Source organism: Pagrus major, chromosome 13 (assembly GCF_040436345.1).
Source record: "Pagrus major chromosome 13, Pma_NU_1.0".
NCBI lineage: Eukaryota > Metazoa > Chordata > Actinopteri > Spariformes > Sparidae > Pagrus > Pagrus major.
In genome coordinates this window covers 3,233,811-3,360,116 of record NC_133227.1, presented here as the reverse complement: position 1 = coordinate 3,360,116, position 126,306 = coordinate 3,233,811, and the positions used below count along the sequence as shown (strand labels likewise).

Sequence of the window (126,306 nt, the reverse complement as noted above, 5' to 3'; positions counted from 1 at the left end):
ATTTACTGTACACACTTCATAAAATGGTGAGCAGGCCCAGATGAGTTTCCGTGTTCAGCGTAATGACGTTGATGTGTTTTATGTCATAAAACAAAACATGAAAATCCCTAAACCCTGTGTTAACCACAGACCTTATCTCAGGCATCTAACCCATTCAAAAAACCCACTGACTTTGGGACGAGGGAATCAGAAGAGCAAAAATGCTAAATTATTTCCGGGTTGTAGGACTAATTCCTGCTGCATTCTGTTTTATGCTGGCTCACTGTCGTACCGTCATGGCCTCTTGGGACAGTTGAAAAGAATGGAGCCCTTGTTAATGTCATCGGTAACACCTGTGCTTTTCCTGACAGGTCAGAATTTCTGCTTTGAAAAAGGCCTATTGTGCATGCTACACTGGTGTGGCTTGCTGGGAGGCTTAAAGGGGCAGTTCACTCCAAAATCCAAAATATACTTTTATACTTAATATACTATCCATCTAGATTGTTTTGGTGTGAGTTGCTGAGTTCTGGAGATATCGGACGTAGACAAGTTTGCGTTCTCTCGAATATAATGGAACTTTATGGTACTCAACTTGTGGTGCTCAAAGTGCTCTTTCTAGAAATCATGACCCAGTTACTCAAGTAACTGTATCACCGCTTAGAAGGAAGCATGCAACTACTCATCGTTGAAGCTAGCTAACTAAGCTAACCAGTTAATGTTACAGCTAAGCCGAGAAGGATGCCGTTAATGTTTACATCCTGCGTCGTCAGGAGCAAAAACTTCTTGTCCCTTCCGCACATTGATATAGTTGGTGGGTGTAGTTTGTTTGACAGAAAATAGTCCCTACATGAAACTGCTGACAACAAGGTTTGTGGATCATTTCGAGCACAAGGTCATGATTTCTGTAAAGAGACATTGGTGTTGAGTTTTTCAAATAAATGTTTTTGGTCACTATAAGCAACACATGCTGAATGCCATCTAAGTCCATTATATTCGAGAAAAGGCAGACATCTGTACGGGCGATATCGCCAAAACTCGGCAACCCACGCCAAACCAATCTAGATGACTAAGTAGCACAACATATAAGAGGAAAAATATATGTTTTTGATTTGGGGACGAACTGTACCTTTAAGTGGAATAGTCATCATTAATGAACTAGTTTCACCTGCGCTATTCCTGCTGCAACAAGTCAAACTGTCTGCCGATAAACGATAAAAACGTACTATGAAGTAATATGATAGGATCTGCAACAACAGGGTGCTGTGAGGAATTCTGGGATCCAGAACACTCCTCTCTCTCCTACACTGGTACAGCAACAATAGCACGGTCGTGTGGAGAGGCAGGGCTGGCAATGCAAGAGCAGCTTTGGGCCCCAAGAATAATCACCACCTTTCACCTCGCTCACGGCTCCATGCACTGTCAGTACATACTCTGTGTTGAGCAAAAGAGATGCACCATAAGGCGGACAGGAATACTATAGAGATTTTAGCAGTAGGTTGAGGTTCTTTATGTATTTTATCAAAGGTACAATCTGTGATCAGAGCACAGCCCCCTTCCCATCCCATCCCATCCCACCAGTCCAAGTCCACATAGTTGACATTCCACTTGCATGTAGTTGAGTGTACATGGTCTGCATTCAAATGCAGACTGTGCACTTTCCACAATGATGTGATGTTTGAAAGGGTGCAGCACCTAAAGGGTTCTGGGCTTTTAATAGTACACATTTTATTTTGTTGTTTGGTGCATACAATCACACTCCTCCAAAAACTCAAGAGTTACTACGAATTAAATCAAATTAAAACTGATTACTTAATTCCTCCCACTCAGTCTTATTTCCAGACTAAAAACAATAGCATGCAGCCAAAAATCAAGAAATGTTACAAATCCTGACAGCGATGGAAGTTGCTGCAACTTCAGTACCATACCTTAACAGATATGCACTGTCATATCAGGACGGTGCATATTATAAGTGTGGAGGTGGGAGGTGTGTGCAGGTTTCCACAACCATGAAGCAACAGTACACATGGCTCACTGCTGCAATGAGGGTGTGATGTTCCTTCCTTTAATATACCCTGATTATACAATGGGACGTGAGTCACTTCTCATGGAGCCCTGCGTTCCTCCTCTCCATCTGTCTATCTGTCTCCTCTCAGATTCTGATCGTGGAAGAAATTGTGCTGCATCTGATGCTGGTCAGACATGAACCGGTCCAAATAGCAGCCCTGCACGGTAACATATAGGGATCCGAGTGAGAAACCAAATTAAGGAATTGGAAACCTCAGTCAGGGTGTTTTGGTGTACCGCAAGTCGACCTCCAATTTAAAATGGAAACTAAACCGAAACCAACGACAGAAATTCCACTGAAATAACATTACAATCTGAAATTGACTCAACATGAAACTGTAAATCAATCTAAAACCAGTGCAAACAATGGAATGAGACAGACACAAAGCCAAGTTTCAATCGTGACCGTGAACTAATTGTTGTTGTTGGTCTAGTAGCCTACTTTGTAAATTCTCTCCTGCTGTATTAACAGCACAGATTTGATGGTGACATGCCAGCAGAACACAGTGCCAATTTCAGCACTTCTTTGCCTTCAAAATGAAGTTATTAAGTAGCAACAGTGGGATCAGAGCAAAGGCTTTAAGGTAATATAAAAAATTAGTTGTATATGCCCACCTCTTAGAAAGCATTGATATCTAACTTCAAACACAGACCGTATAATTTGTACAAACACCAAAAGGGTGAGGTTTATGAGTCTTATTTCAGTTGTTCAACATGATGGCAACTAATTCAGCAAACATAATTTTGCTACAGCACTACAGCTACATCTGTGAACAAGTTAAAACTTGCAATTTAAGGGAAATATTAATTTAAACCTCTTTCACTCCATATGTCTGGCTTATCGCGGATTGCATAACTGCAGCATAAGGACTCTGGTAGTGAGAAAGTGATTATCTTTGTGATTATTTAACCACTGAGTTGACAGATCACAACAAGGTGAAATGTGAGCACAACAGATGCCACCATTCCCTCAATCTTCTTATCCCATGTGCAATGTATTTCATGAAAGACTCCAGCATCTCCGGTGAAAAACATTTCAATGTCTCACCGTTTGTTCCTCCTCCACTCTGTGTTCTGTCCTTCTGCTGCAGCTTTCCAACAGTTCATTTCCCTCCTGATACTTAAGGATAACTGACCTTTGTTCAGTAATAAATCACATGCATCATGCAGGCAGTTCAAAAAATACCAATGTTGTGAAATAAAAGAGGCATGAGAAACGGTCATAGGCACTTGACAGCTTGTTGACACGACTCACTCAGCTGAGGACAGCGTGATCCTTTCCCAGCCTGACGGTCTCTTAAGCCGTTTAAACTGTTGTACTATTGGACAGCCAAGACGCACATGCAGCGTGGTGCTCAGGGGTTCAAAATTAAATTAGATTGTGGACAGTCTGACTTCATCGTCTTTGCTGGCCAGGAATTCCAGGAGCTAACCCTTAAGGTCTTGGGGAGGTTGAGACCTGACGGGATCATTATAGAGTCACAGCCTTTGCTCTATAGTCTGCAAAAAAGGTTGAAATTACACCATCTGGATACATGATTTTGATGCAGGTCTGGTCATTGCATAATTCAATGTGACACATTCAGGGTGCACATGTAACAAATATCTTGCAGTGCAAATTATATATGTATATGTTATATATATGTTTTAGTATAGACTACAATTATGTTGATTAACAAATATAATGAAAAGTAGAACTCAGTTTACTGGCACTCATTTTTCTAAAAATTAAAAAAGGAAATCCTGAAAAAAATAACACAAGTAAGATTATCGTCATTAAATATTTTTTTATAGATGCTTCATACTTTTCTTAATTATCTAACTTCTGCTGCATTCATAAAAATGGGAAAAGGAAAATGTTGTTTGCATTTTCCTTCAAATATCTCATGTACATGTATTAATACTGCGTGTGCTATTAAAGTAGCCTAAAAAATGCTGCCCATAATGTGCATGAAGCAGCTCAAAGTAAAATTCTGTTGTGTCAAACTCTTAAAAATGATGTCATTCTTCTGTTATTCTTAGAATTGAGATGAAGTGCCAAATATAGATGTAGGCAAATGTTCCTAAAGTGTTAGTACTTGTTCACAGCTCCCAAATTATTTAAGAGAGCACCAGAGGTCTCCTAAGTCAGCTAACACTTACCTTCAGAGGCAGCAGCTGCAGAATTTCCATATTTTGCAAATGTATGAGGATAAGTTGATCAAAAGGTACATTGTCTGTTCCAAAACTCATACCGTGTCATGAAACAGTCATAACATGATGGATTTAGCATAAAATACAATCAAATCTTCATATTAAACCGATTTATCAATTTTAAAATGTGATATATGTGTGGTGAACATTCCTTTTATCATCCTACTGATGAAAGTGAACATTAAAACTACATTTTTAAGTTTTTCCTAAAAGCTATACGAGTCATAAGTCAAAGTGTAAGACCATTTTACTTACCCTCACCCATTAACTTCATGTATTTAGTAGGAAATTCTGCAACAAGGTTCCCAGTTCCCTGTTCTATAGCAGGGGTGCCCAAACTTTTCCCTTGGAGGGCCAAAACTGAAACTTAATGGTGGACAACGCACCAAAAGGAAACACCTATTGCATTGTATTGTTACATGTAAAATGGCACCATGATCCCAAATAACCTTCATTGACTGACTTCCTGCACAAAGTGTAACTCGCCATGTTTGCCCACCATGTTCAGATTATCAGAAAAGATTCATATTTTTACTATTTAAAAAGCATTTTTACCTCAAAAAACCAACAAACAAAACAAAAATGACATCATACACATTGATTTATATTACCATAAAGTAATTTTTGTAATTACTTTTATTCATCTCTTTATTTATTTTTGTTAGAAACATCTGGCGGGGCCAAATCAACTCTCATGGAGGCCCAACTTTGTTCTGTGGGCCCTGCTTTGAGCAGCCTTGGCCCAGAGCAATTCAAGGGGAACTGCACATTTCTGACTATGCAGACCTGTTGTGATTAAAGCTGAATTAAATGCCAACTGGTGTTTTGGTGTGGGACAGTAAGAGCAGCATCATGCTGGTATCACAGTATATTGTAATTATAATATTATTATTTTAATCTCTGTTATTTGTTTTTCTTACTTGTATGTTAAATTACAAATTTTTGTCCATTCAGTCAGTGATTTTTTCGTAATTAGACGGGTTCAGCAGTAAGTAGTTATCATTCGTCTTTCCTATTCTCATTGCTGAATAAACACTTACAGTAAGTCAATTTTATCAGAGTTTTAAAAAGATACCAAGGAGTGCTCAGTAGCTTAAATATCTTCATTTGAATATATTTTAAAGTCCTTTGGGAAAAAGAAAAAAAAAATCTAGAACATATATCCACGCCCATTGTCTGTTTGATATCATTACATTAATAAGAAAACAGGAAGTCAGACAGAGCAGGCCTCCCGTGAACTCCAGCTGAACTCTCCACCGTACAGAGCGGCCAAGTGATTTTTTTTTTTTTTGCTATTAAGGGACAAGGCAGTCCTCTAACCTTTACTATTTTTACTGCATACATACAGCTGCAAAACAAAAGGTGGAGGAAACATGGAGGTGGGGGGGGGGGACCAGAGAAAAAGTATTGGGCTTCAGTCTTGTACCAGCATGAGACGTGCCGAAGCCTTAGCTGTTGAACTCCACTAGACTCTCAAGAGAAAAACAAACAGACATTGCTTGAGATCTGCATCCGGCCTGTCTGTTCTTACTGACCTTTAGGATTGTCAATACCTTCAGATGGATATGACATGAAGTAGGATGTTACATTGCCAGACCTTGTGTTGCAATCAAAAGAGTCAACTGCCTCTGCACATTTGACTTAAAAGTAAATTGGTCCATCGCAGACATATATGTGGTCAACTCCAGGATATCCTCCACCAGATACTGTTCTCTGGAGTGTCTCTGTATGTCTCAGTTGCGTTAGTCAGCGTACACACCACAGAATAAATGTCATTCAGGCCAAATAAAATTCAAAGTGAGTCAACTCACTGCCATCACACATTAGAATGTAAATCAATATGCCCACATTGGAGACCATTTGGATTATTCCTTACAGTGGGAACAAGGGGTGGATAAAACTAGGACGCCAGTGGCACAGGGCAGTGAAATATGCACAGACGACACCATCTGCTGGACAACTGTGTACTGCAAAAAGCATTAAAGGATAAGCTCGCACAAAAATTAAAAATTTAGACATTATCTACTCAGCACCATGCTAATGTTGTGTCTTTTTGGTCTCCTAAACAACTGAAGTAGATGGGGACTTAAGATTTAAAAAACAAAACAAAAACAAACATAAAATGGTTTCATAAACTCGTTAAGCATAATCCAGGTTTTCAGAACTCCCAGACATCCCGAATTGATTTGAATTGATCATTGACACCCTTGAGGCGCGGTCAAGCTCATGCACTCACTACAGACAGTTTGAGCGCTAATGCTACTAGCTCAGCAGCTAAAGTGAATATTCCATCTTAAATAAAGGCTGTAAATAACGTCTTTTCAAATCAAGCATACACGATATACGACGCCATATTACACAATGTAACTTGAAACAGATTATTATCTAGAATCCAGCAAATGACTTTGATTCCTTGAAACTCTTTAAAGAAGTTGATGTGAATTAGAAAGAAAGCATCTATTTTGAAAACATATTAAATAAAATGAATCATCTTTGTATCATGTTAACCTACAATGGACATTAATGGCATACAATAACACCTGCTTCTGGACCTACATTTTCATTTTCAAATTAAATATCAATTTAATAAAGTTACCTATGGGCTTCCATACTGTTTGACTGCAACTCAGTAAACATGCAGGCAGCACAAGAGCTTCAGCGGTTTGACTGGGCAGTGGGCAAGCTGCATGATCTAAGAGACTCTGAATGTTGTATGATCGTTTGTGCCAGATGTGGCAGCGCTGCCGTCTCAGAAACAGCTGCCCTCGAGGGATTTTCATGAGCTACGCTGTTTAGAATTGAATATTGACAGAGGCAGCTCTGTGGGTGAAAACAAATTGTCAATGAGTGAGATCAGAGAAGACAGAGCAGACCAATTCAACACGAGCACAGTTCAACAGTTGGTCTGGTTTGAATGTGTGGCCGGGGAGGCGGTTGGTTTTTTGGTCTGAATTATTAACCCAGTCTGGCCCCGCAGACAGTGTAACTGTATATTGTAATGTTAACATATTTTTTAATTTTTCTTTGAGCTTAAATGCACTCTCTCGCTCTCTGTAACTGAACTTTGTCTTTTAAAAATGTATTTGAAACTGATATTCGTTTAAACCTGCAATATGTACAGATTAACTCAATTTATCAACAGAATGTAACAAAACAACAGTTTTTTCATTATAGCATCTATGCATTGTGTTGCAGGGATTCTACTGGAGTAAGCATGCTAACCAACTAGCTCCATACCTGTTCAAAGCTCCTATGCTAGTTATGTAAACACGAAGACGCCCCTGGTGCCCGAGCTCCCAGTCTGAACTGCTAGCTGCACTGCTAACTAAGATACCTAGCTAATGGTAGCTACAGTTAGCAGCAGTTAGCTGTTATTCTGGGGATATGCTGCCACCGCATTTGTTTTGAGTATAAATTTGACAGCATGTAAGTAACATGACATGGGGCTCAAATTAGACGCATCTTTTTCTTTTTTGGTAATCGTCAACAAGCCCAAAAAAGATGGTAACCACCTGTTAATGTATTTTATAAAATGCATGTTATTTATTTTAATTTAAAACCTTAAATTAAATTAACTGCTTACGTTTACACCAGCTGTTTGATAAATGGAATACAGTAAAAATGTGATTTTCCTCTGAAATGTAGTTGTTATGGCTATCAGTTTAGCAAGTAATCTACTTATATTCCAGGAGACATGGCACAGCAGCACTCGTGTCATCTCAGTACTACAAATATTTGGAACTTAAGCTTATTAACAGATGTTTGTCTTTCTTCATCAGCTAGCTTACTTAGTTGCCAACTTTCAGCCCCAGCTAGAGCCAAGTTCTATTTTGTGGATGCTTTGCAACATTAACCTAATGAAGCTGCCTTTCCCACAACCAGCAAGACTAGGTTAAATTTAGTAAAAGTATGGTCAATGTGGTCTTAACAATGTCATGGAAAAGGACTATATATTCATTCAGAAACTGAAATGGCTGATGGGGAAACTCCAACACTTGACCAACAAATGGTCTAACTACAGTTAGACCATTAGCAATGTGTTTTGGAAATTGTTCGATAACAGGAAGTGGTAAATCAAGGATGGCCTTGAGTTGATGTTCCTCATTAAGTCTGGTTATTTATTTATTTATTTTTTAAAATGTATTTAGAGTAGTTTCATTGTTTACAAAATGTAAAACTCAAGCACTAAACATGCATACCTGCCAAGGCATTAAAAAGTTTGTGTTGGATGGTAAGTGCTCATAAACCAAATAAAAGCTGAAACACAGGAAATTTTCTACCAAAGAAATGAATAGTAATAAACTCATCTATTTGAAGCCGTGCTTTCTCAATACGGAACATTACTTAATACATAGAACACATTTGATAGTTTTCTTTTATTTAGACAACCCAAATAAAAGGCACATAACATTGCGCATGTTTATGTAATAATTTGACAAACGTACATTTAAAAAAAATGTAGGAATGTTTGACCTTTCTGCTAATCAGAAAGCCTAGCCTCTCATATATACAAAATTACCATTGTTAATGTTCTAATACAAAAGATTTATAAAAAAGGTTATCTTATCTTTCACATCTATTGTAACTACCGTATCCTTGGAACTAAAATAGTTTTGTACAAAGATATACATTCAACTGCTTCCACAAGGGTCCTGGAATTTCCAATTATTTGTTTTCCTTAAAAATAAAGAGATGTTCGATTCCACGAGAATTGTTCAGTTTAACATATTTTTGTATCAAATTTGGCAAACAGGCTATCATAGTGTATCTACGTAAATGCATAATAACAAAAAAAGCTACACTAATATTTTGTTTAAAACAAAACTTGGGAAAAATGACAAACATGCATATTGCATTTTTCAGTATAAACTGTCTCAACTCGAAGAGTTGCAACACTGTTGAGATCACATGGCATTCATTAAAAATACTTAATGTTCAACAGCTACAGTGTTTGGGATCATGCAACATCAATTCTTGTCCCATTACTTTAATGGACACAAACTTGCATTTCATCAAACCTATTCAGAACTCAGCTACATAACTGTGCAGCCAGAGCTGAACTTGACAATGTTTTAAATGGACGGCTATGTTTAAAATCAATAGTTGTTGGACTTCTTGTCCCTGATGGAAGGCTGGACAAATCTTAGCACCTTAATGCCAAATGATTTTGGAAATCTAAAAAAAGAACATGAAGAAGTCAAGAATCAAGAAAAATGGTAGATATACTCAATTTAAGAAGGAACCAAATTCATGAGTTATGGGCTTTTAGGTGTTTCCTGAGTGAGGGGTCCTTAGTATCATCTAGGGGCTATGAGAGATAAATGATTTAAAAAAAACAAAACAAAAAAAAACAGTGTACAGAAGAGTCAGACAAAACTAATTAGTCACCATTATGATGACAGTAACAGCCTGAAAAAGCTTCACTACAAGGCCAGGCCTTTCCATGGTCAGCCACTAGATGGCCCTCAAGTGCAGGCTGGCTAACCAAAACACTTAAGACTCCAATTTGATCTTTGATAATACTGCTGCTCACCTGTATGTAGGATATGCTTTCAGTGCAAGACTCATTCCATTCTGACTTCATGGAAAAAAATAAACTACAAATAGGCAAATAAAAACAAACCTTTGCATTTCCATACAAATAGAAAACAAAGTACAAATATTTTCATTGTCAAGAGGACAGTGTCGAGATATCCCCTCGAATGACAAAAGCAAAAATTAAAATGCTGACATGAAAATACATTACTATGTCAACTGTACAAGTTAGTCACTGTACCTCAAGAGCATACCTACTATCTCAGAAGAAAAAAAAGCTATAGCACTGTGAAAAAATATTCTTCCATGCAAGTGGAAGCTGCTGTCCCTTTTACTAGACTCATTTCCTATAACATTAAATAGATAGTGATTAGCAGGCTATAGTTAAAAAAACAACATACAAAGCAACACCCAGAGGCTTCGGGAGAGAACTTGTAAAACATCAAAAACAGCAATTTATAGTTATTGCTTTAGTCCATGTCTCATCTCCCTTTTACAAAAGCACGGGTGTGTTTTCCTACGGGGTCCTCAAGGTGCTTGAGGGATCCTCACCTCTCATTTGTCATGGTACAAATCACAGTTTCATCATTCTAACTGACTACTCTAAGTCTCCTGATTTCAAGATAAATCCTACTCGACTTCTACTCAAGTGTTCTGCATCTCGTGCCAGCCTCTTTACATTAGTTGGGACGCAGCTGTGACTTGGGGGAGCTCCTACCGACCGCACAGCTCATGTAAATATTCACTTCAGGGTTTGGTGAAGTAAACGTTGTTCAGGGGGAGAAAGAGCTCGGCTCGAGGTGCAAAGCATGTGGACAGGAGTCTCTTGGTTTACTTCATTTTCCCTTTCTCTCTGGCCAGTTCAACGCTCTCTCTCCTTTTTACCAAGGTGGGGAAGAAGGCAAGACTTGGGAGAGAAAAGACATGCTATCCACTGGCCGCATGGCGATGTTGAGCGGCCCGGCCATATTCATGGGCATGGGGGTCGTTATTGCGACCGGGTGGGCTATATTCATGGACGCCGAGGCAGGGATGTTGACGGAGGCAATGTTGACAGGCCCGGTGATGGTGACTGGGTGCTGAAGGCTGACTGGAGATGTAATGTTGACGGTGTTGGTGCTAATGTTCATTTGGGCAGCTATGGTGACGGGGTTGTTGTTGTGGCTCCGGTTCATCGCCGAGGTGATGGGGGCAGAAATGGTCACAGGTGTAGCTGAGGCAGAGTTGCAGACATCATTTCCATCTGGAAAGAAAACACAGGAAAGAGTATTTAACTGTTGCCCTGCAGTCACTCAAAATATTTGTTCATTGATTAAAAGATAAAAAGGTAAAATAAAGGGCAACACCCTCATAACTACGGAAGCTTATTGCTGCCACACCAGAACAAGAAGAATGGATCAATAAGAAATTATGTTTTTTTTTACATTACTACAAGATATCTTCGCATTAACGCGAATACAAACTTATCATGTCATAACAAGAAACTTTTCTAAATCTTGTTCAAATGTTTATCATTTTACGGCATAATTTATTTATTATAAAATATAAATGTTTAAATAAATTATAAAAATGTTTCATATAATAACAAGGTATTTCCACTCAATATCATCACATTTAACTTGAAATAATTCATGTAATAACATCAAACAACAAAAACAAAAGAGAAAACTCACACTGAGAGATAGTGTTACAGAAGCCTGTAAAAAGAAGAACTGATTATGAGAATTGGACATCTTTTCCTGACTCAACTGCACACCCTCAGTATTGTGATGTTAGGGGTATTTGTTTGACAGGCAAACCTTTGTTACAGGAGTTGAAGTTGGTCTGTCCGTGAGTCTTCAAGTGGCTGGTGATGTAGGCCGCACTGAGCATCTTCCCACAGATGCTACAGGTCACCTTGCCTTCATGTCTGATCATGTGGGAACGGAGTCTGTCTTTGGTGGCGAAAGCAGAGGTACAGGCCTGCAGACGGGGTTAAGGGTCAGTGGAGTACAACGACAACAACAACACTAATAATCAAAATAATAATGGAGCCGACAGTAATGACTCTTACCGTTACTTGACATTTAAACGGTCTTTCTGATGAATGCACATGCTTCACATGGCAGCTCAAGTGGTCTGGCCTAGAGTTGATAAAGAAAACAATAACACATTTAATATTTAGACTTAGAGAAAAGCCTCATGAACAACCTTTATTTACATGTAAGAGCAGAAATGTGTGCTCGGATGTGCTCTGTTTGCTTTGATAATGAGGGGATGAGCACACACACACACACACAAAAAAAAGATCCCTAAAATTTCAGTCAGTAGCGGTCAATTCTCCATGATCAATCAAGCATGAATTAGTTTGACCTAGTTTCAAAAACGCACCACACCAAGATGGCAATTTTCTACATGTTCCACTTGTTTACTGACAGTTAAGCATTTCACTACACTAGTACAGTTTATTTCCTGCAGCCTTGGCATTACTTACAGAAATATGAAGAGAATGTTACTGAGAATTTCCAGGAATTTAGTTGGTAGTTTCCAAGAAAATACTAGACCGAGTTTGCACAAGATCTCTCTCAGAGGATATCATTATTGTATATCTAACGGTTAAGAATTTTAATAAAATATTAAAAGCATGTTGACAGTGATGGAAAACATGTGAGCAATCAGTCACAACCCTGGTTCTGAATGATTGGAAATATAAATGCACATTACTTCTTGCTCTCTAACTGAAGTTTGATAACCAACATTTACTTAATTCTTTCACATGAAACCTTGTATGTATTAAAATGACAAATCCCTGGCAATAACAGGTGATACTTAAACAACTAAACAAACTTTTATCCACACAATGTTACCTTTTATAATTAAAATACTCATGGTGTCCTAAAGTAAGCGCTTATACAAAAAAAAAAATCTGTGTATAACTGAAAGTTAAAAATAACAAAAAACATGATGACAACACATCTCTCAGCGTTCTTCTGTATAATTTGCTGTTCACTGCATATCAGCGGTTGAAGAAAAAAAAACAAAAAAAAAACTGTTCTTTGCTTCTTGACCTTTACACTGAAACTCCAGCTTTCACAAATTCTTCTTGGCACTGATCCTCGTCGGTCAGCTTGTTAGTTCTACTGAAGTTGTGAGCTGAATCATGTTAGAAGTGCCATAATGGAGTGAGTAAGGGTTACAGCGCTGGCAGCTGCTCCCAAACCGGAAAGAAGTTTCATGCTGCTGGATTTTTTTTAAACTAGAGGAGTCAAGTGGAGTCTTCTCAGTAGTGCCATGAACCGGAATCAGGTTTTTTTTTTTTTCTTTCCTTCTTTTATTTTTTGTCCCACTGACGAGGAGCTCAGACTCCAGACAGTGCCTGCCTACATATCTGGCTGAGTGGCAGTGACTCAGTGCCCTGTTATTCAGTCCCCATTCTCACTTTCCAGTATGCTGATGAATCCCTACCCCACGTCACTGTGCTGGAGGCATGCCTGAAACTGCCCTACAAAGCACAGTGCTAATGTTACAGCTTGGCTGACTAGGGAACACTGCTGATGTTTTTGTTGAAGTTGTGTTTCAGCACAGAACTCATCTGATGTTATTAATATTCACTGCATGCCGACTAACATACACCAGATATGCTGGCTTAATAGATAGCAAAAGATAGCAAAGTGTTGATAAATCTAAATATGAAGCCACCTTCAGAGACCTTCTTAGACAAAATATTTATTCACTACATAGTAAATGTGTTGACCTGAACATTACTACATGGTTCACTGAATTCCCAGGGGAAAGGGAGTCTGTGACATGCTGGCGGGAACCGCAAAGTGACAAGTGACGCCTCCCCCTCCCTTGATACTCTACCACTGGTGCTCTCCCATGTGCGACTGTTTAAACATGTGGTTAAAATGGCGTGGGGGGTCAGTACAAGTACAAATCCAAACTGCTACACAACTATAAATATGGAAACACAGCCACTGGGAGGCTACATGAACAGTAAATGGCTATACAATAACCCGTCTATATAAGATCATGGTGCGACCGAATAACTCAAACATACAAGTCATGCTACGAGCAACAGGGACACTGTTCAGTGAGCCGCTGATAAAGCAGAAAAAAATGTAGCATCTGGCGATTGCATTCTTTGTTACAATAAATCCTCCCTTTGTATTCACTGCCAAAAAAACATTCTAATTGCAAACAGTATAAATATAAAGTATAAGGTTACACTTCAGTTTAGTCAGCATGTTTTTCTTACTTGAAACAAAGCAAAAGCTAATTTTTGGACTGCCAAGTACAAAGTCAAAAAAGGTATGTTTGTTAGAATTTGTTTGTCATTATGTTATTTTTAAATTCCACGCAGACAAGCCAAGTCTTTCCTTTCTGACCCTTCAATGCAACCATCAGAGGGTGAAATTACTTTCCGTCTACACTAACATAAGAATAAATGAGATCTCAGAAGCATGCTTCCTGTTTACAATAGCCTTGTAACATGTTGATTGAAAGCTTATGGATAAACTAGAGGAGTTGTAAAAACAATCTGCTTTTGCATTTGTCCCCCATTTTCTCACCACTTAAGTATTTGCTATTGTCACTGTGCAGTGTTGCTGCTGATCCCATTACCAACCGAACACCTCCTTAGACACACTCAGAAATTCTGATTCATACAGAAGAGCTGCAAGCCTTTTGTTTTTGCTTTTCTTTTCACTGGGAGAGTTTAACTCAGAGATTCACCGGCCTAGACACTCGCACTAAAGACGCATCACAAACAAACCAGTGGCTAGTGCAGCGACAAGGTCATGATCCCCAGCTGGCCCCCCATTGGAAAACACTTCCAGTTATGTTTGTGGGAGTCTTGGGCTGCACTGGACCTGTCTCAAGAAGCTGATTTAGCTGGATAACAGCAGTGAATAATACCAGAAACAGATGCTTCAGTTCCTGCTCCACAATGGATTTGAGGGGGACTGCATTCTACTTAGTAAAGTCTATTAACTATTGTGTCTATTAACCGACTAAGCCTTGAACAAATAAAACCAAATATTTTCATAACTACTGACTGACATATCAGTGGAAGTTTAGGACATTTTAAGTCCACTTAAATTGCCTCTTGATGTACTAAGCATGTCATTCTTTTTTCACCTTAATGTAATTGGTCTAGGAGGGAACGTAACTTATTCTGCAACCTCAAGAGCTATATAAGGAATGTAGAAAGACATTTGAAACGGGTAATATAATCTCCCCATGAAATCTGTTGCTAGCACTTAGCAGCCATTCATTGCTGAGGGTTTGCCAGTCTGACTTACTTTGACAAGTCTGTCTGGCAGCATGAAGAAAATATGTCTACACATTTAAAAGTCACTCTAGCATTTTCTCCACATTTTACTGATAGCTCAAATATTGTAAAAAGTAAATTTTCTGGATAAAATCAGTATTAGAGAACTTTGAATAACTACGTTGTGGAACAATAAACATATCATTGTTGTAAGACACTTTTAAAAGATTTAAGAGAAAAACAGGCTTGTTCACAAAACAAGTGTGTGCTTGTCAGTTGCATTACCCGCAGAAATACTGAAAGCGGTCATTGTTCCCATATTAGAAACACTACACACAACACATACATATTTCGTATTAGTCACAACATTGCAGGACGTCTAGATCAAAAAGGCTACATTTTGAAAAGCCTAAAATGGGATCCTTACCTGGAAAAGCCTTTTCCACACACAGAACAAACATAGGGCTTGTGGACTCCTCCATCATGAGAGCGAACATGGTAGGTCATCCGGTCCTTCCTTTTAAAGCGTTGCTGGCAGATAGGGCACTCAAAAGGCTTCTCGTCTGAATGGGACAACTTGTGGCGATTCAGGTGGTAGACATCACGGAAGGCCTTGCCGCACATCTCACAGCCGTGGTTCTTCTTGACAGGTTTGGCGGGTTTCTTGGGCATGTTTTGCTGTGGCTGGTTGCCCATTGCAGATGATGTCATGATACTGGAGGAAACCGAAGTGGTTGCTGTGGAGAGGATCCCTGCTACCGTGGAGATGTAGGAAGGCTGGCCGTTGTTCTCTCGCGGCATGGTGGAGATCATTGGCACCATGGTGGGGGCTGTCTGGGCGGTCTTCTTTGGCCGTGACACCATCTTGATGCCGGTGTGGCTGGACTCATGGCGCCGCAGGTGGTAGCTGTCGCGGAAGGCCTTGTTGCAGTAACCACAGACGAAAGGTGTCTTGCCTTTGTGTTCCTTCTTTATGACAGGCACTGGCGGACGTTGACCTCCTCCGCTGGCCACATTGTCTTTGAGGAGATCGGCGGCACTGGAAGGGGGCTTCTGGTCTATCTGGATGGGCAGGATAGGCTTTTGGTCAATAGGTTCAGCTCCTGCATTAAGAAGTGGCAGAAGGCTGTTCTGGGCCACATGGTGCTGGTGGTGGAGGGCTTCATTGGCCTGCTAAAGAAACAAACACACAAATATAGAGTTTTAATATGATGTTGAACCTAGATTACTTCCACACATGTTTTTAATTAATTTATTCTACCTGCAATCTTATTAAAAAACAGATTCTGATAATGGAAAAATGCCAAATATCCAAATATAACTTATCCGATAACTGGTCAAGCCCAACTCAAAACAATAATAATTCCCTACTGTGTCGTTTCAACTTCCCAATGCCTGCATCAGAATTACAAATCCATGAAAACAACAAGGATAAGGGAGATCTTACAGAATACAAAATGGGCACTGGAGCATGCAGCGTGCCACTAATGCAAAAGAATCCAAATATACTGAATGAAAAACGATCCCATCATGACGGTGCTGATTCATCATGTGACTGCAAAGCAAGCATACCAAATTAGAGGCACGGCAGAGACCAGTGCACTGAAGAGCAACCCATTAGCTCAGCTACAGAGCTCAGTGAGAAGACATGGCTCTTGTAGCTGCCTTCAAATTTAACACTTCCTACGCAGTCACCTAAAAGTAAAAACAGCAAAAGAAAAATTATGGCTTTTATTGCGGAGCAGCTATTGATAAAGATTGGTGTTTGTCAGCTTAGATTAGTTAAGTTTTAAGGTTAGAAATTAGGCTTAACCTACATTTGGACACAGGTCAGATCAGTTTTTAACGAGTTGCTTACCCCCATTATGAAATTCCTTAGATTCCCGTTAACCTCAGGACTAACCTGCCTACATCCATTGAAATTTATCAGGGAATGCAGACACAGAACTGGCAAGGATGAGTGTTTTTGGTAAATCATTAGTTTCTATTAATTCAAACTTCCCTGCAGACCTGCAGAAGCCTGTAAGGTAAAAAATACTTTAATTCAATACATCTGTTTAAGTCTGGGGGTAACTGTAGTCATCTTTTTTTCCAACATCCGACATAAAAAGTGCATCTCGTTAACACTGCTGTTTCGGTAAACGGACACAGTCAAGACAACTATGTTGTCAGCCACCAGCAAGAAAGGGCAAGGTGAAATGCTTGACCCTTCCCTTTGAGGTTCAATCATCCATCGAAGAAGGCCAGCCAAGAAAGGAGTTGCAAAATAGGAGGCAGTGGAGAGAAAAGAAAAATGAACCACACAATGTCCTCCTTATGTCATCTAGCCTATTGTGAGAGACACAAATCTGAGCAGTGATGCCTCAGCGGGGGATCTTTGTATGCTCATCTTCATTGATTTGGCTCATCTATTCATGAGACAGGGACATTGTTTATCCACACACTACTCAACTAAACTAGCCGTCATTCCCTCATATGCAATGGGACCTGGGAACTCGTGGAGAATGCCACCAAAGCCCACCCATCCATTTGTCTAAGCACCTGCTCACACTTGCCACCTTCCAGGATTAGTCATCATCATGCCAGTCCGCTGGCACACCAGGGGTGGGGGGGCAGAGGGGGGTACCAGCCGGGAACCCTCTTTGTGAAGCTTGTGAGCAGCAGACACAGCCGCTGCAGACGGCCTGCCTCTACACAGAGGTGCAGGGCCTGTAAGCTGCTGTGCCTTCATGCAGCTCTGACCATTTTGACACAAATGCGCTCTGACAACTGGGGCTGCTCCCTCATAAATAACATCAAAATGGAGGGAGTGTCCTGATGGCTCCACGGGCCACTGTAGACTTGAATTGAGCTCATGGTCTGAGTCAGATTATGCACTGTCTCTGAAATCTTTTGTGTCACACTTTACAGCTGCTTGCAAAAAAAAATCCCTGTTTTTACTAAACAAAACAATAATTGATAACATAAAAACGAAGGGTAGGCGGGGAAATAATGCTGAGGCATACTTTATACTTATAAATATATTATTTGTTTTTTCAGGGATATGTTTTCTCTCCCCTATTTTATGAGTTTGTTCTAGGTTGTTTACAAGTTCTGAAATCTGGCTGCTACTCAGGGCCTTTGCTGAGTTGACACGAGTCCTTACAAAACATCACTTCTGTAATGTTTGTAATCCTTGTGGATTTTTTTCACAGCCTGTAAAGCTAAACAAATACTGCAGCAATTCAGTGCAATGTTTGATGCTGCTGTCGGTTGCAAGGAGAGGTATTTCAGTTCTGCTAGGAGTGAGCGAAATGTTTGTGGAGGTTTTGATATATTAATTCTTTAGCCTGGGGTTGGACTGCATCATGCAAGAGGATGATATAAGCCATTTCTACCCACGTCATCTGTCTCCCCATAACACTGAAATCAATGAGCCAAAACCTTTAAAAGTGATGGCATTTATTACAACATCCCATAGCAAACAGTCCTGTCAGGAACAAAGAGTAGATGCCAAACAGCTGATAGATGTAACGCAGTTTAAAATCTATGAAACGTGTATCACGTGAGAGCACAAAGAGCTCTCTTGATTCAAGAAAACGGCAAACATTTCTTAAAAGTGGCCACAACCGGGACTTTAGAAGGAGGTACTATGCGCGAAAAAACATTCAGATGGAAGGTAACTGATCAAGAATGAACAAGCATTTAAAATAGAAACCCGATATCTGACATACAGTACATCTATAGTGAAGCATGCTTTATGACACAGACTGATCTATGATTTTTGGCATCACGGCAAAGTTCACCCTCTGCCAACATAACCATTGCAGTTACTAACACAAATAGTGATGAAAACACCTGGCGAGTAATCGTTGTAACAGTGATGTAAAATACTGTTTAGACCCCTAAAGTTGTCTATAATTTGAATCTGTGCTATGCAGTAATGTTCACCAACATTCCATAGTTATCAGCTTTTGTTTGCCCAAGAGGTGATTATTACTACAATTCAGAAAGATAATACACATTTTTCACAGCAGATATTTTGGCTTGTTTATAGCAGGAAAAGTACACGTGTAATTATTACATTAGAAATCACTGCATTCCTTTTAGATGAGCTAGTTTTGGGGCCATGGTATTGTGCATGCTGGCTCACCGGGACACATTTGAGCCATTATTGCAAAATTTGTTTCAGCTAGGCTCTTCCTGCTATGACAAGCCACAATGTCTACCTCAAAAAAGGTCTTCGGTAAAAACTTGGAACATGAATGAGCAGTACAATATATGAAACTGATGAAACATGTCCTACTGGCACTATCAAGCCTATTTTCATATATTCTAACTTTGCAAATGGATTGGGCAAGTGAGAAAATGTTGCAACAACCTCTGGCACAGGAACTTAAACCTAAAGTTCTGACTATTGCTCAAGCACGATCCATTAATATATTTATATAAACAGAATCAAATTACTTTCAAATAGAGGTTGTTTGTCAGGATGCAGCCATTTCAAGCAAAACAAGCAATGATAAAACCCTATGGTAAAGCTAACTGCTTAGCACCAAATGGCAGACAGGAACAGTTAATGGCTAGTTGGTGAGCATCTAGCAGTCTAGTTATATTCAGGTGATAGTAAAGAACAAAACAGAGCTAAAACATTGGACTTTGTCAATAATTGATAATGTTGCTTCATGTCCGCCTGAAGTGCAAGTGTTTGCTATCACGCAAGTCATTACTTGGCTGTCATTAAAGCTTGACTTAATGTGTTTCTGTCGCCTGTGGAAAAAAAAAAATCTATTAATTCAATTTCAAATGTAATTTAAACTGCACTGAATGTGAATATCTAATATGAAATTTGTCCAGTTGTTTACTGGATTAAGTAACAGACTTATACCAACAAGTCAACAAAATGGCCTCCAAATGCCAGGTGCACCCCTAACAGCTTTCTTTGAATTATGTTTATGGTGCATGTCTCCTTGTAAAGGCAAGATTATTAGTTTAACATGAGTCAATCTTTCAAACCGTTAACATTTTCAGTATAACGTGTCCACCTGTTGAACATCATTCTCTTTTAGACATTTGGGAACTTGTCGGCCAAATGCATTAAAATCGGCCAGACCCCTCCGGAATGAATGAATTAGCAGCACTTAAAAAACAAAAAAAAAACATTTTTCTGTTATTATAATACAATTTATACAGCGTTTGAGAGGCTATTGCAGTCTCCTGGGGAAGTCAGAATGGAGTTTAAGGCACATAAGGAGTGCAATATGACTTTCTCACTTTGGGGCACTCTTCAGGGTTTTCCTGTTTCTTTCTTTATCCCTACAGAATTATTGGTCTATCACTGCGCATCTAGATTCAAACTGGTTTAACAACATGATTCACCAGGGCTCTGGCAGATATTGGATTTTTAATATATTGCAGATTTATCAAAAATAGGAGGCGATACAGCTGCCATTATGGTAATATTCAAGCTCATTTACACAACAATATAGATAATCTAAAAAGCCTGACAAAGAATTTAAACAAGAATATGTAAATCATCATCTTTAAATCTACACCTCTAAATAAAGTACCCATCTATAAAATGGCTACAGAGTGGAGAACTTTAAAACTAAAAATGCTGCACAGCACGGTGGTAGTTAAACGAAATATTGCCTTCCTTACGTCAAGCGGCCGAATGCTAACTGCACACAGATTTACATGAGATTGACACAGTAACAGTGCGAGGTACATAATACATGCAGGGCGTCTGGCTAGATGCCAGATACTCCACAACAAGCCACACTGTCCAGCTGCCTTTTTCATACAAAAAAAAAACTGTGCTTAAAGATGCGAGTAAGCGGTCAGTCTCTGACAGCTGAACAAAATGTTACAAATATCACAAAAAAAGGTGATGCACCCTCACACTTGTGATAACTTAACTTTATTATAAACAGAGTAAAACATCCCACGGTGCATTATTCATACAATTTGCAACTCTTGCTTGCTTAAAACTCAGCAGACCTAGTGTTAACGTTGGATGAGTAATGTTAATTTTGGCCTGCGCAGCAAGACCTTTATACACAGAGAGAAAAAAGACGTTCTCAAACATATTTTTGTTCGTGCTTCCCTGTGGCACTTCTACAAACACAACATCCTCTTGACTGTTTCTTCCATGAATCCAGCTCCAGTAGCCCGGGAATGATGACACACAAGTACTATGACTTTAATCTATAAGTCGCTCTGCTATATCACACCCGTAATCCCTCTCAGCAGCTGTTTGACACATTTTTATTAACCTATTTAGTTAATTAGTTTATTATTGCAGCAGATGGTAAGTGGTACAAAGTAAACATGTTTCTCTGTATACTATACAGAGTAGTAAATACACATATTGGCCGGCATTGGCAAGGGACGGCCAGTGTGAACTCATGATCTATACCTGACCCTGCTCTCAATTACAGTCACCCATCTGAAGTTGCAGTAAAATGAACTTAGCAGGCTGCAACTCTCCGTCGTGAACATGCGAGGAGGTAGATCTGACCACTTTCTAAAAATGAATCAAATTCCAAAAAGCATTTTTTTTGTGCATGGGAAGTTTTACTTAACTGCTGCAGTTCATTCAGGAAGTTTTCCCCCCATGAGGAGTTTTCCAGACTCACTAGGTCATACTTAGGCATAACTTCATAGATAATACATGGGGGGGGGGAGAAAATCTTCTTAAGACTTGGAAATACACCCGAGATCACAAGACTTGGGTTAAAGGTTCATATATTGATCAAAAACGGAAAGAAACCAGCATTAAAAATCAAACAATAGAATCCGCGGCAAAACATTTAATCATCTCCAATACTCCCTCTCCACACTAGGCTTGATTTTTTGAGCCGAAGTAAGGCCATGGGAATCAAACATTTCATTCATTTCACTGAACAATGGACTTCCATCTTAGTACACGGTGAAAACCACTAAACCGTGGCAGATATCACTCCACAGCGGCACTCACTTTCTGGCTCAAAATGGACTTATAAATTGCGTAATGTCGTTGCTAATTTCAAATGTGCTCCCTCGGTTGCTAGTGTTAGCTGATGTTGTGTGCATAGTTTGAATTCCTTTCCACCGCGGTCTCCCAGAATAAATAGCGAGTTAATAAACAAGAGAGCTTTACGGGGCTTGTTACCGGGTCGTGTAACGTTTAGTTTTGCAAGCTCAGTGCGGCAGCCTCGCCCAAATTAAGCTAAATTACCCAGCGAGTTTGGTAAAGGGAGCCTCAACATCGTTAGCTAACTTGGCTAGTTACTGCCGAGCCGGCTGAGGCAAGCGGAAAGTTCACCGCGGACTTGAGAATCGCCGTTAGTAAATCTCAGCAGCTGATAACCTAAGTGTACACTTATTCAATCGTACTAAGACGGATTACTTAAAAATCTAAATTATCTGTGGCATTATCCTCGCCACAAAGAAAACCTCCTCGGCGTTACATCTCATTATGCTACGGCGTCCGATCAAAGCCCTCAATCACAGGGAAGAAAAAAAACAGGTCTGTCTCGATTGTAACGGTGCAGTGGCGTCTCCAGCCTTACTTCAAATGATCCCGCATGTTTTGCTAGCTTCGACTTGGCTAAACAAACTTTAAAAAAACACGAACGCTGTCGAGTTATTCAACATCCATTGTCTAAGTTTTCTTTATCATAGAAAAACAAGCCATATTTTTCATCCGCTCGTTGGGGAGAATTGATTTTTTGTTCTAGCGTCATTCCCAAGCCTCACAGCTGGAAGCCTGGATTCATATACCATTGTTTTGCTTGGTTACTTGATACTGGCATTACTCGTTGAAAAACTGCTTTTACCGCTAAAATATACTGTGCTTACATTTTCGAGGTTGTTTTACGAGCGATCCCAGTTTCCCTCCCAATGAGTCAACTTACTTGAAAAAGAAACGTACTCCAGCTCGGCTCCATTTCCACACTTACTAATTCTGTAGGAAACCAAGTAGAAGCCTACAACAAAGCAACCAAACATGGCAGCTGAAACAACTTCCGGTAACCTCGCGGGCTGAACCACTTTACATACTATTCGGGGGGGCGTGTTAAATTTAGTATGTTAAAAATGATTTAGTGTAATCGTTTATGTGGCTTATGTAACATAGAAAAATAAAAGAAGACTGCCAACATGAAATTTAGTCTAAAACATATTTGCAAGAGGTTATTTGAATAGATCCTCTCCCATCAGAGAGCTAATTTGGACGTCTACAACACCCCTCTGGATGGTTTTTCGCTGATTCTGCGAGGGGCATTTGTTAGTCGACTACTGTCGCATGTGGCTGGGATTTGATTGTATTTCAGAAACCTTCCATTGGGGTTTTTTTTTATAAGAAAATTAAAATGGGGAAACAGTGTGATCAGTATTACAAATACGGGGAGTTTCGTTTCTTCCCATATTAGAGGTGTTTCAGTTTAAACGAAGCAGGAAATAGTCCGCGTGCGTAGCAGTTTATTTTCATTCATGGGATGGGGATGAATGAAAACGACTGAGCTCATAAATTGCACGTATTGCCTCTAGTGGACCAAAATAGCATACATTCAGTCTGATCCCTGACGGGGAAAATACCCCTTAAAACATACAATTTATAAAACACTTGTTCGTTATGCATTACATAATTTGGTAATAGTGCATTTACTCCAGGAAATCAGCCTATTTCTGGTCAGGGGGGTAAAAATTATATTAATATTATGATTATTATCACATTTTTGACTAACATTTTAAGGCTGATAATTTGTTAAAATGAAAGTTGGGTGTGTAGGGAAAAACAAACAAATTCCACATAGTTTAAAGCACTTAGAAAATGGGAAATGAGACTTTCTGTCTCACCAAATTCAACCATATCTTGTCAGCGATCGTTCTACCGATGAGTTGTAATATGTTCATTCATGATTGTTTATTCATGATTCATGAACTGTCTCAGAGCTAAATGCACATTTGTCCTTCACTGTGTACCTAATGGTTAACTGAAATGTAGTTGACTCAACCTGCAAGAAGAGTGACTCACTCTGAATCATAGCTGTCTTTAATTATTTTTGATGTACTGGTGTTTTTGCAACTGTCTCAAAGATGTTTCACTCATCTTTCTGTAGCTGTTTCCGATTCATTAATTTCAAATATTTCTTTTGGAGCAGGATAACAGGTCTTGCTAGATGCAGGCCGGCAATATTAGGATGCCTGTGTGAGGTCAAATGACACCCTCAACCTTGCGGACAGCCAATAGAACGGTACAGAGCATCTGGAGTTACAGTAGGTAATGCCAGATGACCTTCATAACTGACAAGGACGGTCCTAGAGGCTCAGATAACACATACGATTGTATGTCATTCTAACATTTTCATTTAAATCCAGATAATGTAAGATATCGACCCATGTCTTTTTCTTTTTCCATATTTTCTGTAAAATACCCAAATAAATAAAAACAAACCTGGGCTAATAATTTGGTTATGGATACAACAATCAGTTTCAAGGCAGCAAAAAGCATGCAGTTTAAAGCTACTGTCACCAAAGCAAGATAGCCCAAATTGCAAGCCAGACAATGTTGAATTTATCATGAGTTAAGGAGCACTGTATAGGTAAATGAAAAGATTATCTGTATTCCAGTGACAAATCTCAAATAAAAAATACTCTACTAAACTGCATGCAGCCAAAGGACGAAAAAAACCCCACCATAGACTACTAACTTTGAATGAAATTCAAATCTGAACACAAAAAACATTATTTTGGTCACTCCAGCCCATACATGTAATATCCCTTATGTGTACAACCACTGAAAGAGCTTCTGTTAAATATTAACATTTCTTTATGAGATTTTTCAAAGAGGAATTTCCTGCTATTTTGCTCAGTATTTGATATTTTTCAGTCGAGGGTGGGAAAAAGGTACGCTTATGAATAAGAGTTATGGTAAATTCTTTGCTCCACAACAGCAAAAGGTTTTTTACAAAGTGAAAAATTGCTGGTCATTCTGAAAACTTTCATCGAAAGTGATGTGAAAATTGATTCACAGTGCTGTAGGGATTCTTCACATTGCATTTTCAATGTATCCACCAAGACCAAAGTATGAAAATCTTCCTGGGAACTTGTAGTTCAGCTCTAAAATTGAAGTGGACAAATATCCATGCTTGAAACAGTATTGTGCACACTCTTTCCAGTAGGTTCTTTGAACCCTGCTCGCCCGCGAATGGCTGTTCAGTAAAGGTGCCCCCATTGTACTTTCCAATCTTTGTCCCACTGTACATTGAAAGCCTTTATTCACATACAGTGCAATGAACGTTTCAGTTAGAGTTGGGGAATATGTGTGGTCAGCCCATTCTCCCCTCATCCAGCTCAAAAGACACGATAACATCCAGCAACGGGCTCCACTTGAAAATACAGTTATGCAGATTGCTTCCTCTGATATTTTTCCAGCTTTGGATAAGGAAGACTCTCCAAAGGTAAGCTCCTACCGGACAGGATAACAGAATGAACACCACAGAAGTTGATTACATTTTAGCTTGTTTTAATTTCTTATATGGTACATTTTATGATTAATCTCACAATGAATTAGGAGTAGAGTTTATATAATACTTTGAGAGTTAATTTGTGAAAGAGAATTTTCTGTTACTGGCAATAGTCTCATTGAGTAGGTAAACTTTTGAGTGAATGAGAAAATGCAAGTCATTTACAGCTTAATGCAGTGTATATGTGACTCAAGAAGTTTGTCCTTTTGAAAAAACAAAAGTACTTAAAGGAACAGCTCACCAAAACATGAAAATTCAGTCATTATCTACTCACTCCCATGTGGATGAAAAAGTAGTTTCGTAGTCCACAAAATGTTTCTGGGGCTTCACAGCAAAACAACGTTGCAGTATTCTGGTAATCAACTGCCGTAGATGGGGACTTGTTTTAAATTTTTTTAAAGCAACCCCTTTTCAAGATGGAATCTTTGCTGTAGCTTCTAAGCTTAAAGCATTAGCGCTCTGCCCATCTGAATTGGGTGCATGGGCTTGACTGCTCATAGAGGGTGTAAATATTGTCTTTTTGAAAGCCCCAAGATCCTGAATAGGTCATGCACCTATAAGCTATTTAGCTTTTTTTTCAAGTTAGTTTCTAAACAAGTCCCCAGCTAATTCAGTTGTTTAGGAGAATGCTGCAATACTGTTTTGCTGTGAGGCTCCAGAAATGTTTTGTGGACTACGGGACACAGGGGTGAGTAGATAATGACAATATTAATTTTTGGGGAACTCTTCCTTTAAGGTCATACCAGATTGTTACATTCTATCATGAAGCAGTGACACACTGAGAAAGCTATTTTATGATATTTACTGTATATTCATGAGGGATTTTTCTTGGTCAATATTTGAATCTGGATAATATTTTAAAGTTGTAGGCTTCATGTGCAAATACTTTTGGTTTCATGCACCTGCTTCCTTGGTGAGAGTCATATTTTTCATCCGTAGGAGTGCAGCATGTATGAACAACCACTTCAGTTTAAGATGTGTTTTACTGTTGTGTTCCCACAGAAATGGGAGACTGGTCCATTCTTGGCCGCTTCCTAACCGAGGTTCAAAACCATTCCACAGTCATCGGCAAGATATGGCTGACGATGCTGCTCATCTTCCGCATCTTGCTCGTGGCCCTGGTGGGGGATGCCGTCTACAGCGACGAGCAGTCCAAGTTTACCTGCAACACCCTACAGCCTGGATGCAATAATGTCTGCTATGACACTTTTGCTCCTGTCTCACACTTGCGCTTTTGGGTCTTTCAGATCGTCCTTGTCTCCACGCCTTCTATCTTCTACATTGTCTACGTCTTGCAGAAAATCACCAAGAATGAAAAGGTAGAGGTCAAGAAGGTTGAAGTGGTACCCAGGTCCTCGCCTTCATTTGAAAGGGACAAACACATAGGAGGAGAAGAGACAACGATGGAAGCTGGCGGTTCTTATAACCCAACCTATAATAATGAGGAGTGGTGTGTTCGGGGAGAAGAGTGTGAGGAGAGGAGCCAGCTGGATGAGGAAACAAGAGAGGTAGGAAAGGACCCTACTGAGCTCTCCAGCCAAGTACTGCTTATCTACATCATACATGTCCTGCTGCGCTCCATCATGGAGATAATCTTCCTCATTGGGCAGTATTACCTTTTTGGATTTGAAGTTCCACACCTTTACCGCTGTGAAACTTACCCCTGTCCAAACAGAACCGACTGCTTCGTGTCTCGAGCGACAGAGAAGACCATCTTCCTCAACTTCATGTTCAGTGTCAGTCTAGGCTGCTTCATCCTGAACATTGTGGAGCTGCATTATCTAGGCTGGATATACATTTTCAGAGTCTTGTTCTCTGCATGCTGCATATGCTGTAAGTCAAATAGAGACCCCATGCGGCAGGTGGAATTATACTCGGACAACAACCCACTGTTGCTTGAGCTCAAGCACTCTTTACGCGGCAGGGTCGTCCTGCAGACCACCTCTCCCATGTCCCGGGACAAGATCCGCAGTGTGCCGAACCAGGGCTCGGCCATCTCCTTTGAGACGGACTCTACACTGGAGTGCACTTCGAAGAGGAATCCAGATGAGAAGGAACGCACAAAGACTAAACTGCACAACATGGCCAAAACAGGAAGAGGCAAAAAATCATGGCTGTAAATGATGTCAAAATTGGTGTCATATACAGGATATTCTATGAATGCACATGTACTTCTCAATTGATTGAAATTGAATTTTTTCAAGATGAAACTGTATAGATTCAGTGTATTTGATTCTGTTCTCAGAAAATCGAATTTTTGAATGATTTGGAGACATTTGCAGTTTACCATTCTTGGTTTATTAGGTGTACTGTAGAGGGAATCGCTGATATTACTGTAGTGCAACATTTTATGAAAATGTGTTTGTAAATATAGTCAAATCAATGTAGTCGCTGTGATTTATTCGTACCTCCACTTACTCCTATACTTACACTACCCTTGTTGAAGAAACGAGGGCCATAAAGGATCCTATGTAAAAAAAGAACTTCAGCAACTTCAGTGGCTAAGTTGCATTCTGGGTAATGTAGGAGCCAAGTGTTATTATGGACAGCATATAAACAAATGATCAAAATCAATACAGCAGAACCGGAGATATCACCTTTTTATTTAGTTATTTATTTGATGGTGCAATATGTAAGAATTAGTCACATGTCGAATTCATACTCATAGCAAACGGGGGGCCGCATATCACTAGAGTAATCGCTAACTGCTGCTAACTGTAGCTACCATTAGCTAGTTAGCTCATATAACCGTGCAGCTAGCGAACCGGACTGGGACCTCGGAGCACCAGGGAAGTGCTGGTGTTTAGCGCCAGCACCGGGGCTTTGGACCAGGATAGGCCCAGGGTTAGCTGGTTAGCATGCTAACATCAGTAGATATCTCTGCAACACAGATGTCATTATGTCAAAGCTGTTATTTCTTCACATTTTGTTAATTTCCTGAATGTTTTTTACTAAAATTTTTACATATTGCACCTTTAATCGTCTTCCTTTTCAAAACCTGGTGCCTACATTACCCACAATGCAACATAGCCACCGAGAGACATCACTGGAGACTAATTACCAGGGTAGGTCCTCTGGGGCCACACCTAATTGTTTGCCCTTTAAGTAGCAATGCATTAAGGTACAATATCTCTAACAAATACAGACAAAGTCAATGGAGTGTAACCTGTACAGTAGGCTACCTGTGCAAACGGTACATTTGCTGTCCTGCATGATATATGTCCCATAATATATCAAGTTTTCAAGAGCTCACATTTGAGAATTGAGAGTTTGAGTTTGATGTGAGAAGTCTCAAAGGCACAAACTAGGGCAACATGGTGTGTGTTGGGCCTATTACATTTAAAAAGATTTAAAACACATCTTACCATATCTCATCAAATCTCTAAATACAGAAAAATGATGATGATGTTTTTGTGTGTTGAGTTCAAAGGTGAGTCCTGATAAGCAGAATTGGGCAGCAGCAGCCTGGCAGTATTTACTTTAGCCTGTGCTGTACCTGCACATCCAGTGCTCCATTTACTAAAAGTACCAGGAGGGGTCACTGCTGTCCGGTTTACACTTGTGCTGCCTTCACGTGCTGTTGGAATTATCCTGTTTGCGAGTAGTTACGGCTTGACGACCCAAGTACGTTCCAATTTTATTTGTATTTTTTTCTTTTCGTCTTTTAGTTCAACAAATTACAACTAAATGCATTTTTGTTCAAATTAAAACGACCATTCAACATTGGTTGCATCATTAAGTACAACTAGAATCTCGAAAGTCGGAGCTTACGGGAAGCATTTGAAGGCACCACAAGTACATTTCTCGCACCTACTGTCAATTCCAAAAATGCTGCAAACTTCAAGCAGGACATCAAGGCGCTCATCTGCGGGCAGTCACAGGTAGGTCAGTGTCATATCTGCTAACTGGGTTTACTTCGTTATTTAATATGAATGACATGTTTCCAGTCTCTACTGAAAGTGTTCCCTAAGGCCACCGGTGCTAGAGAATGAGGGCAAAGCAGCTTAAAGGGAGAGCATTACGACCAAGCTGTGGACTAGTCGCAACGACAACCTAGCTGTAGCTTACCATGAGTACAGTAAAAGCATTAAAGCTAAAAACCACCAAGAATGTTTTCTCATTTCCTGTCAAAAGTCACCAGGTGAATATGTTTACAGAATTGCAAAGTGCTGTGAAGTGATTGTAATTGCTGTTTCACATCTCTGAGCTCAGGACATGTGATTAGATGTGGATTAAGTGCGAATCTACCGTTTGTTGGTTCACACACCGGCTATCATGTGTGTGCAGGGCATGAACCTCATGCACAAATGTTCACTATCACTTTAATGGTGATGCTGACATGACAGCAAGACAGATGAGGTCAAAGCACCTCCAAACAGTGTCTGTAAGTAGGGCAACTTCTAATGTATCATGGCACAGACATGTGCCAGTGTACTTGGGGAATAAATCCCAAATCTATACTGATGTTTGTAGGTCATTTCCTTTGTTGTGTCTGCGGCCTAATGCATCAGTGGGAGCTGTCAATTCCCCAAAACACAGCTGACACAGTAACTTTCCTCTGATGTGAATTATTTTGATTTTGTTTAAAAATTACTATTAAACTGCAAAAGAAGAGAGGCAGTGGTGGGAGAAGTATTTAGAATCTTGAATTTCTGTAAAAGTACCAATAGAGCGATGTGGAAGCACTCAATTACAAGTAAATGTCCTGCATAAAAATTCTACTTGAGTAAAAGTACTAGCATTAGCAGTATTAGCAGCAAATTGAAGTCAGTGTATAAAAGTATAGCAGCTTTGATATATTATGATAAATTACACAAAATGTATTAATACTGTAGCATCAATGTGTGATCAGCATGTTACTGTTTTAGCTGCTGGAAAAAACAATGATATACAGACCTGTTTTAAAGAAGACCTACCTAAGTTCTTCTGCGTGTAAAAGGTTTTGAAAGTTAAAAAGACTAAAGTCCACGCCAGCAGGAACTCCTCTCTCCCACTGAAAACACCGCTACTGAAGTGCCTGATACCTCGTCAGTAGTCCAGCCTTTAATCCTGTGACTTCCTGATATCACACTATGTCACCGTGCCACATATTTACATGATTTATGCCAATACTCAGGGTAGAAATGAAGCTAACTGGAAGCTGAAAACACGACAGAGCCAGCTGGAGACATGGTGAGCGGTGCTGGCTCAGACGTGTGTGAGCTGACCAATCAGAACAGAGTGGGTTTGAGGGAGGAGGGCCTTAAGGACACAGGAGCTAAAACAGAGACAGAGGCTGTATGAGAAAACTGATGCGTTTTTTGAATTAAAGCAAGTAAACATATTTTTGATTAGTGACCCTAAATAAAATGATGAATCTGATAATGTCTTCTTTAAGTCTTTCTGACTTTTTATCTTATCTTTGATTTTTGGTTTTATATTGGATCATTTCAACTTTTATTGAAATGAAACCATGTTTAAAGGGAAAAATCACTATTTGTTGGAGCTGTTATCAACTCATAGACATCTCAAATGTGTCCCCAGCTACACTGCATTTTGTAAGATGTCAGAAGTCCAAAAAAGGTTAAAAAACCCCAAAAAATCTTCACATTAAAAGTAACAAGTAACTAAAACTGTTAAATCAATCCAGTAGAAAGTACAATATTTACCTCTGAAATGTAGCGGAGTGGAAGTATAAACTAGTACCCCAATTAATACCCCAAAATTAAAGAACAGTACTTGAGTAAATGTACTCAGTTACTTTCCACCTCTGAGAAGAAGAGTTATGACATGATATTCAATACAGTATTTTTTTTGTGTGTGTTGCAACCATAAGATGTACGGAAGAAGACCAGTATCATATTCTAAATAAAAACAGAAATATAACAAACATATTTTAAAAAAGATGCAAAAAATGGATTTCAAAGCATTCTCTGGAGGATTTAATGTATTTACTGCAATTTATTTTTGCCCATCTATCATCGAACTGTATTTGTCATTACACATGTTCATGAGCAATCGATATTGGCCAATAATCGGCATGCAAACTAAATTAGATGGTTCTATTAAAGTTGTCAGATAGTTGATTACAAATTGCACCTGTAATTTCTCAGCAGATATTTCCTTAACTTTCTCCTCTGTTTCCTCTTCCCTACAGATGGCATTATAGGTACGTACCTACTGTAGATAATCTCAGGTACTTCTTATATTCATCTCCATGAAACCATCCTTTTAACAATTCAAACTGGTTACAGACTGAAGAAAAGTTCAAGCAATGTTTAACCTAATTAAGAAAGACAAGGAGAAGGAGAAGGAGAAGGACTTGTGCAAGAAGGATAAGAAAGACAAAAAAGAGAAGAAAGAGCGTATGTCTCAGGCAGAGTTAAAAAGCCTGGAGGAGATGAGCATACGCCGAGGCTTTTTCAACCTCAATCGAGGGAGCTCCAAGAGGGACTCCAGGAGCAGGTTGGAGATCTCTAGTCCTATCCCAATTAAGGTGGCCAGCAACATGGAGCTCAGCCTGACAGACCTGGAGGCTGAGCGCCTTCACAACACTCTGGAGAAGGATATGGACCAAATAAGTGCAAGCACCTCTGGTGAAAACATGAAGGAGAATGAACTAGAGCATCATCGCAGGTCTGTGAAGGAGAGAGCAGCGAAGTTTGGGGAATTGGCCAAGTTGAATTCTGTGGTAGCTCAGAGGCACGTGTCATTTTCCCTGAAGATCAAAGAGGACGATTCTACAGAGGCTTCGAATCTTTCTGGGAAGAGCTGGACTACATCTTCTCTGAAGTTCCACCCCTACACAAAAGGCACCAGTGCGGTCCACATTCCTGAGATAGTGGAGAAGACCTTCCCTGGCGCGGATCTACAGTTGCCTGTGCTTGTTGCTCCACCGATTCCAGATCCGAGAGAGCTTGAACTACAGCGGCGCAACACTGGGGACTTTGGCTTCTCTTTGCGGAGGACCACCATGCTCGACAGGCAGCCTGATGGAGGAGTGTGTCGGCGCGTGGTACACTTTGCCGAACCGGGCGCTGGCACCAAGGAACGGGCTCTGGGCCTAGTGCCAGGAGACAGGCTGGTGGAAATCAATGGCATCAATGTGGAGAACAAGAACAGGGACGAGATTGTGGAGATGATCCGTCAATCTGGTGAGACGGTCCGGCTGAAGGTGCAGACGATTTTGGAGCTGAGTGAGTTGAACCGCAGCTGGCTGAGGACGACTCAAGGTCCGCACACAGAAGTCTTTGATGTAAGTAGTGCTGTTGAGTCATTCTAAGTCCACTGAATTCCCCTTTCAACTAAAACCAAGTGCTGGTTCTGGTGCCAGTGCTGGTTCAGAGTTGGTTCAACCTGCAAACCTTTTAAGGACCAGTTTGCTTTTCCACAGGCACTGTAGAGTCACATCATTCAGTCACTGTATACATCTAACAACTATGGTGGACCACATCGACTCTTTACAAATGTTGCGTCTGGCTTTGCATGACTTTATTGGCATTCAAACATGACTGGTACTCGGACTACTGTTGCTTCGATTTGGTGTCCATAGCGACAATCTTTTGTGTATTCTCCCATGCATAAGTGAGAGCACGCTCCCCAATTCTGTTTTTTAGGAATGGTGGTCTTAAGCATTTTTAGTTGGTCCTTGGTCACGATAAGACTAGAGCAGCAAGTGTTGGTGCTGCTCTGGAACCAGTTTTCCTGGTCGAGAGTCAGTTTTTTGGCTGTTGGAATGCAAAGAACTGGTTCCACAGTAAGCACTGGCTCTGAACCAGCACCTGAACCGCCTTTTTCGAAAAGCTGTGTGAGTGGAGTGATTCTAACTTGTAAACACAAATTCCACAGTTACTGATTTAGTTTCTTCAATTCCATCGCATAATTCCATACCTGTAAGTGCTTACATCTACAAAGTGCTCCTTTTTTGTTGGCTATGATTTCCCTGTAGCGCTTTTGGCAATTAGAGAAATTATTCCCCAAATTTGCATTGTACTGGTGCTTCTGGATCAGTCTTAGTTAAATGCATGTATGCATGGAGTAAAAGACATCACCACCTAATATTACTTTATATGCGAGCCTTGATATTTCTTTATTCTAAAAATGTGGTTGTACGCCCACATATAGGGGATTAAAGGGTGTCTGGATCATGGGCGGAACTGTTAATGACACTGGCAATGTGCTATTCTGCTTGTACGTATGGGGGAGTGTGTTTGTGTGTGTTTTGAAAGAGAGAATGTGTTCTGGTGTATAATCCCCCCTCCCCCCCCACAGTCCTTTGACACCAAACAATAGGACGCTGAAGGAAACAACGGCCCAAACGCCACCACAGACCATGGCCATATGGTCTTTTAAGACTTGGCTGGCAGCCCATTCAGTTCTTTTCGCTCGGATAATCATGTAGAGGAGCATCAAGTTAAATTCTTTATTAGCCGGTGCAACAAACACCTGAATATGAGCGGTCTGAAGTGTTTTGTTTTGTTGTAATACAGTTTAGAAAGTGGGTGGGATAAACTTTGGGTCAGGTTAGGGCTGGGACTCTTATTTGACGTGTCCCAGTAATGTCTTCACAGTTTTTTTTTAGTTTTTTTATAAAAATTACGCTAGGGTTTATTTTCTAATCATAAAATTATAACAAAATGGAATGGTGAGTAATAATTAAAAGCCCCCACATATTAGTTACACTATAAGGTTTGACTTGCATGTAAATAGAACAAACTTTAGTAATTTCAGTTTAACACTAGGGATTTTTCTCATTTTTCTGATTATTGTAATTAGTATTTTTTTCTCTGACTTCTGATAGAATAAATTAATTAAAAAATGCGCTACTTTGGCGCTGATGCAGCCGCCTCTTTGTCTGTAGTCACCACTCTGTGATCTCAGTCTATGTCCCAGTCACAACACTATCTAATTAGTTACGCATCATAAGTAATAGCCTATCAACACTGCATAATCTAAATCTCTCAAGTAACCGAACCAAAGAAATGAATATGGTGGAGTAAAAAGTACAATATTTGGCTCCTAAATATAGTGGAGTCGGACTGTAAAGTAGCAGAAAATGGAAATATTTGAGTAAATTGTACTAAATTCCATTTCTTTACTGGTTATTCTAAATTTTGTCACTAAGATTTTCATTTTTACTGCAATTATACTGTATATTAGTTACAAATATCGGCTATTGGTCTCATTAATGATTAATAATCAGTATCCGTATTTGCCCTGAAAAAAATCATATCAGTTGATCCCTATTTAAAACTGAAAATGATATCACTGAACCTTGAAAATTAAGAAGAAAAAAAAACACAGTATGGTATTCTTGCCCTAACTTACTCTAACTATTATCAGGTATTTCAGGTATTAGAATTATCAGTCTAATACCTGAATTATCGTTCTAATACCTGAAATCAAATAATATGTAGACTGTTCATTTGAAAGCACCACATTGAGCTAATTGTCAGATACAGATTTGTTCAGAATTACATTATATGAGTGTGATGAATTCATAATTCACTGACTGACTCTTAAAGTTGCCGTGTATTGATGGAGACTGTGACCTTGATCAGATTTGTTCAGCTTGTTGTGAAAGTTCAGTGCTTGACCCATAGTGTTGGGCCATACTTGGCTTGTTGTTCAGGCATTAAGATGTCACAGGTGCACTGTAGGCTGGTGTGTAGAAACTTGAGACATTGACAGTCTTACAGCAGTGACAACAAATATATGAACAATACAAGTGTTACCGGTGTCATTCCTTGAGGCACACCTGTTTTGAGAACCATGTGTGTCAGTCTGCTGTGTTACCAGAAAATCTTATGACAGTAGGCACTGGGACGAGGTGCAAAATACAAATCAAACTTTAGTTAAAGTAGAATTTGTGACAAAACAGCATTATAGTGAAGTACTGTGGTGCTGCAGAGAAGTTCTGACCTACAAATATTGTTCTGCAGATGTAAGAACACATGTTTGTTTGGTACAGACCCCAGCAAATGTCACATCATCGTGGTTTCAAAAGTTTTTTAAGTTAAAATGAATATTGTGACGCAAAAATGGTCACTCCCTCTAATCCTGAATCATACTGCAATTGTTATATTTGTCAAAAATAGTCACGATATGTGACAAGGATTCATGCTTTGTTTACATGCTTTGAGTTTGGGAAAGGGCCATTAGTGTGATCAAATATTAAGTAAAGCAGAAATGGTGTATCAAATTGGTGTCAAGTGCACTGTTAAACAGTAGGTGTGACCTTGATATGTGCTTATGTGTGCTTGTCACATCGTCTCTCCCTCCATCCAATACTTTTACCTTATAGCAATTGGAATTACATGAGACTGCGGGAATTAATGTGTAATCAGCCAGAAAAAAAAAACCTCTTCATTCACTTTGCTTTGTCCTAGATTCAACTGATCCCGATCATTATAAGACAGGCCATTTTTTAAAAGCAGAAAATGTGCATGTGAGCGTGACCTAGAAGCAACAGCACTATTTATAGGTGGTTATAATAAGATGTGGATTCTGGATCTGGAGCTCTGCAACACAGTTTGAACCATATGTGATGCATGTTTTACATATTGGCTGAATTTTTAAGCGGTAAAATAATTTGACCTTTTGGCGAATATGCTTAATCGCTTTCTTATTCGAGTGTTCAATGGGAAGTTAACTACTGCTCTCTTATGTGTCTGCTAAAAATGAAGCTACAGCCAGGTGACTTTTAGCTTAGCTTAGCATAAACACTAGAAGCAGGATATAACTAGTTTAAATCTCTTAATGATCTCTAAAACTCACTAATTCACATGTTGTAGCTCTATCTGTGTTTTGGTATCTAGTTGTGGGTTCAATGTGCTGGACTATCTCCTGGCTGGGTGCAGCAACTTCCTGGACAACCTGTCATTACCATGAGGTTACCAGGCAACCAGTGTCGATGTGTGTAACTGTAGTACTAGTAGTACTGTAGTACTACTGTGTGTTATTGAGTTGGTATCAGTTGAACAACTGCTCTTCCCTGTGTCTGCTGTCCCTTTAAGTTTTTTTTTTATTATTATTATATGGTTTCTGATTACAGTATCATCAGATAGTTTGCATTAGGCTGAATGATATACCCCTCACCAATTACACGTGAGTCTGTCTGACTGGAATAGTCTCACTAAATCTAATTGTCTCATCGAACATTTGCTTATTTGCTATTCATAGGCTCAGTACTACTGCAGGTCACTTCTCAAGAGAAAGAAAGAACTTAAAATGTGCCCTTACATTTATTCTGTGCCTAAATTAAATTATTACATGCCTAGGCTGAGTATGCACAGCTGAGCACATGAACCTTTTGTCCATTGGGTGGCAGCCACCGTCCACACTACACAAGGCCATAACAGCTACTCTTCTGTTTTGTGGCCTCTGTTTTACCTCCAATACTTTCAGTGTCTTTCCTGATTCACTGTAAGTTCTTCATCTGGGTTTTGGACTCAGGCCATTGAACATGTAATTGCTGAGATGACACAGCAGAATAATAATTAAAAAAAAGCTCAAAGCAACCAAAATCAGTCTGGAAGTGTTTCGCTTTGGCTGAGTGTTAATGTCATTTTGTTGTTAATGAAAGATAGTCACCCAAGGGGCAGTGCTGCTTTTTAATTTTAAAAACATAGTTTAAACATGGCAGCATAGCAACACACAGCCGCAAGCAGATACATGTGATATATCAATAATGTCCCAGATCATACCTTTCAGGAGCTAATTTTACCTGTTTACATTTAATAAAACTGAGAGCCAGGGTGGCCCGTGGCTGACCTGGTGCTGCCTAATGTCTCATCTAATATCCCTGCATCACTTATCTCTCAGTCCGTGCATTTCCTGTCTTTCTGCGGTCCAGACACAGTTTTATCATTAGGAAATTAGCAAATGGTGTAATCTCCTCCCCAGGATGCCCATTTAAATCACGTCATCCCCCTTTCCAGCAGGGTTATGTTACAGTAACAGACAGTATTAGCACCAGCGTGGATTAGAAAGAGGTGGGGCTTTCAAGGACAAAGCCGGTTGTTTAGTGATAGACGCTATACTTAAGATGTCATTTTCCCTTCCCTCCTTTCTTAACATGCATTTATTGTTTTGTTACTTACTATTTTTATTGCTTTGACGCATACAGTGAAGCGAGTTTCAGATGCCGCCCTCTCATTTCATGAGTGACTGAGAGTGTTTTGACTGCTGTTTGACATATCGAGGCAAGACATAGTTGACATTCTTGGGTGTGGGACTGATAGCATGACTGTCAGTTAATGGGACACTGACACTTGTCAGGCACACCCTCATCTTGTAAGCCATAAATAAGCCAGATATATTTTAATAGAGCATCATTTATTTGTTAATGATGCGTTTATTATAGATACAATAACTGAAATGAATAAACAAGCTGTTCTTAGAGGCAAATAAGATCCCCAGAACACTGTTTGAAGCTAGAAAGGTGGCAGGGTCCGCCAAATATAGACAAAGTAAAACAGTATGAAATTGCGTTGTCCTTTAAGTTTCAGTTTATTCAGTCATGAAAAGGAAGAGAGTTTGTTTATTTAGTTTGTTAAGCTTTACTTCTTGCTCCCCCCTAAACATATGAACCACAGGTGAGTTCACACCTGACGTTATATCCTTTGCTCCAAAATCATGCTTGTGTGTCCCACTTTCAGAAAGAAAGTTCTGATTTTCAGGCCTATTTACTATTAGTGAATCAAATCTGGGTCACATCCTGGACTTTTCATAAGACTGCTGACTGTGACGTGATGTCCCATGATTCATTTATGCTCTTACAGTAGTTCCCAAAGCATGGACATAGGTCAAATGTCTTTTTGAATGGAGATTTTAATCTGAAATGATCATCTTAAATAGATAAATAAATGTAATACTTTTATTTCAGGGATACATTCTGATTTTCAGCCATCCTGTGTTTTTGGTCAGTACCCGGATTATTAAAGGGATTGCTAAATAAAGCAATAGAAGATATTTTTGTGGACAAACCAAGAATCTGTGATGTTTTTTTTATATAACTTCTGTGGTATATTCCAAGAATGCGGTATTTAACTCCACTTAACACTACACAGCGATGCCACATGATTCAAACAGCTTTCCTAGTATGGACGAAGGATTTAAGTGGGACAGAATCAGCAGGGTTGATGGTGTACAGTCCTTAATCTTTGGTCTGCACAAGCCTTGTGTAGACAAACAGCCGACACGATGCTGTGCCCCAGTAACTGACTCTGGGGATTAGCAAACTGTGCTAGATAGAGCAGCTCGGCTGTGTTTGGCCTTGCCTTGCCTGAGTGCTAACATGTGAACTTGTGATTTATAGGAAGAAACGCCTTATAGTAGATTATAGTCTTTTGCAGGAAGGCTGTATTTTTGCACATTACAATTAAAATAGGAAGATACTTTTGCTTCTGCTGATTCACTTAATGGCTTTGCACTTTGTACACAAGCATTGTTTATTTGATAAAATGACCAGTTCATGAGTTTATGAACAGGAAAAGAGCGTGAGATTGGATTAGCTCATCCCTGCCCAGCTGAGGTTGTTGCTACATCTCTGTGTTTTCATTGTGTGGCTACAGTCCATGGCACCAACGAGCTGAACGTCTACCTCCAGGCAACACAGCACATGTTTTGACCAAACTGGATTTACAGCAATGCAGTATTGACAAAACTTTCACTTTAAGCCATGACTTTGAACATTTTGTTATTATTCGGAGAGACTTGTTGTTAGAAAATTCTATTATTGGACTGGTCTGTGTGTCATTTTTAAATCTCTGTGTTTGGCGCTACATTCTTATTACGGTCTGTCATTGAACAATACAGCCTATCAAATTTAGGTCAGTAGTATGCCTCTGTGAAATGGAAAGACCCATAGATGAGTTTATAGCTCCCTCTTGTGGTGTGAAAGGCATGGTGAGGAACACGCCTTCCACAAATATGACAGACATGTTGTGGTCTTGGATAATAGGTCTAAACACTTTGGTTCTTTGCATGTGTTTGCATGTTCATCTGTCTCGAAGTGTGTGTTACTGTGGCTGCATAAAGAGAAATGTTTCCCTATTATAGGCTCAGGTTACAGGGAAAGAATGGGTTTCTTGTTTAAAGCGGAAATTCAAAGTCAGAATTCTATTTATTTTTTACATAACTGAATAAACAAGCTGTTCTCAGAGGAAAATAAGGTCCCCAGAACACTGTTTGAAGCTAGAAAGGTGGCAGGGTCTGCCAAATATAAACAAATTAAAACAGTATGAAACTGTGTTGTCCTTTAAGGTCAGTTTGTTTATTCAGTTTATTCATGAAAACAAAGAGAGTTTGTTTATTTGAATTTTTTAGGCTTAAAAAAACTACTACTCTTCCCCAAAACTACATAGTGCACCTTTAGTTTGCACATATCAGTATGCTTCACATTGTTACAAATGTCTTACTCAACCTGTCTTTGTGGAGGGGAATGAAAGGTTAAATAAGCTTTATTCAATTTTGAGTCTATCTGGAGCAGGAAATGTTACCCTAGATGAATCTCTTAACAGCATTGTTGTCGTTTTTGTGGAATGGAAATAAATGTTACGTCATCTAATGAGGAAGACAACCTCACTGATTCCCTGTCAGCAGCAGAAGAGAGTGACAGGGAAAAGTGTCTGTGTCTGTGTTAATTGATGTGGGTCTGCAAATCCTATTTATAGCCCCTCCGTATCTCAGCAGCTGTCCCTTTTCTATCTCCCTGCCCAGCTCTTCTCACATTACCCCCCTCCACTCCCCAGACACAGCTTTACTTTACTGTGCTGTGCTGACTGTGACCCCGCCCTCGAGGTTGCCCTCCCACTCACTCAGGACTAGCGAGTGTGTGCTCTTTGCCAGACCCGGGTCCTAGCCTGCCTTGGCCCTGACTGCACCGCTCCAGTGACAAAGCGAAGATTGGAAGGTTAACCAGGCCTAGAGAGAAGGTAATGGGCTCGGGCCTCTGGTGGACTGTGTGTGTGGCGAGCAGTGTGAATCGGCTCAGAGTGTACATGCTCTGCTTAGCAGTTCCATTTGGGCTCTGATGGCGTCTCAGAATGGCCTCCTTTCCTGCTGAAACTATTTATAGGAGTGGACTCTGATGAAAGAGGGGCCAGAGATGGTGAAACATGTTGAGGAACTGAGGAAAAGGCCAACTTTAGTTTGAACTGTTAATGAAAAGTTGTGATAGGCATTCTACACATTTGCGCAAGTTGCATGTTTGCTTGGTCATTGAGTGGAGTGATGTGTATATTTGTTTGATTCCTTTGTCAGTCGACCATTAATATTGCTGACTTTAAACAGACTGTTTGCCTCAAAATCAGGAACACATATTTTTCCTGTTACCTGTAGTGCTATTTATCCATTTAGATTGTTTTGGTGTGAGTGACAAAGATTAGGAGATATCTGCACTTAGCTTGTGGTGCTCAAAGCCAAAAAAGTGTATTTAAAAAACTCGACAGCAACGCCTCTTCCCAGAAATCATGACCTGGTGACTCAAGATAATCCACAGACCTTGTTGTGAGAGGTTTGTACGGCCATGAGTAAACGCACGCCTACTTCTGAACCACAATACATTGTACTTTGGTAGAAAGAAAATAGTTCCTACATGAAATCGCTCACAACAAGGTCTGTGGTCTTGAGTAACTGCGTCATGATTGATGAGAGGAGACATTGCTGTTGATTTTTTCAAATATACGTTTTTGGTGTTTTGAGTGCCATGTAGTTCCATTATATTTGAGAGAAGGCAGACATCTAAATGGCCGATATCTCAAAAACTTACACCACAACAATCTCGATTGATAACTAGCACTAAAGGTAACAGGAGAAATATGTATTTTTGATTTTGGGGTGAATCGTCCCATTAATTTTTAAAAATCTGTTATTTGGAATGGACTTATGTTTTCTGATTGATTTTGTGTCATCACGACACATGAAACAAATGACCAACATTGCATATTATCATGTTAGTGTGCTGACTGAGGTAAAGGGTAGTTCTTCATACACTGTACTGTATTGAGAGTAATGCCCACATAGTACAGTGTGTTGGTCTTGTTAGATCCTCAAGGTCATGTTTTCCAGTTGTTTCTTGTAGTGTGAAGAAAGCAAACCATTTCATTTTGTTGTTCATGTGTTCTGTCCTCAGTGCTGCATGGTCCCACTGCCCTGTTGGTGTATGACCTGTTGTGTGCAGAAAACAAGTTCCCAGTATCCCACCGCTCACCCCTAAATTCCCATTCTTCATCGCTCCGCACAGCACACCCTTCTCCTGTCTCCGACTGTCTCTTTTCTGTTCTCTCATCATTCCCTACATTTGTTCTCCACGTCGCTCAGCTTGTTCCATGACTTCTGGCCGATCACCATGGCGTACAAATCACGCTTTTCATTCTGGGAGCAAAAGGGAAGTCTCGCTTTTCTGTGGTTTTTCTTTTTGTTTGTTTTGCCTTTCAGCTCATATCTGCATGCAGTGGCCTGTGAATTTGTGAAATGCTCCTTGATGTTGATGGAGTTAAGCTTTGGTCTGAATATGCGGTTTGATCTTTTTTTTGTGTTGCTTTTTCTTGTGTAGGTTAAAGTTGAAAACAAGCCAGATGTAAGTGTTTCTTTCACCGGCGCTGTAATTCACATGATGCAAAATGTTTTGTGTGCAAGATAAGAGAGAAAAAGTGGCTACTAATTATGATCACAACGTTCTGCAAGCTGAAGTCAGCTTCATTTGCCATAGTCCTGTGAAGTCAGTTCACCATGTGTGGAATTTTGAAAACAGTGATGACAAATACAGTCCATAATCATTATTAAGAGTGTAGAAATAGGGCTTGAGGTGATGCTCATTAATCTCAGGACAACTACTGTTTGGAGAAATTTGGAGAAGTATTTTCTAACCATTTAGTCTCTTCATTAGACCTCCGAGGAACAAGACTGATATCAAAACAACACTAAAAGGAGTAAGTCCCATTTAGATCAAGGATCTCTTTTACAAGTAGACCTAAATGCTTACTGGGAAAAAAGTGGCACAAAAAATAAGTTTAAAGGTGCAAAATGGAAGAATTTTAGTCGATAGAACGAAAAAAAAAATGCTAAAATTATCAACAGAATGACATTATGCCGTTTTGCAAGAGATATCTACCGAAGTTAGCATGCTAACCAGCTAGCCCCATATTATAGATATTTTGACTAGAAATTGGACAAATACACTTGCCAAGATTTTGAGTTTTTGCAGTTCTTTCTTTCCCATTTCTATCCAGCCTTTGGGACCAAGAAATAGTAAAGTGTCCAGAGAATGAAGATTGTGATTTCTATCTTTCAAGTTTAAAGAGAAGTTAAGAAAATAGGAAGTTTGCAAAGAATGGCTTTGCAGATAAAAAAAAAAGAAAAAGAAAACGAAAAACACGCCAGTGACTTGGACATCAAAGCTGACCAGTTCACTTTTGAGTATAATGCACAACAATGAGGAAAATAAGTAATGAATCTGAGAGTCCTGTGATACATGCTATCCAGCATATGAAGATATAAGCATTAATATATAACACATCTCCATAATCAATAACAGCCAAAAATATTGACATTGATGTTTTTGAGGTCAGACAGATGCTTTGAGTACATGTTCAACAGTTTGCCAATAAGCTCTAAAGTAGGAATAAAAAAAAAGTTCTATCAAATGGCCTGTTCGCATGCACTAGCTTGAGTGAGGGTTTTAAGATACATAAATGGAAATACACAAGCTAATATAAATCCATTTTTAAATAATCCTTGACACAGAGTTTCTGAGTCCAGAACTGGCTGGCTGAAGTCTTTGACAGTTGATCTTATCAGCCATGGGAATAACTATGATTTTGTCTGCCTTGCTCTATTTGTATCCAGTCTGATGTAGATAGTAGTCAACCTCAGGCAGTCACTAAACCTACGCAAGACACCAGAAGTGGTCCACAGTCGACTGCATCAGCAGCTGAAGAGTCCAATAGTAACGCTGACATGGGCGGTCCGGACGATCCGAAAGAGGAGGCGACTTCCAAAAAAGTTGTGAGGGTTGTGAGAAGAGTTGTTAGACGTGTGGTTCCTGCTGGGACGGAACAGCAGACCCGGCCTGTTCTTTCTGAGGCTGCCTCCGCTGCAGAATCTGTGGTCAGAACCGCCATCCCTGCTAAGGTCGACAAGGATGATATCTCCATGGGCCTTACCAGCCTAATGGGCAGAAGTAGAACCAAGGAACACCGGCCTCGCACCCGAACCCAGGACCGCAAAGAGGACATCAAAGATGAAGAAAAAGTGGAGGAAGAGGAGGAAAAACCTCCAGTGGAAAAACCAGAGGAGGCCACATCTGCACCAAACCCTGCACCCTTAAAGTCCAACCCCCTCAGCCCTCCTGCTGGGTTCATTCCTGCTCCGACTCCCAAACCAGACCCTTTGGCACCACCAGCTGGTTTCATCCCTGCCCCCAAACAGAATCTGTTGACTCCCCCGCCTGGTTTCATCCCTGCCAGAAAATCCAGTCCGGTCCCTCCAAAACAGAATCCCCTGGCAAGACCTCCAGGATTCATCCCTGTCGCAAAGACAGACCCCCTGGCTCCTCCTGCAGGGTTCATCCCAAAGCCTCGCCTATTTTCTGTCAAGAAACCGGAGGTACTGAGTGAAAGAGGTGCATGTTTGCTGCTTAACCTCTGAGTTGAGCATGCTGCGTGACAATAACACAGACATTCCTGTTCATATAACCTCCTCATAATGTTTACCCTGAGATAAATCTTCAACTTGAGATTTGCTTTTGGATATAGATCATCGTGACTTTTTATTACAACTGGAGTCATAATTAGCCTACCACCTAATGACACTTTTTACACTTTCTCTAAAAGTACAAGTTCTGCTCTTGAGTTCTGACAAAAAGGAGCCTTGATATAATAAAGCCACCCTGAATAAGTGAAGGGAAGCAGGGTGCATGTACCAGCTCATGATCAGACTTCATCAGTGGGTATAAGGGTGTACTAATGGCCTGCACTCTGGTCGACTGGTCAGCTGGAGTTGTCTATGTGCACTGAGCTGTGACTCATTACTGTCACTTTCGTCAGGCAGAGCATTGAAGTTGTGCTCAGTCTGCTGTAGACCACTAAGGCTGAGGCTATAAGGATCTTTTTTGGGATACTTTTTGAAGAAATACCAGTCAGGATATGAATGATGTTGATGAATATTCTTGTAGAGTGAATAATTCAGTAGGTCTTCGCAAATTAAACAACCATTTTCAAATACAGATCCGAGTTGGTCGTGTATAAGGGGTATCACGATTCTCCAAATCCACAAATCGTATAAACTTTTGATTTTAGCAATGCATTCCCCCTCATTTACATTTTCACATTCTTTAAAAAGTTAGGCCACGTAATAACAATATTTCAGCATGCAATTGGGAACAAGCTGTTCAACACAAAAACAAACAGAGTCAACAGTTTTGTTTTTGTTTTTCTCCGGACACACGTTTCTCCGGAACGTGCGCAACTTGGTGAGGGTGAAGACAAGAGAAATACTGCTTTTGTTTCAATAACTGACGATGAAAGCTCATTTTGAACGATTTTCAAGTCAGAATTGAAATCATGACACCCCATTCATGTGTATGTGCAGGTTGGAACTCATACTCATCAATGTTATTTTGCAGCTGCCCTGGTTCAAACTCATATACGCTGTCATAGCCCCTCTTTCAATTTGTAGCTCAGACAAGGTTATGTTTTTGTCCTGTTGTTTAGTGTCTCTGGCATTTTGTCTGTCAGCAGGCCATCTGAAAATTTTATCAACAGATGTCCATGAAATTTGGCGACCAGCTGGAATTTGGCTGTGGACCGAAGGATTTGATTTTGGAGATATGCACTTGGTATTTGTGCTGAGGGATATTGTGTTTTGAACTGCTCTAGGGAGAGATTTAGTCTTCTGATATTAAGGGCAGGATCAAGACTTTAGCTGAAATGTACATTTATATGTGACTTTTCTGCCCTCATTGGCGCTACATATGCATGTAACTATTTCTGTCATCGCAGACATCAGCCATTACTATTAGTTACAACAAAACTTTCCCTGGAAAAAAGTTTGTTGAATTCTAACTTTCAGCATATTGCCCAACAGAGAAAAAGATTAATTAAAGCCAGCTCTGTAATAGTCCCACCCACACACTAAAAGTAAAAATTAATCACAAGTAAAGATCTTATCATGATTAGAAAAGTTTTTAACTGCACAGCCTCAACTTTAAATACAACTTAGATGAAAACAGAAGCAGATATGAGACATAACAAAAGATATTGATCCTAGTGCCACATTGCATACAATAAGGAGCTAAATTATAAAACCTGATGGTTTAATTTCAGGTGCTAATCCCAGATCTCTTGGATGTGGGTGCAGTTGTATGTGAATTCCGCTGAGACAACGCTAAGTTATTTAATTATTTCCAACAGATTTTTGCATAAGTAACCACTGACAAACAAAAGCCTTGAACCATTCTTCTTTTGCTGCAGTGCTTAATGATCCAATTTTCTTTAATAGTCATTTTCCCTGACTCATTTCCTGGTTGAATTAATTGGAAAATTAAATTAGCGTAGTTAAAGCTCCTTTGAAGTTGGTTGTAGTGTTGGATGTGAGAATCCAGAGTTAAAAGAAAAGCTTAAAACATAGATGTCTTTCTCATTGTCATCTTCCCATGTCATGTCCATCTGTGTGTGCGTGTCTGTATGTCAAACTGTGTGTCTGTGAATATTTGCATATATTGTGTAAAGGTAAAGGAGACATCTTGTCCCCCTGTGGCCCCAAATGGTAAACCGTCCTCTGTTGACCCACCCCAGGGTCAATCTACACCAAATAAACAGGTGTGTGTTCATCTGGCTGTAAAGGTACATGTAACCGTGTGTGTTTCTCACATTCAAAAACACTAAACATTTTTTTTTTTTTTACATGGAATGTGTGTGTGCTCATTTGGTTTTCAGTTTGTCCAAAGTGGACGATTAAAGCACTTACCCCTGGAGCATTAATTTATACTTTCTGGCTATTGCAATTGCAATTGCTGGTCCTGCTATCTAACTATAGGTCCCAGAGCTGATTCCCACTGAGGACAATCACAAGCGCGTGAGGAGGATCTTCACCGTTGATGGCAAAGATGTAACTTCTTTCTCCCTATATTTGTTTGGTTTGCACCTGCCATGCTACTGTATACCAAGGCTTACCCAGTGACCAGCCTGAGTTTACTGCTTGCTTCCCCAGACAGAGGGAAATGTCCCCAGATATTACCCAGGTCCTACTGCTAATAGGGTTGATGTCATTTCTATGTTCCCCTGTGTTCCCCAGATTTACGTGGCACATCATTTGAGCATGAGAATGGAATCTATGTTCTCTAAAACAACATTATCTGCTTTGTCCTATGTTCCCAGAGTTAGTGGTAGGGTTAGTTTTTAGGACCCAAATTCAATAGGTGGCTCATGCGTTTCAACATAGGACCCTGGGAACATAGGGCCCTGGGAACATAGGGCCCTGGGAACATAGGACCCTGGGAACATAGGGCCCTTGGAACATAGGACCCTGGGAACATAGGGCCCTGGGAACATAGGGGCCTGGGAACATAGGACCCTGGGAACATAGGGCCCTGGGAGCATAGGACCTGAGGAATATAGGAACTTGGGAGCATAGATACGCTTCTAGGGTTATAATAGAAACTTTCTTTGCAGAATATTTTCTATGACTCAGATTACGTTAGAGTTAGTTCAGGAGAAGGAGAAAGACTGTCTTGGCAAAAAATATTTTGATTTGTTAAAACAATCATTTTGTGATCCCTTCATGTTAATGGCAAAAACTTTCTGTGGATACTTTGATAACGCTGATTTAATTTTCAATTCTTAATATTAATTTATCTTCAATAAATGCTATCTTAAATTGTTTCCTCTGTGGTTGCTTAGTAACACTTGAGCTCAATTGTATACCTTTGATATTTAATTTACCAGCTTTAGTTCTGTGTTTTTCTTTCTCATTGCCTTCCTCTCATTCATTCTGTAGCATTAAACGCTTCGTTATCAGGTCCAGAGGAGCAACTTTGTGTTGTATGACGTTCTTTGCCTGCTGTGATTATTTTGGCAGTGCTTATAAGGCAGTTCTTCTCTCAAAGTCGAGACTGCTCCTTGCTATGATCTCCTGTTGTCTCAATTTGTGTCCCATGTCTCTGCTTTTGCTTCTCTGTGGGTCATTGGATTCTGACTTGCTGCTGTCCTCTTTGCTGTTTGCATGGCCAGCGTGCCAGAGGCCACAAATCCTCTCAGGTACAGCCTGCTCGACCGCGGGCTCGCCGCACTCCTTCGCCTGTAGTTTGTTCTCTTCTACTGACCCCTCTCTGCCCTACTTTGTGTGTGGCTTCATGCTTGTTTATGTCTGGTTCATTCTGGGTTCATGGGCCCAGACTTTTGTAAAGTGACAAAAACAGTGTTCACCAAAGTTCGGTCAGGGATTCTTGACCCGATCTTATCAAGATTAATAATTGATTAGTTTTACTTCAATGTACATTGAAGACAATGCACAGCTGTCTGTTGGTCTCTCTGCTTTCGTTCTTTACACTCACATGTATATACTGAGGTTAAACTGTGCTCATATGCAACAGCAAACCATTTTTTACATACCTTCAATTACATAATTCTGATCAAATGGGTGTCTGTGACTTAAAAAAACCCTCAAGGAATCCCTGATTTTGCTTGCAGTGATTCAGTTTATTTTTTTATTATATTACAGTATATCCTTGTGCTGAGGCAGTATCATACTACATCTATAGCCGAGTTCATTAGCATTGTCTATTACATTGTTTTACACCTAGCTGCATGGTTCCCTGAATTTATAGCTCACTGTGAGCAACTGATCTTATTAACTGTGACTGTTAATATGAATTAGCATGAATTTCCCCACAGAGCCACACACTGCACTTCAGTGCACCTTGTAATCCCTGCTCATTAATGCATTAATATTGTAATTTTTTATGGTGATCACTTGAATGACTCATTCTGCTACTGTTGCTTGACTTATTATTGCATCATTGAACTGCTGCAGCGTTTTGTATTTTGTGTTTTATTACTCATTGACTGATTTGCGACATGCTATAAAAGTTTTTCACCATCCTTTTTTTGATTGTGCACTTCGAAAAGTGCTGTCAAATGTCGGCCTAACGTTTTAATTATATTCCATCACTAAAAATACTGACTGACTCAGTTGACTTCTGCTCCTTCCCTTCCTCCTCTCCAGTCAAAGCCTGTTGAGGACCCTGTGGCGATCCTTCAGGCAGCGCACTCAGCTGCAGCTAAGGTCTGACAGCGGCTACAGCTGATTGTAGTTCTGGTTGTATCCCCTCGTCTTTCAGAGTGATGTGTGTTTTGTGGTTTAGTCTGTGATGAACTAGAAAAGAATACGAATAATTTAGTTAGTGAGGAAATCCCACCGCCAGGAAAGCCTAGTTTTTACAGTATATCCCCTATAGTTGTTGTGGTATCATGGAGCACTCTGCACTTTAGTAGGTCTTCCTGCTCTCCCCACATTTTAACTAGAGGGAGAAAAGGCACAAAATATGCTTTCTTGGTGCAGAGGTCCAATGTGTATTATGCTAGCCTAATTGCATGTCTGAGGGAAGTGTGTGTTTACATGCATGACTCACGCCACTTGATTTGGCTGTTTGTAGTGTTATTATTTATTATATAAATTATTTAGGTGTTTATTTCTGTGCAATCGCCATAAACTCATGTATTTTGTGATGAAACACCCGTCTCACCTTCTGTCTGTACGTCTTTTTAGTGAACACATTAAATGCACTCTCTCGAAAAGGTGCTTTAAAGTGGGAATCATGGGGACTGTAGTTCTTTTGTGGAGGGCTGGTGTATAATTGTCACCACTGAAAGAAGAACTCCGCCCAAGGAATTTTAGTCCCCCTTATAGTATGTCTCATGTGAGTGTGAACTGCATGTTTATCCGTGCTCGTCATCTGTAGGATCCTTGTGAAAGTCCATTATGCAGTTGTCTGATTTAACTGTCAATCAGTTTTTTTTTTATTTTCCTCCTTCATTTTGTAGCGTGCAGTTATTGATTCTACACATTTTTCTCATTGTGTTAATCTGTTCCAACAGGGAAAGACTGAGGAGCAGATCACGGCAGAGAAAGCCTGGTATAACACAGACAAAGTATGGCTTGTCCACAAGGATGGATTCTCATTGGGTAGGTCAAACTTTGTCATGTCTCTATCCTGTCAGTGCTGGTGTGTCTGTTTCTGGGTGACCTCTCTGATGAACTCTAGAGGTGGGCTTTTGAAGTCTATAAAATGCTTTTGATATTTTAATGTTAAAAGAGGCATCCAGACTAGACTACTCTATTTTCCCTCAGGCTGTGCGTAATTAGACTCAACACGTTTTCAACATTGAATGCTTATTCAGTTTTAATGAAGCTCAGACATTATTAAAAGAGATACAGCCGCCCCACATTATTAGACTTGTATGATAAGATGGAGATTTTGCACTCAGGGTCGAGATCATATCATGATAAATTAACTCCATGTTTTGTGCATGCAGCAACCCTCCTGAAGACAGAGGCAGGCAGTCTGCCAGAGGGAAAGGTGAAAATCCGCCTGGAGAGTGATGGATCTTTATTGGATGTGGATGAAGATGATGTAGAGAAGGTATTTAATCATCAAATCAACTCTGAACCACATCAATTACAGATGACACCGGGTGAGTATTTGACCGCCTCTGACTTTGAATTCCAGGCAAACCCTCCGCTGTTCGACCGAGTGGAAGACCTGGCCTCGCTGCAATATTTGAATGAGTCGAGCGTGATGCACTCCCTGAGGCAGCGGTACGGCGCTAACCTGATGCACACCCACGCTGGGCCCAACATGGTGGTCATTAACCCCATTAGCGCCCCCTCGATGTACTCTGAGAAGGTAAGCTGCTGCCTGTGCTCATGTAATGACTCATCTCTTATGGAATGTGAAAATATGGGAATCACAGTGAATATAGAAATTGACATGTACAACCTTTGTCCTATTTTGTCCTCTGCTTCACTGCTTCTTTGTCTTCTTTCCAGGTGATGCAAATGTTCAAGGGCTGCAGGAGGGAGGACACTGCTCCGCACATTTACAGCATGGCCCAGGCTGCCTATAGGAACCTCCTGACCACTCGCCAGGATCAGTCCATTGTCTTGCTGGGCAAGAGTGGTTGTGGCAAGACCACCAATTGTCAACACATCATCCAATACCTGCTCACCATTGCTGGCAGCACCAACAAAACATTCTCCAGTAGGTTGGAAAGGATCCAAACTCTAAAGAGAATGTAAACATAGTGTTGTATAAAGTTGTTGTTAATGTTTTTAAAACCCACCAAATGACTTTATTTTTATTTGTTGTCTGTAGCAGAGAAATGGCAGGCGGTCTACACAGTTTTGGAGGCATTTGGGAATGCCTCTACCTGTATGAATGGGAATGCCAGTCGCTTCTCTCACATTGTTTCCTTGGACTTTGACCAGGCAGGCCTGGTGACCTCAGCCTCTATCCAGGTACAAACAAACTAACCTGTTCACCAGACTAAATGTATGTTTCTGCAAACCACAGATGTGTTGGAACTGTACATATTTCATATTACAACTCGTTCCTTTAGGTTCAGTGTTGATTTTTATGTTGTGACAACGCTGTGCTTATGGTCAGGTTAGGTTTGGACACATGAACTACTTGGTTAGCATTTGGAAAAGACCATGTTTTGGCTTACAAAGCTGTGTCACCACACACACAGATAGAAATTGTCCCGACATCTCGTCAAAAATACCCAGTTTTGTTGCCACTAACACAACTTGAAAATGTCCTGACTTCTTGTTAAAAATATTTAGTGGTTTTATGCTTACGGATCTTGAAAGGCTGTTCCGAACAGTGGTCTCTTGTTAAAAATATCCACAAATGTTGAAATGTCTACTTAAACATTGTTCTCTGGCTTGGAAGCCGCCTCAGCCAGCTGTCATGGCGCTACAATCCCCTACACCTCCTGACATGAAAATTCGCTCATACATGTAATGTGGATGTGACACATATTGTAGAAATGTTAATATGATACGAAAGACACGTACAAGTTTGAACATATCCGTGGTTTGCATAAACATAAAATGCCAACATTTTTATTCTGGTGACTGGGCTGAATAAACAGATTTATGTGTTCATCTTTCAAGTCACTGGTGCTCAGCTTCTGAGTTTCCTACTCATGCGTACAATATCTGCTATGATCTCAGACAATGTGTCATAAACTAGCATAGATTCTCACCAAACTCCGGTGGGTTTTGTTATTATGTTTACTTGCACTGCCAATAATAAATGCTATTGTTTATCATGCCAATATCCTGTTTTGCTGTGGCCCTGCAGACAATGCTTCTGGAGAAGATGAGGGTGACAAGAAGACCAGAAGGAGAGTCGACTTTTAATGTCTTTTACTACCTGATGGCTGGGGTAGACAGCGCTCTTAGGTCGGGATTTATACATTCATGCCAATTAAATGCACATTAAATGCATGTTTATATGTTGCGATAACATAATACTGCTACCCTATCTCTAAACATGTAGGTATTAGCAGACATGAGCGAAGGTAATGTCTAATGTGTTCTCATTTTTTCATCAGGACTGAGCTGCATCTGAACCACTTTGCTGAAAACCATGCATTCACAATCATGCCTCAGACTAAGGTAAATACCACTTGTTAATGGAAGACTGGCTTACATTTACCTTTTATAAAGCTGAATGTTTATGCACTTTATATGCATATTTATGGCAAGTTTTTCCTCACTTGAATTGAGGGTCTAAGGACAGAGGATGTCGTTCACTGAACAGATTGTAAAGCCCACTCAGGCAATGTGATTGTGATATTTAAATAAAATTTGATTTGATTTATATGAATGCAGCTATTTCTCGCGGGCATGGCTGAAAACAAATCCCTGTGTGATGTGCACCAGCACTCCAAGGGTAAAACTCAAATTATTAATGTTTTTTAATGTCTTTAAATACACTGTGCATAGTGCTACTCACTTACTCTCACACAGAGGCATGATGTCCTATGATGGATTACAGGAATTAAAAAAACACCAAGATACACTGACTATTTTAGAGTCTACGTTGTCATCACTCAAAGGAGCAATAAGTCATCAGTCCTTTGCTCAATACATGCGGTGCCCTTATAACAGACAAATAATTCAAAAGAATTTTCTCAATAGAAACGAGAATGGGCCAGAGAGCGTGTTTTGAAAGATGGTGCAATCTCAACAACTGGCAGAGCAATCAGTGATATTTATCAATAACCTCACTGAACCGCGGCAGATGGAGTCAGCTTTTTAAATCCTATTTTAACTCATAAAAAGAGAAGTTTTTATCGGTAAAAGTTAAAAAATGAATTTTATTTTGATGTGTGCTATCTGCCAGACTGAGGATAAGCAGCGGGCCTCCCAGCAGTTTTCCAAACTGCAGGCAGCCATGAAGGTTCTGGGGATCAGTGCTGATGAGCAGAGGGCCTTCTGGCTTGTCCTCGGGGCCATCTACCATCTCGGGGCTGCAGGAGCCACTAAGGGTAAGATGCTCACCAAATTTTTTTTATTCCATAGCTGCATCATTTATTTGTATGGAAAATCCTAACACACCAGCCGCAGATATGCATTGGATCATCCCTGATTTGTACACCCAACATTGAATGGTGAAACAGCTAAAATGACCAAAAGTTGCCCCCGTTAGCTGATATCGTTTTAATGACACGTGATGTAATCTCAAAAATGTCAAGCCTGCATTATCTCACTGTAGGTAACATCTTCAGTGTGATGCAAGACAGCTGTAATCCAGAGAACTCAATAATGCATTTGCACTTTAGAAGATGTTGCACAGTGCACAGGTTGTTAAACTGCTCCACTGCACTGATCTGTACCTCAAAAAAACAGGCAGGAAAGCATTCGGTGACTATTAATATCCAGAGCTGGATTCTGCTGGCTCTAGTGTTCATTGTTTGGGTACCCGAATCGTCAGAATAAATGTTGGCAATGTACGTTTCTGCAAACCATGGATATGTTGAAACTTTTTATTTATTTATGTTGCAACGTTACGTCTCTTTAGGTTTAGTTCTCAATTTTGTGTTGTGGTAATGCTGTGCTTACGTTCTGGTTAGGTTTAGGCAAAAAAACCCCACTTGGTTATGGTTAGAAGATGATGATGTTTTGGCTTAGAATAGCTGTATTTGTCTCCATAATATCATATTTTAGTAGTCACAAACACAGTTAAAAAATGGTCACAGGGTCTCCTTAAATATCCACTGGTTTCACACTTACAAATGTTGAAACACAGTCTCGCGCAACAGTCACTGGCCTCACAGCTCTTCCACTACCATCCCCTCCACCTCCTGATATGAAAGTCAGGTCATAAACATGTAATATGAATGTGAAATGAGATGTCAGTATGGTACATATGACATGTACAAATGTGACGTATCAGCGGTTTGCAAAAATGAATTGCCAACATTTTATTCTCTCTGTCAGGTTTGACCTTGTTAATCCTTCCTGAACGATCAGATTGAATAAACCAAGCGCTGTTTGTGCTGCAGCAGCTCATACTACTGGCAAACTCCCAGAGTTTAATTGTTAGGAAACACTGTTGCCGGCTCGAGGAAAGAAAAACATTATTTTGATTTTGACCTTAAACCGTGACAAACATTTTATCTTGTCATAAGAATGCATCAGAGGACTAATGGGAAAGGAACAGTCCTCTTAAACATGAGGATTTGTTACCGTCTTTGAAGCTGTTTGTATGATGACACCTAACGTAAGAGAGCTTGACTGTTTTTTGCTCTAAAGTAATAGATCTGCCTCCTGCAACATTTTTGCTTTTATTTTAAAATGAGATGTCTGCCATTTGAAAAGGCTGAGGCTGTCAAAAAGAGTTTTTATTATTGGTGAGCTACGATTACTCAGATTTTTTTGTATGAAGGGCCTCTGCCGGAGGATAGAATTATGCATGTTTTTCAAATAAAGAGATTGACTTCTTGCTTATACTTTACACACTGAACTCTGTATATCATTTATTTGAACTATCTTTACGGCACCTCTGATGTGCAAATTTAGCAAAGTCAAACTGAGGGTACTGCATCAATTAACTTAATGTCTAACAAATAAAATATACCAGAATATTATTCAACATACAGTTCACAAGGAATGAGTAGCAGCAGTGACTCCGTATTGAGATTGTTAACTACTTTGTCCTGATTTGCTAATTAATTACTGGGTGACTTATGGATTCAGGACTGCTGACCTCCCATTAAACACCAGTGGTTCTTATGAAGCAACAATGCATCATGCGATAAAAGTTATGACACATTCAAGGCACCTATATTTTTAAGGGAATAATGATTTTTTTCATAATCATACTCTCATTACAAAAAGCTTTCCCTGCTCTGACTTGGTTTGTGTTTTGACTGTCACACAGAATATAAACTGTATTAATGACTCTGTTTATTGACAGTGCAGCTTCATTGTGTAACACAAGAGGGCAGCACTGGTCTCTAATCCACCAAACCAAAATTAAAAGGACGGCATGAAATGAACTTTCTCTCCATATAGTGTACTGTCTACAGTTATATCTAACAAGTATAGACTGAAAAAAGGCTGTGAGTCCGCCTGCTTTTTAAGAGCAAATATTAAACCTATGTCATTTTTTTAATCTTTAAGAGTCATACACTCCTTAATGTTTGATTCAGTAATATTGGCAAATCCAATTTTCTCTTTTTGATGTTTGACCGCAATTTAAATAACTGTGGTGGTGAATATCTATCAAAGCAAATATTTAAATGTCTTCACTTGCCTCTATAACCATCCTGCTTATCGTCAGCGAGAGTATGCAGGGCTTCTGCAGCGCTGATGAAACAGATAGAGCCCACTACTCTCTGTGTGAAATCCTCCAGTTTCTCTCTTAAGTCTTAGAAGATACCACTTCATGGCGGATTAAAACTGATGTTTGCACTCATATCTGCATGTTTCCATCACTTAGCCGCTAGATTAAAGAGAAACTTGTGTCTCCCAACAGAGGTCTTTATATAAATAAATGAATTGTGTCCCCAAATGATAAGTTTTGCTTTCATTCCCCAGACGATAAAAGGGGCAATTATCACTTCAACTTCATAGACTTTTATGAACATGAGTTGCTGAAGCTAGTGGGTATATCTTTTGCTTCAACTGTAGTTAAATGTATTCAAGCCAGCATTCTGAGTATGCTTTTAGTGCATGTTCTCCCCAGCTGTGTCTGTGTCAGCTTGACCAGAGACGTAATCCTACCCTGTCAGAGACAGGATTGTCACAAAGCTACCAGGCTAGCCATGTGCCTGGGGTTGCTGGCAGAAGGGCTAATGGAGGTTTTCATGCACGTGTCTCAGCTGGCAGGAAACAATTTGCACGTCATGAGTGGGCCCAGAAGGCAGCCTACCTGCTGGGCTGCACCCTGGAGGAGCTCTCCTCCTCCATCTTCAAGCACCAGGCCAAGGGCACCCTGCCCAGAGCCAGCTCCGTTCGCCAGGCTTCTGACGAAAATGGCACAGCAGATGCAGGTACTCCACACAGCACATTTACCCACCGAGTCTCTCCTCTACATTCCTGAACCTCCCTCCCTCCTCTCTTTCTCTTTGTCACTCTGTTTCCACACACACACACGCACACATATGCCTCTGCTCATCACCTGAGGGAAATTGCATGCTGTGGAGAAAGTAAAGCTTATCTTAGTAATGAATACCACAGCTTAACAATGGCTATTGACAGATAAGTACACACGCTATGTCGGGACAAGCAATTTTGGATCTTCTCTTCATTCATTGTCCTTGAAATCATAATTGCCTCACATTGATTTTTCACACATACGCGTCCTCGGACTTCCATTAAGACTGCCACACACTTTGAAGGGCACGAGGATACAGTTAAAAGTCTGCCACAGCAGGGATAGACAGAACTCACCTCTGTTTCACCTTTCCTGTATCTCCCCCCTCACACGAGACAGGAACATACAGTCGTAGATGTGTATGCACACATTCAAATATCCCTCAGGCACAATAAACCCGCTACTTTGTCTGATAGTGGGATGAATTAGGAGAGCTTAACAGGTGGCCATCGCCGCTAGGCACAGACACGAGTGTGCTCTGGTTTGATCTGACTGGTTCGGAAACACCTGAGTCCCAAATGACACTGCTTTAAGGAGACAATTTCAGGCCCAGTTTGAATACTTCTGGGCCTAATATGCATAAAATATGATGCTGTTGTACATCCTTGTACAGGCAAATGTCGTGACCATATTTTTATTCTAGCAGCTCATTTCTACTTCTAATTCAATTTGTTCCAATGTTTTATTTTTATTGATGGAGATGTTATTGTGTACTGGCTGTTTCTGATTTGTCTCAATCTTAATGTTTCTCATACCAGGATCCAAGGCCACAGCCATGGAGTGTTTAGAGGCCATGGCATCTGGGCTCTACTCGGAACTCTTCACCATCCTCGTTTCTTTGATAAACCGGTTAGTACTTCTGATACTAGTCCTAACGCTCCACTGTATTGAATTGGAGATGGCACATTTTTGGCCACGCCTTTATTTAATGGAAATGTGCAGATGCCTCAAACATTATTTAATAAATACCTTTAATACCTTCAGCTGGACATATATGATATCTTCCGAAATCTTTGGCACCAGTTTTAGATTACCGTAATTCTTAGTAGTTGAGTAGTATAACAGGCTGTTTTCAAATTTAGAGCTTGGGTTTAGGTTTCAGAATCCTCACACTAAAGCCCAGGAGATTGTCCATGTCAGACGTGTTCACGCACGTTGGAAATACTCTATATTGTTTGGGCGAGGGGCACCACCTGGGCTGCCAGAAGTTAATCTAGTCCTCCCTCCATTTCACAGACGTTTTCTCTTTCTTTGTCAGTGTGGTGTAAAATGACTCTTCTTCTTTCCCCTTGCATACTGTTATTCTTCCGATTACGTGCCAATTATGCACAACATTATACGTCATCGACACACCCACTCATTCGCTGTGAATTCATTCCAAACAATTATCTGTTCTATTCGCACATGTGGCTCTCCCGGACTTAGGACTATGGAGCTGACAGGGTAAAGTCCGGGGGCAAATAATGCAGACATTTGTTTTTACACATACAGCTCCTCTGGGTAAAGTCTGGACAAATCCAGAGTTACAGTGCATGTGTGAAATGGGCTTTATGTAGACATGTGACTCAAGGCATTTTGTCAAATTCTGAAGCAAAGTCTCAAGTCTCTTTTTTTGCTTGGCTAAGTCAGATCAAGTCAAGTCAAGTCACAGGTTGTGGGGTTGGGTCGTACCTGCAGTATCTGATCTTTATAAAGAGAAAGGACGAGGTATTCATACCAGTCTAATAATGATATTATTGGCCAATTAATCTAACCTTTTCAAAAATAATTGCATTTGTATTATAATTACTGATATTTAGTGATATAAATGTAATCAAAATAAGTTCCTAAAAGCTTTTTTTATTTATTGCTCTCTTCTCAATTAAAAACACTTGTAATGTCAACATTGACAACAATTTTAATATTTTATATTTAAAGCTACTTCAAGGAAATTTCATTTTTTGTTGAATCTGATGGCCTCTGTGAAGTAGACTTTGTTTTAGTGTTGTACCCAACCACCACACTACAGAGCAGCTTCTTCCTTCAGGCTGTGAGACTCCGCAATTCATTCTCATCACTCAGCCATACATTTTTTTTTAATTTTTACGACTTATCAGACCCAGATAAGTCAGAATTCGACCTGGTGACAGGTATTAAGGAAAACTATAACAACGTTAAAGAAAAAGGCAATCTTCTTGTTGATGGTCCCTTTTGATTATGGAGGTCCTATTATAAGGCATCGGTTTTAAATTGAGACTGTTTCATAACCAGTTTAAAGTTTGTTGTAGTACTTTTAAGATTAAAGTTGAAAACATAAAATGACACTGACAAGTCATTCCAGTCATCGTGTCTTGAGGCAAGTCACAAGTTTTTAACCTCCATGTCCAAGTCGAATCTCAAGTCATTTATTTTCTGTCATATCATCATCAAGTCCAAGTCACAATGTGTCCACGTCTCTGCATTTCAGCCTCTGCGTAGTGAGGGGTAAAGTAAGGCATGTGGTGCAGAGCTAAGGTTAAAGCTAGGGGTTATATGCAATGAATTTAATCAATAAAATGCTGCCTCTAGTATCACAGTGCTAACATTTTGTGTGTGTATGTGTGTGTCTTTGCACTGTGTGCTTCAGGGCCTTGAAATCCAGCCAGCATTCCCTGTGCTCTCTGCTCATTGTGGACACACCAGGCTTTCAAAACCCCAGGCTGGCTAAACGCGAGTGCAGCGCAACCTTCGAGGACCTATGCCACAACTACACGCAGGAGCGTCTGCACGGCCTATTCTATCAGCGGACCTTCGTTCAGGAGCTGGAGAGATACAAAGAGGTGAGGTCACGTGAAGCGTTATGCACTGTGCACTGGTAGGGCCTCATTGTGTCTTTAGCCCCCCCCCTCTCTTTGTCTGCCACTCCATCTCAGATATATCAGCTCCAATCGTGTACGTGTTCACACATCCGATACAATATCCCTTCCACCTGTCACAGGCCGTGACAAGCCAAGTTCACGTGTTAGACCTTCTCATTAGCGATGCCAGTCTTCACCTCTTCTGCCGAGATCAAAGTGAAGTCACTCACAACTGCCTTTGGGAGACACGCCCAGCTGCGCCGCAGTGGTGTTGCTCCCTGATGAGGGAACTATTTTTCTTCTGCCCTCCTTTGATTTCTGTCTAACAGAGCTGGACCACAACCAGGCACAGTCATCCCAGAGAATTTAAAATGTTTGAAGCTAAATATCAGAGATTACTAACATCAGTATATCCACCCATTACTGCCGTTCCAGCTCTAATCTCAGAAATATCCTTCTTATTCAAAACTCGGCTGATGGCGCACTAAAGTTAAGCACAAATCCTCATCATATTACTTTTAATACTGTGAACAAGGATCCTGGGATTTCCCACCCACATTTCCACCCACATCCCCTGCCTGGGAGAAAGGGAATTGGAGCAAAATGAAGCGTTGCATAAAATCTGTGTAGTGTAATTCTCTCTTGTCAGTGCATCTTGAAAATATAAGGAGCTGCGAAACTGTCATTGAAGAACTGGGTCAAACTCATTTAACAGCACACCATATCAACAATGGCAGCGACAGGCAGGTTAAACTGACACAACAGGCATGTGCTTTAGATTTTTTAAATTAAATGCTGTGAGTGCTGTGTGGATGTTTTTTTTATTTTTGTGTGTTTCCTTTGCACAGCAGAGAACAAAAATCATTTAGGCTACTTCACACACACAGTCAACTCGAACACTGGCATCTGTCAAGGCCACACTATTAGCACTGCCAACATTTTCCCACATTTCCAGTGCAGCCTGCACTTTGTCACTGCAAGCTGCTGCATGCCTGTTTTGCTCTGGTGAAGGTAATTTAGTATATTTATTTCCACTTCATCCCAGAAATGCTATTATCTGCAACAGTAATGAAATTTTTAGAGTTTCCATTTACCTATAGGAAAAACAGTCTTTCGTTAATGCCAAACGTTCTTGTTTTTATAATAGATTTGTCGTGGCTTTTAGCTTTCTTACATCTAATATGCCATTATTATTGTTTTCATTTCAGTATCCATAACAGTCTCCCTAACCGCCGCTACATATACCATGATAAATTGAAATAAACATTTTCGATTACTTTGATGATGATATTATTATCTCCGCCAAGGAGGTAATGTTTCCACCCCAGCCCTTTTCTTGTTTGGTTTGTGGTTTGTCAGCAGGATTACACAAAAACTGCTGAACACATTTCCATGACACTTGGATGGAGGATGGGTCTCTTAGAATAGACCCCATTAACTTTTAGTGCAGATCTGGATAAAGGGACGGATCCAGGGATTTCTTTCTCACTTACTATAATATTGCGAGATATAATAAAAATCCAGATCTAGCAGATTTATTCTGTTTTCACAGAGGGTAGTTTTTCAGCTGCTATACGGTAACAGATAGGGAGTGAAACCCTCCAACTACTGCACCTGCATCTGCACCACTAGTGTTTGTTATTAAATCATCTAACAGTTAATTTTTAGGTTGGTTTTTCTAAAATGTCTCAAAGAACTTATATATATATATATATACTTATATAATTATGTATATGTATAATTTCCTACAGTCCAAGTTGATGTGTTCACATGTCTTGATTTTTGTTAGACAAAAATGTAAAAAGCCAAAGATATTCATCATCATTATCATATGTCACAAAGATGAAATAAATATTCGGCATTTTGATTAAAAAAATACCATAAGATTAATCCGTTTTCAAAATATACACAGATTAATCTTCTGTTGATCAGCTAATCCATTAATAGTTACAACTCTGCCTGTGACTCCTTGTTGAGGATTACCAAATTGTGACGCTGACTTTGACATTCATGTGAGCCAAGGTCATGTGGAGGCTAGAGCCGTAATGATAAATAAATTAGTCAATTGAAAGAAAATTACTTGCCAAATATTTTGTTAATTTTTCAAGAAAAAATGTCAAACATGTAGTATTTACATGTAATTTATGATAGTAAATGAAGAGTCTTTTTTTTATTGTTGTTTGGACAAAAATAGCCATTTGAAGACATCACCTCTTGAAAATGATGTTGATCATTTTTCAGAATTTTTTGACATTTTATAGACAAAAGGATTAATCAGCTATGTCTCAGGGCTCAAGGCTTGTGTGGGACCAGTCAGCAGTGTCCAGCCATGCGGTCTCCACAGTACCTCGGTAATCTGACACTACTATCTAAAACCATGGATTTTTTAAGGGACATGAGCTACAAAACAGGCTTTTGCGGTCAAACTGTGTTTCCATAGATTCCTGGGTTCATGGAAAAGGGACAGCGGACTAAAGATAAGATAAGATTAGCCTTTTTTGAAAGAAATAAGCACAAAGATAATAAAAAGAAAATAGAATAATAAGAGGTATACAAAACCAAGCAAGCATAGAATTTGTCTGTATTAAAGAAGACATATGCTAATTTTCAGGTTCATGATTTTATTTTGGGTTACTACTAGAATATGCATACATGCTTTAATACTCAAAAAACATATCAGTTTTCTCATACTGTCTTAAACGCTCTCTTTTAGCTCCTGTCTCTTTAAGGCCCCTCCTCCCGAATACCCAGTCTGCTCTGATTGGTCAGCTCACACATGCCTGAACCAAATCAAATGCTGCTAAATCAAATCTAACACGCCAAACTAGCTGCCAGGCATGAATTATGCAAATGTGTGACATGGTGACATGGTGACATACTGACGAGGCGTTTCAGGAGCAGTGTTTTCTGTGGGAGAGAGGAGCTTCTGTTGGTGTGGACTTGCACAAGAACACTGAAGGAAAGGAAAACAATTAAAAAAGCATGATTGGTCTTCTTTAATACATGTAACCTTCCCATCCAACTGCACACTGAAAGAGCTGTTTTATTCCTTATTATCTACATGACCATTTCATGACTATCAGGCCCCTGTTTATTAAACAATCAGTGTCCATATAAAGATACAAAGCTTAGCATTTTAAACCCTATGTCAATTACTAAATGGTTTGTTAAAACCTGATTCCAAATATAAATTAAGCAGATTTGTTTGTTCATTTTTTTCCATTCCTCTCCAAAAAACAACAACACTAGACATTTTGTGTTTTTCTTTGATTTAGCATCCTCACAAGTCATAAAAGAGTCTGTCCATCTGTCTGTCTTCCCTCAGGAGAACATAGAGCTCGCTTTAGATGACTCAGAGCCCAGCGTATCTCTGTCTGTAGCAGTGGTCGACCAAGCCTCCAGCCAAGCCCTGGTAAGTTCGATGTTTTAATGTGCCCGATGTCTTCATTTCTGTCTCAAATGTCTTTGTAGTTTCACGCACAAATCTGGTGTTCTTATCATAACTTGACTTTGAATTCTTCTTAGCAACTTTCATCCATTTTATGATCTAGTCTCACAACAATGAATATCATCTTTTGGCATGAGAGGATTTCTTTTTTGAATATTGAAAGGTGTTTAGTGGAGGCTCGAGAGAGAGGGTTGCAGCAGGGAAAGAAAGGTTAGAGAATTGACTCCAAGAAAGAAAATCGATGTGTGGCCTTTGCAGCCTGTGAACCGCACCAAGGAAACATAAATGGCAGAGTTCAGAGTCATAGATCACTTTGGTATAATTCAAATGTGTTTGGTTTGAGTGCTTTACTTTCTAAAGGGTCCACGCTCTAATAGGAATGTCATCAGAAGCGGCGAACTGTAGTACATCACACTAAAAACTAAAGGGAAAGAAAACACTGATTCTGATTCAGTCATTTCTAAAGTCAGCTCTGAAGATTTGCTTCATTTTGATCAAAGATGGATGTTTTTTCACTCACGTATTTCTTTTCTCCTGCTGGAGCTCTGATGTCCGCTATCACAAACAAGCCTTGGTCGCCTTAGTTGTCGTATGTCTCCTCCAAACTGATACTCTGTGTTGCATTTGAAGGCAGTGTAGTGTGCACTGCTGATAAGGATGTCTCCAGTGTAACTTCCTGATAGCTTTCGAAAAACAGTTTTTGGTTATGTGCTCCCATGGTGGATTCAGGCATTAGCCATGCTAGCCGAACTGCCTACCTCAGTGTGGAGCTCATTGTCATCCACAAAACAAAAGTGGCTTATTCCAGATATCTTTCGATAAAAAGTGCATCATTTGAACTCAGGACTCTGGCGAAAGTTTGCGCAATAAACAAACCTTTCATGTTAAAGTAAATCCCAGGAAAGTCACATTTACCTGTTTGAATTCAGCAAAAACCTTCCCCATGTACTTATTCTATGTTCACCAATGCTGGAGTGGGTTTTATTTTCTTCTCCATTTTCACACTAATTGTGTTTCTAATTGTATTACTTTTTAATCCCTTATCCCCCGCCACTTTCCGTATTCATGAACTCCTTTTTGTTTCCATTTCGATTAGACGGAAAAGCCTAATTGATGATGCCATTATCGCAGCAACTGCTGGAGGGTGCACAGACCTAAAATGCTTTTGAAACTTTAATTCCTGATGCCTGTATTACTATCAGGCCTGTCACAACCGGCTCATACTGGGAAAACATATTGTACAGCACACTGTTTAAGGGAGCACTGACTATATAGGCCAGCACTCAGCATTTGAAGTATACTTTTCATAATCTTTTGTAAGTAGCAATATGTTTTTTTTTTCCTGTACCCAGGAGGTGGATAAAAAATACAGACTGAAATATCCTCTGATTCATCAATGTTTTCCCACTAAATAGCTAAAGCTAAACGTCCTTGAGGCAAGGTGTCTTGTTACTCATGTATGGGGGACTGTTGGTAAGACTCAATCTTTTCTGAGGCAGACATATTCGGGGGGCAAAAAAAAGGATTGCGCCAGGACCTATGACCTTTCTGCATGTGTGTGTCTCTGTGTGTGTGTGTGTGACAGGTACGGACAGTGCGAACAGATGAGGCGCGAGGCCTGTTGTGGCTGATGGAGGAGGAGGCGCTGCAGCCAGGGGGATCAGAGGAAACCCTGTTGGGACGTCTCTTCAGCTACTACGGACCTGCTGAGGGAGAGAGTAAAGGCAAGGAGAGGACGCACACACACACACACTTACACACACACACACACACACACACACACACACACACACACACACACACACACACACACACACACACAAACAAAAACTCAGACTTGAAGCTAATAAAATAATGACAAGCTTTCTACTTGACCCCACAGTAACATAGCATTTAAAGAAACGGGCTGAAAATTCTTGTTTCGAAAATGTCAGGGGATCTTTTGAAAAACACTCAAAACCCAATATGAATATTAAATACAAATATACTTGACATTACATTAATATTGATGATGTTGCCAAACCAATAAAATGGTGTAAACAGGCATGCTTTTATCTCTGTTGTTAAAATAATCATAACTATTAAATTATTAAATAAAAATGATGCAATTTGTGAGAGCAGAATCATTCTTAACTCTCTCTTTTGCCAATTATCACGATAGGTTCAATTTAAGACAGAGACATTTCACAATGTATTTTTACCTTTACCAAAGGGGGTTATATTTTTTAGATTACAGACTCCCGTTTTTTGTCATTGTAGACTATGTTGTCTCATTGAGAATGAGCTCCTCATATCACTATATCAATTTGTGCACAAAGCACTATCTGACAGATCAACCAGTATCACCCTGTGGATGAGTCAAAAAAGTACTTTATGTGTATATTTTTGGCAACCTCGAACACTGTTACTTGCCAAGGGTACTGCTTTTTAAACTTCTTTTAACAGAACTAATAGAAGAAAATGGCAGGCACAGTGTCATTTTAGCCTTTCAAAATAACAGCTCCACAGCCTGATGACTCATGTTATCCCAGCATGATTTGACAGTGTTCCACAAAGTTTCTTGTAATGTCAGAGAATGCATTGCTTTTTCAGTCTTTAAAGCAACATTATGTAGAAACTAGCACTTTGGCGCCCCCCACAGTTTTTGAGTACTGTGGCAAATACAAATCCCAGGTCTGTAACAATTTGTCAAACGTTATTTAGATGCTAACTACAAACAAAACTCATTTCATCATTACAATGTCATGTTAAACTTGTATGTTGAAGTAAACATGTATGTAACGCTGTGATCCTACCCCCTCCTACAAAGTGGCTGTGACAGAGACACCATTCACCCTATTACAGACAATGACAACAGTTACAAAATGGTGCTTTATGTGCCCCAGTTAATATTCAGTAAGGTTGTGGTCAGAAATTCAAAGATGCAACTTTGCACTCAGGTTGTCGAGCTGATATTATCATTTGTAATGAAAAAAAAAGTATTTGATAAGAAAAAAGTGCATTTTTCTGTTGTTGTTGTTCCATGTTGTTTTTTCTCTATGCTGTCTCTTATTGTGCTGTTTCTTTGCTCTGACCTATCACTTGACTATTGATGTGAATTAGCTTGAAGCTACAATCTGGTGCAATGTGTCAAATGGCAGCACTTAAGTTTGAGCTGCAAACTGTCCCAATAAAAATAAATTCATGAATAAATGTATGACAGTACAGTGCGATGGATTTGAACGTTTCACACTAAATCTGCATGGACAGGCAAACGGAACCATTAACAACTGGGTTGTGAACAGATTGCCTTTTATTATCACTGTGTCTGTAGTTTAAGTTTATGAAGGTTTGTGACTGTACATAGGAAAAGATGAATCAGCTCGCTCTAAACCCTTCATGCAGCCTGTATAAATATTTCCCTGAACTCCCGAAGGAGACTGCTCATATTTGTCATCAGTCTGCATGTATAATGAGCCAGGGAATCTCACACTGCCTCCTATATTTATACCAGGTCACACTTTCCTCTTGAAGAGTGAAAAGGATAAACATTTCCTGCTGGGCCACAGTCACGGGACTGACTGGGTGGAGTATGATGCCTGCGGATGGCTCAACTACGCCAAGCAGAATCCTGCCTCCATCAATGCTACATACCTCCTGCAGGAATCCCAAAAGTAAGAATCACACAGGAAGAGTCTATCTGAGGGTGGTTGTCGCATGAAGTATTATTTTTTTACAAAATTTGAGACTGAAGCAGCGTGTCTCTTACAGGAAGATCATCAGCTCATTGTTCATGAGCCGACCGGGCGGAACCACTGTTCTGTCCGGTTCCATCGCAGGCCTCGAAGGTGTTTCCCAGCTGTCATTGCGACGGGCCACAAGCATGAGGAAGACTTTCACCACAGGGGTGGCTGCGATCAAGAAGAAGTCATTGTGCATCCAGATAAAGCTTCAAGTGGTGAGAGGAGCTGTCTGCCTGTACTGCCAATCACACTACAAATCATCCCAGTCTGCACATTTTTCATTCATCGGTTCCTTTTTGGTTTGCCAACAGGTTACTGGGGAACTTGACAGGTTGATGTGATGAGTGTATCAAGGCTCACAGTTCTGAAATTGTAGCGTAGTGTACTTGGGCCCTTGTAGAAGTCACAAATTGCTTAATGCAGCTTTAAGGAAAATGGATGAAATGAAGGCCAGAGATGGATTTGAATATGATATTAGGCCTGGTGTTAATGTGCTGTGAGTACTGGTCTGCAGTTAAGTTGCCTCCAACCCGGCTGCCTGACAACAACGCTGTTATTGGACTCTGCAAAACCCTGGATAATGTTAACAGCCGATGCTTTTCAAGTCCAATGCCATGCCGATTTTAAAATTCTTGTCTTCCACAATTTATGCGCAAGGAATTGTTCTGACGAATCAATTATTGAGATATGGTCAGGGATGTTAACTGTGAGGTGTGGATTTAAAATTCCTAGAAATACAGGGCTGTTTGCTCCCAAAACCTGGTACTTAAAAATTAAAGTAGCAACAGCCAAATAAAACAATGAATTCTCTCTTGCAGCAGAACACAACCTTTGGAAGAGAAGGGATATAAAATCAACATGAAAACACAAATTGGTAAAAACTGGAAAATCCACATTAAGCTTTTACAGAATATAGTATAAGGAAGCACATACACCAAAACATAGACATAATACTGTTTTATTAACTTCCCCCCAGTGTTGTCATAGAGTTAGTGAGTGACAGCAGCATCATACAGAATAAAGATGGTGTATTTTAGGGGAGACGCTACACGACTCATTTTTGCTTTTACTTTTTCATGCTATTTTGAGATTTGGGGCTATTTTGCTTCCATAACATGTCTTCTTTCAGACTAGAGGAAAGTCCAAAATATTCCAAAATACATATTATGTGATTTATTTTAGTTCAGATTTCTGTTCTGACTTTTTAATAGATAAGTCTCATTTGCATATTAAAACATAAAACTTTAGAAATCTTGTTAACAATTCTCATACCCAGTAATGCTCGCATATACCAAACTTTTTTTATTCCTATCTATATTCTGAAGGTTTTTACAGAGGGGTTTGTTCATGCATCATTCATAGCCTGATTTATTTTACATTTAATCCCTTTTGGTCTGTTGACAGTATTTTCTTACAGTATGAAAAAACTGATGTGTTTTTTGAGCACTAAAGCATGTAAATCCATTCTAGTAGTAACCCAGAATAAAATCATGAACCTGAAAATGACCATGAAATGTTTTCTTTAACTAAATAAGTAATGCTACATATTACATATAGTGAAAGATATTACATTGGGTGCTGGCCTATTCCCTACCAGAGTCCCTTAGCATGCTCTGTCTTTTCCAGGATGCCCTCCTTGATATGGTGCGGAGGTCCAGGATTCACTTTGTTCACTGCATATTGCCCAAGGCGGATGCCCTCAAGGCTCTGAGTGGATCCCTGTTCAAAGGGGGGGAATGTGAGGTCCAGGGGGAGACTGGAGATCCTGGCTTAATGCAGCTTGATGTAGCCTTGCTCCGTGCTCAGCTGCGTGGCTCCAAGCTGCTTGACGCTCTCCGGATCTACAGGCAAGGTTAGGCAGCTGCTTAAATCAATCACTGAGGACAGGCATAGGAACACAGACCTCCTTGTCCAAAAAGAAATCTCACCAAAATCTATTTTTCTCTTCCCAAAATATCTATTACACTCTTGGAACATTCCCAGAACATAATGCTTTTATCCAACACTGACCTTCACAGGTTACCCCGATCACATGGTGTTCTCTGAGTTCCGACGACGCTTTGATGTGCTGGCACCGCACCTCACCAAGAAGCACGGGAGGAATTACATTGTGAAGGACGAGAAGAGAGTAAGTCAATCAGCGAGAGAGGAATGTGGAAGTGCAGCTCCGCCTGTGCCCGAGCACGGCCAAGATTAATGTTGTGAGGAGGCAGCTTCATTACATCTGCCCCTGATTTGTCAGCAGCCAACTGACGGAGAAATAAACCCTCATTCATCAGAGCCATTGTAATGATCTAATCAACTTAACCTTATCAGTATCACGCCTGGTAAAGAGGCAGAGCGGTAACGTGGCCGAGGTTGTTTTTACTGCATACAAAGCTACGAATAACCATCCAAGTGGATGTGTTTATCATCTTTTGTAATGTTAAAATAGCAGACTAGCTGCCAAGGTTTTTTCCCTGTTGCTTCGATGGTACGGGTGCTTTACCTCTTTAGAGCTTTGTTTTAAATTTATGAACAATGATTGTAGAAAAAAAAACCTTGAGGAGAAGTTTTATTCTTAAAAGTTAACTCAGTGAGGACGTGCTGTGCATTAGTGCATTGGTCCTCTGTGAAGAGGAACTGGTTGAAGTGTAGTGGAGAGAAAAATAAGACAAAAGTTTGTTTCTGGGGAGAAATGAGGGAGAGAGAGAGAGAGAGAGAGAGAGAGTGAAAGAATGGGGTTAAGGAAGAGAAAAGCTCTTTTCCCCTGTGTCTGTGCGCTGGGGCTGAGTTTCTGTGGAAACACTGGCAAACAAAAGCCCCTCAGTGCTCGTGGCAAACCTCTCCTGGTGTAATCTAGATGTGGACTTTCAGGCTGGAGGCTCAAGTAGAGAGAAGAGGCCAAGGCAACAATACACCTACAGTACGCATAGGCTGGTAGATGGGCAGGGAGAGGCTCCAGGCAGGCTAATGGTGCACCTCTGCATAGGCTTTATGTGTTCAGGGCCAAGACCACCAGGGGGTCACGAGGAATAAGCCAGGAGCAGGTGGATTCTTGGGGACAAGTTTGTAATTGGTTCAGAGGAGCCAAACTTTCTCCCATGCTCAGCGACTTACTTTTGAAAACAAAATTCAGCCGGGAATGGATGTGATAGAAGAGAGGGAACTGCACTGTACCATTAGTTCAGCATGGCAACTTAGGGGAGCTGTGGACTACTGAAGTGTTGCGGTGTCAGTAGAAGTTCCCACTGGATCCAGCAGTTGAAAGACTTAAGTGTGTGTGTTTGTGTACATGTGTGCCTTTACGCAGGCTGTGGAGGAGCTCCTGGAGTCCTTGGATTTGGAGAAGAGCAGCTACCACATGGGTCTGAGTAGGGTGAGTAATACCACAACATCTCAAAGAAATTAACAGCTTTAAAATGACTGAATAAACCTTCGCTGTGATTCGCTGCCAGTTTCCCTCCCCTTGAAGCTCAGTACACAGCTCGTTTTATCCCTTTTTTTTTGCAGTCTGGGGGATTTTGTGTCTCATTACACCTGTCCCTCTTTGAGGTTTGTTTTTGCCATCCTTTTTTGGACACTTGCCAAGCCTTACCCCTTCTTCCACTCTTTTAGCCAGCGGCTACCCGAGAGGCATGTCTCTACCCTGCCCGAGTGTGTGACCGCGACTCCCTCTTTTCTTTTCAGGTCATTGGAGCAAATTCTCGCAACTGATGGCCCTCTTTGTTTTTCAGCGAGACCGTTGTAAAGTAATCACAGTAAACACTGCCTGGCACACGGAGGTCTAATCCTATCAGCCGGAAAAGTGGCCATCAGCCAAAAGGAAATCAAAGGAGACAATAATGTACAAAACAGTGCAACTTATGCTACCAGATATGTGCGCCACCGTTCAGGGCCGCTTTTAAAACACACGACACAAGAATGGGTTCGGAGGCAGTTTAGCATGGTGCCACACTTTGGAGTGTGAAATGGGCTCAGAAGTAGACAAGCACAGTTGGCCATTCACAAAGCATTCCAGTGGCTTCCTAGCAACCTGCCTCACTTGCATGCCAATTACACCAGCCCCAAATAACCCTATAGCGGTGAAAGTGATACAGCTCTCGACAGGACAAAATCTGCCATTAGTCAGCAACGTTTTTTACAAAGCAGCACTGCTATATACATTTTGGAAAGTGCTACATGCATCTGATCATGATGAAAGGCAAACAGCGTCTGCTCAAGCCAGATGAAGCAATTTAGAAAAGAAATACTCCCTCATCTCAGTGAATGCATCACACCTCCCGACTGCTTTGCAGATTCATCCTGCTGAAGCCGCTCGATCACATATGGATCTGGTAATTTATAAATCACTGGGACTTGTCAAGAGAGACCTTGGGTGGAGACACTTCATCATCCATCCATTTTAATAGCTTGCTGCCATCATATCTGGCATGCATTCACAGCCCCTAATCCCTCTGAAGTACAGAGAGGCTGTGACGTGATCTGCTTTTCTGCTGGCTGTTTACCTGTGTTTTACCTTTGGCCCAGATTAGATACAGACAAGGCTGATTGTCCGGAGATAATAACTTAATCACAGCTTCCCTCACTTAGATAAGACTCACTTGTCCATGGATTACACCGCTTCTTATTGATTTGCTGCTCCGGTGCATTTTTTACTTTTTAACTCAGCCCTGTTTTTTTATTTTTGTTCTCGTGCTTCACACTAAAGCGCTGCCTCTAAATCTAATCGGCTAAAATAAGCATTACATGATCTCTCAATAATTGTATCCTTTGCTAATAAGCTAATTTGCTGCTCTGTGTGTGTTTGTGCTTTTTTGCTTTGCTCCAGTTGTTTTTCAGAGCTGGCACCTTGGCTAAGCTGGAGGAACAGAGGGATGAGCAGACGAAGCGGAACCTGACCCTGTTCCAAGCTGCCTGCAGAGGCTACCTGGCACGACAAGCCTTCAAGAAGAGAAAGGTGGGAGAGATGTCACATCGAGAGGGACGGCTTGTCTTAAAGGGACAGTTAACCCGTCAAAATCCAGAATGCTTACATTTTTCTAAAAAACCCATCATCATTCAACTTTTTGAACATGTAAACAATAAAACAATTAAATGTAGATGTGTTGTAATAAAAAATCAAATGAGATTTAGATTTTCTCAGGAAGAAGAGAAGAAGATTGTAGTTACTGCACTTTGCCTTACTACCTATATATCTTTGTCAGATTATACAAAGATAGAGTGCAGTGTCTGTGTTATTAGGGTCATCTGTCAAATAATTGGTTGTGACAACATAACCAATGTTCTTATAATGCTTTTGGCTGGACTGTCACAGACACATTTAAGCCATTTTTTTCAATCTACATTATGAACATTTGACATTAACTGATACATTAAACCAAAAATCGTGTCTACTGCCAGTTAAATGTATTAGTAATTGCTTGCTTCCTTCTTTACGGTGATATGGAAAATTATAGAGAGAAACGCTCTTTCGTGAAAGTGCTCACAACAAGGTCTGTGGATAATCTTGGGTTATGATATCTGGCTGTTGAGTTTTTTTCAAATGCATTTTTTGGCGCTTTGAGCACCGCAAGCTAAGCACAATCCAGCTCCATTACTTCATATAGAAGGCAGACATCTCTACGGCCGATATCTCCAAAACCTAAAACCAAACCCTAAAACACAAAGGGTATGTTCATCTCAGTTCAAAAAGCTAATACGATATTTATTTATTACACATTTCATGCAAATCAAGTAAATGTGATACTTGCGAAAGTGAACAAAGCAGGTTTCAAGGTCCATTTGGCTGCTTGGCTGTTTTTCGAACAAAGCAGGTGAGGAATGTGAGTTCCAGAGGCCTCGTTGCCTTGGAGTCCACCAGGAGCAGAGAGTTCCTTTTGCAGAGCTAATTTTATTGCGTGTTTGCTCTGCTCTTGGGGTAGATCTAACCAGCTCTGCTGTAAATCTTCAACTAATTATAAATGTGTTCTCTAAATCTATCGCCCCTCACCTCTCCCTCCCTCCTCTACTGTAATCCATCCAATCGGCTCCCCTCAGGGAGATGTTTGATAGTGACACGTCCATTTACGTTGCGTTTCATCAAACTGTTCCCCTTAAATGCAGCCTCATCAAACGTGCTGCTGACTCACACTCCCGTCTCCTCCACCCATCTTCCATTTTTCTCCCGGCATGTGATGGGTCCATCTCTCTGGACCTCATACATGTCCTCTTGTGATGTATGGAGCCCTGCAGTCCCTCTCCAGCTCTGTGATTACTATTTAAGTGAATGTGCCGCTTCAGCTGGCCAGTGATGAACCAGCAGAAACAGAATCAACATCACTGCTGCACAGCAGCATGACATGCAGTTAGTGAGTAAATATCTTGTTCACTCGTATTTGATTCCACTGAAACAATTAAATCTTTGCAATAAGGTTAATCAATACGGCCCTTTATGTTACTGCCACTCCTCTTCTGCTATTAATGTTTATACCATAAGACCATATTGACCGTTTGAGTAATGGATGCTGGTTGAAAATGAGGAACCAATAGAGGCCAGTTTATTTTCATTACCGAGTTCAAAGGTTTTTACACAGTGATTCAGGCTAAGAGCTTGGTGCTTCATAATCCGCTTGAACTTGAAGAAAATCAACAGCGAGAAAACTATTCAAAATTGCCTGATAGCCTTGCAATTACAAAATCCATTAGCAAAGAGGCCCCTTTCTCCCTCTGCCCCCACATATCACCCATCTCCTGCAAATGTATCTGTAATAGAAAGATAAGACTTATATTTATTTTATCTAGTAATTTTATTGCACTTAAAGTCAGTTTCGGTTGCTAAGGTAAGATGTAACATATAATTATGACAGTGATGAGAGCTACAGCTTCTAACAGATTGTATCAGCTCAGGGCCACAGGAGGATCTGTGTAGAGGGTTATTTGAACATGATTGTGCACATTACTTGCGTTGTCGTACAAAGTTTATCCCAAAAAATCAATAAGTTCTATTAAAAAAGAAAAACTGTTCATCCCCAGCCTGGCAATTAACTAAATTAAGTTTATACAGCAGAGCACACAAAAACATATTTTTCAATAAAACACAAAATAGCCTTTAAAAAACGGAGAGACACATTTCAAGGACTGGTTGTCTGTTCTTTAAATGAATAGTTAAACTTTTTTTAAATATACTATATTGTGCAGTCAATCAAATGAAGATTAATACCAGTGTCATGCCTGAATGGTAATATGAAGCTACAACCAGCCGCTAGCTGTTTCCCCCTGTTTGCAGTCAATGAGCTAAGCTAAGATAATCTAAACTAAGATAATTTACTGCTAACTGTAGCCCTATATTTATAGGGGGGGTCTAAATCTCAGAGAGTGGTCTAAATCTTCTCATCTAACACTTGGCTTAAGCGTTTTATCCCCAAATTATTATTATATACCATGTTCACACGTCAGCCATTTTTTTTTTTTTTGCCATTTTATTTCTGAAATATCAACGCATATCTTGGACACATTTATATAAATCTGGACATGTAACTGGTAATGTTAGCTAGGAAGCGGTTGAATGCTAATGTTGCTAACAGTTGCGAATCAGTTGAGAAGCGGTGAAATGATTAGGAATTGTTCAGAATCTCTGTGTTTATACGACTTGCAACCTGGAAGACAGAAGTGCGTCATTTTCCTTTAAATAACAGCATCTAAGCTTTCCACCCTGAGCTTGATGTCATAGGAAAATAGCCAGCATGTGTATATGGTCTATCATCTCAAAAATAGTGGTGACTAATTGAAGTGATTCTGTCTGAGCAACAATTTCCCCTCATTAATTAATTCCCAGGCCTTTTTTTTCATTACCACGGTGTAATTAAAGTAACTTGTGATAATATCAGAGGATGACAGACCACTGATAAGATAATTGGATTAAAAAAAGCCATTCAGGCTGAGCTATGTCTAAACATACAGTACACGGCCCAGTGTCAGCAGCTTGAAAACCTCCAATGCACTAACACTGAAAATTGACTTACGACTTTTCGTAAAGTTGGAGACATTGCCTGTGAGGGGGTAAAACTTTTTTTTGAATTTACACATTTTTTTATATTCATTTTTTTTTATTGAGGCAGACAAAACCTTCTCAGAAACACATTATTAGTCAAAGTACTGTGCTTTATGTAAATCTTAAAACATGTCTGAAGGGCGATCTTTAAGATTGTAAAAATGTAAACCTGAGTTTTTCTCATTATTAGGTCAGTATCTGCAGTGTCATGTCGAGATGTGGAAATGTGTAGTGCCACATCTGATTTGCTTCCCCTCTGCTTTCCACATTTTTTTTCCTTCTCTTAACTGTTCAAACAGCTACAGCATGCTGGATTCATGCTTCACAACTGCTTACCTGAGGGGCATTTATTCCAGCTGAATCTCATTCTTTTTTATGTTATTCCTGATTCAATTAGTTGACACCAGAGTAATGGAACAGAAGCAGGGCCGTGGTGAGTGATTTCCATCTCCCCATCTCTCCGTGCAGAAGATTTACAGAGTGTGTTGCTGTTCAATCTTAGAATAATCAGCGTATAATAACATCCAATTGCGCCCTTGCTGTTTCCCTGTTATCCCTTCGCGAAAATTGATTGGGCTCCATTGCCTTCCACATTATTTGAAGTATCCAGTCTTAGCAGCTACAGTAGATGATAATTTGCCTTTGGAACAGTGCGGATGAGTTCTGGTGAAGCCTCTCAGACTCTTGCTGGTTGATGTATACAGATGTGACAGAAAGTCACAAGTTCCCTAGATTGATATTCCCTGGCATGTTACCCTTGTGAAGCTGTGCCAAGCCCATGTGACATTAAATGACAAAGCCACAATTTCTCTTGTTTTTTCCCCCCTCTTTCAACTGTCTGCTCAAGGGGACAACCTGACATTTTAAAAGTCTGTTATTTTGCCTCAGCGGGCACTTACCGCTTTGGGAGTTTTGTCCTTCAGGTACCCTATGTGTGTTTCTTTTTCAGTTATTTGCATTAGATCAATGTTAAGCAGAATGCATAAAGCTAGCTTCAACCTGGTTATACTATACCTATTCATATGAACCTTTTCCCTTCATTGCAACAGTGCTCACTGAATGTTAACACACTTTTATCAGACGGGATTTTCATTCATTTGGAACATGCAATCCCATCGTTCCATATGGAATAAACATGAATACCTCCGCTGTATAGGCATGGATGTGCTCTGCATTGGTATGAGATACATTTCTTTGTATAATGTGAACCCTTTGAGTGCAGTTTGATAGTATCACAATATTAGCAGGCAGTACTTAACAAGCAACCTAATGTATTTGAAATTTCTTACAACAATAATGACCTCCAAATTTTTTGAAAATTAGCCCAATATTGATTACTAATAGTATTGTGTTATTTTTCAACAAGCAGTTCATTAATAGCTGACTTCAGCTTAACGTCTGCAACATTCTCACCAATTTAACAATCAACTACTATCAAATAAGTCACTTGATTCCAGATTATGAAGTTGTATTTGTCAGTAATGAGCAATTTATCGAGGCTAACTTAAAAAAGATATTCGGGAACATTTTCCTAAGTTGGACTGACCTGCTGAAATGATTAATAATTGCTGAAAATGTAAATGGTTAAAAAATGTACTTTAATTTACTGAGCTGAGCTAGTTCCGTGACTTGCTGAGGGGAAGTTGGACAGAAACTGGATGGAAGTTTCCTGGATATGTATTAAAGAAATTTCCAGTTATTTAGTAACTGCTTTTACAAAAATATCTTAATATTATAAGTAAATGACGTTGGGGTAATTCAAATTTTTAGGTAATTACTGTTTTAACTTGGGGGTAATATCAAACACATTTCAATTATGTTACTCGGTAATTACCACGACTTACAATGAAACTGTAAAATGAAGTGTTACCTTATTTTTAATGAAAAAGAAATCATGAGGCAGGAAAAAGATAATTCCCACAAATCATGAATTATAATCCAATCGCAATATCTGTCCAAAGTATTGCAACATGATTTGTTTTTACCACATGGAGCCCACCATAGGTATCTGACATGTAAGCAGACATGCCTGCATGCATATACGTGCACACACACTAAAAACTCATTCCACATATACTTAGTATGTGGAATTGTGAGGAAAAGAATGGGAAAACATGTTTCAGTCTAAATCTTGGCACGCAATCCTAATTCACATCCCACAGTTTCCCAGTTGTCACATTCTCGTAATGTGATATGAATACCTAAATGTTTATCCACGGTCTTCATGTTGTCTAATCTTTTGTTTGTTTTCTATTCATTTTCGACTAAATATGACAAGTGAGACCTGTTTAAATCTTCTGTCAGAGATTTGCTGCATTTTGCTCCATGTTAAGGCTTTCACTGTGTGACAAATCCTAATTGGTCATAGAGCGTACCTTCAGGGCGAAATGTACCTGATGCTGAGAATTGTGTTGCTCTAATTGGGTTTGCCTGTAATCTGCTGCTGCTAGAGAGCCTCATGCATAAGCAGCATGGAAAATGTGTAATACTTGGAATTAGCTGCCAACATGTTTGATTTAATTAATCAAAAATTAGCTTCCAGCCTTGGAACGCAGTCTGCAGAAGCTCTCCAGAGGAGGCTGGCAAGTCCTGGGATAGCTGCTAGCCCATACACAAGCAATAAAACATGAGAATGAGGAGTGAAATGTTTTTCAAATATTGTTTAGCGGTGCTGGGGATGATATAGTAACAGTAGATGAGCTCTGTAAAGCATTTATTCCAGCGAGTAATTAAAATGTTTCTAATTTTCTGGCATTGCTTATGGACCTCTGGACATTGCCTTCGTATGATGAAGTATCTGTGTTGCATTCAAACCATCTGTTGGTTTATATTAAATTTAACACCATGGACATGAAGCTACAATAAATATATTATTATATCTGCTTTTCAGATCAAGATTCAATCTGTGTGTCTCTCTGTGTGTCTCTCTGCATTCCTGTACGAGTTTCTCTTTAGTGACAATTTCTCCGTATGTGTGTTAAGATTCAGGATCTAGCGATCCGCTGCATCCAGAAAAACATCAACAAGAACCGCGGCGTGAAGGACTGGCCATGGTGGAAGCTCTTCACCACAGTCCAGCCCCTCATTAAGGTCCAGCTCACCGAGGATCAGATGCGAAGCAAAGACGTGAGCAGACCTTTCAGTGTGGTGCAACCAGCATTACAGATTCCTCTCAGCCTGCCACTGCAGAGGGGAACTTTGTGTTATTCATTTTTAATATTTCTTGTAATACTTAATATATCACAGTTTGTACCTGTAATATTACACATGACCTATATTGCTACACTCTGTGCTCCAGGAGGAGATCCAGCAGCAGAAATCGAAGCTGGAGAGGGTGGAGAAGGAGCGAAATGAGTTGAGACTGAACACGGATCGACTGGAGAGCAGGGTGGGTCCCTCGCATGCTGGGAGGACGGCGTTTTGAGATTGGTGGTGGAGTGGCACTCTTTCACTTCAGTTAAAGATTTGACTTTAGTTTTGCATTACACCTTGTGTGTTTGTGTCCAGATCGCAGACTTGTTGGCAGAACTGACTGATGAGAGAAGCACCAGTGAGTCAGCGTCCCAGCTGCTGGAGGCTGAGACTTCGGAGAGACTCCGCCTGGAGAAGGACCTGAAGGATATACAGGCACATATACAGACTGATAACAACTGACACACCCACTATAACAACACAATATTTGAAAAGATCCAGATTTTAATGTGATTGACAAGCAGTGTTGTGAGAAGTACCCAAAAATCATACTTGAGTAAAAATAAAGATATTGTGTTAAAATATTTAGCACTTGAGCCGTAAGCACATTGTTCTATACAAATAAAGATTATATTATATATAAAATATTACTTTGGTAAAAGTGAAAGTCACCCATACCAATAGTACTTGAGTAAAAGTGTTCATTAACTTAATTACTTAAGTTTCAAAGGTAATATTCTGGCAATAAAGGTAGGCCTATTTTAGTATTTAAGGTTCAAGTAAAAATACAGTAAATTATACATATATTTTCATGTATATATACACTATATACCATGGGTCGACTAATTAAGGGTTTCGGTATTCCCTTTTTCTGATGGACCCCCTCAACGGCCATAGGTTTAATTATTTTTTTTAATGCCGCTATCTAGAGATCACAAGTTAATTATTACGTTATCTTGAGATAACAAAGATTGTTTTCTTGTGATAACTGATTAATTTATCTCGTTATCTCGAGTGCCATGCAAGCATGCGTGCATGGCGTGGTGACATGTGTAGCAACCGATTTAAGCTGAAAATGTCAGATCAAGGATGGATGTCAGTGAGTTACATCACTGGAGGAAATTTATCAGATTAAGTGCAGCTTCCTCTGGAGTCACAAAAGGCTTTGTGCTACTTTTTCCACATATGCAGTAGTATTAGACCTGTAAACACACTTATGTGTAAAATTGGTGGATTTACCCTTTAAGAACAGTACTTAAGAAAATGTACTTTCATTCCATCAGTGCTGACAAGCTCTTTTTTGGATTTGTGTGAATCTGCGTACAGGCTAAGAATGATGCCATGAAGAAACAGCTGGAGTCACAGGAGATGGAGGTGATGGAAGCTCGGCTCATGAAAACATCGGAGCTCAACGGGGATTTGGACGACGACGACGATGATGCTGGTTAGTTGAGTTAGTTGTAACTTAGTGTTGACACCACACAGACTGTGATCCAACCATGAATTCAATTCTAAGCCCAAAATCTGAGGAACTTTGAGGATATGCCTTTTCTCTCTCTTTGGAATCACAGTCTTAGCCATCACTGTTTTTAAACATTTGTTTTCAATTCCCTAATTAATTGTACTATGTGACATGTGGCTGCAGCATGCGTTCGCCTGCCTAATGGGCATGTCAGCTCAGGTCAGAGGCATAATTTACTGAACCGCTCATACCAGCATTATGTGCACAGTTTGAAAAATCTCTCTTAGACTAATTGTGGCTGCGGGAATTAGTGGCTTTGTTCGACTGCTTCAGCAGGAGACATGGCAGTGAGACTCGGTCCCATCTTGCATTATGCTATTAAGTATATTTTCCAAGTTTGGGATTTACCGCTAGGGGATTAAGATGTTCCCTCCCAGGCATACAACTAATGCCTGTTGCTGATTGGTCTCCACCTGCTGGGTAAGAGAGCTCCCGCTGAGAGCATATTGTCCGCAAGATTTCTTTTTTTTTTCTTCGCTGCTTTCCTACACCCCCTTCAACCCACCTCAGCAGACAAGCCATTACACAGCATATCAGAATTCTTAGATGAATGAGAAAATAATCGTTGGGATCAGAGCCGGTGGCCCTGCAAGTTGTCATTATGCTATATATATGCTAATGAGCAGCACTGATGGAGGAGCCGGTGTTGCTGTGTGAAGGAGAAATGGACAGCCTCTAAAATGATAAGGCTTGGAAATGAACCTGAACCTGAATGTCTGCCTGGCCGCTGTTATAGTTCTGATAGCCTCTGACAGCTCCAGAATTAGGCTCGGCTAAGAACTGTGGAAAGTGCCACTTAGACATGTCCTTCTCTAACTACTATTGTGGCGTGCTCTGAATCCCTACCTCAGGTTTATCCAAGATTAGAGCTGAAATGCAAAAGCCTCCTTTCTAGTTTCCTGTCCAATCTTTTGACCTTAGAAGGTTGGGATTTGATTAAAAGAGTTTTTATTTCCTGAAAGATTCTATTATTTTCAGCCCTTGAATGTGATAACCATCACAGGCAGTACAGTGCACTCCATAATCCACAGCATCCATCATTTCTGAGCTTTTGAGCCTTTCCGTCTGTATACACTGCCAGGCCTGCATTAGACGCAGGAGACAGCCAAATGTCACACAGACATTTTCTGAATTGTACACTTTTCCTCCAGGAGGCGAGTGGCGGATAAAGTACAACCGAGCCATTCGTGAAATGGACTTCACCAAAAAGAAACTGCAGCAGGAGTTTGATGACAAGCTGGAGACGGAGCAGCAGGCCAAAAGACATCTGGAGAGAAGGGCAAGAAACTTTTCTAGGATATTGAATCATTAAGGGTGCAATGTGTATGAACTTTAGTTTAAAACATTCAAAGATGAACTCAAATTATCAACAGAATGTGAGGAAATAACAGTGCTGACGTGGTATCAAAGACGTCTTTGTACTATGTTGCAGAGATATCAATTGGAGTTAGCAGGCTAACCGGCAAGCCCCTATCCACTTTGTACCTCAAAGGGTGACACAGTCAGTTAAGACGACCACTAGATTCCCGGTTATCTGAACTTACTAGCTAACAGCAGTTATAGTAAATGGCAATTAGCAATATGAATTCGAAAGGTGGCCAATTCTTACATATTGCACCTTTAAATCAAGTTGTTTGTTTGCCACACTTTTGTGGCCAGTTAGTTATACAAATCTAATGATATGCATTGAACTGTCATAAAAGAATAATAGAAAATGTGTGTTTGTTTGCACGCTGCAGCTGGCTGATCTGCAGACAGATAATGAGGATGTGCAGCGCTCTGTGCAGCAGCTGAAGAAGAAGTGCCAGAAAATGACGGCGGAGCTGCAGGACACCAAGCTTCACCTGGAGGGACTGCAGAGCCGCAACCACGATCTGGAGAAGAAACAGAGGAAGTCAGTTCCAGTTTTCTCCTGTCTGTCTGTCCTTCCTTACAGAGAACATATTGCTCCCCTCTCTTCAGAAGGCCACTCTGACCCACTCGGCAGAACACTAACGTTTTCTTTAATTTGAATAGTGACTGAAATGTTCTGTAATCTGTGGAATTGCATTAGCCGAGAAAATGACTCAGACTTTAAGCACTTGAGAAGCTATCGCTGTGGCAGAATGTGATCTCTCCCTTGTGGCTAATTGAAGATGCTCTGTGGGTGAAATTATTTTCAGCCGCGCTTCAGAGAGAAAAACAGGGAATTACAGCGGGCTGACAGCATGAAACACTTAGCTGTTAAGTTCACTAACCATAAGTGTTTCTGCCCTAGACAACTGAAGAAAAAATGTTGCACATTATTACATCTCAATTGTAAGTTGATGGCTAATGGAAGGGGAGAAAAGGGGAGGCTGAAATAGAGATAGTGCTGAACAACATCGAGGATAGCCGCATAGGTGTAACCTTCTTTCAAATTGGCACAGAGTGGCACTCAACTGTCCCTCTTCTATGTTCAACCAACATTTTGCTGAGCTGTGTATCTGTGTGTGTATTTGTGTGTGTTCCAGATTCGACCTGGAGCAGAACCAGGCTCAGGCCGAGGTACAAAGAGAAAGGAGCCAGAGGGAGAAACTGGCTCGAGACAAAGACTTAATGACCGGCGAGATTTTCAACCTCCGCCAGCAGATTCAGGTAAGCTACTTTAAAGTACATATTACAGATGTACTCTGATGTCCTCTCCCAGGGACCACATGTCTGGTCTCCCTGCTCTCTGTTTGACATAACTGGGCTGGGTCCAGATGTGCGGCTTGACTGTCTCTCTTCTGCCCACAGGACAAGGACAGCGAATTGTGCAGCGTGAATATGAAGGTGCAGCAGCTGGAGGCAGAGCTACAGGATCTGTCCTCCCAGGAGTCTAAGGACGAAGCGTCGCTTGCCAAGGTCAAGAAGCAGCTTCGCGACCTGGAGGCCAAGGTGAAAGACCAGGAGGAGGAGCTGGACGAACAGGCGGGAAACATCCAGATGCTAGAGCAGGTAAACTGTAATTGTGCAAACTGAAAGAAAACTTGATCTACCATAATTTCCTTCAAAGGTACCATCATATTATGTACGTCATTTCATTAGAGTCTGTCTCTCAATTTTGACAGGTATTGTTTGTGCCTTTTTTTAATGCGCTGTTATATTTGTGTGTCGTCACCATGTACTCAGGCTAAGCTGCGGCTTGAGATGGAGATGGAGAGCCGCCGGCAGACCCACTCTAAAGAGATTGAGAGCAAGGATGAAGAGGTAGACGAGATCAGGCGGTCCTGCAGTAAGAAGGTAGGCGCTGCTCATATTCACTCTTATATCTGTGCAAAGTTGATCGGACCTGGTATTAAGATCCGTCCTCAGTGATCTGATCACAAGTGGACAGCTCTAAGCCCCTCATTAACATGTGTCTCGACATGCGGACAAACACAAAGTTTTTACACTGAGGAAGAAAGAACTTCCTGTATAACGTTTGCTGAATTATAAAGAAGGCCCAAATAGTAAAACATTTGTTGTAGACAGCGTTTCACAAATTGTATAAAGTTTCTCCTAACTCAACAACTCACAAAATCGACAGATATTTAAAGGGTGTCTGGGGACTTTCTCTTTGGACGTCAAAGAAGTTGCCTATATTGGTTACCATTTACTGTATTTGTAAAATTTGACATGTTTAACATCAATGAAAGGTTGTCATCATTCAAAAATTTAGCATACATGATGTAATAAGTAGAAATTGTGTGTTTCAACAAGTGTAAGATGCATCTTAGACCCAGAAGCCGACAGCAAAGTGACACTTTTTACAAGAATAGAAAACAATTTAATGGAAAATATTTAATACTGAATTTACAAGAAGATTTGAAGAATTTACACTTTGCAGTAGCTGTTTTGCAAAGTGTTTCTTAGTTTCTCTTCTCACTCAAAAACTCTCAAAATAGCGCAATTAATAAGGGAGTCTGGGGATATTTTTTTTTGTTTCAGTCAGCATGTTTACAAACATCTGCTGCTAACACTGGCAGGTTAAGAGAGCCCAGACAAGTAGTTTGTCTGATTTCCATGTGGTTCGGTGAAATATAGAGTGTAATCCATTCTGTCTACTGTTGCGGCTTCTTCTCCTTGTGTCCTCAATGCGTCTTGGGGGCGTTCACACCTGTATCTAGAGCTGTCCACTTACGATCGGACCAATCAGAATGCATGGTGACACCAGGTCTGAACAGCCTCTGTCTTTAACTTAAAACAGTTGCTCAGGCCTGGTCAAGGAAGAACTGAGGAGAAACAACATTTGTATTCACAATGTGTGTTAAAGTTCATTGTACTTAGAGATTCATGCATAGCTAGTTCATTTATTTAGTTCTTGAATTTCTTATTTCAAGTTCATGTTAGAGTTGAGTGTGTCCCATGTGGTATACAAATATGCTGTATTCATCAGAATAAAGTATAAATAAAAAAAACCCTGCAGAGGCTGCTTATCACATTATCATGTATGAGGAAGAACAAGCACAAAATATTCCTAAAAATCTTACATTCATCCAAAACAGTACATGCATATTGATCACAAAATGGATACAAATTAAAATTCAATGTTTGTATTTGTATCTTAATAATAGATGAAGAAAATGGAATTTGCTAGAATCATATATTTCATTTTGAAAAGCTGTGTGGAGGCCAGCAGATCTGCTCAGGGGAGATTCATGTGTCTTTGATGTGTGAGAGCAGCCATGTCGAACAGGATGGTCCACGGTGTGTTATGTCTGACTTTGTTTATCGCCCATCATCTGCTTGTGCATCCTGACACGCTGCTCGTGTGTCCTGCAGCTCAAACAGATGGAGGTGCAGCTGGAGGAGGAGTATGAAGACAAGCAGAAAGTGTTGCGTGAGAGAAGAGAGCTGGAGTCCAAACTGCTCAACACCCAGGACCAGGTACTTTCCATCACTCTGCCTCCGGTTTCTGTCAGTGCAGTTAAGTGTGTGCGATTTAGTGTGTGGCACTTCTTTTGATTGGAAAGAAACTGCTTTCGAGTCTCGAGAGCCGCTGCGACTTTCTGAAGGAGGATGGAAAAACAGAGCGTGTGTGTAACAGTAGTGCTTTGCTGTTCAGGTGAGCCAGAGGGATGTGGAGACAGAGAAGAGGCTGAAGAAAGACCTGAGGAGAACCAAAGTCCTTCTGGCTGATGCACAGATTATGCTGGACCACCTGAAGAGTAACGCCCCCAGCAAGAGGGAGATCGCCCAGCTCAAAAATCAAGTATGCCACTCTACTGAACGCTTCACTGTGTCTCAGGAGATGTTGCTTTGAAACTACGTTCAAATAACACACAACGCACAGGTTGATTAATCCTCATTCCTCTGCATGGAGGATAGATCCTTCATCTTGTCCCACTAACGTTTGTCCCTCACCTCCTCTCTGGTACCTTCTCCTTCCTCCTGTTTCTCACAGCTGGAGGAGTCAGAGTTCACCTGTGCTGCGGCAGTGAAGGCCCGAAAGTGCATGGAGATTGAAATAGAGGACTTGCATATCCAAATGGAGGACGTGAGCAAAAACAAGATTTCGGTGAGTTTTTAAATCTTTCAGCGATGTGGCCTGAGTGCACAACATGTCATTTCACAACACAGGGTTGCACGATGAAATGTCATTTTTTGCCACTTCAACCCACACAGACGTGTATAAAAATATCTAAAGCTGCTACAAGGAACTTTCATTTCTGTCAATTCTAGCAGCCGTGTTGAGGCCTCAGTCTTCATTTTTGGGGTGAACTTATCCTTTAAGAGAAGCCTTCAGAAATAGCCATTCCTCGTGCTGATGGTCTTGTTTGCTTATGTAGCTCGTATAGAGGTATCAGGATTAAATTCAGACTGTTTCATAACCAGTTAAAAACTCTTCGTAGCACATTTAAAATTAAAATAGAATCAAAATAATAAAAGAGCAGAACTTCACTAATTGTGTTTCAATTATTCGCTTGAATGCCAATCAGTTCTGCATATGTTTCTAACAATATGTTTTTGTTCATAATCAATCATTAATATGGGATCACACATTTAGATATTAGTACAATATTCTAACCCTTTTTTAATCTCTGTGGAGAAACTGATTTTTGTTATAAAAGAGGAAATGTTCGAGGAAATGTTTCTACAGCCTTCTTTTCATGCACAAATTAAACCGAAAACAACAAACAACAAACAGTGTTTAATTAATGGAGGGCTTTTGCCGATCAAATTTGCACTCTTTAAAGTGCAGCAGGGCTCTAGAATTAATATGCGCACATCATCAAGCCATGGTGGGACATTAAAATAATAAATGCCCTTTGGCATATATCTGATTCCAACATTTTGCTCTAATGGATAAATAAGCTTTGTCGAATGTTTTTTTCTCCCTCCATCTGCTCATTAATGGCTGTCTCAGGAGAGTACTGTCTGCATTTCACACTCGTAGACTGAGGATGTTTGTGTCTCTGGGGATGACACAGAGTGTTGCGTGCCTTTGCTTTGCTTGTTAATTGCTGCATTTATGGCAAGGGAAGGTCTTGTAAATGTCTCAGATTAGAGAATGCATATTGAGGGCCCCCGAGTCTCCCCCCACTGAACACAGAGAATGAACTCTAAATAGGACATCACCAGTATGCTGCACTGGCTGCACTCTTCTCCCGCCTAAATGAGCCAATTGATTATCTCCAATTGGTCTCATCCTCCAGCCAGAACCTCCATCCAGATTGTGTTTCATTGCCATTAGATGAGATTCCAGGACTGCCACGGCCCGGCCAGCTAATGACCATTTATCATATTCAATAGCTCATGAATAATTCCTGTCATTCTCTTCTAAAGTGTGTGTATTTCCTGTTCTCTCAATGCTTCAGTTGGAGGAGCAGGTCAGCCGTCTGCAGAGGGAGAAGAATGACCTGCAGTCCCGTATGGAGGAGGATCAGGAGGACATGAATGAGCTGATGAAGAAACACAAAGCTGCAGTTGCCCAGGTAACTCAACCTGCCTGACGCTTCGGTGGGCAGTTCGAAAAACCTCGAGAACACTGTTGTGAGAATCCCTTTGTTATCAGTACTCAGACTTACTCCTCTATGCAGCAATAGTAGTGAAACTGACCATGACAGAGATAAAAAAAATAATGTAATTCCTCTGATTGTTTGTATTTATTTAATGATATTTAGTTGTGGGATGCCATTTTTAACACTAACATTTTGTTATTTTCTGCATATTCAAGTCGAGTGGCTTTGAGGTTTGGAGGACATGTTCCCCTCTAAACACAGTGTGTGCTCTGCAATCAGGGAGATGCAATCTGTTCTGCTGCAGATCACATGACAAATTATCTGGCATGGACGTATCATGTTTATTTAGAGATGTCATGTACTGATATTTGACGCATACCTTGACGCTCACATATCCTCTGTCTTACATATACATATTTATATATATACAGCTAATTCTCCAACTAAATTGTGTGTGTGTTTGTGTGTGTGTGTCTGCACTAGTCTGCCAGGGACTTGAGCCAGATCAGTGACCTGCAGGCTCAGCTGGAAGAGGCCACAAAGGAGAAGCAGGAGATCCAGGAAAAGGTACAAGGAAGTGTTCAAAAGCACCACAGCTGCCTGCCAGCAACCTGCCCGCTGCCTCAACACTCCTCTCTGATTAGACTGCAGCTTTTCACAGAGTTTCTGTGATTATAGTGACCAAAAAAACAGAAAAAAAAGCTTCATTTCCGTGGAAGCGTTCTTCTCAAAATTGCAACGCAATTTGCATTTAAATAGTAGGAATCAGCGAAGATTTAGAGTCAAGGGGAGAAATTGTTCTTTCGTCTCTCAGCGCTCGTATTTAAAGGAAGGGTCATGTACATAAAGTCAATGAGTTGTTTCTGAGGTTTCAACAATTAGATTGAATTATTCACTCTGTTCCTTTCAGCAGTAATCTTTCAATGTGATGCAGCAGCTTCTATCTCAGGGATTTATCTCAATTTTTTTGTCATTCCAATGCCAATGCATCATTTCATTTTGACATATCAGAAAATTCTGAGTGAAATGAGAAGGTGGTAATAGAAGACAAGTATAAAAACTGTGTGAAATGATAGGGCTTGTGATAAAATGTGGTAATTAGACATAATAGTCACTGCGCGCTGGCCATTTTATGCGTGATTCACATGATTATTGCAATCAATTGAAAAACCATGAAAGTTTTTTACATTTTACTCTCACACATGAAAAATGTCCTCATGACTGATGCTCACAGCAGAGTCTTATTGAAAATGTCATTTTTTTTTGTATTTGATAACTCAAGCTCAAACACACATGCCCACTATACTACCATGCAGAGTAAGTTAGATGTTATCACCACTTAGAATATTTGCTGCATATATTCATAAAACCTAATACTTATACTTGGTAAATGGCCTTTTGGAGCTTTTACTAGAAGGTAGAGGTCTGACCAAAAAAAGTGATGATGAATAAGTATGAATAATTTTGTTGATCAATATCAATGTTTCTGATAAATGTAGATTTTGTACTCGAGCTTAGCTTAGCTCTGGCATGAGTTATGACTGTAGCTATGTGCTTTAATGTGTATTAACAGTCACAAACAAGGTGAGAATTAATTGTTGAGTGTTTCTGTGTGCAAAAAGAACCAATTTTAGCACGTGGGTCGGTTTGTGCAGGCTTACCAATCCATGCATGCCCTCTAACTTTGTTGTGAGGAAGAACAAGCAGACTGCATTAACTAGCTAGAGTCATGAAAAACCATTATCAAGGAAAATTTGATAAAGATATGTTTTGAAGATGACTTTATCTCACAGCTCTACTAATTACTCTGTATTATGTGTTATAGTTTGCATAATGTTGAAGACCCAAATGCAGACACAACAGCAGGCAGGGTACGAAATAAAAGCAAGTTTTAATAATGTAAGCTGGGGCAAAAGGGCAGGCAGCAACACTGACAAAAATAGACTGGGGTGAATCCAAAAAACTAGAGAGAAATACAAAACTAAATCAAGCACCAACCAGGATGAAACTCGGGGAACATGGGCAGGACTGCAAAAAAAAAAAAAAAAAAACACAGGAAAAAAGGCAAGAAAAGTACAAAGACAGGAAGTGGAAAGTCACAACAAGAAACAAAAGGATGAATTCTACAAAATAAAACTAAAAACCGAAACCATGACATTATTTGAATTTAAGTGTCATTCTGACCTGTTGGCCTATAGCCATAGGTTTATTTCTATCCTAGATAGTGCCATGAATATATCGGCTGGCCGGTCCACCACTTGGTCCAGACACTTTAAGTATTAGGTGGATTGCCATGAAATGTTGTACAAATATTCATTGTCCCCAGAGGATGAATCCTTTTACTTTCATGATCACCTGAGTTTCTCTTTCACATGAGGTTGACATTTGAGGCTCTGAGTGGAGTTTTTCCAATAACCACTGGTAGGATTGCATTACATGCACATTCATATTCCCCCTTCAGAATGAACTGTAACATGAGGTTTATCTACAGTAGCACCATCATCAGATCATAACTTTAATTTGTTCAATACTTTTATTCAATTGCCTCAGCTGTACATTGTGCTAAGTAGTGCTAATTTGCAAGGGTTAGCATTCTAATAGTGAATAACTAAGATGGTTAAATTGGGAAACAGTATACTTTGCTAAACATCAACATGCTAAGATTACCATGGTGAGCTTGTTAGCATGTTGGCATTAGCACATTGTTTCACTAACTTAAGCTCACTGACTAGCAGCTTAGTATCTGAGTGATAAAGGAGCTACAGTATCCTCGTCTGATTTAGCCTATTTATGAGCTGATTGCTTTAGTTGCTGCAGACTGTGCTTGAGTTGTCAGCTAAGTGATTGAGGCATGGCATAAATGTGGATTCACGTGGTAAAAAAAGGTTAATGCACCTGAATTATGCCTGCGTTGATAATAGTGCTTTTCTAATAATAGTGTCTTTCTGATGGAGCTGTGTTTGTTCAGAGGATAACCTCTAACATGTCATGTGTGTCGTGTATTAATGCAAGCCTATAATTTGTTGATGCATTTGTTTTCAAAATGAATCTCCTGTGGGCTGTGGGCAAGCTCAATGTAGCCGGTATTTGTCAATCTTAAGTGTTTGTTTGCATGCACATTACGCAGAATAACTTTCCTCCGAACGTTGATATGCAGTAGACAAAACAAATAAAAGCATCTGCCTGGAACAGAATGTGTTTCAAATATAATTTCGCTAAAGGACAGAATCGAGCCCTTGCCACCCTCCAACAGCAGACCGTTTCTTATTAGATTAAGCTATACGTGTGCCAAATTTCCGGTCCACTTAATTTATGCAAGGCCCACCCATCAGAATATTTTTGGCTACACTAGAGACACACAGCAGGCTGTAAGGCATTGTTAAAACCTGCCACAGAAACCAGCGATAGCCATCAAAAGCATCTGACCTTGAAGTGGTTATCTCATCCCCAGTAGGAGGGAAGTCTGGCTTCTTTAGTAATATCAAAGGAGAACTCCAAATCCACCTTGTCTCAGATGCAAAGTCCCTCATTAGGTGCCATGCTGCCCTTTGGGCCGGTTTTGTTGTGACGTATCTTTCTTCCTTTTATCAGTCATGAGAAAACGATTCAGATGGAACAAACGTGCTTTGCATGAAGCTCGGCTCTTTCCCAAAGCCTGTGAAATTACTGTGACTCGATGTTACTCAGCCTGAACCACAAGCTCTTCTCTTGAACATTTATGGTAGATTGGGGGGGCTTATCTAGACCTCATTACTTAGACTGGATGCACAATATTTACATGCACCAAGATGGATTAAATATACACAGCGAGGGTGAAAAAGTGAACATTTATTCAGTTTAAATACATACGCATAACATCAGCACCTCCTCTTAAGTTTTACAGAGGAAGTGGAAACGCGGAGGTCAACATAGAGTTGCGCTGCTCCTCAAGGCGTGAACGTGTGTGTTCATACATATGTTTGTATGTGTGTGTCCCTCCTCCAGCTCCACTCGCTGCAGAGCCAGCTAGAGTTCCAAGAACAGTCCATGGTGGAAAAGTCTCTCGTGTGCCGTCAGGAGGCAAAGATCCGCGAGCTGGAGACCAAGCTGGAGTATGAAAGGACACAGATCAAACGCTTGGAGGTGAGATAATCCTCTGTGTCTCCTAAATGGAAAAGACATGCTTTGTGAAGCGATAATTGCAAATTTGACATTTCATTTTATATTTATCAAGAGGTAGAGGTGATATAAAGGGAGGGTACGGTCTCCCTTGCACAGCTCCATATCTTTGAGGTAAAGAAAAGCATCCAGCGGGGAATAAATGTATTTGGATTCATAATTGAGAAAAGAACCATGTCCAGTACTTTTGTGATTTTACATGCTTGAAAGGTCGAGTCGGTAATTTCCACACAGGAAGTTGATGAATTACTGTATAGTATAAATAAAAAAATAACAGCGTGTGCTGCTGAACAGGACTATTAAATGCATTCAATCATCTCTGACTATGACTTGAATTTATAGCAGGCATTACTGTTTCAGGTTTGGCTGTGAACATTATAAACTCTAATCAAAGCCAATGGGCCCCATTCAAGAACCACTTGTACAAACACATTTATTCTGAAGTGGCACATAGTAGAAGTAATTTAAAAGACTTTCTGTCATTCACATTCTGTCATTTTTTCAGAGATATGAACATAATTCCAGACCCGTCATTTGACCTGAAATCACAATGCCTAAATGAGAATGAATTTACATTTTAAGGGTAAAGTTCTCTCCCTCAGCTGCCTCAAGGTCTTTATGCAGGTCTTTGTCCAGTACGCACGCAGTGTAACATCATCTACTATTGTTATAAAATCATTCTGTCTAATATCTCTCATTTTATTCATAGACTGCTTTGCTTTGGAAAGACCTGTCTAACCTCATGTAGCCTGAACCATCCCCTCTTTTCACTACATGGCTGCTTTAATTACGTGACAGCTGTAATAGTAATATTTTTTTTCAGGTAATTTTTTAATACAATCACTGACGACGCCAAATTTGTTACATTTTAGTACACTGATCTCTGACAGCAAGACTTGAAGCTGCACGGTGTGAAATTCTTCTTTTTTTACACTCTGATAACATTTTGAATATGAAACATACCAGCAAATGTGAGCAGTTCACCTTACATAGCAATTTTAGGAGCGTTAATTAAGCTAATGATGAAATCTCATGAAATTGCACCAGCAGACAGCACTTATCAGACTGAAAGGAATGATTTACGTCAACTAGTGCAGTTAAGAGAGTTTCATAGTTAAGGCTAAGAATATGTTGTTCTTGCATCAGGGCCATTGATGGATCACACTGATACTTGCAGCTTGCAACTTGTATGTTATGATACCAAACAAGGTGCATGTAAGTCTTTTAGTTGAAAACATTACAAAATTAACTAAAATGATCAATATAATTTGAAGGAATAACAGTTTTGTCATTATGATGTCTATGTATTGTGTTGCAGCGAAATCTACTGAAGTTAGCATGCTAACCAGCTAGCCCTAGCCTATACCAGTCCACAGTTTCTGTGCTAGTGGTGTAAACACCAACACAGCTCACAATCTGGGCTGCTGTTTATCCTCATAACATCTGATATGTTGATTGATACTCTATAACTGCAATGATTAGTACATTAATTAAAGATGTGAGTAAAAGAAAAATGTTTGTTGACTATTTTGATAATAGATTAACCGTTTAAGTAATAAGCAAAAATGGCCAAAATTTGCTAGTTCCAGCTTCTTAAATGTAAAGATTGCTCCTGTTCTTTGTCATTCATGATAGTAAAGGACGTTTGTGGGTTTTGGACTGTTGGCTGGACAAAGGAGGCAAATCATAATAAACATTTGAGTTCACTGATTTCACCTTGATCCTTCTGCAGAGCCTGGTGGGTCGTCTGAAGGAGAACCTCGAAAAGATGACGGAGGAGAGAAACCAGCGCATCGCTGCAGAAAACAGGGAGAAGGAGCAGAATAAGCGAATGCAGCGGCAGATAAGGGACATGAAAGAAGAAATGGGAGAGCTGTCCAAGAAAGAGGGCGAGGCGAGCCGCAAAAAGCACGAACTGGTAAGTTTCGCGGGTGCTGGGAGAGTTGATACGATCTGCTGGAGTTTGCACTGGAGGAGGTAACCATGCTTCTTCTGTGCTGTGATCCATTCACCAGGAAATGGACATTGAGAGCTTAGAGGCAGCAAATCAGAGCTTACAAGTGGACCTCAAGCTGGCCTTCAAGAGGATAGGTGACCTGCAGGCTGCCATAGAGGACGAGATGGAGAGTGATGACAATGATGACTTGATCAACAGGTACAGCACACCTTTAATCTCCTACAGAAGAAGATGAAATTGCCTTTGCTTCACTGTAATGCCTGCTTGGTACATCAGGGGATACCGTACCAAGACACTGCCAGAAACCCGGCAAATGAGAACAGCTGTTTTTTTCATAGCCTGTCAATCACAACTTGTATCTTTTGATTCTGAGTCTTCCACGTTCCCCCGGAGTAAATCTTTTGTACTCTGCAAGTCATACTACACTTTGTTCTCCAAATACCTCTCACTTGGTTTAATTCGACTCCCGCCTTCTGATCTTTTGTCTCGGTGCAGCTTGCCCTGTTTGGTTACTCCTTCGCTCTTTGCGGAGGGGTTGAGGGTTATGCTAGCTCTGAGCCCACTGAGGTAAACACGGCCTGAAATAATACAGACCTCTAAAAAGGATGACATTACACACAGCAGCTCTGTGTGAGAGGGAGACCAGCGTGAGTTGTTTTACCGAGTCACTACTTTACAATGGATAGTTGTTTTATGTGTGAGTGTTAAACTATTTATTTACTGTTATCTCGTTTTGTCCTCTTTTCACACTGTTGCTTGTGTATCTCACCTCCTCTGTTTCTCTTTTTTTCCTTGTTCCCCTTTCGGTGCGTTCCACTCTCCAACTGGCAGTTTGCAAGACATGGTGACAAAATATCAGAAAAGAAAGAACAAAACGTGAGAATGGAAAAACGCATGCTTTGTTTTCTTCATTATGGTTGTTTTTTTGAGTTTCGTGTATGTTTTTTCTCGCCGATTTCAAGCGCAGGAGAGAATCATGCAGTATTCCTTATCCCTTCAGTCAGTGTTGTTCCAAATAACACTGAGAGGAGGAGTAATTTTAAATCGAATGTAAAGCTGCGTCTGTGCTATGCATCTCTGATTAAAGCTTAAAGGACGGCCCTGGTGTTTAATTTAGTTTCATTTCATTTTGTACCAAGTGTCTGCAGGTGTCTGTACACAGTCGGCCTCGTCTGAGGTTTCAGGGCTTGTTTTCAGAGCAACAGCAAGTTATTTGAAATACTTGATGACACCCAGGATACTTTGCAGAATGTTAGAGAAACTGTAAACTTTGAATGGTGAATAGACTCTAAATGACACCAGTGTTCTCCTTTAAGCAAGTCTTGCTGCTCATACTTTCCCAAAATATGACTCAAAAGTAGCAAAGTGTTTATGATACAGACCTGCGGTGATACTGCATCATTGTCTCCATGAATATTTTTCTATCAGACACCATTTTTTTCCTAAATTTGCAGCATCATTACACACCTTCATCATGCATTTGTTTGGATCGAGGGGTTAAAGCTGTTCTACACTCAACTCTGCTGATTTTTACCCATCGTCTGTTCCCCTGTGGCTCCCCCAAAGCACATGCAAGAAGTCTCTATCTCGCTGAGTTTGTATGGGGAATATACTGCTGATTATTTTCATTTAATGATAGCTCTATGTGCAATCAAAAATAATTTACAATATTAGTTTGAAAGGCAGTTTATCAGATTACATGCAGCTTCCTCTAGAGCTGAACGAGCTGTACTTATTTTTTCACACATGCAGTCGTACTCCCCAAGACCTGTAAACACACTTTAATGTGTAAAACTGGTGGAGTTACGCTTAAATTAAGATGACTAGATATTATTTACCAATTTTCATCTTTCCCTCTCAGTATTGCCTCCATATTTAAGTCCTTTTCTGTTCTATTTCGGCTAACATATGTTTAAAAATAGGAAAATATGGAATATGATTATTTGACTTACTCCTAAAGTTGTAATAATGACAGTACAGCCTGAAAACAAACTAAGCTACATTCTAGATATATGGTAGTACGGTGCTATAGTAAATGATTTAGCACAATAAATAGAATATATAAATAATATAATAAAATATCTCATGTTCTATGCTTTTCCAAAGTATGTTCCCTTTACAAAAACTTAGCACGGTGGGACTAACTCACATGTGATCTGGAAAGTCTTAAACACAACTGTGTGAGTGATGCATGTGACTGTGAACGTCCATGGACAGCGAGCGGACCGTGTCGGCACCGTGCACTAATTAAATGTTTTTTTGACCTGCTGTCGTTTTCCACTCATGCAAATACTCCACTCCACTTTACATACAAATGTTCACCTTGTCTGGCTTTTAAAATGTGTAGTCATTGCTTGTGAATGTTAAATACTTTCTTTTGACTGACTCAAGTGAATCCCATTTTCTTGCAGTCTTTATGCAGTGAAAGGAGTTTTTGTGGCATGTTCAATAATTTAAACCTTCACCAGAGCGTATGAAAGAAACGTGGTCCTCAGTTTGCAGCCGATCCATAATTTTCCCGCTTTAACCTCTGATTGCTTCTTCAAAGAGACATGGCGTCACGCTCTTTATCACGTTGCCTTTTTGTTATCCATTTCTCATCAAACCAGTCGCGTGTAGCAGTGCTCCGCTTTTCTCTTTGTGCAACTCAAGGAAAGGAGCAATGATTTTCCCATGTTTACTTAATTGCATTTTCCCCTCCTTCGACATCATTGCATTAGCGGCACCGATGAACAGTAATGGATGAGGTGATTTTTCTTCTAATTATGAAGTGGATTTTCCAGATGATTTACATTACTATTCAATATTCTGTACTCAGTGCTACAAAACAGAGGTTACAATAGCTGAGTTCTTATTATTGTAGGATGATATAATAAGGTTAAATGACTGGTTTTCAAGCTGGACTTCCCTGCAGACTGCAGCAGGCCTTATTTAAGTATAGGGGGTGCATATAATATAGGACTGTGCATTGCAAAGTATGTAAATGCTGGTAATGGAATGTAAATAAGAATATTTATTCCAGTACTAAGACGGGAACTTTGACAATTTTCAACCAGCTTTGTACAACTACAATGTGGGAGTAAATGCAAATTAACAATTTTAGACTTCTCTCTGTTTTTGCCTGCACTCGGTTGTTTTAGGTTTACTACACTTTGAGTTAAAGGGAATACTACAGCCCTTTTTCTGTTTTCTGTGCTCATGTAGCATCAATTAAAACATGTTTTGTGTGACATGGTGATGTAGTTCGTGTCAAGAAGTCGCAGAACTAAAGGCAGGACTACTGACATATAACACACTGAACGAAAGGAAAAAAACAAAAAAGTATAACAGGTCTCTTTTAAATCAATTTATTTAAGGTTGTAATAAAAAAAAATAAAAAAAACACTGATTCCAATAAAAATAATTATAATAACAATGGTATTAAAAATGCTGAGTAATGGATCCAACAATCGGCACAGTCGATAAGCTGTCGACCCATAAAATACAGTGTTTACATTCATGTTAATATAAGTATAGTTTACTTTTACTTGTACTTCTGATACTTTTAATACATTTAATATCAGGTACTTGATGACTTTACTCACGTACTATTAGTACGGGTGAATTTCACTTTTACCAAAGTGATATTTTAACATGATATCTTTAATATGGCTTTTTCGTACATTTTACATCACTGGTAAATGCCTCCATCTATCCCCATCCATTTAACCTCTAGTGAAAGGTGCGAATCAGTATGGAGTGAATTACATCACAGAGCCTGTAGTGTACACTGTTTTTTGTATAAAACTGGATGCCCTATGTAATTTTTTTGTCATTACAAATTAGCAGATACCATCAAAATATGGTGTTGGTACCACACGTGCTAAACTGATAGAACCAAGCCATACGATATTTGATGCTGACTGTAAGTATTTGTGACATAGATTTACAACCAGCGCAGGCCGATTGTCAGAAGCTATTAATGTTCACTTCTAAATTCTTGGGGCTTGTTTGTATCTGCGAGCCTCAGGACTGGTTAGCTAGTACTGTGGGGCCAAGGACAAATCGTTTGTGACACCATTTGCACAGCACTCTATTGCAAGCCACCTTCTATTTCAAATGTGTGTGTGTTGTGTGTCTTTGTGTCTTTGTGTGTGTGTTAGAGAGAGAGGGAAGAGGGGGATGATTTTGCTGTGGGCTGGTTTCAGTATTTTGTTGTGTAATGTATCATGTGAAAGAGTCAAAGTATCACAGAGATGACAAATGGGCAGTGCGCGTAATCAACTTTCGAGTATTAATGAACCTGCTATCTTTTTTCGTTGGGCTTTTATCAGTTGTATTTAGCATGCAGTAGAGAAGAGAGGTAGTGGAAAATAAAGGGTTGACACATAATAGCTGAACTTGGACACACAATTTTTGCTTGCAGCCTCATGAAGCACCTCTCAAAGTCTGAAACGAACAGGTTTTCCTGTGAAAAAATAATATAATCAGGCCATTTAGTCTTTCTGAGATCATCATTACCGTCCCCCCAGAAAGCCTGGTATTAAGGTCGATGATGAGAAAGTTAAATATGTTAATGCTCTTGGAAAAGCTTGAAAGCCTGGATACCATTCAGTCCAAGAATCCGAGGCTTCTCTTTTTCTGCGTTCACTCCTTCACAATACTCAAACACCACCAGCACCGCCGGCACCTTTCTTGTGTGAAAAACTGGCTTTTAGGCAGACCACCAAACAAAAAAGAAGGAAGTAGAGAGGACACTTTGTTCTCTGAGAAAACATGACTGAATGTGTGACACAAAGCTTGATGACAAAGAGCTCGTACACTGTTTGCTGGCACACCTACATAGATGGATACGTGTTATGTGGACAAATGACAGAGCTCAGCAGCCTGCCTGTCATCTCACACCTCTTTGAATATAGTCTTTGCTCCTTAAGAGCATTTTTTGCAACGTGTTCCAAGGCTCAGATAGATAAGCTTGTCCAAGAATCAGGATCTGTTACCTGCGTCGCTGTTTCTCATTTGTAGTGATAGTCAGCTGTCTGTAGACACCGGATGAAATATGTCTACGGCGCAGTGATAAACACAGCAAATATTCTAGATTGATGGGTAGGTAAGGCTATGAATAATAGTTGAGATGAAACTCAAAGGCCGTTATACATCAAGAGGAATGGAAAATTACAGCTCCTCTACAACAACCCCGTCACCATCGCCACTGCTACGGTGTGTTTAATATACAGTACGTCACCCTGCTCTGAAACAAAAACTCTATAATAGAAAATATGATTTGTCTGAACTGTCTCTGTGAAATGTGCAAATTCATTTTCACACCTCACGTAGCCAAGGAGGACTGTCTATCTAGCACTGAAAGTTGGACTCAATGTGTCCTCAAATGATATCAGCGATTTGGTGTTTTGTTCCTGGAACATCATAATTAATTTTGCTTCATGAGTGTCATGGCAACTGGGCAACATTTTTGTGATGTCACAGCTTTGCAGCTCAAGGAACAAGAAAAAGACGGACATCATACACACATGAGAGAAGTCATCTTTTCAAACACATGGTTAATGTTGTGATGTTGTCTGTATTTAAACTGTTTCAAACCATCTTTTCCTAAACCTAATCAAACTGCTGGAGAAAACTAAAAAAAGTAGCGCATTAGAACGCATAACTCTGCCTATATATGAAGTGATCACTATACCAATAGATTCCTGTTCCTGAAACTACATTAATTATGATGTTGTCAGATCAACACGAACACAGCAATATCAGATACACAGTCTTCAAACAAGTGGAGGATTTCTCAAATAAAGCATTCCCAACCACATTCAACCATGACGGCAGGTCAGACTTAGAGGCTGTGTCACTCTATTCTCCTCTCCCTCACTGTTTCCTGTCACATTAACCTTGGACAGGGGGATGAATAATTCAGAAAATTCTCTGTGGATTTAAAATGAATGAGAATTGACCTTATTTAGATGGGGATCCACTGAGCTTTTTCATCTGGATCCACAGGTCTCTGTATATTGATTGTTATGTCAGGCGTAGGGCCACAGTGCTGTCTCATGGCTCCACTCCAATAACAATCACCAGGCAGCAGGTGACATGCCACACAGATGCTAGCAGCCCTGAACCAGCCAAACAAGTTAATTATGCCTCCAACAGCTTCATCTACATGCTGCCTACATAATGCATTGGCTTCACTCATCCATGTCTGCTGCACATTCTGTCGAGAAGCATCTTGACTTTGTTGATATGATTGATTTACACATGCTTACCTGGAGCCTGTCTGTATTGCCTTGCATCGTACTGACCCATTTCATTATAAGATAATGAATGCAACTGTGTAATTACTAACAAAAGCTACTGGTATGTGAAAACTAACCATTATTTTGTCTGTGATGTTACACTGTTTAAAATATTCACATGACAAGTTGTCATTTAGTCAAATTTCTTGCTTGCAATTCTCTGTGTAAGTATCAAGAAGCTGAGTGAGGATTTGAGAAAATTGTGAAAAGAATTGTATTAGAAACAAGAGCAAGTATCTCACTTGATTGCACTGAAGATGTAAAAATGGCCTGTGAAGAAGAAGATTTTAGCTGAGTGGTGCTGGAGTCCCAGGTGCTTCTCATCCACTCTAGCTGCCTTTTTGTCTTCACAGTGGGGATGAGACAGAAACTGATTCGGAGGTGGAGGACCGTGTGGATGGAGTTAAGTCCTGGCTCTCGAAGAACAAAGGCTCCAGCAAGACCCTGTCAGATGAAGGAAGCCTGAAGAGCACCAGGTTAGTGCTCACATCCTTTCCCATTGTGACAGATAACCATGTACATCCCTGTGGTAAGGTAGAGATAAAACTACCCACAATCCCAGCCTTGAAAAGGCCCAGGATTACCTGGGGCAGATTGTAACAGAAGGATGGGTATTTCATGTGATTAGGTGTCATCTCTCTCTCCCTGTAATCTGTCTAATGACAGAAGGCGGAATGGGGAAGCGGCTGCTGTCAAATTTATTGAAGTGGCCCATGGCCAGTTGGCACGCCTGCTAAATGACGCTTCTGCCACAGTTAGATAGATCTTCTCACTGGTTGATTGCCTCACTTTCTACAGTGTGTACTGTACATAACGGCAATAGCCAGAGGTATTGTATGTGTTCCTTGACTCATGACTGGTCCCAAGGACAAAATGAAAATGACTGATTTATTGTGTAGCGGTCTGACATGAGAGAGATGAGTCAAGGTACCGAACTCTAGAGTCTCAGTTACCTCATCAGGTGAGGTTTAAAGATAAAATATGTAACATTTGTGCATTATAATGTCCTTAAAACAACTGGACCTTTGTTATTTATCTTGTTGAGATGTTGTACTTACATTATCCCAAATGTTTCCAACAATGGTCAAACCCAAACACATCTGTAATTTTATTCAAGGTAATCGTAGTGCGATTCTATTGTCACCTGTTGCTATAACATCCGGGGAAACATCAGATGATACATCAGAGTTGAGGGAAGGAACGTGACTAAACATATCATGAATAGAACTTTAAGAAATGACCTTATCCATGAACAGTTCTGTCTGAGTCATGTAAGATTTGTATCTGTGATGGTGGTTGTTTTAACACTGAAAACAACAAAACAACCCTCCATGCTACCTATGTCTTTTTTTGTGCTCAGATTGAGAGACCTCTAGCAGCAGAAATTACATACTATGCGTTTAATACACTCCTTTAAGTTCCCAGTGTTTCTGATTTTTTTCTTTTTGTGTTCTGTTGGTCGTCTCTGGTGTTGATTTTATTACGTGACCTTCTAGAAATGCCGCAAATGCAGATGTCAAGGAGGTGAAAGAAGGTAAGGAGAAGTCGAATGACGGCAGTAAAGATGGGAAAGAGGTTGAGCAGGCCAGATCAGTGTCTGTCATGAGCACCCTAAGCTACAGGAAGCGCTCCAACCTGAAAGACTCCATCGGTGGAAAAGGTGATGAGAGCTCCCTGTTTAGTACCCTCAAAGAACAGCCCGACACACCAGACCACACCACCATCCGCAAAGCCAAGTCCAAGTCTGCAGAGGCACAAGAAGACTACGACGACAAAGGCTCTGTCATCTCCCAGGCCTATTCTGAAGCCACCAGTAGAGCCAGGAAGGGTTTGGAGTCCCGCTGGACCTCCCGTAGCAGTCCTGAGTTTGATAGAGACTCCATGGTGTCCTCTGTGGCCCCCAGCAGGATGTCCACCAGGCGGGGCATGTTGGACATGGATGATGACAACAAGTCGACGATCAGCAGTGTGAGCCGCTCCAGCCCCCGAGCATTGCATCGCAGCACCTCTTGGAAAGACGACAGACGCAGTAACTCGCGCCTGTCCCTTGCCCGTAGCTGTGGCCTGAGTGAATTTGGCCTCAATGTAGATGATGATGACGATGATGATGATAGAAAGAGTGTAGCTTTTAGTGAAGGGGGAACTTCAGCTTACAGTCCCCGCTCCCTCAGTCGCAGCTTATCTAACCCGGCCCAAACACGCTCCTCAGACAGCGCTCTGCCAGAGTCGTCTGACATTAAGACAGTCTCCCACCGCAACTACTTGGACCCTGACTTGGAGGCTGCAATCAATGAGGTGCTGAGCTTCAAACCTATAAAGTTCAAGCGCAGCAAACTTGATGAGTCCAGCGGCGAGGAAGAGGATGAGAAGAAGGGGCCAGGAAGCGAAGACAGCAGAAGGAGGGGAGAAGACGAGGGTCTTGGCACATCCAGTCTGCTTCGATCTTCATCAGGCTCTGCTCTGGACTACAGCAATCGGCCATCCAGCACCATGAGTACCAGCAGCTCCCGTAATCGCAGAGATAAAAAAAGTAAAGTTTCTCTGTCCGACGACTCCTCCTCGGACGATCGCCGCAGCAGGAAAAGCTCAAGGGGGAAGAAGGACAAGAAGCCCAAAAAGAGATCCAAGAAGAAGCAAAGTGAGTCCGAGGATTCCTCTTCCTCGACGGAGACGTCCGAGTCCTCATCATCTGGCTCGACCATCTCCTACCGCAGCTCCAGCAGTGTTAAAAGGAGCCCAAAGCATCCATCTGATGATGATGACAAGGAGCCTGCAGGTCATGGGCCATCAAGCAAGAAGAAGAAGAAGAAGATGGATAACATGGTGATGAAGTACCTCTACAGGGCTGACAGTGACTGATACCAGCAGTTAAAGGTGATGCCTGGTGTGATAATAACTCAGGAGCCTGAAATAACTGCAACTGAGATTGAGACAGGTGGAACCCTTACTTAATCTACTAACTAAGTTTGCTGCGTGTGAATGTTTTGATTTCATGAATGACCCTTGTGAAACACTTGCGTTGACTAAGATAAGCACTAGCTATGATTTTCAAAAGTCACATTGGCCGCTTAATGCATGTCACCAATGATTTTTTTCCTTTGCTCCTGCCAACATTTGTCTTCATTTAAAAGCTGACCAATTTACTGCTGTATGCCGTACCTCTGGTCTGCATTACCGACACACTCCAGTCACTTCAGTTTTATTTCTAAATGGCACGGATACCTCTTATGGAGAAGTATGCTGTAATTCATCATTGCAATCCAGTGAAGATTACTTTTCTCTTCGTTGCTTGAAGGTTTATTCGTCCCATCAGAGGCAGTGCACTGAAACACTAGTCATCAGACATGCTAGTGTTGTAAAGCAGCGTCACTTCCCTGTTTCCATTCTGCAAAAATGGATTGCACGTCTCCAAATGAGTGTTTCTCCTAATGTTGTGTTTGATGCTGTTCTAAGTATATAGTGTTGCGAGAGGGTTTTCTGACTGTAGCTGTTCTTCAAGCACAAACAGATGTTGGCAATTAGGCAAAAACACAATTACGCCAATTTTTGCTTTAACATGTTAACCAAGAAGAGTTGGAGTGACATGACTGCTGATATGAGAATACTTTGCATCATAATTAAAACGCTGAGATTAGCTCTAAGCTTCAAAAGCCTATCTATTTTGAAAGCAATTTTACTGACAGTTTGAGCATCTCTGCCTCCTCTGTGATTTAAAAAATTGCAAGACAGCGCGCTCGAGTTTTTCTCTTTCATTGTTTTTTTTGTTTTTTTTTCCAATTGTCCTTGAACATGTTTGCCTCACTAGTTGAAAACTAGAGAGCCAGGCTGAATGGACTGAAGATCACACGTACTAGTTTGATACATCATGTGGCAATGTCGATGATATAACGGTTTTCATAATAGTACTCGATGACAGTTTGCCAAAACAGTGTTTAAGTTTGGAGATTAAGCACTCTGTGTTTGAAATTCCATCTCTAACACCACTATACTCACAGAGCTTCCACGCTTCCAGTTTGTCAAGAGCACTGTTTTCTCGTGCATAGTTACAAGGCAACAACAGCTAAACTTGAAAATTAATTGAAATACTTGTTTTGAACAAAGTGTCACTTCAACTGTACAGAAACGTGCCTGTAGTTGAGGACACTTGATTAGGACACTTCAGTTCTCATCCCTAGCACTCGTTTTGATGTGAAACTATAGGCACTCAGGGAACAAGGGTGACGTAAGTACCCTAATACAGTATGTCTCAACCGCTTTTTGAAATGGCAAGTTTTGTTCCTATCACCACTTAGAAAGCCTAATCTGTTAAAAATGTTGTGAAAAAATAGCTTGCACCGAGAATTGTTAAACGACATGCACTGGTGCTTTGTACAGTAGAAGTTATGTGAGCATTGTTCCATTGGTATGGTGTTGAGCTGTTGATGTGATGCATATAGACGACCGTTACTTGTTAGGACAACGTTGTTGTGCATTACATGCTGATTATGTTCACATAGTCGACTCTGTGGTAGCTGAGGTTATGCCCTTTTGATGCGCCATTATGCAATTATTTTTTTTACTGCCATAAATGTCTACTCCAACCTCATACCATCCTCCAATTACATCGGCAGAAATCACATGCTGAATGTTGAAGACTGTTTCAAAAAATCTTTCCTCTTAGTCATCATGTCCTCAACACAAAGTGACGTCCTTATGTCTGATCCTTCAAAAATACATAGCCGTTTGTGGGTGGCATTCAATGACATATGAAGGACATGTTGCAGTTGTTTTTTTTCTTGTTGTCCTCAGGGTTTGTATTAAAGTCTGGATGTGTTGAGAATCAAGTTGCCATTCAAGCAAAGCATTTAGTGACTGCCATGCCCTGTGTTGTCATGACAACATAATCTGAGGATGTAAAGACCTGGGTTTAAATTTCCTTTAATGGATGCGGTGGCGGGTTGAGCCAAGGCTTGACTTTTACCTTACTTACTCCACACACTACCTACTAATACTGTGTGTGAACATTGATTGTGCATGGAAAGTGTAAATATTTGTCCTGTCGGTTGTTTATATTATTAAAAGACAAGAGTTTTTGTGTGTGTTTAGCTTGGTAGAACTGTTTCTCGGATGATGGAGCAAGAATATTTGTAATGCATCTTTTCTATATGCCATTAAAAAAATATAAGCAACCCTGATAACAATGTGCACATATGCTATGCACACCTCGGGGGATGCGTTGTTTACTGCCTAGGGAAGAGTGTAATTCTGCAGCCTAAATTGCTCATGCGTTCCCGTGCCATATTTTTACAACAACCTCTTTTCTTCCCTCCACCTTTCTGTTTTTTTCTGCTGTAAGTTGCCAAGTAATGATATAATAGTGTGTCTGTATGTGTGTTGACCCCTGTAGTCCTCCTGCTTGCCAGAGACACCTGGGTCTTGGCAGATCTGATGAAGAAGATGAGGCGGACAGAGACTCCAGCGGGCAGCTGCTGAGGCAGAGCGACGGCGAAGGCACTTTGGCAGAGAGCGCATCGTAACCCAAACTCAGGTCACCCGGTGCTTTTGGTGACATCGAATGCAAAAAGGAGGGACATGGTTCGTACCCCTCAACTTTACCACCGCCTGGCAGCCAGCAAGAGAGGAATCCAGAGGCAAGGACGGAGAAGAGGCTCACACACAACACTGTTTTTAGATTTAGTTTTACAATAGATCATGAAGTGACTTTGCTTTTGTGGTTAATATGTGCTTCTTTTTTAATTTAACACAACATATTATAAGTTAGTCAATACTGAAAAGTGAATTTGAGAACTTCCCGCTGCTACTTTATTTATAAGAGCTGCTTTTCAGGCAAATTTAAGCACTCCTCTGCACTCTTCTCTCACTATCCACAGAGCTCTGCCAAGAGGATTTAGATAAGCCCGCTCTGGCTACACTTCTCCAAGAGGGTCTGACCAACTATTAAGACTGTTCTTATCTCTTTTCCCATTAATGTGGACTAGCACAGTGGGAGGAATTAACCCATTTTCAATTAATTATCTCGCTGTAAGTTTACGTGTGACTCTTGTTCCGTGTTGAGATATCCATCACGTGAACAAAGCGATGCTCGCTCGTGATTGCTCCCATCAAAGTGAAAATCATTTTGGAGAATATGTTTTAATTTGAACCAAGCTGTTAGATGTGATGTTTGAAATGCTGACAAACACATTTAAAGCAAAGTCTGATCGAAAAGTGTAAATATAGCTTACGTAGATATTTAACATTATATGTGGAATGGAAGCCTTTACATGAATATAATATTTAAATTAATTAAGATGATTTAAAGCTAGTGAGAGAATATTTAATTAAGATAAGATTTATGTCATATTTCTGATTTGTTCTAAATCAGTTGAGGCTCAATGATGCTTTTTTCCACCAGTGTCATATTTCATTAGGTTTGAAGAGAATGTATTTTTTATTTGCTATATTAAAGGAGCTTTATCTTGAGCTTTTGAGACCCAGATGCAGAGATGTATGCTGTTCTCTCTTAACGGTGCATTATGTAGTTGTGGGGAAGGAGTTTGAATCAGAAGAGAAAGATCTTCATTGACAGATTTCTTTGTGTCAAAACAAACTAAATAAACAAACAAACTCTTTGTTTTCATGACTGAATAAACTGAATAAACAAACTGACCTTAGGACAGGGACAACACAAGGACAACACAGTTTCATGCTGTTTTACTTTGTTTATATTGGCGGACCCTCTGAGAAATCCTTGTTTATTCAGTTATGGAAAAAAATAATATTTCTGAGTTTGTATTATTACCTCATTAATATTGTAAATGTTATAATTATGAGTTTGATCTTCTTCTTCACCCCTTCAAGAGGCACAAACACTGGATTTCTACTTTAAATTAAAGCTCCTTTTAATGTTGAATCATGAAGAATGATATTCCAGTACAATGATGTCCATTTGACTTCATCAGTATCAATTTCAAGTATTTTGTTACTTCTCACAGGTGCACAGTGCAGACTGTCTTGAACTGAGGGATTTTTTGGCCATATTAGTTTAAGCAGTAAAATAATTACATCCTTTTCAGCACAACATGGTCCTCCCATTTTAAGATGCCAAAGACTATGTTCGTAAAATCGCTGATTTTTTAAAAACATTTTTTTTTACATGTGAAAACATTTGGGATTGGGACTTTTACTGTAGGTCATGAGCAGCACTCAGATTTACAGCTATTGTATTACTGATACTTATTCCCAGGCTGTGTGCATTTTAATATCTGATGGTAGATATGAAGTTTTGGGAGGGTTTTCCATGTCAGTCCCTTGTTTATTTCTAGCAGCCTGTTGACTCTGTATTACCTCATAGACTACTGCCAAAAATACCCTTAATTTAAAGCCAGTCTGCTCTTATAATTCAGTACATTTATGTGATTTGTTGCTGTCTAGACACACTTGCTGTTTTTTTTCTATATTTGGCCTTACAGAATTATAATGATATCCTAAGATGATTGTGACTTTATGAATTTTAAACTATTTAAATGAAATGTATGTAGAATACAGGAGCATATACAGTATATGTGAGTAAATGAGCGTCTGCTCATGTGCAAAGCAAAGCTTCCAAGTGTCTGGCCTGCCATTTGCATATCTTCTCACAAGAGGCTAATCTGCATTTCATGTCTTATTTTATGAGGTTTTTTTTCTTCACATATGAATATTAATGTGGAACACAGGAAACTTTGATGTCAGTGATTCAGAATAGACTTGTTAAATTAAAAAAAGATATTGTATATTCACTGCCTCTGAGATGGAGATGCTGGCACTACATACAATGTTTCAAAAGTTTGTACATCCCGTCATATCTTTTGAAATGGCTTGTCTATTTTCATTATTGAACAAATCATTTGTAACATGAGTGATTTTGGAGGTTTTTTAGTAAATAAATTCAGCTGTTTGTTTACAGAATCCACGTTGGCTCCGCTGTAATTGCATGGAGGTGTGATCTGGATGTGATTTTGTTTCATCTTCACCAGCATCAGAAAACAGTTGGAGAGAAGGAGGTTAGAAAGTAGGCAGGACAGCTTTAGCAAAACAAGCCATTGATGTGTTTGATTAATTTTAGCACATCCACCCCAGAGTAACTTCTCATCATACCCACCCCAGTGCTCCCAGGAGACTACAGAGGAAGCAAACAATTCAGTGAAATGATTAATTCGGATCCGTTCTGAGACTGAACGTTTCTCGCACTACCTCACAACCCTTGGGTTGTTAATATGACTGCTGCACGGCTGCAAGGTTCAAAACCAAAGCTTGGGGCAAATTCAGGAAGATCAAAAAACGAGAGCAAGAGCAGTCTTCCTACCACATCAATCTCTATTCTACATAGCTGAAGCTTACTGAGATTCAAAGGGATTGATGGTTTTAGATTACCACCTTGGTTGACATTCACGCGCGGTGTGTTTTGCTTTAAAGAATCTCCTATTTATCCAACCAATCTGTAATCCTCATTCCTATACACAACCTGCTCTGGTGCTTCACTCGGTGCCAGGGAGCTTTCGCTGTAATTTCACTTCACTTGCGTGCACCCTCTGGGTGGCTGCATGTTTCTGCTTAAAGGCTTTCCATTGAGTGACAGATTAAATTCTGCTCCCGATTTTACTTATTTGGGCTCTAACACTGTTTCACAAGCCACTGGAGCAGGAAGTCATTAGCTCGACAAAGCCAAGCAAGGCTGTGTTTACGGTGCCACCCTCCCTGTTATTTAGACAGAATGGTTTGGACACAGACATTCGCTGCAGTGGAAGTCTAATGCTGCGCTTCTATGGACACAGCTGCCCTATAAAATACCACAAAAATGCAAATAGTCTTTAAATGACTGTACATCACATACATTTGCTTAACTGAGCAGAACATCTTAGATGCTTGTTTCCTCATATTCTTTACAGTTCATCTGAAATTTGTCTGTATATTTCTTGATTTATTCTTTGAAAACACTTTGCACCTCTTAAAATTACAAAGCAGATGGAGAACAGCCAAACTGAGTCAGAGCTGACTCTTCAGTGAAACTGCGTGCCAGTTTTTTGCATAAGCAGCTCTGTTTGCCAAGCATCCTCACACCATGACCTTGGTTGGAGGCCACCCTGCCAGGCAGTAAAATATGTGGGGGAGCGTTTGGAGGGGAGAACGTGTTTATCAGGCATCATCCTCGACTATTAGCGCTCCCAGTTTTTCTGCTGGATGCCTACTGTCAATAAAGCACTGATTGGAGGCACTGGGACGCTGCCTGCAGGGACCAGGTGAGGAGGCTGCCTTCATTTGCAATTCTGAGATGAAAAGACGCAGCAGTGTGTGCTGCATGGGCGCCTCTCTTTGTTTGCACATATAATTTCCACTCTAATGAACGCTGCACAGTAGTTGGCCCTTGTAACGAGGCTCAGAGGTGGGCTCAAGCATTATTTACATTTTGCATAGGTCTTTTAAGGGGCCTGGGGAACAATAATAGCAGTTTTTTCTTACTTTACCATAGAAGCGATTAAGTTCTGGCAACCTGAAATCTTTGATTTATTATGTTTTTTGCCACTCCTCATATGTATAAGCACACTGTAAACCTTCAAAACAAATTGCTGAAATCCTTGGAGTGGAAAAAAGGAAATGTGGCGTCTATCACCAATTTCAGTGTTGGATTTGTCTCTCTATCTCCTCTCCACAGTATGCAGGTGGCCGGAGCCTCCTGCTGTGCTCAGAGCTGTTCAGTGCTTAGTGTCCCTGCCAAAGGAGAGTTGCTGCCCCTGTCGCTGGTGTGTCTATGTGTGTGTGCGTTTGTGGGCAAGGGGGAAATGAAGACTTAGGGTGTACTCTACAGCACACCACTACATCTGAGGGATTTGAAAGTGGCGTAAATGGCCCTTCCTCCTGGCCTCTCTCAGTAGAATAGTGTTGGAGAGATCATTTACCTGTTTCACAGACACCTCGAGCAGTGATGTGATTTCATTTTTGTTGTTGTTCACCTTCTGTTGCTATTATGTTTCGAGCTCTGCAATCTCGGATGTAGAAGAGATGCCGGTGCATCCTGGAAGCCCGGTTTTATAAGACCTTTCCACACAACAACAATGTCCTTTTTTCTTATCTGACCGGGGGCCACTTTTGCATGTTGTTTACCTCTTTATACAATGGCAGATTTACTGTACACTATCCCATACACGTGAATTGATATCACCTCAGAAAACTCAAAACAATCAGGCGCTGGTGGACTTGAACCACCCCCTCACTCCCCCAGGATCAGAATGTTTTCACGGGTCAAACATAAACAGCACGTGTGCATTACACTGAACAGGGGAAAGGGGGCGTACATTTTATCTCTGCACACAACACGGAAAATACACAATATATATGCTTTGTGCACATGGTTGATTACTGAGTTTTGTGCCTTTTAATCAAATCTGATTCCTCTCAGATTTGGAACGACACCTACCCACCTGTTAGAATTTCAGAATCCTCCCACAGTTTGGCCTACTTTTGTTTTGTGATGGAGAACAGTGCTGCGAGACGGAGAGAGAGAGAGAGACACACAGAGAGAGAGAGACAGAGAGAGAGAGAGAGAGAGAGAATATTTCTGTTGCTAAAAATCTTTTTTTCAAACTCAAATGGCGCGTGACAAAGCAGTTTTATTGCGACAGTGTTTTGCATCTCTTTTTCTCGTTAGCTCATCTCTATTGTGACAATGCGACTTTATGGTCCATATTAATTAGTGGCAAAACAGATGGGAGGGTTGTCATGGGTGGGGGTGCTGACAGAGACTCGTGTAGGAGGCTGCTGCTGTACTTGCACTTCCCTCCAGTGCTGATCGATACAGTAATAGATTACTTGATAGCTTTTACTGTGTATTACTGTGTTTTAATAGAAGGAGTGGAGTGAGAAAGTTTAATAGTTTTAGCTGTTTATTGTGCTCTTCTCCATTTTCTCTGCAGCTCTGTTCATGTATAAAGGTCCATATCTAATGATCCCTGAATCTCCAGATCCTGCTTCCAACCAGGAGACCATGTTGCTTCCTGAGAGCCGCTGCCAAGCTGTCCGGTTCCACATCATGGTCACTCTTATTCTGCCTGGGAGCTTGTCCCTGTCTCAAAGATACCTCAAGTGGCTGTTACTAATTATTTTAGACATTCTCTTGGCAATCTCATTCACTGCAAGAATATTTTTGTCGATGAAACTTAGAACTAATCCATCCTTATAAATGCAAAGGTCTTAAATCGCAGAGGAAATGAGTGAAGTTTGAAAATAAGCGTAAAAGCATACATAATGGCGACTCTAGCAGACACTTAATATATTCTTCAGCTCTCAGTCACTGCACGAGTCATTGCGCTGAGAGATAAAATGTTCTCGACTTGGTGCCAGCACTTGACAGCTTGGTGGTCTTTGCCACCAAACTCACAAGCTATAATCTGATAGATAGCAGAAATTAACTATGCATCTAATTGCAGAATTTACAAGCATAACTCACTGAGCAGATGGAAGTCACTGGTGTGCTCGCAGTCACTTTATTCAAACCCCAGGATATTGTACTGCGTCAATGTCCAGAGGAACACATTCCTCTCCAAAGTGGGATTTATTTAAACTAATACACAAGCCCAGTGGCCATTTGGCTCTGGAATGGTGTTTTGTTATTGAGTCTTGACGTTCAGAGTCTAAATGACTGCAGGAAGCTAGATCTGGACGGCTGCCATAGATATGCATATGGATGCATATCACTGTTGTCAAGCAGTGGAGACAGCTTAACCTATAGTGGACTGTTCTGCCCAACAAAATAAGATGTGACAAACAGTGGCAGACTCAGGATGTTTGAGGGACAGGGGCACCAGCTGTATGTGGTGTGGCACGTCCAAGTCTTGACATATTTATAGTGAAGAGAAGGCAGTTTTCTCCGCTAGAAGGGCACCCTAGAGGACACTTATCATGTTTTCTCCACTGGAAGGGCACCTTAGAGGACACTTTATCACATTTTGTCCCCAAGAAGGGCACCCTAGAGGACACTTATTGTGTTTTCTCCACTGGAAGGGCATCCTAGAGGGCTATTTATCACCTTTTGTCCACTGGAAGGACACCCTAGAGGACACTTATCATGTTTTCTCCACTGGAAGGGCCCCCTAGAGGACACTATTTCGTGTTTTATCTTCCATGGGAGTTGTATCTTCGGCGTTTTTTCGAATATGGGGGCACCAGAGGAGACAAGCGCCCTCCTGCACCCCCCCTTGAGCCCACCAGTGGTGACAAATAATTGTAATTCAGTGAACGGTGGATTTAAATTCATGATTGCTTTCTAATAAATTTTCACATACGTGATATTAATGTGTGAAAGAGTACAGAAAAACTAGATCAGCTTCTAGATCTGTCATCAACAGTATCATGCTTTTATTTTCAAATATAGCTTCTATATATCAGGATGTCTGATATTTGTAATGATGTTTTCCAGAGGCTTAACTTTTCATTTCTGTTGTGCGGGGAGACATTCACTCACGTCTGATCCGTGAATCCAAGACACCATTCCTTTTTTCATTTCAACCTAACCCCACTGAAATTGGGGAAAGCAATTTGAAGCCAGGCCAATTGGAAGACCTTAAACAGTTATTCAAGGAGGAGAGCCAATCAACATCCAGCAGTGAGGTATTGAATAGAGATAATCAAGCACTGAAAAGAAATTTAAAAAAAATGAATAAAAGCATTAAAGTAGCGCCTCAAACATGCCCAGAGATTGACAGCGGGACACTGAGTGAGTCAGACAGGGTACTAATGTCCATCCTGTCATTCGGTCCTCCCTTTTAGCAGGCTCCATCTCGCTGCCCATGTGGGACTGAGTCTGAGTGACAAGGCACTGACATTTACAATCTCTGCAGCCTCAAAGTGTGGGCAAGCATGCCTGTATCAAAATGTGATCGCGGTGGATGGTCTGAGTCATCATTAGTGAATTTTATATATTATGGGCATACATCGTTATATCTCAGCCTGCTCATTATTCTCTGTTGATAGTGTGTGCACTCTACTTGGCTTGTTGTCCCATCTGCTTTCAGCGTTTGGTTGGATTAATTCTCAGCACAAGGTCGTTGCAGAATATTATATTTTCGTTCAATAAAAATAAAATAAATAAGGGGAGTGCTGAATAATTTTCCATCTAGTTGTTATTGAGTTCTGAGCTAGCACTCAACTGCTTTAAGTGTTACCTAGCATACCCTAGGAACTTGAATGAAGGTTATCTATGTGGGAGGAATGATTTTGAAATGGTACAAATATGAAATCCACATTAACACTAAAGAGGATATCTGTCCAGTAAATTGCACAGAGATGTATTTTAAATCTTTTGACATACCCTGATGACAGTCAATACTACTGTTTAATCTGCTTGAATCTGAAACTACAGTACATTTGATGTGCAGCACTACCTCAACATCCTTGCAATAGCAGTGTTCCCCGTGACAAAACACCTACCTGATCACAAAGTCGAGCAATGTTGCTAGGAGACTTTATGTCCAGGCAAATGGGAGACTAATAGGCACTGAATTATTCACTATCAGCACTTGAGGTGATGCTGTTAAAAAAGGTTATATCAGCGTGGAAGGCCTTCTTTCTTCCAGAGACCTTTGCAAGTGTAAAAATGAGCTGCAGCACTGAAAGTTCAGATGGATCCATTTATGTATAACATCTTCTCACCTTCATCCTCTTGCAGTGCTCATTGAAGGACATGCAGTCACAAGTGCTCCTGTGTTTTCCCTGCCCTCTTCTCTTTTCCAGACCGCTGCTCAAGCTATGTACCGTATGCGCATGGAACCTCCCCATGCCAGTGGCACAAATTAATCTGCACCGTCTGTCCACCTGCGACGGACCTCATACAGTACAAGGGCACATGCATTTATTTCACGTCTTCCTGCAGGGCCAAATATACAGAGACATATAATTTAGAGCTGTCGTCTCTCGCTATCTGCAGGTTTTCTGGCTAAACAGCATGGCATTTCAATGAGAGGTAAGCTCTCACTATTTATGCCGTACCAGGATGAAAAGGCTGGTTTCAGAAAGACATGAGAAATGGGACCATAAATCTCCAGTGTTGGAAATAAATAATTTACAAACCTCCTATTGATGTCTGTGACAGGTTCTGTATGTTGCTTTAGTCTGTCTAATTCTGACTCTTCAAACAGAGCTAGCTAACTAACTGCTGTGCAGAACTGGTTGTGAGGCAGCACTCGCTGCTGTGTCTAGCAAGGAACTTAAAGAAAATTGCTTGTAACATTTTTCAGGAAAATAACAGATGGCAGCATGATGAAAACTACAGCTGAAGGGCTGCTTTGAGGTTCAGTCTGTACGTCCCTGTTATGTTCAGATAGCTACAGTATGTACAGACATGTAAGTGGTAAAGATGCAATGCAGTATAGTGTACTTGTTGGGGAGTTGTCACTAATGATACGCTATATTTAAAACTACAACACTTGATTGCCCCTTTCGACTTTCCTTTTATCCCACACCACACCACTGTCACTGCAACACAACAGAACCATTTACTGCAAAACTATTCACATCTCACAATATGAAAAAAATAAATAAATCATTTCCTCCCTATTGTTTCCAAGTGGTATTATTGTTGGTGCCGCTGTTGCAAAGACAACTGGACACATTATTGACTATCACGCAGCATGGGGCTCTGGAAAGCATCTCGTCCTTTTTTAATAAGACGTAATTAATGTCAGCATTGGGTTACCATAAGGATGATTTGAAACTGATTTAGTTCTGTGTTTTTTGGTCATTGTAGTCAATATTAGATCCTTTCCTTGGGAAAGGACTGAGAAAAATTTGCCTCTGGTTCATTTGAATTGTAAACAAAATGTATTCAGAGCATATTTTCCATCCAGTAATATCCATCCACAGTGCTGAGTCAATTGAATATCACCAAAATTCTCACAATAGCATGCATGTTCAGTGCTGTATATCATAGAAGAAACATTTTGAGACAAAAATACACCAAACAAATGACGTCATTGCTAAGACAGTTGGCAGGATTTTTCATTGTGTGGCATCTATTGGATTTTGCAGAAAGTCTGCACCCTTGTTTCACAACACAAGACAGAAAAATGGCTGCTGTTGAACAGAAATAGACAAAGCATTCAGGGTTTCTGGCTAAATCCTGTTTGCGGCACCAAGAATGTCATTGCCACAAAATGGGAGCTACAAATCAGCACTAAAGCATCATGAGAAGTTAAACAATGATTTACTGATGTGTAAAATAAACACCTTCAGTGTTGGCATGTAGGACAATGTCTCCTGGCTTCCATCATAATGCTTTTCGCTTCCACTCCTGGATTCAGCTCATTCATCTGAAAGTACTGCAGTTATTGTAGAACCAGACTGCACTTCTGTAACCGCTGCCAGATCTTCCTGATTGCACCATAAAAAGACGATTTGCCATGCTGGGCTCAGTCTGCATACAGCACCGCTGAATCATTGCTGCAGACACTATTCAGACATGGTTTTCTCCCAACCAAAAAGTACCAATATCTATGCATCTGCCAGAGGACGAGAAACAACCTTTTATGTGTGTGTTTATTACACTATAAACATTTTACAGTTAAACCATCTCTATACCTCCTGGCCAAGCCTGTAGAATAATAAGATAAACAAACAGTTAATTGTATGTGATGACAGCTAACCTCCTGACACTTTTGTGTGTTTGGAGTGTGAGATTTCGAAAGATTTAGGGTGCATTTCTAGGAGTCTCTGTCACCAGCGTGTCCCTCCAGGCCCAGAGGCTGCGACAAATCTCAAAGTGGCTGCCTCAAATCGAGCAGTCTGGGTGACGGATGGCCTCTGGCATGATGTATGGCTGCTGCCTTCTTCCCACAGGCCTGCAGTGGGTTGTGTTTGGTCAAGTGACCTCAGCTTCCTGTGCGTCCCATCGCGTCCCATCGCGTCCCTGGAGCCCCGATGTGCTGTCTGGGTGTAAATATAATCCATGGTCCTACATGGCAGAGGCTGAGTGATGGGCCTCATTGCCTGTGGGATGGAAATCAGATTCTCCTAGGTTTGTTTTCGGCAGCCTTTGTACTGAGGCACACACTCCTCAGTAGAGTCGGGTTTCACTGTCTTTATATTTGTTCAGTGAATGATAGAGTTCAGAGTGAGGTAATGCATATTTAGTGTTGTGCAGGGTCAACCCAGACTCACATGGAAATGTGTTATAACTACATTGTTCCACAGTGCAAGACGTATTAGTTTCACAATGATGGTTGTGAGATACTGTTTTCTTTCTGCTTTTTCTTTTCTATTGTCCTGTTTCACATGACTGTCAAGTTTCTGTCTGTGAAACAAAAAAGACGGAACTTTCTTTCAATCTTAGTAAAAAATGCAATGTTATAGATTAAAAATGGGTTTTGATAACACTTCTAGTGAGAAATGTGTGTTCTATTAACTTTGACAGCTCAGATAACTACACAACACCAAGACATTGATTCAACTGTGCAAGCTATCGTTAACTGGTCCACTAGCAAGAGTTTGTTTCACACTAATGCCTCTAAAATTCTGGGATACTTTTTCCTGCTTTTTCTTTTCTGTTGTCTTGCATCCATGTCTCGTGACTGCCAAGTTTCTGCCTGCGAAAACAAAACAATGGCGGACAATTGTTTCATTCTCAGTGGAAAATGCAATATTTCAAGATAGTTTCTGCATTAAAATACATTTTTATAATATTTCTTGAGGGAAATGTTTGTTCTGTTTTCATAATCTTCTTTCAGTGAACGTGTAATAACTAAACTACACAACACAAAGGCAGTGATTCAAACGTGCAAGCTGTTGTTTCAGTGACGGCAGCGTCCATAACTACGACCATAGCAATGCTAGAAAATGTTGCATTTTTGGAAAAATCCTCGTAATAACCAACAAACTAAAGATCACACACATTCACTAAAGGAATAATATGAAAATAAAACATACATTTCTCACTAGGAATATCACCAAAATGTATTTTACTGCATCATGACTTTTGCATTTTCCCCTGAGGATGAAATAAATGCCCGCCATTTTTTGGTTCACAATGTAGGTATTACGCATTTTCATGTGAGACTCTGTTGGCAGGGCTCAGTGTTCAGAAGAATTCATGCGCCCTCACCTTTTCAGGATAAAGAGATAAGTAAAATCACTGAAAGAACAATGCAACATAATTTGAAGCACTGAAATATACAGTGCCTATGCTTCATAATGCCTTTTTAAAGGCAATGTGTGAAAATTCATTTCTGCCCTGAGAGTGCAGGCAGGGATCAGTGTGCAGGATGTATCCATTGATTTCTTTGAATATTGTTGCGAATTAGTATCACATTATTTCAAAAGACTGCAATTGACCCTATGACTTCACATCTATATTGTATGTCTGGGTTTAATTTTCTAGCAGTGAAACAAGTACATGTTTTCCTGCTCTGAAAAATATTCAGGTCTGTTAGAAAACAAACACTCAAACTTTTAGATATTTGCCTTATTCAGCATGACCTTCGCGTCCAAACCTTTAATCAGCCGTAATGTGCAATCCTGGAGTGAAATATGTAATTTCTCAGTATGCCATCAAGTAATTCTATGATTCTTATTTTTGCTGCCATGCACAGTGCGCACCACACCACTAAATAATGGGTCACTGAACTTCCATAACAGAGAGAACTGCCAGGCGCTGACACAATACATTTTCCCCTGCTATAGCTACTCTGGTAAATACACACACTGAGAAATTAGATTTGGCAGGTCATTCAACTCTCCCCCTGGGGATCTGCAACTTTGCAACTGCATTTTTTTTTTTTTGAAGCTCAAAATAAACAGTTCACCTCAAATGCTCCAAGTGTTTGGCAGATTTGACCATTTCCTTTAACTTCTCCAAATCATTCAAGGCAATGACGGAAACTGAAAAAATGCAAAAATAAATATAAAATAAATAAAAATCTCATCCTCTAATCAAAAAGCATGTAAGGGTAGCATTACAATTTCATCCTTGACTTGTGTCCATTTGAAACCCTACACTTTAACTGCGAGTACACAGAGCTTGCCAAATAAACAGAATTATTGAAGGATGTAATACAACATCTGGAATGAATTTAGAATCGTGATGATCAGTTTTATCTGATTTTCATCACATCACTCTGAGCTGAGCAATGAAAAGGAAAACGAAGAAGAAGAAGAAGAAGAAGAAGAAGAAGAAGAAGAAGAAAGTGGCAAGTGAAAGTGTTGAAGCTGAAGTTTCCCTCCTCTAATTTAATGATGGAGGAACTGCTGCTTCTTTTGCTCCAGCGCTCGAGTACGTTTCAGTGGCATTAGCCTCATCTCTAACTTTGCCCGGAGCTGGTGGCACTGCTGGAGGATAAAGTCACCGCTCTTCCAGATCACTCATGTATGTCCACTGCGGCTCCCTTGGCAACGGTGAAGAGAAGAACCCAGTCATTCAACACATGCCGCTCTTAATGCTGTGGTGATGCTCTCTGAACAACATCCACAATGACAGAGCTCATTCCATTTCAAATTCTCGAGATGTAACTGTTAGCGATTTTAATGCACTCATCATTAGCCAATACTCTGATTAATTAATGCTACAACTGTGAGCCAATGACTGCTGTTGTCAAGACAAAGCGCAAAGAAAAAATGTACCCTCTGACATTTGCGGCTTCAACAATTTCACCTCCATGAGTCGCTGGTTCTGTTCAGCACGCGGCACCAACACTGCCGACATGACAGCAGCAACTCGATCGTCTGCCTGATTACATTAGCTTTTTTCATTTTTGTCTTTATTAGATACAAATTGTAGTCAATCTTCTCTATTAATTCATTTAAATTCCTCTATTATTAAGCAGACTTTGTCTATTTTTGGTTGACATACGCTGCATGACAGTCCTGTTGCCATTTTTAAATCTAATAAACCAGATGTGCCCTGACAGAGAAATCCACTGAACCTGGAAATCTAAGTGCGACATACAAATGGACATCATTATCTACAAATCAACAACACGATTGTCATGATTAATAATATCATGATTATTATCTTCCGTACCACCACCCTCACTGCTGAAGTGTTTAAAGGGGCACTTGTCATTAGCAGCTCTAATCAGCCCGTGAAAACAGGCCTGTTATGAAAAATAACCCTGCTGTCCAGTGATGTAATCTGACCTTGATAATGCTATTTCAAGCCATGCTAAAACTGTGGCTTGGGGAGATGGCAATGAGTGTCAGTTGGTCAGTCCGCCACTTTGGTTCAGACTGAAATAACTAATTAAAGCATAAACATTAGCAACATGGCTATTAAGTCGAGCAAAAAACAAAAGTAGGGATCCCAAAACTCTTCCTGTTTTGGTTGCCCATAGCAGACACGTTTCATTTATGCTGTTATATAACTTTTTTTTTCCCCAGGAGGGTTTTAGGGAACCAATCTATGGTATATGAGGATTGTTAAAGCTAAAGCACAAAAGTTTTCTTCGGTTTCACTCATGTCATTCATGGTCCCCAGATGATGGTCCTACTGACTCCCACCTTTCCTCTAGTGCTACCAGCAGGTCGACATTTGGGGATTTTATTGAAATATCTCCACAACGTTTGGATGGATTGCAGTTAAATTTGGTGCAGACATTCATAATGTCCTGAGGATGAACCGCTGCCACCGGTGATCCCTTGACTTTTCGTGTAGCGCTACCAGTAAGTCAAAGTTTTAACCTACCTTTGAAATATCTCAAAGTCTATTCGATGTACAGCCACATTCATGGTCCCCAGACATTGCAAATGATTTTGATGATCCCCTGCCTTTTCTTCTAGCGCCACCAGCAAGGCTGCTAATTGTGGCTTTTGACATAAATGCCTGAACAACTATTGGATGGATTGCCATGAAAATTGATATAGACATAGGATGAGCTGTAAATAGTTTGATCCAGTGAGTTTTCTAACAGGGCCATCATCAAGTCAAAAATGTTTTTTTTCCCCAATAATTTAGCTGATGACCAAATACCTAATGTGCTTATAAACACATATTAGCATGCTAACAGGCTAAACCAAGATCTACATTTATTTCAACTCACTAGCATGGCTCTTAGTCTTGTTAATCCGTCTCTTGTGACCCCTCCAACAATATTAATATTTATATATTGGTGTGGATCATTTGTATGTGAATCATAGCAGTACTTGCAATTACTGTAAAAGTCCACCAGCAGTGAAACCAAATATTTTCTCCTTCACTTCAAATCCACATTGAGCTTGCGATGCCGTTTTATCTGCAGTGATTCTGTCTGCCTCCACTCCCTCTCTGTACTCAAAGGTCTCCATTTATACAAATAAACCTGACTGAGAGAAGACCTCCGGTTTCTTTTCTGGGTTATAGGAGAAGGCTGATGTAAAACATGATTTAAAAAATTGTTTTGTTTTTTACTCTGCCAAGTGAATCCCTCAGTGTAAGTTCGGTGTTGGGGGTTATGCACATGAGAACGGTTGAGAAAAACAAGATGAGAATGGAGTTGATGAGCCTTTCACCTTCAATAGCGCAGATGCTGTTGAATAAAATCCAGTGTGGTCATGTTATTTTCTCTGTACTTACTCGAACCATTTCTTGCTTATAGATCTCCCCATTGATAATATATTAATCAGGCTGCAAATGAATCAATGGCATTGTCTATATCAAACTAAAACTTTTATTTATGATAAATTATTCTTTTATACGTAAAAACCACACAGCTTCTAGCAAAAGTGGCATATGTAGGATGCCGGCTTTGCTCATTGGAGGGAACAGAATCAAGGGGTCTCACTCACACCCACGAGTCCCACACATACACCTGCCCACACACAAAGCCAGTGTGATTTGTGTATAAAGTGGAAGGCATCCTGCTGCTCCTCCAAAATTACATTCTGGCAGGTGTAAAAATTTGCTCTGCGAGAACACTCCACACATGTTGATTGTACACCTGCTTGGCTATTTTACAGGTGCTTTTCATGCTAGCAGCTTCCTTCGAGGATCTCTCCCCAGTCACAAACCAATGAGTTCTGTGCCTGCCAGCACGATTCAAAGCTAACTGGATCAGCCGTAGAATTGTATTTCTACCAGACAGGTGAGCTTCATTAACTTTATTTCCCCCCCTAGTTCTGTTCCACTGGCAGGACCCGCACTATCATTTTGCTTTCCCAGAAATGCACTGAATAATTAAATTGGCTGAGTTTGGACTTTCCAGAGACATATAAATATTTCTTTAACATCTATGAAAGCACAAAAAGCTGCTGCAGCGATAACGGCTTGAATTTATCTGCCGATTTATTACCTCACTAGTATAGTTTCATGTACATGTATGACGGAGCTGTCCACAGATATGTATGATATGCTAAATTGCGACATTTGCCCAGATGTTTTATGAAGAGGATAATTCATTTGAATCCCTGGACTGACTGGGATCACTCTCTCCATCACTCATCCCTCAACAAATACAATACTAGGTGCTATTAAACAACACTTAACCCCCCACTGCATTAGCTTCAACTGAACATTATGGTTATCCAAATCAGAACATATATAATGTTTCAATGATATGCGGTTTCATTTATTATAAAACATGTTTACTTGTCTGTGTAGCACATACAGTACATAAAAAATAAACATTTTGATTCCCATTAAATGGCCTGTTTCTTGCCAACTTTCTATACATTTATTTTTGTCTTTATCAGCTTTCTAAGCTGTCCTTTACCCCAATGCAAGGTTTAGCACACGCTCAGCTATGTCTAAGATAGTATAAAGCTGCCCAGAAGCCAAAAAGTGCCTGCTAAAAACGTACAAATCTTTAGTGATAATTACTCAAAACATTATTATAGAACAATTTTAGGATATATAAAAAAATATTGTGTCACTATACGCATAAATATATGCAAGCCCATGTTCATGGGTCGAACATATTATTTCCTCCATTTTCCCACGTTAACAAGTTAAATTGTATTTGTTTTCTCAAGATCACAAGTTATTTATGTCACCATCGTGGAATAAGTGTCTTTTCCCTGAGATAATGAAGTTGTTTTCGCGAGATAAAATAATCCACAAGAAAGCAATATATTGCTCCCTGTTATTCCTTAAAGCTTAATGTCTATTCGATCAGCAGTGCCATGCTAGCATGCATACATGGCATCTTAACAAGTGTAGGAACTGATTCAAGCTGAAAATGACAGATCAAGGAGTACCCATTATTATTTGGCAAAGAAATGACAATAAGTTCATGTTTTTTGCTTTGAAACTCCCAGACCCACCCCACAGAGCAGCGTGTTTGTGCAATATCCACTCATATGAATCTTATGAAGTCATTTACTCATGATTAATTATCTTGTTTGGAAAACAACATTTATATTTTTTTGGTGATAATGATGTAAATAAGTCATGATCTCGAGAAAACAAATAAAATATAACTCATTATCACTGAAAACAGAGGAAATATGTTCGACCCATCACCGTTTAGGGCTTCCGTACTGATGCAAGAGGAATTTAAGAAATGAAATCATACAGTGTTTACATGTAAAGTGATTTTATCCCAACTGATTTCCATACCATTCATTATATGTCTATGTATGCCATTGTAAATCTTACTAACAGATCATCAACAACAACAACATCTTAAGAAATTATTCCAATTTTTCAAGATTTCTTTAAAAAATGATTTTGGCCTTCAGACATGAATGAGATACTGTGTGAAACATCAATACTTTCAGCTGGTTTTCTCAGCTTGTCTCTGCATGATATATAAATAAAGTTATGTTGATATAAATAAAACAAGCTCAGTGTATTTACCAATGAAGAGACAGCCTCCAGGGGGCTCTAAGTGAAAAATCTTGAGCTGATTACAGATTAAAATGATATTGGTGACAAGTTTCAAACACAGATGCAAATTAAGGTCACGAAAGTAATGCCTTTGCCAACTGGCACACTTTTGTGATCATATGTGTGGCTGCAGGACCGTAAGTCTTAATTACCAGTCAAGCACACGCTGAAGTCCCACCGTTTATTTTTGGACCCGTTCAAAACAGCGCTACATGCTGAATATTAATGGTGTTCAGGTTGCACACAGGTTAATGCGCGTCCTTTCTGATGAATAACTAAGGGATAATGTTTAATGCATAAGACTTGCTGTTCCCTGCTCGGGGCTTTGCCGTTGTCTCAGGTGTCCATGTTGGAAGGCGTTGGAAGTTACCATGAGGAGGAACTGTTTCTGAATATCTAATACCGGTGATGGCTCAAGAGAAGTGGTTTTCAATTCAACACAACGTTAACAAGACTAAGCAAACAGTTAATGATGGTTTTGATTCTACAGCATTTTAAAATCAATTTCTAAGTGTGCTGTTTTAAATCATAGTAAAACAGCTCCTTCTTAGGTCTTGAAACACATTCAAGCTCAGAAAACAAGGCCATAATTTATAAGCTACAGAACTGTTTGCACCATTTTTCCCATAAGGTCCGTCCATGTGCTGTCTGTATGCTGTAGGCATTTGATTTGAAGCCTACTTCATATACAATACTGCTCCCACTACCCTGGATTTATTTAAAGTGCATTTCTCGACAGCTTTTAGGGTTCTCTAAAAACAACACATGCCTCCCAATCATAGCACTCTATGACAGTCTCATCTCCAGACACTGTTTTGTAAAAGAGATGGTGGCTTGAGAGGCAGACGCTGGTGAAATAATGGAGGGAATATATGAGAATGGCCAGAGGCTCTGGATTGTTAGCTGGCTGAGTGAAGCTGCTTTGCTGTACTAGTTTGCAGACCCCTGGGCAGCCAGTCCATGTAAACAGAATATTTATTTAATCGTCTTCTTGGCATGAGGGACTGTTCCAACTCAAGCAAAATGCTGCACATGGATTTATTTTAGTCTCTCCACTCGCAGAGACAGGCTTACGATAGTGTATAAACCTTTCCCTGCTTATTGATTAGTTGGTATATTGATTGAAAGGGGAATGTCAGTGGAAGATGCTGTTGTAAGTTTGTTGATGAAAACATTTTGCCATTCAGCTATTCAACATGAATAAGCAATCTGAAATGTGTTCCTTCTGAATGATGGAAAAAATTGCATTGTTTGTGAGTGTGTGTATGCGTGTGTGTGTGTGTGTGTGTGTTTGTGCTCAGTGCTATCTTGTGATGGCACATGTCTTGCCCCATGTTGTGAGTGCTCCCACTGAGCTGTAATAACACACCTCAGTGCCGTCTGAAATATTCATGGCCAGGTAAGCCCATCACTCTGAGTCAGTCACATGGATTCCTTATTATCACCCCCCCCCCCCCACCCTCTCCACTCTAGCCCCCGGGTCACTATATTCCACCTGCCTTTTGCTGCATCCCGCTCACTCTCAGTTTCTGGCCGCACTTTGCACAGCCACCCAGCGCTGAGGCTTGAGCTCCAAATGCCACTGTCCCTCTCCTTATTGAATTTTTATCCCTTGGTTTTCAGGCAGGGTTAGCGGGATTCTTTGGGATCCCGAATACGTGTTTGTATCTAATCAGAATTTAATTTTTTCTCAAAGTTTGAACCTTAAGTGGAACTCTGTGAGAAGCCCAGTGTATTTGTTGCTGCAAATGTCACATCCTTTTCACAGTTTGACTGACTATTGCTAAGCTATTTCAAAAGGACGCTGATCACTTGCAAAAACATCCTAGCTTGTTGCTTTAAAATTCCATTTTCATGAGTACCCCCCCTTTTTTCTTTTAGTATTTACAGTATGCTGTGCATTTATCTGCAAAAGTCATTCAATATTTATACATTCTGTAAATACCTTCAAATGTAGCAGTTTTCATTTTGAGTGGCGGAGCCCGCCATTTGCTGCCCTGGTTTGGAATTGCCTACCTACACATACCTAAATCTGTGTCTGTGTGGTTGCACTGCAAATTCTTCTGTTGTGTTTCCGTCAAAGTAGCTGTTCAAGGAGTATTTGCTGCGGTATTTAACTGCATTTGCTATGTAACATGTGAAAAATGTGAAATGGCCTCCGGGCTAGTATATGTTTTTGTTATGGATAAAATCTTCCTCATAACGACTAAAGTAAACAAGTGTATGTACAGTATGTGTGTACAAATGTGTGTGAACTAGATCATCCTTCTGGTCACACTGCTATGTTTTTGCGATTTGTCTGTGGGGCTAATGGTGAAATCAATACAGTGTTGTGAGGCACAATCACAGCTGTGTAGAAGGTTAATCAGTAATAGCTGAGAACTCAGCGGCAACATATAACACAACAAACCATTTCACCTAATAGTATGAAGTAATCCAGTTAGCAAAACATATGCTGCACCTACAGGGGTATTATACAATAATACTGCTTGATTGAATACTCTCAGATAGCCTAAACAATAGCCCAAGCAATTTTTTTTACAAAATCTATTTTATTTCTCAGCAAAATTCTCACTGAATGCCTGAAAGCCATTATAAGGTTATATTGAAATAATACTTTAATCCTGCTCTGTCTGAAGGATCATTCAACAATAATGAATCATTTGTGTCAGGTAGCATTTGAATTGGATTGTGGTAGGGGGTCATCCACGGTGGGGCCACTGTGAAGGAGATGGTTGACCATTAATCACAGGCTTGGTGATTTAATCCATGACCCCTTTTGGCCTCGTGTTGAAGCATCCTTGAGCAATTTTCTCAGTTTGCTCCTGATGTCTAATAAATAGCCAGGGAACTAACAATCACAATGTTCTTTTTGTTTTTGACTTATTTGAGAGCAGGTAAAGGCGAATATTGATACATTCTTCATGAACAAATCTCGGCAAAGTTCAGTGAGGTCAAGAATACATACATACACAAGCTCCTACCCTTCCTGCAAAAGTGAGGCCCCGTAAGAGCAGAGCGGTTCGCTCGCATGAAGCTGATCGTTGCTTTACAGCTGAGGCCATTCAGCAGGGTCAAAGTCAAACTGCACAAAGCCGTGGCCTCAGCTAGGCACCGACAGTTACAGTATGTACAGGCGAAGCTCAGAATAGAACAACAGCCTCCTCTATTCTTTGACAGGGTTTATTTTTCAGGGAAGATTTACAGAGATATTCTGTTTTTTTTATTTTTTTACACGTCAAGCTTCATACACAATCACACCTGGGAACTCCTTACAACAATCAGGCTTTCCACTGCTTTGCTGGAGGGTCTGGGTGTGAAGTTGTTTGCTCAAGGGCACGCAGATATTGACTGTTGTGGGAGGAGTGTGGGTTCAAACCTCGACCAATGTGCCTCCTATGAATATTGCAGAGCGCTGTTATCATTTCAAGTCAGTAATCACTTGCAAGTGATCTGTGTAATGTCGTATATCCAGCGATGACACACACACACACACACACACACACACACACACACACACACACACACACACACACACACACACACACACAGACCTCTGAGGAAATCAACAAGGCAGAACTAAAAATAAATCAATCGCTGGAAATGTCATGGCTCCAAGTCACAGTAGTGGGCTCATGTACCGCATTTTATCTTTGAGGTTATTGTTAATATTGTTTACACGGCGAGTAGTTGATGCTGGATAAAAGCAGACATGAAAAATGGGAAAAGTCATGTTTATTTTGCGTCTTTTAGGGTGAAGGGAATGCAAAAAGAGTGCATATTAGTATGGCGCATATGAAATTTGACACGTGACTCTCATTTGATCTTTTATGAATATGAATTTAGGCAATAGGCCCACTGACACTGTAGCAGAAGAGGGCGAGGCTTTGTATCAGTTAGAGAAAACTCTTTATCTCAATATTTCATAAGCCCAAACTTTTTTTCTCTCTCAGCTTTTAAATCTGGGTGCTGCATTTGAAAGAAAGGTTTTCTTTAATGATGTTTACTCAGTGTTGTTGTGGGTCTTACCATAATGTCAGTGTCTTGAGTACAGCATGAGGAGAAACCCAATAAGCCAACTGAGCAGCGCTTTATGTTTTGAGGATAAAAACAGGTTCAGATCATGCTTCTGGTGACTGTTACATAGAGCCTAACACAAGGAGGCTATTAGGAACCCAAGTCCTCACAGTGGAGGAACATTAAAGGAGATAGTGAAGCATGAAACAAATAGATGCAGCTGGTGATGCAAAGTGCAGAACAGCACCATACAGACTGAGATAGTTTCTTCTGAGAGTAAACTGAGAGTTCAGATTGTGGAAGTATAGAGCAAGGACAAAACTGCATACATATATACATAGTGATGTTAAAGCTGAAAATATTAAAGGCAAAAAACTGGACACAGGTAAGAATTACGCATCTACAGAGAGATATGATGTGGAATACTGAAACAACCTTGTGAGTAAAAAGCTTTGTCGGAGCAGAGCTGGAGAGCACATTTACGTTTGTATAAAGGAGGTATGATGGAAGGCATGTGGCAAACATTGGTGAAGTGAATCAAGACAAAAAGGCTTCAGAAGGCTTCACTCAATGGTTCTCTGTTTTGAAATCTACAGAAATAACTGTAAATAATGTCTAAAATAATGTTTCTAAAGCCACAGCTCAAGTTGCAGCACTTTTGAAAGAGCTCTGTTAACCTTTTGTTAACCAAAGTCCTCCATTGCCTCTGTGCAGCCCCTGATCTGATTCTGCAGCAGTGAGCACCTCTGCAAGACATGTGCAAGACTGAGCCAACTGAAAACTCTTAATATCTCAAGCAATTGCCTTTCACAGCCCTCACTGTGTTGTGCTATCTCCAAGACATTATGTAACTAATTTTGCAGCAAATACATTTTGAAGGAACCACAATTGGGACTTAATTAAGTTTTCTCTTAACATAATGAGGAGATGTTATTAAATAACGTCAAAATGTTGATGCTGAATGTATCAGAGAAAGTTCGGTGACAATGTATTTAATTTGTTTTCCACCAATAGACACAGCGCTACAGCGGGGATAGGGGGTGCAACAGCCATATCACAAATCTGTATGGCCCCAGTTAAGCCCCCGCAAGCAGTTTATTATTTTTTATTTTTAAATCAGGAAAATGTAAATGATTAAAAGATGATAGCCAGCTATATTTACACCACAGTTGACAGCCATGTAGCATAACCAGTTCACATATATCATCAGCCCACAAGTTCTTTTTGTTTGCAATAGAAATATAACCACTGTAATGTAGTTTGTTTTACAATA

The 126,306-nt window shown here is 40.2% G+C and overlaps 4 protein-coding genes across 5 annotated transcripts; 3 read left to right on the top strand and 1 right to left on the bottom strand.

Moving 5' to 3' along the window:
* Positions 1-8,597: 8,597 nt before the first annotated feature.
* Positions 8,598-22,982, bottom strand: vezf1a (vascular endothelial zinc finger 1a). 2 transcript variants are annotated; one of them, XM_073479845.1, is made up of 6 exons: positions 22,900-22,982; positions 15,450-16,195; positions 11,825-11,894; positions 11,571-11,733; positions 11,445-11,468; positions 8,598-11,014 (listed from the first exon to the last, which is right to left on the bottom strand). In XM_073479845.1, exons 1-6 carry the CDS (start codon positions 22,930-22,932, stop codon positions 10,653-10,655), a joined length of 1,398 nt encoding a protein of 465 aa, XP_073335946.1. In that variant the 5' UTR covers positions 22,933-22,982; the 3' UTR covers positions 8,598-10,652. The 2 variants fall into 2 exon arrangements, with proteins under 2 accessions (XP_073335946.1, XP_073335947.1); XM_073479846.1 differs by lacking the exon at positions 11,445-11,468.
* A 3,406-nt stretch (positions 22,983-26,388) lies between these two features.
* LOC141006953 (gap junction delta-2 protein-like) lies at positions 26,389-27,632 on the top strand. Its single transcript, XM_073479270.1, has 2 exons — positions 26,389-26,425; positions 26,515-27,632. The coding sequence occupies exon 2, from the start codon at positions 26,517-26,519 to the stop codon at positions 27,630-27,632; it is 1,116 nt and encodes a 371-aa protein (XP_073335371.1). The 5' UTR covers positions 26,389-26,425; positions 26,515-26,516.
* A 1,716-nt stretch (positions 27,633-29,348) lies between these two features.
* On the top strand, positions 29,349-106,151 carry LOC141006952 (unconventional myosin-XVIIIa-like). Its single transcript, XM_073479268.1, has 42 exons — positions 29,349-29,393; positions 31,649-32,746; positions 46,224-46,313; positions 49,590-49,677; positions 50,028-50,134; positions 50,222-50,398; positions 50,542-50,752; positions 50,867-51,009; positions 51,860-51,960; positions 52,113-52,176; positions 52,907-53,051; positions 55,890-56,060; positions 56,923-57,013; positions 58,770-58,962; positions 62,306-62,392; positions 64,014-64,152; positions 65,922-66,081; positions 66,179-66,365; positions 67,777-68,002; positions 68,169-68,278; positions 69,443-69,508; positions 70,961-71,089; positions 77,144-77,287; positions 77,460-77,549; positions 77,669-77,788; positions 78,680-78,797; positions 80,027-80,154; positions 80,615-80,769; positions 81,368-81,491; positions 81,633-81,833; positions 82,008-82,118; positions 83,640-83,744; positions 83,923-84,069; positions 84,262-84,375; positions 85,676-85,792; positions 86,303-86,386; positions 89,804-89,941; positions 91,710-91,895; positions 91,993-92,132; positions 92,766-92,810; positions 98,572-98,694; positions 103,605-106,151. The coding sequence occupies exons 2-42, from the start codon at positions 31,766-31,768 to the stop codon at positions 103,732-103,734; spliced, it is 6,186 nt and encodes a 2,061-aa protein (XP_073335369.1). The 5' UTR covers positions 29,349-29,393; positions 31,649-31,765; the 3' UTR covers positions 103,735-106,151.
* Positions 98,733-101,077, top strand: LOC141006824 (uncharacterized). The gene is made up of 2 exons (XM_073479080.1): positions 98,733-98,752; positions 99,715-101,077. The coding sequence occupies exons 1-2, from the start codon at positions 98,733-98,735 to the stop codon at positions 101,075-101,077; spliced, it is 1,383 nt and encodes a 460-aa protein (XP_073335181.1).
* Positions 106,152-126,306: the final 20,155 nt, after the last annotated feature.

Excerpts from the sequence above, each read along its gene's own strand:
- vezf1a (XM_073479845.1), bottom strand. The coding sequence starts at position 22,932 with ATGGAGCCGAGCTGGAGTACGTTTCTTTTTCAA. Across the intron at positions 11,469-11,570 it reads CTTCAACTCCTGTAACAAAG|GCTTCTGTAACACTATCTCT; the intron begins GTTTGCCTGTCA and ends TTCTTTTTACAG. Across the intron at positions 11,015-11,444 it reads CTGTAACACTATCTCTCAGT|ATGGAAATGATGTCTGCAAC; the intron begins GTGAGTTTTCTC and ends TTTTCTTTCCAG.
- LOC141006953 (XM_073479270.1), top strand. The coding sequence starts at position 26,517 with ATGGGAGACTGGTCCATTCTTGGCCGCTTCCTAACCGAGGTTCAAAAC.
- LOC141006952 (XM_073479268.1), top strand. The coding sequence starts at position 31,766 with ATGTTTAACCTAATTAAGAAAGACAAGGAGAAGGAGAAGGAGAAGGAC. Across the intron at positions 50,753-50,866 it reads CACCAACAAAACATTCTCCA|CAGAGAAATGGCAGGCGGTC; the intron begins GTAGGTTGGAAA and ends TGTTGTCTGTAG. Across the intron at positions 58,963-62,305 it reads AGCTGGAGAGATACAAAGAG|GAGAACATAGAGCTCGCTTT; the intron begins GTGAGGTCACGT and ends GTCTTCCCTCAG.
- LOC141006824 (XM_073479080.1), top strand. The coding sequence starts at position 98,733 with ATGTACATCCCTGTGGTAAG. Across the intron at positions 98,753-99,714 it reads ATGTACATCCCTGTGGTAAG|AAATGCCGCAAATGCAGATG; the intron begins GTAGAGATAAAA and ends GTGACCTTCTAG.